Below are 144,179 nucleotides of genomic sequence, written 5' to 3' on the forward strand. Positions count from 1 at the left end.
AAGATCCAAGAGGGTTCCCCTTATTTTATTGGGAGTAGTACAAGTAGCAGCCCTAACCTTACCTGAGGAATTTCCCTCTGCATCCCTTAGCTCATGGTGCTGCAGCCCAAGGCATCAACCCCAACAAGACCCTTGTATACCTTCTGAGAACTGGGTCCAATTTCATCTGTGCCTTGTGGAACTAAGATTGTTAATGTTGAGTATTATAATCTTTGGAGTAATTTCCACTCACTTATGGCATTTGGAATGCTCTATTTGTATCACTGTGTTTCAGATACACACCACTATACTCAATACTTGCCTCACACCATAGGAAACCTGGGTAATGGCTCCACTGTACCCTGCAATACCAGGGCTGTAATGATCAGTACTAATTTCTTTAAGCTGACTAGATTCTACCTTGTGGTACTTCTGGAGGAATCTGCATGCATTCTACCTCTCCAGATCCATACCTACCCATACAAAATTCTCTTTATACCTGTAGTTACCCTACAGGATGGCAGCAGGGTTTAGTTCACATCCTCCAGTCCTGGGATGGGGCGGGTTTGGTGGTAAAAACCCCTAGTTGCACTCTCCTAGGAAGACCTGGGACAGGGCCTGTTCATATCACACAGTCTTAGAGCCAAAACTATTGGTGCCACAAACCCCAGAATCACTCAGGCTTGCTAATGTAACAAGGACTGTCCCCTTTGTGTCCCTCAACAACAAGAACAAGGCTCTGGTGGTCACATTTCCAAACAGAAACTGACAACAAACTCTTTGTGAACTGAAAATACACACCCTAGGAAGTCTACACTCACCTCAAAGTCACATTTCCTTTTTTTTTAAGATTTATTTATTTATTTGGAAGTCAGAGTTACAAAGAGAGAGGAGAGGTGGGGGTGTCTTCCATCCACTGGTTTACTCCCCACTTGGCCACAATGGCTGGAGCTGTGCCAATCCAAAGCCAGGCACCAGGAGCTTCCTCCAGGTCCGTCCCCAACATGGGTATAGGGACCCAAGGACTTGGGCCATCCTCCATTGCTTTCACAGGTCATAGCAAAGAGCTCTGTCAGAAGTGAAGCAGCCAGGACTCAAACCTGCACCCATATGGGATGCCGGCACTGCAGGCAACAGCTTTATCCACTATGCCATAGCATGGGCCCCAAATTCGCATGTCTACCTCTATGAATTACATCACATACTCCACAAAAAAGAAAATTATAAAATATTTTAAAGCACTGGTGAAAGAAATAATCAAAGACACAAAAAAATGGAAAGATATTCCTTGTTCATGGATCTGAAGAATCAAATCATTAAAATGTCTATACCACCTGAAACAATCTACAGATTCAATGCTATTCCTATCAAAACACCAATGGCATTCTTTACAGAATTAGTGAAGATAACCACCAAATTGATATGGAATCACTACATGCAGAGTGGCTGGAGACACATGCGGGTTGGCATGGTCTCCAGCATACTAGGAGATTTGACTAGAGATGTGCTGTACACAAAAGGGATGAGGACACTTGCAGCTGGTACATGCTGCAGACACAAGGAATAGAAGCTTTAAATAGCTGGCTTGGATGACATTTTTAAAATGACAAAAATATCAAAATGAACAAAGGTCCCAGATAAAAGAGATATTGAAATTCCAAATAATATATGGGCTTCAGGAACAGGATTAGAGATATGCAAAGTGAGCAGGCACATGGAACTGAAGACATTAGGAGGCAGACAGGGCATATTATTACAGGATTTGGAAACACAGAAAGCAAGCAAGACCTGCTTAGAGAAAAACTAGAGCCCCAAGTGACTGAGAACCACTCATTGTGGCTTCCTTTTTTTTTTTTTACATGATTTATTTTTTTATTTGAGAAAGAGAGAGAGAGAGAGAAAATCTTCCATCCATTGGTTCACTCCCCAAATGGTTGCAATGGCCAGAGCTGGGCCAGTTGAAAGCCAGGAGCCAAGAGCCAGGAGCTTCCTCTGGATTCCCCATGTGGGTGCAGAAGCCAAGTACTTGGGCAAACTCTTGCTGCTTTTTCCAGGCCATTAGCAGGGATCTGAACTGCAAGTGGAGCAGTCTGGACTCAAACTGGCACCAATATATAATGCTGGGGTTGCAGGTAGCAGCTATACCCACTATGCCACAATGCCATCCCTCTGTGATTTCTTTCTTAAGAACTAAACTTAACATAGAATGGGATATACAATAGAGACAAGTAAAAACAGAGGCAGGCATTAATGAAATACCTGTAGAAAGATGCACAACAGAAATAAGAAAAAAAAGGGGGTTTAAAACATATTAACAAAATTAATAAAAATTAGTATAAATCATTAAGGAAGTGAAAGAGAAATACCATACAGATACCAATTAAGGAATCAAACAGCATCATCTTCAAAAATTTTCTTTTTTTTCTGTTAAAGATTTATTTATTTATTTGAAAGTCAGAGTTATGGGGGAGGCAGTGGAGTAAAAAAAAAAAAAGAAAAAAAAAGAGTTACCGAGAGAGAGAGAGAGAGAGAGAGAGAGAGAGAGATCTTCCATCTCCTGGGTCACTCCCCAAATGGCTACAGTAGATGGGGAAGCAAAAGCCAGGAGTGAGGAGCTCAGAGCTTCATCTGGGTCTCTTGTGTGGGTTGCAGGGGTTCAAACACTTGGGCCATCTTCAGCTACTTTCCCAGGCCATTTATCAGGGCACTACATCAGTATTTAAATTGGCACCTTTATGGGATGCTGGCATCCCAGGCCCAGCTTCACTTGTTACACCACAAAGCCCCCCAGCCACCTCCCTCCATTTATATACCTTAACAAGATAATAAAGATTTTGAGAAATAGTTAGGAGTAAAAATTTTTTAGAGATGCAAAAAGTCACCATATTTTAAAAACCGATATACCATAACCCAGATATTGTATAAAGTAGAAACTTCTATATAAGTTAAATAAGTTGAATCAATATTTGAAAAATCCGATCAGCCAATGAACAAATTGCACAAGCAAAATTTCAGACTCAGACTTATAGAAAATTCTACACATACAAGGAAGATTGTTCCTCATTTTCCCAGATTCATCCAAAGTAGCAATAAACAGGGAATATATTTTAATTTCTTTTGAATTCAGTATTACATTGGTGACACAGTCAGATCAGGTGAAAATAACCTAACATGCACTTTTAAAAAGAGGCACAAATATTTTAAGCAAAAATATTATTCTTAAACTAAATATGAAAACAGAAGTGATGATAACAAGTATGAAATACTAGAAGATGCAAAGGTGATTAACATTCCAAAATAAATCAAGTAAATAATTCATGTGTAAGAAAAATATAAGTACATCACATGATCATTGATTTTAAATGTTGGAAACCTTTTAATAAAATTCAGCTTTTAACCACAAAAAGAATCTGTTAACAGAAGTAAAAAAATAGTAATTCCCTTACTATAATTAAGATGGCTACAATGAAGTAATAACAAAGAGCATAATTAACACAGAACACTGAATGATTTTTCCCTGGGGGTAAACTTGGACAAGGCTTTCTCCTCTCACTTTCTCTCTTCAACATTGTCCAGGATGCATAATTAGGGAAATAAAGCAAACAAAAGGAAATTTTATCCAAAGGTTCAGATTTTAAGCAACAGAACTGTTAACATGTTAATGATACTAGTATAGATAGAGATAATCTAATACTATCCAAAACTAAATACGAGCTGATAGGTGAAGTAAGCAAAATTATTGGGTATAGGATCAACACAAACAAGAGGGTTACTAGGTACTCATAAAAAGCAAATAGAAAATGGTAACAGACAAAGTACAATCTAGAAAATGAATATCTGTATAAGAAATAACTCTTCAAATCCGTATTTAATAAAATCAAATGACCTAACAGAAAAATATGCCAAAAATACAAAGAAAAAAAGGCCCAGAATCCAATAGTCAGTAAACTGTAACTTACGTGAAGATTATCACAAGCTCGGAGTTTCAAGAAGTGAACAGGATCTTGGACAGGGAAGCGGAGGTCTCAGGAGAGGGATCCTGAGGGCCAGGCAGCGGCCCCTGCAGTCCGGAGGGCCCAGCTGCCAAGGACACAGCTTCAGACCTGAGGCCAAGCCCCGCCTCTCACTTCCCCAACCCGGCGCAACCCCAAGGGCCCACCCTCAGGCTAGGAACAATTCTGATTGGATACGTCCTCTGTGACGTCATGCGGCCTCTGTGTTCGGATGAACTGCTGAATCAAGCCCGCCAGGGCAACACTGCAGTCCCTCGGGGATCTTTCAGTTGCTGCCTTATTCAGCTTCCTGGTTCTGCTCCTGAGAGAGCCCCGGCCGGCTCAGATGCTTCTACTCTGAAGTTCCCTCACCGCAGGGCCCTGAGGAGGACGCAGGAAAGCGGTGAGTGTGTGAGGTTTCCTGGCCCACAGTAGGTGAGGTGGGCCGGCAGCTGGGACCCTGGTGTGCTGCCCTGCCTCGGTGTGCAGTGACTCTGCCTGAACCCTGGGCCTCTCCTTTCCAGATTGTGTGGTGAGAAGGGAGAATCTGAACTTCACGCATGACCTAATTTCCTTGAGTTGGCCAACGGGGTCTCAAGTCATAGCTCAGTTTTCCCTAGGGGTCTGAGTCAGTTTCCTTGTTGCTAGTAACAGAACAGCAGACTGGGTATGGTAGAAAGGAATGGTATATTTACCGCACACTTTTGGTCCAGGGATGAGGGGCAGTGTGTGGTGATGGTCTTTTTGCTGGTGGAGGCTTAGGATGGCACTGACACCACGAGGACAGATGGAGTGTGGGAGAGGCCTATCCCAGGTGGCTTCATAGCAGACCGCGGGAGAGAGGCCATTAATCACATGAGGGATTTATCCTAATGACTTTTTACACCTATTCTCACTGCTTAATTTCTCAGGCAGGATTACCTCAGTCCTCACGAGTTTCAGAGGGGACCAACCATGTTTAATAGAGAGGAATAGATCTTTAATCTCCAGATCTTTTCCCACATTACCAAATGCCAACTTCAACTCTGCAGTTCAGAACACTACCCAGTGTTTTTCCCCATGAAAAATTTCATTCAGATTCAGTATTTTGTCTTTTTTTTTTCCCCACAAAACAATCCTTAGCTCTCTAAAAGGCTGTTTTCTGTCTGTGAACATTATACGTTAGAGAAAACTAGACAATGCCTACATTACATTGTGCTATAAGAAATCATCGTCCTGGAGTGGGCGCATTAGCAGTGGCGAAAGTGACACTTGGGTCCCACATACCTCTCAGAGTGCTGGGTTTACGTCCTGGTTCTGTTTCTGACCTAGTTTGCAGTTAGGGCACATCCTAGGAGGCAGCAGGCAGTGGCTTGGTTTCTGGCTACCAATATCAGAAACCCAGATTTAGTTCCTGTCTCACAGCTTAGGCCTGGCCCATTGCTGGCTGTTGCTGGCATGTGGGGTAAGCATGGTAGATGAAAGATATCTGTCTGTCTTCATTTATTTGCATATCAAGTAAATATAAATGAAGTTAAAAAATCTTTGCAGTCTCCTTTTACTGATATTAAGTGCAGAGATTTTTTTTCAGAATGTCATCATCAGTGTGAGATTCTTAGTAGAAACTTTACAGAGTAGTGTCTTCTCAATACACCTTGCTCTCTCTCTCTTTTTTTGAGATTTACTTTATTTATTTGAAGCACAGAGTTGCAAAGAGAGGTAGAGACTGAGAGAGAGGGAGAGGTCGTCCATCTGTTGGTTCACTCCTCAAATGGCTGGAATGACTGGAGCTGAACTGATCCAAAGCCCGGAGATGGGAGCTTCCCCCCTGGGTCTCCCAAGTGGGTGCAGGGACCCAAGGACTTGGTCCATCTTCCACTGCTTTCCCAGGCACATTAGCAAGGAGCTGATTTGGAAGTAGAATAGCTGGGACTCGAACTGGTGCCCACATGGGATGCTGGTGCTGCAGGCTGGGACTTTAGCCTGCTGCACCACACCACTGGTCCCTACACCCTTCTCTTCCTTTTCCTGGGTTTCAGAACTCTTTGTGAATGATGGTCATAGATGTCCACATTTGTAGGAATGCAGAGTGAATGTTATCCTTGATAGGTTTTAGGATTTTAGGGTTCAAAACAGACAAGGAGGTCCATTAAAGTAGATAAGACTTTGCTTTAATTGGGGGCTGAACCTGAGGTGGGGGATAAAGAGAGTGGGGGTTAAGCCTGCCCACACAGAGGGCAAGGGTTTTGTAGCCAGGCTTCATTCCATTTGTGCAGCAGCAGTGTCCCTTCTCAAGCAGCCTGTTGGGGGAGGTGCAGAGTACCACATTGACCCTGATAAGATGGGTGGGGGACATGCAGAAAGGCTCCTTTGTGAAATTTACAGTGCATTGTCTAGCAGCTTGGAATATCCCAGGTACAGGGCTTTCCCAAGCAATAAATATTTCACCAACCTTTAAATGATCTATCTGTGCCCACTTTCATCGGGCCTGAAGGTGCAGTGCAGGCCCAGTGGCCTAACAGGACCTCAGTGCCCCAACAGAGTCTAACAAATCCCCTTCCTCATCTTCCTGAAGAACAACAGTAAGTTGAGGGAGAATCCAGGGTGGTAATTGGTGCCCTAAAACTAGGGAATCTATTATATACCCTCCATCAAGATAGCTCACTCTTTGGGACATTAAGATTTTCTCTCAACTACAGTTCTCATTCCTTGGAGACATATTAATATCAGCTAACTAGATGCTGGTATTGAAGAGACAAGACAAAAATAATTGATGCACACTGTATTCTCTCAACCTTGTGTAGGGAGTAGAACCTTTGTAAATGCCAAGGGAAATGCATCCTAGTTAACTGGTGTGAGAACTGAAAAGCAAATGCACTTTGGGCACACAGCAGCTTTATTTTGTGTCATGGAGTTGGTTTAGTCAGACGATGGTTTGTACGAAATCAGAATATCTGTGAGGATCAAATTTTGCTGGGTGAGAACAGGTTTATGAATTTGAGAATTTATTTATGATTTGTATAAGAAAATATATTTTCTTTTCTCCTCAATTTCTGGCCCATGTATATTTAAGCCCCTTGCAGTTTCCTGAGTGGAGTGGCTCTGATTCTTCATAACCACCCTTTTCCTATAATAGCTAAGCTTATGCTAATGAAGACTCTGAGTGAGATCCACAGAAAACTTCAGGAAAGAGATGGGGACCAGAAAGAGAAGACACATGTCTTGCACTGGCTTCTGCCTGGAGGTGCCTAGTGGGAGTGAGCCCTGAATCGGAAGCCTCTGCTAATTCTAGATAAAAAGTGTGAAGCCCTCAGAATTAAAATTTCTGACTCTTTTAGGCATCCCTCTCTCAGTAGCTAGGAATGAACTCCCATGGGATGCATCTCTTCAGTGTGATGTGATCACCAAGACTTGAAACCTGGGGAACCTTCTGAGTGTAGGTTCCCTGTGAACTGTGGGTTCAGCAGGCTGCTTCCCAAAGCTCATTCCATTTCATGTATTTTGTGGAAATTTGCTTCCATTTATTCACAATTTCCCCACTTATGTAGGAATTATGTGCCATTATTTGAATGTTACATTGCTATTTTCTTTCATGGAATCTGTTTATTCAATAATAAGACCTGAAAAAGGAAAGAGGATGTTTTTACTTTCTGCTAAGTTTGAATAATAATGTAAACACTCATGGAATGACTACCCATTCAAATAAATGGGCCTTGGTCAGTTCAGGGGTTGTCTTTTTAGATTTATTTGTTTATTTGAAAGGCAGAGGTGGGGGGGGATCGGTTTCCATCCACTGGTTCAATTCCCAGATGGCCGCAATGACTGAAGTTGTGCCCGTCTGAAGGTAGGAGCTGGGAGCTTCTTTCTGGTCTCACATGGGCGTGCAGGGGCCCCAGGACTTGGATCATCTTCTGCTGATTTCCTAGGCCATAGCAGAGAGCTGGATTGGAAGTGGAGCAGCCCAGACAGGAACAGGCACCCATTTGGGATGGCTGCTCTGCAAGTAGCAGCTTTATCTGCTCTGCCACGATGTTGGCCCCCAGAGGTCTTCTTGATCTCTTCAACCTCTGCCCTCACTGGTGAATGAGTCTAGGTTCTTTTTAATGTTTGCTGTAGCTTAGAATATATTATGCTCAACAGTGAGTTTTTCTTGGTTTATTTTTTGATACTTGTGATAATATTTTTTCTTAATTTATTTCCTCATGTTAATTTATGGTAGTTTTTTAAAATAATGGGAAATGTTAGGTTATAGATTGTGAATAAATTCTAATTCTGTAGGAAATGTTATTGGAGTAGAAGGATTAAGTATCTAACTTTTCATACATATACTCTCATTTAGTTTTTGATTTCCCAGCACTTGGAGTGACCTTATTTATTTATTTACTCCACCTAGTGCTAACTGACATTTCTGAATGGTAACACATTGCTAGTTACTAGTGACTACTGGTTGAATATTTACACTGTTCATTTATGTACTGATTACCAATGGTGGATTTATATTTTTGTATTTAGTTCTTTTTTTAAATTTTTTTTATTTTTATTTTTTGACAGGCAAAGTGGACAGTGAGAGAGAGAGACAGAGAGAAAGGTCTTCCTTTGCCATTGGTTCACCCTCCAATGGCTGCCACAGCCAGCATGCTGGGGCCAGCGCACCGCACTGATCCGATGGCAGGAGCCAGGTACTTATCCTGGTCTCCCATGGGGTGCAGGGCCCAAGGACTTGGGCCATCCTCCACTGCACTCCCTGGCCACAGCACAGCAGAGAGCTGGACTGGAAGAGGGGCAACCGGGACAGAATCTGGCGCCCCGACCAGGACTAGAACCTGGTGTGCCGGCACCGCAAGGCAGAGGATTAGCCTAGTGAGCCACGGCGCCGGCCAGTATTTAGTTCTATAACTTTTCTTATTGTCCTATTTAGGAAAACTGGTAGGAAGCATTGTAGTTTCTTGGAGAACTGCCTGTTGTCACTGTATAACCCATGTAGTATTGTGACCTAAATCCTGATTAGTCAGAAATGAATGTTTTGTTTTCTAGGTTTCATTGGACTGGACTATGTTTCTGCATATTTTTAAAAGATTTTTTTATTAATTTGAAAGGCAGATTTACACAGAGAGAAGGAGAGTCAGAGAGAGAGAGAGGTCTTCCATCTGCTGGTTCACTTCCCAGTTGGCAGCAATAGCTGTGCCAATTCAAAGACAGGAGCCAGGAACTTCTTCTGGGTCTCATGAATGCAGAGGCCCAAGGACTTGGGCCATCTTCTACTGCTTTCCCAGGCCATAGCAAAGAGCTGGATGGGAAGTGGAGCAGCCGAGTCTCCAACTGGTGCCCATATAGGATGCTGGCTCTTTAGGCTAGGGCATTAACCCACCGTGCCACAGCATTGGCCCCTATTTTTATTTTTAATCAGTTGTGTCTTTTATTTATTTATTTGACAGGTAGAGTTATAGACAGTGAGAGGGAGACAGAGAGAAAGGTCTTCCTTCCATTGGCTCACTCCCCGATGGCCACCACAGCCGACACTGTGCAGATCCGAATCCAGGAGCCAGGTGCTTCTTCCTGGTCTCCCATGCAGGTGCAGGGGTCCAAGCACCTGGGCCATACTCTACTGCCTTCCTGTGCCACAGCACAGAGCTGGACTGGAAGAGGAGCAACTGGGACTAGAACCCAGTGCCCATATGGGATGCCAGCACTGCAAGCAGACTATTAACCAAGTGAGCCATGGCACTGGCCCCTATATGTGTCTTAAGCTGATAAGAATGAAATGTCTTTAGCACATAGTCATGTTTGGAAATATTTATATAATTTTAATGAACAAATTAAGGCAATTATCATATCCATTATATACCTATTTTTCATGATGAGAATACTTAAGTCTAAACTGTTATTTTCTATAGTAGAACACATTGTTATTAACTGCTCTCACCATTTTGCACAACATACATCTTGAATGTATTCCTACTATGCAAAGGAAATGTGTTCGACCGAGATGACTTCCAATCCCCTCCATGTGTCTGTATATTTAAATGGTTTTCCTATAGACAGCATGAAGTTGGATCTTGGTTTGATTTTCCCCATATCAATCTCTATCCTTGATGTGTTTAGATAATGCACATTTAAAGTGATTATTGATGTAAGTGGGTTAGTATGTAACATAATTGCAACTGTTTTCTCTGTCATCCTTTTTTAAATGGTCTTATTTATTGATTTTTTTAATTGAAAGGCAGAGAGACAGAGGGAGGGAGATCTTCCATCAGCTGTTTTGCCCCCTCCAAAAACAAAAACAAACAAAACCCTACAGCAGCTGCAACTCAACCAGGTTGAACACAGGAGCCAGGAAGTCCATCCTGGCCTCCCACATGTGTGGCAAGGACCCAATAACTTGAACCACTACCTACTGCCTCTCAGGGGGTGCATTCACAGGACGTTGAATCACAAGTTGGGTGTTGAACTCAAAGCTGGCACCCTGACATGGGACATGGTTATCAAAATTGGTGTGTTTATCTACTGTACCAAATGCTCATGCTAATACTTGTTTTTAAACATTTTCTGTGACCTTATTTTATATTTTAAATTTTTAAATTCATTTATTTAATTCATTAAAGGCAGAGATACAGAGTGATCTACCTTGTGCTGATTCACTCCTTAAATTTCGGCAAGATGGGGCTGTTGCTGCGGTATAGCCAGTAAAGCTGCCGCTGGCAGTGCCTACATTCTGTATTGGTACTGATTTGAGTCCTGGCTGCTCCACTTCTGATACTGCTCTCTGCTATGGCCTGGGAAAGTGGTAGAGGTTGGCCCAAGTCCTTGAGCCCCTGCACCAATGTGGGAGCCCCAGAAGAAGCTCCTGGATCCTGGCTTTGGATCAGCGCAGCTCCAACATCTGGGGACTGAAGCAGTGAATGGAAGACCTCTTTCTCTCTCTCTCTACTTCTGCCTCTCTGTAACTCTACCTTTCAAATAAATACATAAATCTTAAAAAAAAATTCTGCAAGAACGGGACTAGGCTTAGCCAAGGACAGGATCCTAGAGCTCAATCTGTGTCCAGTTGTCAGGGACTCAAGTACTTGAATAATCTGCTTCCTTCTATGGTATGCATTAGCAGGATGCTGGAATTGGGAGTGACGACAGAATACAGATACAGGCTCTCCAACGTAAAATGAATGTAGCCTCTTAACCACTATGCCAAACACTTATTGCCTCTTTTATTTTAAGAAAGAATGATGTTAGCTTTTTTTTTTAACTTGATAAAATTTAGTAGTGAAACCATCTGGTGCTGACCTTTTATTTGGAGACCTTTTTATTCCTAATTCAATGTTGTTACTCATTTTTGGTTTATTCAGGTTTTCTATTTATTCCAGGTTCAGTTTTGGTAGGTTGTATTTATCCATAAATTAACCTTTTCTTCAAATTTGTTGATTTATTAGTTGCTGTTAACAGCCGTAGTGATATTTCTGTGATATGAATTGTAATATCTCTTTATTAAGATTTTATTTATTTATTTGAGAGGCAGTTACAGACAGAAAGGGAGAGAGAGAGAGAGAGATGTCTTCCTTCAACTGGTTCATTCCCTAAATGGCCACAAAGGCTGGAATGTGGTCTGATCCAAACCAGGAGCCAGGAGTTCCTCCAGGTCTCCCACGTGGGTGCAGGAGCCCCAGGACTTGAGCCATCTTCCACTGCTTTCCCAGGCCATAAACAGAGATATGGATTGGAAGTGGAGCAGCCAGGACACAAACCAGTTTCCATATGAAATGCTAGTGCTGCAGGAGGCTTAGCCTGCTATCCCACAGTGCTGGCCCCCAGCATGGTTTTTAATTTCTGTAACGTTGGTTGTAGATCCATGAATTTATTTCTGGAGTTTCTGTTCTGTCCCACTTGTCTACATGTGTGCCAGAGCCAGGCTATTTCAATTATAACTGCCCTGTATTATGTCTTGAAATCAAGTATTGTGATGACTCTAGCTTTCTTTTTCTTATATAAGATTGCTTTAGCTATTCAAAGTCTCTTGTGTTTCCATATGAATTTTAGCATCATTTTTCTATATCTGTGAAGAATCTTATTGGTATTTTCTTTGGGATCATTTTGAATCTGTAAATTGCTTTTGGTAGTATGGACATTTTGATGATGTTGATTCTCCTAATCCCTGAACATGGAAAATTTTTTTTCACTTTTTAATGTAATACTTTAATGTAACACTTTAGTGATTTTTGATTTTTTTAAAATTTTATTTAATAAATATAAATTTCCAAAGTACAGCTTTTGGATTACAGTGGCTTTTTCCCCCCATAACCTGCCACCCACCTGCAACCATCCCATCTCCCACTCCCTCTCCCATCCCATTCACATCAAGATTCACTTTCAATTATCTTTATATGCAGAAGATCAATTTAGTATATACTAAGTAAAGATTTCAACAGTTTGCACCCACACAGAAACACAAAGTATAAAGTACTGTTTGAGTACTAGTTATACTGTTAATTCACCTAGTACAACACATTAAGGACAGAGATCCTACATGGGGAGTAAGTGCACAGTGACTCCTGTTGATTTAACAATTGACATTCTTATTTATGGTGTCAGTAATCACCCTAGGCTCTTGTCATGAGTTGCCAAGACTATGGAAGCCTTTTGAGCTCACCAACATCAATCTTATTTAGACAAGATCACAGTCAAAGTGAAAGTTCTCTCAGAGGAGGTGGTTTTAAAAGAAGACTTCAGAGTCAAGAGTAAAATAAAATTAAAAACAGCAAAAATATTTTTTCACTCAAATTTACTAACAGGCTACTGTTAAAGTTTATTCCAGGTTACTGATCAGAAAATAATGTTGTATTCTGTCTTAGAGATTATGTTGAGATATATATATATATATATATATATATATGCTTTCACACTATACTTTTAGTATTTGCTTTTCATTTGAAATTTTATCTCTATTTTACAGGCACTCAAATTTTAATAAATAAATATGCACTCAAATTTAATAAAATCAGTTTGCCCATTTAAGCCACTACTACTAAAGATTGAAATTATAAATGTTAATGTATGAAATAATTTTGTCTGGTCTTTGTTGTAAATATTAAGGACAAGTTTGCTTTTTAAAGATTTATTTATTTGGCCGGCGCCACAGCTCACTAGGCTAATCCTCCACCTTGTGGCGCTGGCACACCGGGTTCTAGTCCCGGTTGGGGTGCTGGATTCTGTCTTGGTTGCCCCTCTTCCAGGCCAGCTCTCTGCTGTGGCCAGGGAGTGCAGTGGAGGATGGCCCAAGTGCTTGGGCCCTGCACCCCATGGGAGACCAGGATAAGCACCTGGCTCCTGCCTTCGGATCAGCGTCATGTGCTGGCCACAGCACGCCGGCCGTGGCAGCCATTGGAGGGTGAACCAATGGCAAAGGGAAGACCTTTCTCTCTGTCTCTCTCTCTCTCACTGTCCACTCTGCCTGTCAAAAACAAAAACAAAAACAAAAAAAACACACAAAGAATTATTTATTTATTTATTTGAATTGTGGAGTTACAGAGAGGCAGAGGCAGAGAGACAGAGAGAGAAGTCTTCCATCTGCTGGTTCACTCCCCAAATGACTACAACTGCAGAAGTTGCGCCAATCTGAAGACAGGAGCCAGGATCTTCTTCTGGGTCTCCCATGTAGGGTGCAGGGGCCCAAGGACAACTTCTACTGCTTTCCCAGGCCATAGCAGAAAGCTGGGTCAAAATTAGAGCCTCTGGGACTCAAACCAGTGCCCACATGGGATGCCAGCACTGCAGGCAGTGGCTTTACCTGCTACACCATAGTGCTGGGCCCTGAGGACATATATTTTTAAACAGGGAAATAACCTGAAGGTTAGTTTGTTTACAGAAAAGCAGATACACTGTATCTTTCAATCTGGATTATGTGATTACACTGTAAACTGGTATAGCCATTATATAAGATGGTATAGTGATTTCTCACAAATCTGAAAATAATCTACCATATGACCTCGCTGTCCCACTTTTGGGAATGTACCCAAATGAAATTAAATCAGCATAGGAAAAAGTTATCTGTACCCTCCATATTTGTAGCAGCTCAATTCAGAATAGATAAGATATAGAATCAACCCAGATGTCCATCAACTCATGATTGGATAAAGAATATGTGCTTGGGCCCCTGCCATCCACATGGGAGACCTGGATGAAGTTCCTGGCTCCTGGCTTCTTCCTGACCTAGTCCTGGCCATCCTGGTCATCTGGGGAATGAACCAGTGGATGGAATATCTCTGTTTCTCTGTCTGCTTCTTTCTTTCAAATACATAAATAAGTCTTTAAAAAAGAAGACACTTGGATTGCTATATGTGCCCAAGCAGATTTGCACCTTATCAGGGAGCTGAATCAGAAGTGATGCAGCTGGGAGATGAACAAATACTCATATGGGATTTTGGTGTCACAAGCCACGGCTTAACCTATTATGCTACAAGGCTGACCCCTCCAACTGATTTTATGCAATTAGGAAAAATGTGTACAATAAAACAGGACTTTAAGGTTTCCACACAAGAGGAGTTCCTTCACTATTCTTCTGGAAACCAATCCACCAAAATCAGAGGAAAGGACACAAGGTGAAATTTGTATTCCTTAAAAAAATTAATTAATTAAGAAAACTACTAAAAAAAAGAAAATGTCAACATTTTTAGGCTAAAGATTTTTACCTACTAAAGAAAAAGTATAATGTCTAGGATATCTACCATGAAGGCTGTACAGAGTGTTGGGCCTGTCATCATGTACTTATTTGTGGGAAAGTTGAATAAAATTTGACACCTAAATTTTTCATTTCTATTGGCATCCTAAATGAAAAAAAAGGCTGGCCATTGTGGCACAGTAAGCTAAGCTGCCTCCTCCAATGCCAGCACCTCATATTGGAGTGTTAGTTCTACTCCTAGCTGCTTGGCTTCTGATTCAGTTCTCTGCCAATGTACCTGGGAATGCAGTGGAGCATGGCCCAAGTACTTGGGCCCTTGTCACCCACTTGGGAGTTTCAGGTTCATGGCTTTGGCCTGGACCAGCCCCAGGCACTGCAGACATTAGTGGAGTGAATCAGTAAATAGAAGATCTGTCTCTCTCTTTCTCTCTTTGTCAATTTGTTTTTCAAGTAAATAAAATATTTCAAAATAAATAAGCAAAAAATATAGGCAGCTATGGTATATATAATAATATAATCTCAGAACTATTGAGCATTAATTTTAACATAAAAATATGTAAATTAACTATTAAATTCAACTTAGTTTCCATTGTTTTACTCATAAGACATATGCTAAGCTTTATCTGTGCCAAGATTTAAAATAAATAATCTCTGCTATAACTATCATAATTTATTTTAAGATGTTATATTTTTCTTTGCTTTACATCTAATTAAATTATTTTAAATAAAGGGCTATTATAAGTAATAACAAATACAGCTAGAAATACCAAAGTGTCATCTACTTGATTCAAATTATTTCTTGCAATCCTCTGTCACATCTCTAGGGTTCTAAAGATCAGTTTAAGTTTTCCTTTTTACTTCATCTTTCTTTTCTCTTTAATTCTTTCCCAGTTTTTCACACAACATATCAGCATTTCTTCTCTTTTTCTTTCTTTAAATCTGCAGTTAAATATGGTTATCTTACAAATCATCTTGTTAGAAAAGTGTGATTCTATTCCTAAATTGTTATATTTCCTTAATTTAATTTCTATGTTCTCAAATATTTTCCTTTCTAATTTGCACATTTTGCAATTCTTATTTTACTTTCTTCCAAAGGGCAGATATTCTTGAAAATTAGTAATTTCACTAACTGATCAGTTTCTTTTAATAGTATCTGCAGTACATATTAAAAAATAATTTTAGAGTTATCTGTATCCCCATGGTTCTTGCAGCTCAATTCACAATAGCTAAAATAATAGAATCAACCCAGATGTCCATTAACTCATGACTGGCTAAAAAAATTATGGAAAATGAAATACTACTCAGCAATAAAAAAGAATGAAATTCTGTCTTTTTGCAACAAAATGGAAGTGACTGAAAAACATTGTATAAGGCAGTACCAAAAGGACAAATACCATATGTTTTCCTTGATCTGTGGTAAGTAATAGAGTATCAAAAACATATTGTATAGAAATGAAATTGACATTTTGAAATTTGATGATTGTTTACAGCCCTTAACTCCACTGTTGAGGAATATCTTTGTTGTTATTCTTACTAGTTGTTGAACCCTTTACTAGTACAGAGTTAATCTTGTGAGTATAAGGTAAACTGAAAGTAGATCATTATAAAAATTGAGAGGGAATAAAAGAGGAAGAAGGAAGAAGTGTGGGATTATGCATGGGAGGGAGGGTAGGGTAGGACGTATCACTGTGTTCTTAAATCTTATATATAAAATAAAGGAAATTTGTTGACCTTAAATGAAATGAAAAATATAAATAAAAATAATTTTAAAGTATTCAGCAGTTACAAATTACATTTCTGAAAAATTCATTATTAATGCTTAATTAAGAAATAATTTAAAGGTAGCAAATTTTAATAAGTTACTACTATGACTGTCATATAATTATTAAAAATAACATTCCATCTTGAACTATTTCAATATTTTTTGAAAATTAATCACAATATAGGACATTACCATCCAATGTCTTTTATACAGCATACATCTGCAAAGTACTATAATCCATGGATAAAGAATATTGTATTTGCTACCATACACATAAACATTTTAAGTTTCTTTCTTGGTAATACTTGCTTTATTATCTCACTGGGGTGGGGAGGGAGATGGACAGGGAGAGAGAGAAAGAGAAATCTTCCATCTGCTAGTTCACCCCCAACATGGCCAGTCTAAAGCCTGGAGGCAGGAGGTTCTTCTGGGTATCCCACATGGGTGCAGGAGCCCAAGGGCTTGAGCTATCCTCCACTACTTTCCCAGGAGAATTAGCATGGAGCTAGATTAGAAATGGAGCAGTTGGGACTCAAATCAGAATCCATATGGTATCCTGGCATTGCAAGCAGCAGCTTTACTCACTGTGGCACCATACTGGCCCCTATAAACAGTTTTAAAATTCTTGTTGGAGCAAGACATTGTCTAATTTCATTAAAGAAGAGTAATAAGTCATTTAAGTGTAGAACTTTGAATAATTTTAACTGTGCAAAAAGATTTCATTTTATATTTATTCCAATTAATAATAAAACAATAATTTTAAAAAGCATTTTGGATTTAGAAAATGGTCATTTTAAACTTAATTACTGGAGTTGTAAATGAATACAGACTTGCTTGAAAATTTAAGAACATTAAAGACTTTTCAGTAAGTTTCAATATCATAAACTAATACTTAAATATTGAAGAATTTACACAAGATTATTAGAAATCTAAAAGAAGATTTATATATAAGATGTTCCTTGTGGCACTAATTATATTAACATAAAATGAAAACAATAAAAATTCAGTTGTTAAAAATAATGAAAAAAATTTTTTTTTATTTTTGACAGGCAGAGTGGACAGTGAGAGAGAGAGACAGAGAGAAAGGTCTTCCTTTGCCGTCGGTTCACCCTCCAATGGCCGCCGCGGCCGGCGCACCGCGCTGATCCGATGGCAGGAGCCAGGAGCCAGGTGCTTTCCCTGGTCTCCCATGGGGTGCAGGGCCCAAGCACCTGGGCCATCCTCCACTGCACTCCCTGGCCACAGCAGAGAGCTGGCCTGGAAGAGGGGCAACCGGGACAGAATCTGGCGACCCGACCGGGACTAGAACCTGGTGTGCCGGCGCCGCTAGGCGGAGGATTAGCCTAGTGAGCCGCGGCGCCGGCCTTCCAAGAATTTCTTATCCCACAAGACTAAGAAGGTTTTCCTCCAGTAAAAACCTCTGAAAGTGTGCCAGCACCCCAAATTTTCCTATTCATTGTCAGTGTAAATTGAATAGCTCAGAGATGAGCATTTGATCCAGCAGTTATGATGCCTGTGCCCCATACTGAATTACCTGCATGCGATTCTTGGCTCTGGTTTCTGATTCTGGCTTCCTGCCAGAGCAGATTCTGGAAGACAATGGCTATGGATCAAGTAAATGGGGTTCTTGCCACTCAGGTGCAAGACTCAGCTTCTAGCACTGGTGCTTGTCCTGCCCCAGGACATTACAGGCTTTTGATGAGTTTACTAGCCAATGCAATCTCTCACTCTTGCTCAAATTAATATTTTTTAGAAATATATATAGTTTAAACATTTCCTTAAAAGCAGGATGTCATTCCTCAAACTTCAGCATCCCTATTCTCATTCTACTGTTTGATGCTCCAGTTGTGATTTCATTTCTTTTACTACCAAGAGCTTTTTTGTACTATACTAATCTTACTTTCCACATATCTAATTTTTCCTATCAGCAGCCAAAATAATTTTTTTTGATTCCATTAATCTGTCATAGAAAAGTATTGCATCCTGGATTTTTAGTAAATTTACAGAATCTGTTATAAGGGAGAAAAGAAGAGGTATAAATTATGGAATTTTTTGCATATAATTGTTCAATTAATTTTCACATACATACATTCATATGTCCTTAATGTTAAACATCATACTAAGCTCTTCAGATAAGATAGATAAGATCCTTATTCTTACTTAGCTTAAAGCCTAATGGAGAAGAAAAAATAAAATTACAACTCTAAATTAAGATATGCTGTAAGAAAACAGAATTCTATAACCACATAATGCAATTTGATCTACACTGATCCCAAGGAAGAGTTCCCTGAGGAATGGAATGGTACACTGAGAAATGAAAAATCAAGAGAGAGCTGCTAAGCAAAGGGAGAAGAAGACAATCCAGCCAGAACACAGTATATGCAGGCATTCAGCTGTGGTTTGCCACTGATCAAAATGGTTTACCTTCTTACATGAAACAGTAAAAACCAAAATAGGCGAATAACATTAAGTAACACTTTTCATAGAATAAAGCAATAATCCATAAAAAGACAAAAAGTGAACAAATCAAGACTCAGAAATATCCCAGCTCCCAACATGAAGGAATTCTAGGACACGAAAAAGGGAGATGGATCTGAGGCAGACATCATGAACCTGAGAGTCTGGTAACACTGAGGCAGTTGGATATCACAGGATACCAGCAAGGAAAGAACAGTACTGGGAAGGAACTCTGGAGGTCTGCAGAGGTCCCACTTGGGTATTGAGCAGAGCCATGAGCAGTGCATGACCATCAGAAAACTACCTAAAACCAAGGGTATATACTGGAAAATGTTACAGGAAATCCTTCCTGGTGCACCTGGAATTCCATGGCAAGGCATCCACTCCCATCAGCCAGGCTTACAAACTTCTAAGTCATGTAATGATTAATGAATTCATGAGAATGATTTTGCATTAGGAGTGGGGAATTGACCCTATGCTGAAAATTGTTCTTACCCATCCATCACAGCATAAAAACAAGACTTGAAAGGAGCTAGCTGTTTATAAATAATTTAATTATATAATAAAATAAAGCTCAAGAAATAAGTAGATGCATAGAAAGTATTTTATTAAAACAAAATTAGAGTTGTAGAGATTGAAGTTGTATTGTCATTGATTGTCATGATACCAGATGGAAACAAACACAAATTACATAGTAAATGAAAATATAACATCTCTGAGGCATTGTGAACTGTGAGAAAACTTCAAGTGTCTAATATAAACCCCAAAAGAAAGAGAAAAGCAGAAAAAATCTGAAGGAGAAATGGAAAAAATATTTTCTCAACTTAATAAAAACTATAATCACACAGACCCAAGAAGGATGAAGGTGGCAGAAAAGAAAATGAAAGTAGAATATTACTATTTTTTAGACTATTACTATCATATGATGTTGTGTAGGGTTACTTGATGGAAAACAATGGTAATCTTATACTATAAGTGCTAAAGCAATTATTAAAGTTGCAAAACCAAGTATTATAGCTAATAATCCTCCCCAAAGAAGAAGGAAGACAAAATCATAAAAAGTGCTTGATTAATCTAAAAAGAAACAAACAAAAAGGAAGAAACAAATAAAAGCTGGAAGTAAGATAAACAACGTAAAGTCAGAAAGACCTAACTGTACCTAATAAGAGGATCAATTTGTCTTATGAATAATGTTATATTATTATAGACTCTATACATATTAATATACATATTAAAAGAATAACAATGTGATGATATGAAATTTATGTGAATAAGCATCACAACTGATATAAAATAAGTAAATTCCTTGTAAGACAGAGACTACCACATCTCAATGAAGAAGGAATAGATAACTGAATTGCTCTGCATGTCTAAATGTAAATAATGCCATAGTTACAAACCTTTCCACTAAGAAAATGTCAGATTCACCAGATCTACACTGGTGAATACCCTCAAAATTTTAAAAATCAGGAGACTATATAAAACCATTTCCAAAAGAATAATGAGGAGGATCGAATTTGACCTCATTCTATAATATAAGCATTACCCTGAACCAAAATTAGAGGTAGCTAATTCAAGAAACAGAACTTCTTCATAAGAATATACAAATTCAACTATTTTTCAAACAGACAAGATAACTCCCAAAAGGTGAATGAATGAGTAAACCACATCATATCATAAACAGAATAGTATTTAATGCTAAAAAGAAATGAGCTAGCAAACCATGAAAAGACATGGAGGAACTGTGAGGCATATCATCAAGTAAAGGAAACCAATCTGAAAAGGTATAAACTATATGATTCTAAGTATGTGACATTCTCAATGAGGCAAAAGTCATGCAGACAATATAAAGATCAGTTGTTGACAGGGTTTGATGGGGGAGGAAGGGATGAACCGTCAGACAGAGAGGATTTTTAGGGCAGTGAAAATACTCTGTAAAATAGTATAATGGAAATAGTATAAATTGTAAAATAGTATAAATGGAAGATCCCCCCTTCTCCCCTCCCCCAACTTTGTAATTCTCTCTTTTTCCTCTCTGTAATTCTGCCTTTGAAATAAATAAATAAAATTTGCATTAAACTTAACAGTAAATAAAATTGAACAGTACATGGAAAATAAGTAATGTTCAAATGAATGAGGGTTTATACTTGACCGTTATTAATGTTATTCATATCAATGTTATTTACAACATCAAAAAACAAAGAGAAGAACTGTGTGATCACTATAGTGGGTAGTGGCATTTGACACACTCTTAACATTTGTTAGTGACTAAAGGTCTCAGGAAACTAAGCATACAAGGAAACTTTTTCAACAGGATAAACAGCATCTATTATAAACCTATAGCTAATATATGTAATAATGAAAACTGAATACTTTGCCTGTAATATCAGAAACAAGACCATTTATGTTTTCACTACTTTATTGAAGATTTAAAAGGCATTCAAGTCCTATTCACAAGCCTTATCAAAAATCATGGTAGGAAAACTGCAACCTCAAACTCTAACTTGAAGGACAGTGTCTTATTTTAGTAATAAAGTTTTATTGTTTTATTGGAGCTGATTTACAGATTATGGCTTCTGTCACATTAGAATTGCAGATAAGTTGTTACAAAATCCCACAAATGCAGGGGCCAGTGCCATGGCTCACTTGGTTAATCCTCCGCCTGTAGCACTGGCATCCCATATGGACACCAGGTTCTAGTCCTGGTTTCTCCTCTTCCAGTCCAGCTCTCTGCTGGGAGGGCAATGGAGGATGGCCCAAGTGCTTGGGCCTCTGAACCCACATGGGAGACCAGGAAGAGGCACCTGGCTACTGGCTTCGGATCGGTTCAGTGCCAGCCATTGCGGCCATTTGGGGAGTGAGCCAACAGAAGGAAGACCTTTCTCTCTGTCTCTCTTTCTCACTGTCTATATCTCTACCTGTTAAATAAAAAATCCCACAAATGTGAAATATGGACTGTCTTTAGTAAGATATTAATTGGAGAAATAGAATAATTGATACTCCACATTAAAAATCTGATGGAATGTGCCAAAAAACTCATAGAATGAGTAGATAATTTTAGCAAGATTGGAGAATGCATACTCAAGATTAAAAAATCATCTGCATTACTGCATACCAGAAAAAAACAAATCAGAATTTTACTATTATCTCAACTTTATTGATAAATATGAAATATAGATCTATGCAATAACAGTTGCAGATTATTGCCTAAATATTCTCTATAAATGAAGAGAACTTTGCTCATTACTATTCTCAGAATTATTTGTTTATTTATTTTTGTGTATTTACATATTTATTATAAAAGGCAGAGTGATACAGAAAGAAGGAGACAAAGTGAGAGAGAGAGACTCCATTTGCTGGGTCAGTCACAAAAGGAGCCAAGGACTCAATCCTGATATTCCAAATGGGTGGCAGGGGTCCCAGTATTTAAGGCATCCTCTGCTACTCTCCTAGGTGCATTAGGAAAAAAAATGGATTATAAGTGGAGCAGCTGGGACTCAAACCAGCAGTCCAATACAAGATGCCAGTGTCACAAGCAGCAACTTTACATAAAGTGTCACAACATGAGACCCAAGATTCACTATTATTAAATCATTCCTCTCCCCACCTTAACCTTTAGAATCAATCAATTTCTAATTCAAAGCAGGCCAATAGGTTTTTTGTTAACTGACAAATTAATTTTGAATTCATATGGAAGTACAAAGGATTTAGGTGAGCCAAATAATTCTGAAAATGAATAGAATCAGACAGATTTCAAAAATTATTATATATATACTAATTGTAAGAAAAAAAAACAAAATATAAAAAAATAAAAATATAATAATTCTAATAGAGTGGTAATGATATAAAGAACATGACATATGTCAATGGAACACAATAGAGAATTCAGAAATAGATGCACACATGAACAAGCAGTTATTTTTGACTAATGCACAATAACAATGCAGTGAAGACATGCAGTATTAAAATGCATGTATTGACATGCATGTAATTAAAATACACTATTAATATGCAGTAATAAAATGATTACATATTTATATTGAAACAATGAAATTGCATTCATACATAACATCTTTTACAACAGTGAATGCCAAATGTATAATAAATCCAAATTTTTAGCTGAAAACAATAATAAAACCGTTAGAACAAAGCATGGAATAAGATGTTTTGACTTCCCTCTAGGAAAGATCCATTAGATATGACAGAAAAATAAAAAGCTATAATTGAACAGAGACAAATGAAGCACAATGAAAATTTAAAACCTGATCAAAAGATATTATTTTTCAATTAATTTTCATTTAAGTTTCTTTATTTTCTCTTTGTTGCTTTGTTTTGTTTAAACATAGAAATATTTTATGTAAGATGTACAAACTTCATGAATTTCATATACACAAGTTTAGTAACATAGTTATTTTTCCCACACTCTAACCCTTCTTTCTCCAAGTCAAGTTAAAATATCCTTGCAAAAATGCTTGATATCTATCTATCTATCTATCTATCTATGGGTATCTATAATATAAAGAACTCTTCAAGCACAACGCATTAGAAGCAATCTAATTCTAAAATTATAAAACATTTTAAAAAAATGGTTCACCACACAGAAGATGTACAAATGACAAGTAAGCACATGGGAAGGTGCTCAAAATCACTAGTTATTTTGGAAATGAATATTAACCACATAATATTATTTCTAACATAATGCCTAGCAGAATGGGCTAATGTTTTTAAAATAGACAATACTTTTTATTTGTGAAGATACTTAGAAAGTGAAATTCTCATATGATGTTGGTGAGAATTGGTAATGGCTCCAGTATTTTGGAAAATTATTGGCAGTTTCTTGATTAGCGAATATGAGGACGTACAAGGACACTTTTTCTGGGTGATGGATATGTTAAGTAACTTGTTCATGATGATGGTTTCACATGTGTAGACATATAAAAGGTACCAAATTGTGCATTTTGTAAATATGACTTTTATTACATAGAAATCATACTTACATAAAGATAAGGGCGAAAACTATGATGTGGCAACAAACATCTAAGATTGTGGCTGGAATATAGAAAGAAGGATATAAAATGGTATAAGAGAAAAGCTAAAGGATCAAGATTCTTAACTTTATTGATGTGACAAGTGACAGCTGAGTTTCAAAAAAGAAGACAACATAACCAGCTCAAAGTTTTTGAATGGATGTAATTATTTAAAACATTGATTTATATGGAATCCACTGACAAAGCAATTCATTTATTAATTAAAAAACATTTAGGATGTACTAACCATATATAAGGAAATGCACATGAGGATTTCAATAATTTGTGGGAAATTGGCATTAGGAATGTATCTGTTACAAAACACATTTGACCCCCATGCATGATATTTCACAATATTAATTTCCTTGAAGGTTCCATGTATATACTCTCCTTCAGAAATATGTAAATATACAATTTTGATACTATGTGATATATGAGTTGATATTGGGATGAGTATTTTCCATAGTGGTTAAGATTTCAGTTAATATGCTCCCATATCATACTGGGATCCCCAATTTTAGTTCTCAGCTTGGACTGCCAATCTAGCTTCATGCTAGTGCAGAACTCAGAGGCAGCAGGAGATGGATTAAGTAGTTTGATTGCTGCCACCAATGCAGCAGTCCTGGATTGACTTTGTGACTTCCAGGTTTTCCCTATACAATCCTGGCCATTGTGGACACTTGAGATAAACAAGAGGATAAAAGTGCTCCCTCTCTCTTTCTCTTTCTTGTTCTCATTCTCTTTCTCTTTCTTGTTCTCATTCTCTCTCTCTATCTCTCTCTCTCCATCTATCTCTATCTCCATCTATCTCTATCTCTCTCCCTGTCTCTTTATCAGTGCCACGTGAAAATATTTATAAAAAATTATAACCAACCACAAGGAAAATTTTGAAATGGAGATAATATATAAAAAAAGAAAGGAAATGAATTGAAGAAAATAATTTTACTTATGTTACAAATGTGAGCACACATACTAGGCACATTACATCTGCTTGTTTCCAGCAAAGTTGAAAAGAAAAGTATAAAATACATGAAAACAAATTATGAAATGAAAGATACAATAACTGTGAATGCTACATTAAATTGCTGGCACTCACTGATTAAAACACTGACTTAGAAATGGGAGTAATAACTATATAAGCATTTTGTTTTTAGTTTTTAAATAGTAATGTTTGATTGAAACAAAGTTTTTAAAATAAATTGAGACATGTGTGACAAGAAAGAAGCAACTAAGAAATATGTTGGGGGGGTCCATTACTCAAAATATCCACATATCTTTATATATAGGCTGCAGATGAGAATATTCAGTTCTTAATTATTTTGACTGAAAATCAAATAATTAACATTTTTATAATAATTTATCCTAGTATCCAATTCTAGCATAAAACCTGTATTTACCAACAGGAAATTATAGTTAAATTTTTATGAAGCGAACACATGCAGAAGACTACCACTGTCATCTACCTACATAAATTTTTAAAAACTGAAATTTTAAGAGTTTATTGTGTTGGGAGTTGATCATGAGCCCCCAAAAGTACTGAGAATAAAAACAATATTAATGATTAATTACAAAAATATGGAGATAACTCTTCTAGTTTGGACTAAACATCTAAAAAAGGAGCTATTGTGGAAAGCCATTATTAAACAACTAGTCTTGACTTGGCCTTCCAAAATAGATCTACAATTTTAAAATTTTGGATAATGGAAGGCAAATTTTTATTTTTGAGATGCAGAGATAGAAAGAGAAAGAGATGCTGAGACAGAAGGAGACAGGATGAGAAAAGGGAGCTCCCTTTTGCTGATTCACTCCCAAATAGCCCCAACACTCAGGCTGGGCTAGGACTGCTTGCAATGAAGCCTGGTGCCATACCAAAGTCTCAATCAATGTCTTTCACACAGTGTCAGAATCCCAGTTACTTCAGATGTCTCTGCTGCCTCCCAGGCATTAGAATTAAGCTGGGATTGGGAACCTGGGCTGAGCATGATCTTAGGTAATCTGGTGTGAGAATCAAGTATATTAACCAGCATTTTAACTGATAATCAAAATGCCCACCCAAAGAGGCAACTCTTAAACAGAAAACAACTGATTAATGTTGCCTCAAACTTATGAAAGAACTGACCTGTAGCCATGATAAGAAGTAGGCTTCCAGAACCAGATTTAAATGTATTCTATCAGTGACTTTGGGCTTCTCTCATCAACCAATGTCAGTCTCTTGTTTCTGAATGACACCCCATCAGACACTATCTCATACCATAAATACAACTTGAGTGCCAACTGATTAAAAACAGTCTCACTTTAATAAGCAGGCTTCTATGATAGACAATTGCAAAACTTTTATGACTTTGAAAGTCTACCAATTGTTAAATTCCACTCTTTTCCAAAGACTACATATGACCCATAGCTTATCTGTTAAGGAAGACTATGCCTAAACAGCATAGGTCTCTATTACTATACAAGGTAGTAAACCACAGTGTTATCTTTTTATTTGAAATATTGATGATTTATCACACCTTAGTGATAATTTTCTAAGTCCATTATATCTACTACCCATTCTTTTTGACAGGCAGAGTTAGACAGTGAGAGAGACACACAGAGAAACGTCTTCCTTCCATTGGCTCACCCACCAAATGGCCGCTATGGCTGGTGCGCTGTGCTGATTTGAAGCCAGGAGCCAGGTGCCTCCTCCTGGTCTCCCATGTGGGTGCAGGGCCCAAGCACTTGGGCCATCCTCCACTGCCTTCCCAGGCCACAGCAAAGAGCTGAACTGGAAGAGGAGCAACCAGGACAGAATATGGTGCCCCGACTGGGACTAGAACCTGGGGTGCTGGCACCACAGGCAGAGGATTAGCCTAGTGGGCCATGGTGCCAGCCTACTACCCATTTTTAAAAAACTTTTTTTAGTAAAATACAAATGGCAGAACATGGCTGAAAATAGGATCTGCATCCATCTCAGCCAGGAAAAGTTTCAGAACAATGAGAGAAAAAACACATTTCCCAAGATTGTCTGAGGAAAAGCATTGGTAAAGAAGTGATGAGAACTACAAATTGCACAGAGACTGGAAAAAAAAAACAACAGCAGAGAGGAAGAAACAGAGCGTGCTTCCACTCCTACCCAGGGCACTGGCCAGGGAACACCATATCTCTGGGAAAAGACTTCTAACTATACAATGTTAGAACTAATAAGACTGACTAAAGGAACACTTCACTAAATAAGTGATGAGAACTGAAAATGGAAGACTCCAAAAACCAGCAGGAAAACAAAGCCCAGCAGTACTGCTGCTGCTTCCTGCATCTACTGCCCTACACTCCTACCAAAGCCATTTAACTGGTGAATATCAGCTTTCTGGGAAATGATTCTGAATATCAGAAATGAGGAGACAGCTAAGGAAAAAACTTCAGTAAGGAAATGGCAAGATCTGAAAACAGTATGAAGACTGAAGGCAAACCATGGGAGGGATGGAGGGAGAGAGAGAAAGAGAGAGGGAGATAACAGCTGCTGTTACCACCCAGGGCTCCATAGCTTCCCTTTTAGGGCACAAAATATTGTCAGAACATGCAAGCAGAAAACATCATAACCCCCATCAACACCCCTGTTGCAGAGTGGGGGGGTTACACAGCCTCACGGATTTTTTTACAGTCTTGAGGGCTGAGTTGCATCCACAAGAATACCTTGCTCAACCTGCCTTAGGAGGATCAAGAAACCCCTCTGTACCAGAAGACCCCAGAGACAGCAGGGCAATTTACAGAAAAGAGAATAGGCCCCTGTGAATCCTGCACTCCTGGGAGTTCTGGGTCAAAGCCCTAGAGCTAAACCTGCTCATTCTGTCTCATCCAGGAAGTTCCCTGTGATTTTTTGGAACTAATTGTCAGGAGCAGCTGGGATTCATCCAAGAGGACCAAATCTGAGAAAGCACATCCCAGAGTTATTACCATAGGGTGATAGGGGGCCAGAGGAAAACTCAAGCATAACTTCTGCATGTCCTGTGGGAACTGAACCCATCCACTGTTACCCTGAAACTCTGGGACTGTTGCTGCTGGTGCTACAACTCCTTGAGTAGCTTGTCTTACACTTTCATCAAAGAGAAATAGCAAATTTCAGAGATGAAAACTTCAATAAAAATAATCAACTGGTGTCAATTTGTTAAGTCAACAACAGGAGTCACTGTGCACTTACTCCTCATGTAGGATCTTTGTCCTTAGTGTGCTGTACATTCAGATTTAATGCTATAACTAGTACTCAAACAGTATTTTCCACTTTATGTTTCTGTGTGGAAGCAAACTGTTGAAATCTTTACTTAAATGTATGCTAAACTGATCTGTATATAAAGAGAATCAAAAATGAATCTTGATGTGAATGGAAGGGGAGAGAGAGTGGGAAAGGGGAGGGTAGCGGGTGGGAGGGACATTATGGGGGGGAAGCCATTGTAATCCATAAGCTGTACTTTGGAAATTTATATTCATTAAATAAAAGTTAAAAAAATAATCAACTGGGAGCTTGAAAAACAGAAAAGATCAAATAGAGGAAATAATTTCTAATCTGGAAATACTTTAAAATAATCCAGTCAGATGAAAATAAAGAGAAAAGATGAAAAAATAATAAAGGAAGACTGCATGACATGTATGAAACCATTAAATAAATAATCATAAGGACACCTGAAGTAGAGGAAAAGAAAAAGAGTGTTGAGAACATACTCTTTGAAATAATCAAATAAATGATCTAATAATGTAATTCAAGGACTTAGGAAAACAAGAACAAACCAAATCAAAAATTAGCAGTATGTAAGAAATGAATTAGAGTAAAAGTAAATGAAATTAAAACTAAAACAAATATAGTATTCAAAAAGCTATTTATTAATATGAACAAAATAAACCTTTAGCCAGACTAACAAAGAAAAGCAAGAGTGGAAAATCATAAGAAACTACTGTAAACAGCTATTGGCTAACCAATTGGACAACCTAAAAGAAACAGACAAATGCTTGAATACATATAATCTATCATGTTTAGATAAACAATCTAGGGCCTGGTTATTGTATGGTAGTTTAAACTGTCTTCTGTGATGCGGGCATCCCTTATGGGCACTGTTCTCAAATCCTGGCTTTTCAAATGTTCTCAAGTCCTGGCTTCTGATGCAACTCCCTGCTAATGCTCCTGGGAAAGCAGGATAAGATGGCTAACTCCTTGGGTGCCTACTACCCATGAGGAGACCCAATTCCTGGCTCCTGGCTTTGACGTGGCCCAGCCCCAGCTGTTGAGGATATTTGGGGAATGAAACAGCAGATGGATAATACTTTTCTTTGTCTCCCCCTCTCTCTGTAGCTCTACCTTTCAAATAAATAAACACATAAATGCTTTAAAAAGAAAAAATGTATCTTTCTATCAGCTATCCATTGACACTCTATGACTAAGTTGCTTACACAAAATTATCCAGACCCTTACACACACATCACATGTACATCAGAACATCAGAAAACTGAGAAAAGAGGGAGAGGTGAGGGTTCACCTGCCCTACACCAGCGTTCACTGTAGCTCAGCAACCTCCAGTCCCTGAGTAATCAAGAGGTGCTTTATCACCTAATACAAATTGGGGGTGAAAGTACAAGATATCACTTTATCATATGCTCCACAGACTTCTCTCAATGGTTCGAAATGCTTGAACACCCTTCAACAGAAACTTTGAAGTTTGTTAGTTCCTCCAAAAAAATGAATATATTTTCCAAATTCCATTGAATATATTACCATTTAAAATGTAGTTATTTTAAAGGCAGAGTAGCAACACAAACACACGCTCATGCACACACACACACACACACACAGAGTGATGGGAGAGAGACAGAGAGACAGAGACAGAGTGAGAAAGCAGTTCCATCTGCTCACTCACTCCCCCAAATAACTGCAATAGCCAGGGCTGACCCACACTAAAGCCAGGAACCATGAATTATATCTGGATCTCCATGTGGGTGGCAGAGACTCAAATACTTGAACTGCTGCTCCCTAGATACATTGGCAGGGATATGCATTGGAACCAGAGTAGTCAGGACTCAAACCAACACTGATATGGAATGTGATAATCCTTAGCAGCATCTTGATCAGCCACACTATATCATTCGTGCCCCTGGAATTTTTACCTAAATAATATACCTATCTAGAAAATTCCCCAAATCCTGTATCTTTTGTTCTTCTAATTAACCTTTATCAAAATTGTCAGAAAACCCCAATTCTTATTATTTGTCAAAACCCTTATTCCTAACCATACCAGTATTATTCTTCTGAAAACCTGGTTCTAATTTCTTATTCTTAGATCTAGTCTTATCTTTCTCCACTGTACATTCTCTCCTTCTTATCTTTGTACTGAGTACTCTAGACCTGCTTCCTCTCAAAAAAAGAAAAAAAAAACTCACATACACAATGACAAATAATATGGAGTCCTGGGATTGAAATTAAGAAACTTGAGTTCACATCTCATTCCTGCTAATTACTATATCAAAATAAATCACTATAGACCCTGAATTCTAAGGTTCCCAACCATCTAAAAAATTGTGTGAATTGGATGTTAAATGCAGGATGGAGTAATACATGTGTTTCATTAGTCCCCAAGATTCATTAAAATCCTGAAATTATCTATGTGCTTTTAATTCTGTCTACAGAAAAGTGGTAAATATTCAGTTGAAAGAAAAAAAATAGAACAAAAGAAACAAGAAAATCAGACAGAAAGTGAAAAATCAAGAAAAGATGATGAAGAAAATCAAGTAAGATAATTAGCATTAGAAAAAGAGATAAAAGACACTTCAGAGGAGTAAGCCAGGGGTATCTTTATTACCAAATTAGAAAGTCAGGAAGTAGAAAAATCATGAAGAAATGTTATATAACTATATGCTATTTAAAAATAACTTAGTGTACATGTAAATATTCCTTAAATTATTTCCTCTCTAAGGTTTATGATCTATGGCCCTACAGTTATAAATGAGATCTATCCCAAAGGTTTCATGGTGAAAAGATAGTGGTTGCCACTGAAGAAGTCAAATATATAGACAAACACTTGGACTATCTTGGCTAATTAGGACATTTCTAAAGCAAAATTAACACATAACTGGCTTTTAGAATTTATCTGACATGGATCTCTTATTTTAAGATTTATTTATTCCTTTAAAAGTCAGAACTACACAGAGAGGAGAGGCAGAGTGTGTGTGTGTGTGTGTGTGTGAGAGAGAGAGAGAGAGAGAGCGAGAGAGAGAAAGAGAGAGAGGTCTTCCATCCCCTGGTTCACTTCCAAATTGGCCGCAATGGCTAGAGCTGAGCTGCTCCAAGTCAGGAGCCGGGAGCCTCCTCCAGGTCTCCCACACAGGTGCAGGGGCCCAATGACTTAGGCCATCTCCTACTGCTTTCGCAGGCCACATCAGGAGCTGGATCAGAAGTGGAGCAGCCGGGACTTGAACCGGCACCCATATGGATGCCGGCATTGTAGGCGGCGGCTTTACCTGCTGTGCTACAGCACCAGCCCCAGATCTGTTTCTTATCTCTGTGCTGCACATGTCAATAGAAATTAGGCTAAGGAGCAAGAAAATGGATTTGGGATCCAGGCAAGGTGAAAACAAAATCATGGGTCAGATACTTTTAACTACAGAATCATGAACTAATAATCCATATTTCTGAACCACAGTTGCCTAATAGTAAAAAGTAATTACAATAACATCCTTTTCAAAACAGTTGTGATGACCATGAGAAATTACAAGTTACAAATGTTAAACACATAATAAGTTGTCTGAGACTATAACAATCAGCAAATACTAGTTTCTTATCTCTGCTTTCTCTTATAAGGTAGAATACAAAAATATTCTGAAAACTTAAGGTGATGATTGCTCACAACTTGGAAGAATTTGTTACTGAAAACAGATAATTTATGGGAGCACATTGTGGTGTCGCTTTGGAAAAGAGTGGCATGGGACATTTCACAATCTAAGAAATGGTGCTAATACAAGATATAAAGGGGTCTTTGGGTACACATCTGGTATCAGAGAAGGAAAACTGGTTTCTCCTCACAACATTATTTGAACTTCTCTGACAGTTTAGAATGTGCCTTAATAATATTTCCCAGCAGAAAAAAACAAGAACCTCAAATGATATCATTCAGGTCCAGGCTAAAGTGTGGACTCCACATGGGATTTGTTTTATTTATGTTTTTTCATTTTATTGAAAGGGAAAGGAGTGATCTTCCATCTGTGGGTTCATTCCCCAAGTGCCTCCAACAGCCAAGGCTCATCCAGGTCAACGTCAGGAGCATAGATCCCAGTCTGGATCTCCCTCATATATGCTCCATCTCAGCTCACAAGCACTATTGCCAAGGCACAACGTTAATGCATGCGACCTCCTGCACCTCTCACGGTCCATACTCTGCACATGCATGCCAAATCCCAGTGACCAGGAATGGTAAGCACCTATTGGCAGGGCCCTCCAGCTCTGATTGATTGGTTTACTTTCAAAGGGCAACTGGCTGACTGTTGTGAAAGGACCTTCAGGAGGCTCCCTGCACCTGAGATAGAGGAACAGTGCCCAGGCCGCCTCTCTGAGTAGTGACGGGGGGAGGAACAGCTGTTTCTAAATCCCCATATAGAGTACATGGCTGACAAAATGATTTAACTAACAAAATTCTGTCTGTACCATGGCTTATTTTTAATGCACACATCCTACTGGGTATACTGTGTACATGATAAAAAAATGGATCTGTAACAAAATATTTTCCATACTTTATCATCTTGTGGGACCCCATCATTCTTTTGATAATATCCAACACCTGACTCCTGTAAGTTCAGAATCATGTATACAAATCCATTAATGGGGCTGACACTGGGGCGTAGAAGGTAAAGCCGCTGCCTGTGGTGCTGGCATCCCACATGGGTGCCAATTCAAGACTCGGTTGCTCCACTTCCAATCCAGCTCTCTGTTATGGCCTGGGAAAGCAGTAGAAGATGGCCCAAGGCTTCAGGCCCCTGCACCCACGTGGGAGACCTGGAGGAAACTCCTGGCTCCTGGCTTTGGATCAGCGTAGCTCCAGCCATTGCGGACATCTGGGGAGTGAACTAACAGATGAAAGACCTCTCTCCCACTCTCCCTGCCTCTCCTTCTCTCTGTGTAACTCTGACTTTCAAATAAAATAAATAAATCTTTAAAAAAACCCAATCCATTAGTGGGGGGCCTCAGATGGGAAAGTGAAGCTGGTTCTGGTCAGCTCCATGGGAGACCCAGGTTATAATCTAGCCTTTCAGTGCCTCCCTGCCCCAGCTCTGGCTGGATCAGATCTTTTGGGAATGAACCATAAAAGGGGAAATCTTTCTGCACCTTTCAAGGAAGCAAATCAATATCTTCAAAACCTGGATAATATTATACTAGATGAAGTAGTTTCATGTAGAATATATGGTTTTCAACTTATCCAATGTGTATCTCATGATATCCATTTGCATATATTGTATTTTGTTACAAATGGGATTTATATAATTTTAGTATCTTCAATTCTTTTAGCTATATATTGTTATATATTAAAACTGATTTGCAAGCCAACACATACCAGTTGCTGACATGACCAAGATAAGAGAGTTCCTGTCATTGTGAAATTTAGTTTATAGAAGCGCAGTTAGTGAAACAACATAGGAGACAGTAAGTCCAGAATGGTGCATAAGTTGGAAGCATTTGTTTGAATAGAGGATAATTATGATTTGTATCTTTGACACTTTATTAGTCACCTGACAGTTTTTAAAAGCAACAGTGTTAGTAGTAGCAATATTTACATCATTCTGTTCCAGATGAATTGTATTAGGTATCTATAAAATATTATGTTCCACAGATATGTTATAGGCAGCAATGTGAAAGCATGATTTACCTAAAACTTTAGCCTTTTTACATTATAATTTTTGTTTGTTAATAATGTAAAATATTCATCAACTATGTGATAATAGTTTTAACTCCAGCATTATATGTATATGTATATTATATAATATGTAAACATTATTGTATATGTATATGGATTTGAAGCAGAGTTTCCAGGACATGAGCTGTCATTTGAATGTGTGTTTGTAGTGTTACAAGTGGTAGGTGGTAAGCCGGTGCCGCAGCTCACTAGGCTAATCTTCCACCGGGTTCTAGTCCCGGTCGGGGTGCCGGATTCTGTCCCGGTTGCCCCTCTTCCAGGCCAGCTCTCTGCTGTGGCCAGGGAGTGCAGTGGAGGATGGCCCAAGTGCTTGGACTCTGCACCCCATGGGAGACCAAGATAAGCACCTGGCTCCTGCCTTCGGATCAGCGCGCTGCACCGGCCGCAGCTCACTGGCCACAGCAGCCATTGGAGGGTGAACCAACGGCAAAGGAAGACCTTTCTCTCTGTCTCTCTCTCTCACTGTCCACTCTGCCTGTCCAAAAAAAATGTTGTAGGTGGTACCCTAACTCACTGTGCCACAAGGCTGACCCTAAGTTAATTACTTCTACTGTGGAACTCCACTAAGCATCTCTTGTGAAGCTCATGTAGTCGGGATACATTCTGTTAGTTTTTGTTTGTGTGGTAAACAATTATTTCTCTGTCATTTCTAGAGGATCAGTTTGGTTGATATTTTATCCCTGTTTATTGGTTTTTATTGTTTCTTTTCATCTTTGTCTTCAATTTTTTAAATACATGACCCAATGCTTTTCTGGCCTGTAAGTTTTATGGGAGTAAATCTGATGTTACCTTAATGGGTTTTCTGCAGGCTGTTCTATCACTGTTTTTAGGATTCTCCACAAGATTCCAGATTTTGAGAGTTTGTTTATAATATGCTTTGGAGACTGCTGTTTTGGGGTTGAGTCTGGTTGGATCCCACTGAGCTTCCTGTGAGGATATGCACAGAAGGATTTAGGTAGAGAGATTTCTAAATGAATTTCTAGCAAAAGAGTAGTAAATGGTAACTATCCTAGCTGGGATTATAAAAAGTATATATATATATATATATATATATATATATATACATATATATATTTTAAAGATTTATTTATTTTACTTGAAAGAGTTACAGAGGAGAGAGAGAGAGAGGTGTCTTCCATCTGCTGGTTTAATTCCCAATTGGCCACAATGGCCGGAGCTGCACTGATCCGAAGTCAGGAGTCAGGAACTTCTTCTGGGTCTCTCATGGGGGTGTAGGGTCCCAAGGACTTGGGCCATCTTCCACTGCTTTCCCTGGCCATAGCAGAGAGCTGGATTAGAAGCAGAGCAGCTGGGACTCGAACCAGCATCCATATGGGATTCCAGCACTGCAGGCAGTGGCTTTTACCCACTATGCCATAGCGCCAGCCCCAAAAGGTATATATATTTAAGTCTCAGAAAATACTGAAGTTTATTGTCAGAAAATTTGACTAATATACATTTTAATTTGAGGGCACACAATATATCACTAGAAAAGTCTACCTCTAAGTGGTTTTAGATGTGAAGTTTCATTGTAACCACTGCCTGTGTCATTCCCCCTTTTTGTTTAAAAGTGTCACTTATCCAGCATCTAAATGACTCTTTTAAATAGTATATATTTGTATGCTTGGGACTCAGGGTTATGTAAAAATTTCAGAGAAGATACATGTAGCCAATGGGAAAGTACAGTGGCAATAACATGCAATCCAAACTTGTGGATTTATTTTGGTTCTTTTAGGGGCTCTGCAGCTTCCATAAGCATGATTTTGAACAAGTTGTTAACTAGTGTATATGTTTATTTACACACTTATGAAACAAAACTAATAAAGTCAAACTCACGTTTTTCTAAACAAAAGCAAGATAGTAAAATGTATGTCTTAAAACAAATGCTTGTTAACATGCTTCTCCCCTCTATCTACAGATTTATATTATAGTGCAGTCTGAACCTAAAAAATAGATAGGTATTCAAATAATAATTTATGCTTACCTTCAAAGATGTGGAAATGCTAAGTCATGCTGAGACAATAAATATTAGAAATTCTTTGAAAAGAATCAAATAATAACTTACATGAACTCAGATAGAGCAAGTACACATAGTTCCCTTTGTACTATTTCCAAGTGTTCTATAATATTGTTTTGTTACTGTAATAAAAAATATTAATAAGTGACATGCTGTGAGCCCATTAACAGCACTCAGGTATATCCAGTGTGTCCCAATCACACAAGCATGCTGCTAGGATTGACAGACCTGCATAAATAGAGGATTATCAAGTGGGAAGTATCAGAATCTGTCTTTGAAGTACACACACATTCCTGTGAGCTTCTAGATCTCTGTATTCCTCTCTTGCTTGCTTCATCCTAGAGTTTGAGACCCAATTACAGACTGAGTGGATCTAAACCACAACTACATCTCCAATGGTACACTAAACCTCAGTGATGGCACATATCCTGCCATGGATTCTGGCCAGAAACCCCAAGGAAGAGTGCTTACCAGTTTGGCATTGGTGTGGTGTGGTGTGGTGTGGTAGTTTGGCATTTCTTGGCATGACTTGGGCAGATATCAGTGTCTACCTCCATAAGGCTGTGGCAGGTTGCCACTTCAGGGGAGTGTGACATATTTAAAGGCCCCAGAACAGGTAGGATTGATTAATGGCACACATCCTCCTGAACTGAAAACCAGGGACTGAGGTCACCCTGTAGCTACACAGTGGGCACTGTGACAGAGAGCAGGGAAGACCACCACCACACAATTGTAGTGTCATTCACCATTTTGATGTCAAAAATCAATCATTGTAGTATGATCTATTGTGATGTTATAATCCAACTATTGTGATGTTGAATAATTATGATATCCACAATTCTAATGTGATAATCCAATGCTTGTGATGTCATCAGTTGTGATGTCACTGTGATGCCATAAACCATTGTGATGTCATAAACAGTCGTGACATAATTTACCATGACCACATCATAATCACACAATAATGATGCCGTAAACTAATCACTGCATCGTGAAAATTGTGATGTGATTCATCATTGTGATGTCATAAATTAATCATTGTGATACCATGAACAATGAGAAACTGGCAGAAGGGACCTCTGAATAATAAAGATAAAAGGAGCTGAGTCTCTGATCAAAATGCATGTTGCCACCTGTACTCTTAAGAACAGTTAACAATGAATGCCACACGTCTGCTTCTTTAATGTTTCTGAGTCCATCCTTTGATAAGTATTGGTCTCAGATGGGCTAATTTCTCAATCAACCATTGTAATGTCATAAAAAACTGTGATATCATTCATATTGTGATGTTATAAATCAATAATTGATGCCTTTAACAATTGTGTTGTCATTAACAGCACTCTGGCCTTGGAATCAACCCTTAAGGCATTCGGATCTAGCTGAAGAGCCCATGAGAGTATTTTAGGCATGGAAAGCGAAGACACTCCAGAAAAAAAAAAAAAAAAACTAAATGAAAGATCTCTAGATCTCTGCAAGTGAGATCCCAGTGGAAAGAACGGGACATCAAAGAAGGAGGTACCCTTCTCTGAAGGGAGGAGAGAACTTCCACTTTGACTATGGCCTTGTTGAAATAAGATCAAAGTCGGCGAGTTCAGGGGCCTTCCATGGCCTTGGCAATCATGACTAGAGCCTGGGGAGATTGCTGACACCTTAAACAAGAGTGTCAATTTGTTAAGGCAACAACAGGAGTCACTGTGCACCTATTCCTCATGTAGGATCTCTGTCCTTAATGTGTAGTTCAATGTGAATTAATGATATGACTAGTGCTCAAACAGTATTTTGCACTTTGTGTTCTGTGTGGGGGCAAACTGATGAAATCTTTACTTAATATATACTAAATTGATCTTCTGTATATAAAGATAATTGAAAATGAATCTTGATGTGAATGGAACAGGAGAGGGAGTGGGAGTGGGAGATGGGAGGGTTGCAGGTGGGAGGGAAATTATGGGGGGGGGGAAGCCATTGTAATCCATAAGCTGTACTTTGGAAATTTATATCTACTAAATAAAAGTTTAAAAAAAAGAGAGATTAAAAAAAAAACAATTGTGTTGTCATTCACCGTCGTGACATCACAAACCAATATTATATCATGAAATGTTTTTTGATGTCATTAACCATTGTAATATCATAAAAACCATTGTGATGTAAAAAAACAAAGTACTGTATTATTGTATACAATTATGATCTCATTCACTATTGTGATGTGAAAATCCAACCATTGTGATGTCATAAAAACCACTGTAATGTAATTGCATCATAATGGACCATAGTGTAGTTTTTTCATTCTTTTACTTGTGTTTAACATTTTAAAAAATCTGTTGGTTTGTAGATTTTTACCAACCTCAGACATTTTTCATTAATTATATGTTCAATCATTTTATATACATAACTTTCCGTCCTGTTCAGTTACTTGAATTACACATGTATTAGGGCAGTTCTTCTTGGTTCTTCAATTCTTTTTTAAGAAAACTTTTATTTCATGAATACAAATTGCATAGATACAGTGTCAGGAATATAATGGTTCTTCCCCCCATACCCACCTTCCCACCCCAACTCCTGTCCCACTTCCTACTCCCTCTCCCATCCCATTCTTCATTAAGATTTGATTTTAATTGATAAACAGAAGACCATTTCTGTACTAAGTACAGATTTCAACAGTTTGCACACCCCAACACACAAAGTATAAAGTAACTGTTTGAAAATAAGTTTTACAGTTAATTCTCATAGTACAACTCAACTCATTAAGGAAAGAAGTCCTACATGGGGAATTATCACAGTGTCTCCTGTTGTTGATTTAACAATTAACACTCTTATTTATGATGTCAGTGATCATCCGAGGCACTTGACATGAGCTGCCAAGGCTAAGGAAGCCTTTTGAATCTACAAACTCTGTCAGTATTTAGACAGGGCCACAAGCAAAGTGGAAGATCACTCCTCCCTTCAGAGAAAAAGAGATCTTTCACTGATAGCCCTTCTTTCCACTGGGGTCTCTCTCACAGAGATCCTTCATGTAAAACATTTTTTGCTACAATGCCTTGGCTTTCCATACCTGAAATGCTCTCATGGGATTTTCAGCCACATCCGAATGCCTTAAGGGCTGATTCTGAGGTCAGAGTGCTGTTTAGGACATTTTTCATTCTATGAATCTGCTGTGTAGACTGCTTCCCATGTTGGAACATTTCCTCCTTTTTAATTCTATCTATTGTTATTATCAGACACTTGGTCTTATTTATGTGATCCCTTTGACATTTAATCCTATCTATCTGATCAATTCCACATTTAATATGGTCATTTTAACAAGTAAGATGGCATTGGTACCACCTACCTGAATGGGATTTGGAGTCCAATGGCAAGTTTTTAGCTTTACCCTTAGGAGTAAGTCTGTGGGAATGTGTGTTGAAATGTATAGCTCATCCATTTCTTATTCCTACTCTTATTTTTACTGGGATCTATTTTCAATTGGCTTTATACACCTATGATTAATTCTATGTTAAGTAAAGAGTTAAACCAATGGTATTAAGCAGAAAATAAAAATCAATTTGTTTTTGACTTTCATTTTAGAAAATTTCTATTGTTTTCACATTGACATATTTTTTTCTGCAGGAACTAATCTGTACTGCTATAGAGTGTATATTTCATTTCAGACCTTACAGTCTTCAGCTCTAGGAAATTATATGTGCTCCTTGTTTTCTTGTGTATCTGCTAACATGTATAATGTTTTTATATCTCCTTGAATAGTTGGAGTAAGTTATTAGAACTGTTTCAGCCAGCGCCGTGGCTCAGTAGGCTAATCCTCCACCTGTGGCACCAGCACACTGGGTTCTAGTCCCGGTTGGGGCACCGGATTCTGTCCCAGTTGCCCGTCTTCCAGTCCAGCTCTGCTGTGGCCCAGGAGGGCAGTGGAGGATGGCCCAAGTGCTTGGGCTCTGCACCCACGTGGGAGACCAGGAGGAAGCACCTGGCTCCTGGCTTCAGGTCAGCACAGTGTGTCAGCCATAGCAGCCATTTGGGGGGTGAACCAATGGAAGGAAGACCTTTCTCTCTGTCTCTCTCTAACACTGCCTTTCAAAAACAAAATAAGGGAATTAATCTTATTCATGAGGGTTGTACTTACATGATTTCATCATTTTCCAAAGTTTCCATTACTAGGAACATCTCCTTGGAGTTTGGGGTTGTAATATGGGACCATAGTAGTTGGCTAAATCCTGAGTCCTGCTAGGTGCCCAGCATTGTGCTGAGTGCCAGCCAAATACAGATAAGAGATGGCTCTTTTATTCAATACTTGTAGTCTACCAAGGAGATGGTCATATACAGTGAAGATAGGACACCCTAATTTCTGCCAAAAATGATAAAAAATAAAACAAGATGATCAAGTAGTATAAGAATAATTCAACTGATGGCATAAATTTTATAAAAAAATAAAACTTTAAGGAAGTGCAGTTTTATTGTGATAGACAAAAGAAAGCTAGGGTACAAAGTTTAAAACAAAAAGCCCAAGCAAATGCAACAGAGATGGAGGTTTTTGTCAGCCCTGGAGTGGAGATTAAAATGAGACAGAAAATCAGATAACAGATAAGAGCTAAACATGGCAGCAGAGAAAAGGGTGATCCCATAAATAGAACATCCTGGATATTCTCCCACATCATTACTGGAGTATTACTACAAAATAACATCTTGTATATTGTGTTATCACCATGTATCAAAGAAGCAAGTTCCTTACCTACTCAGCATCATGCACATATCTATCACTCTCCTTTTAGCTCTCTGATTTACATAAATGGGTGAAAAAGAAGCCTCATTGTTTTTAAAAGATTTATTTAAAACTCAGAGTTAGAGAGAGGAAGTGAGGGAGGAAGGGAGGGATGGAGGGAGGGGGAGAGAGAGAATCCCCCACCTGCTCTTTCACTCACCAAATGGTTGCAATGACCAGGGCTGGGCCAGGTTGAAGCCAGAAGCCAGGAGCTTCCTCCAGGTCTCCCACATTGGTGAAAGGGGCCCAAGTATTTGCACCATTTTATGCTGCTTTTCTGAGGCCATTATCAGGGAGCTGGATTGGAAAAGGGGTAGCCATGCCATGAACTGGTGCCCATATGGGATGCTGGTATCTCAGGTGCCAATTTTACCACTATACCACAATGCCAATGTCAATGATGTCATTATTAAAGGAACCAACTAAATGTCTATGGGATAAACATCTATATTTTTTACTAGAAACTAGTTGCCTTCATGTTAATATCTGATTTTGCAACTCTACTTGATAATCCCGTAGAGATTCAAGAGAGTGTTAGGGCATGGACCTGCCTGCCTAGGAGCGCTATGGCATCTCGTCCTCATCTGTTCTTTAGTGACCCCATTGGGAGGGAAAACTCATTTATCAAGAATTTTTCCATCCATATCTATTACATACAGATAGTATGAGAGTAAATGTGACAAAATTCAAAAGATTTGAAACCAAATGATTGCAATTATTTTTATTAATGAAGATTGCAATGAACTAATGATAAGAAACAAAATAATTAGCAAAATAATGAATTTTGGTAGAATTTAGTCTATTTTTTATTTTTCCCACAAAGATTATCTTGATTAGGACCATGAGGTGATATCAAAATTACAACTTTTAGGGATTAACTCTATGGCTCAGTGGGTTAAGCTGTTGCCTGCCATGCTGGCATACCGTATGGGCACTGGTTCAAGTCCTGGTTGCTCACTTGCGATCCAGCTCTCTCCTATGGCCTGGGAAAGCAGTAGAGGATGTCTCAAGTGCTTGGGCCCCTGCACTTTCAGATATCCTTATGGGATATCTGAAAGAAGCTTCTGGCTCTTGGCTTCAGATTGGTCCAGCTCCAAATACTGCGGCTATTTGGGGAGAGAACCAGCAGATGGAAGACCTCTAATTCTCTGCCTCTGCCTCTGTAATACTCTTCCTTTCAAATAAATAAACAAATCTTAAAAAAATATATATCTTTTAAAGATTTTCTATTACAAATCCAGGATTTCACTACATTTTAAACTAATTCTAATAAGGGACTAAAATGACATTTTTTTGAAAAAAATAAAACTTTTAATTATTTTAAAGGCAGAATGAGAGAAAAGAAGAAAGAGATCTTGCATATGATTTTTTACTCACCGCATGCCCACCACAACTGCAGTTGGGTGAGGCCCATCGAAAGAGTCAGAAAATTCTTCAGGTCTTCCACATGGGTGGCAGAAACTTGGGCCATCAGCTGATACTTTCCAGATATGTTAGCAGAAAGCTGGATCAAAAGCAATGCAACCAGGACTCCATCCTGTTCACTCTGATGTTGGGTGTGGATATTCTAAGTTATGGCTTAAACCATTTGACCACAACTTCCACCACAGATCTAAAATAAGTTTTCATTTCATTTAATCAATGATAAGCTATAAAAGAGACAAATACCAAATAACATGTATATTTTCTTCTCTATTAATACAACCTTCTCTTGAACTCTTGTTGTGAGCTCTTTATAGCAAATCTTCTTGTCAGAGTTATTCGTGTTGTTTCTGGTTTCTCCACACAGACTCTTAAACCCATTTCAATTGGATTTCAGCCCCACCATTCCATCTTCACTGCAAGATTGCCAATGACCTTCATGTTGCTAATGCCTCTCTTTAGATCTGTTTTCAGAGACCACTTGTCTGAGCAACACTCAATAACATTTCTATCTGCAATTACCCTAGTATTTCAAATGCAAGAAACTTACAGCTGAAATTGACACTCATCCTGTCAACCCTTTAACTATTTTTAGTTCTCCTGCCTGCCTATTTAAATGATTACTCTTTCCTTTTAACTTCTTTGTGTAAAATCTTCTAAGTATACTATTCTCTATTCCCATTACCCCTTCTATAATTCACACCCTTCACTACTTTTGTTGTATAATTTCCATATTAACCCCTTGTCTCTTTTCCCTGGTGTAATCTGTGGATTGTTGCCAGGTTAATCATCCCGAGACAAAGCTCCTTGTCTGCTCATCACTCATCCAAAAGCTTTTATGTCACAGGGTAAGGAGGATCCCTTGCACCTTTTCATGATTTTCACATAGGAGCGTCCCTCATATAAAATATTTAGAGTGGTTCTTTACCCACCCCCACACTTTCAAAATTTATTTTTCTTATTTCTTAGAGAACACGGTTTTCCAAGTTTTATTTTGTTCTTTACATAGATTTTTAAGGATTTATTTATTTCAGTTTTTTCTCTTTGCATCAGAGGTCTTCAAATTTCTCTTGACTTTTGCTGCCCATTAATTTTTTTGATTTCTTTGATTTGTTACCTCAGTTATGTTCTTGGAAGCTTTATACCTTCCAAAATGTTTCTCTCATGATCATTCTCATACACCCTCAGATTTACACCCATTTAAAACTGGCCCTTTCTTACTATTTTAGTGGGGCTAGTGATAAAATGGAAATAAATGCAATTGGTTTAATCTGTCATGCCTATAAATAAGTTCCAATAATTTTCAAATTCCCACATTAATAAATTATTCACTGAAACCATATTGTGTTTTTATTGCTTTGTGCCTTTGCCCATGTCCTTTTTTAAAAATTTATTTGACAGGTAGAATTATAGACAGTGAGAGAGAGAGAGAGAGAGAGAGAGAGAGAGAGAGAGAAAGTTCTTCCTTCCTTTGGTTCATTCCCCAAATGGTTGCTATGGCTGGAGTGCGACAATCTGAAGACAGGAGCCAGGTGCTTTTTCCTGGTCTCCTATGTGGGTGCAGAGGCCCAAGCACTTGGGCCATCCTCCACTGCCCTCCTGGGCCACAGCAGAGAGCTGGACTGGAAGAGGAGCAACCGGCACTAGAACCCTGCACCCATATGGGATGCTGGTGCTGCAGGTGGAGGATTAACCAAGTGAGCCACACCACCAGCCCCACCCATGTCCTTTTAACCTTCTTTCTGTCCTTGTATTAAACACAAAATAGCCTATAAAAGCCTTCCACAAGTTCCTTTCATGATCAACACACACAAATGATTTTTCTCCCACTCACCACTGCTCCCCAGCAGTTTATTGTGCCCTGAAGTACATACATAGCTGCTGCATCTTTCTGCAAGACTCCTTCTAGGAGAGAAGGAGCTGTCTCTACCCCCACCTGAGACAGTATCTTTTGCACAGTAACAATCATCAGATGTTTAATTAATGAAATCATGAATACATTTTTCTTGCTGCTAACATATTCCTGCTATTTATCACTAAGGTAATTTCTCTTTACATATGTGAATCTTTTACTTACTTTATCTTGCAAACTATCAGCAACTATGAGTACACATTATGTGTTTCTCTTTTTCTAGATTGTATACTTTAATATTAATGATTAATCTTAACATAATTTGAGAAAGATGTACACAAAGAATACAAAAGAAATCTGATCTACTTGGGATTGATCTAAAACATCATATACTCCATAATAGATGTTGGAGTCAAAGACTACAGAAGACATCACCAAGTCTGGTTTCTACTTCTATTGTCACACAAACACGAAAACAGTGAAAACAACAGACACTTTAATTTTTCTTAAAATCATGAAAAATGAACTATAATACTGCAAGAGTAATGGTAGGTTTCTGAAGCAGATTAATTGACACAACTCATCATTCTTTACATATAAAGGTCATAAACATTTCTGTCAAGGAATATTTGCATGGATAGTTCATTTTTAACTTGGAGCACTATTCAAGCACATTGTACCAAATAATTCAAGATACAAGTAAACGAAGTAACTAAAATGAGAGTAAGCATGCTATTTCACAAGGAGAGTATATTTCTAACGTACTTTCAGAGTTTATTAAAATGAAAGTAATGAATTTTACTTTTATTTTGAGTAATTGGAAACAGTATCCCAATTACTAACTTCTTAGGGGTAAAGATTTTCTTACAGAGTGAAACATACCCCTTATATAAAATTATAACTGAAAAACTCTATATGTATAAAATTAACCCTATAATCAACATAAAACTATGTGTGTACTCAAATACTTACATTATCAATGGGATTCTTCAAACATAATGCTGCTTACTAGGTCACAAAATAGTTGTTGTATTTATGTTTGTTGTTACACTGCTCTGATTTTTTTTTTCTCAGAGGAAAGCTTTATTGACTGACTGTGTGATAAAGGTAGGTGCTGTGGAAGGGGTATCCAGGAGAAGCAAGGTGGGGGGGGGGGGAACGCGGGGAGGTGGGGGTGGAGCAGTGAGGAAGGAAGGAAGGAAGGAAGGAAGGAGGAGGTGGTGGGGTGGGGGTGGAAAGGTGTTGAAGCAGGGAAGACACGCCTTCCTCCAACACCGCACGTGGCCAAAGGACTCAAATGGCAGCTTCCTCCGGTGTGGTGTGGTGGCATGTGGTGCCGCGGTCCCTCCCGCCTGCGGTGTCCTTGGAGCTTGCCCGGAGCATCGTTCTGACGCTGGAGGACAGAAGGTGCGGCCTGGGGGGCGACTGGTGAGGTCATTCGGGGAGCTGGAGAGAACCCTACACTGCTCTGATTTTAAAAATTATTATATCAGGTAAGCGACAAATAATGAATACTCAAGGTCCTACTTATTAAGGGGTTACACCTGCAGTGGAAACACAGGCGAATATAACAAAAAGGAAGTGACAAGAAACGATGATTAATACATCCTCTGAAATGTGCTCCTGCAATTGAGTAGGAAGTGCAAAAGATGAGAAAATGCAATCGATAAAATGAAAAAAAAATATTGTATGGAGCTCAGGAAACAGAATCAGGTTTCCTTGTTCATTAGCTGAAAATTAGTTTAAGAGAAAGCTACCATATTGTTGAAGAAGTTAGCAGTTAAGAATTGCAAGAAATGCAGTTGTTCCAAGTTCTATCACAGGACATATGTATGACACAGTCAGACTGACACACTAGAGCAATCTGCCTGTGAATCTATGTGGTTATACCAAGGAGTACTAAAGTGTAATTGTGAAAATACTTGATAGATTTTTCAATTGAAATTAAAAGAATACCCATGGAATATAGAATGTGAGAAGAATAGATTTTTTAATGTTTGAAATGACTGCAGTCCCTTTACCAGCAGTGCTCTAGAATTTCTTTACAGTAAACACAGAGGAAAACTGGGTGGGGTGCAGCATTAGTTGATTTCATAGAGATTTTGCTTACTTAGAGTAACACTGGAATAGCTGATAGAACTTATATGGCCTATCTGTTTATCATGTTTAAAATCTGGGAATCCTGAAAAATATGGAACAAAAGCATCTGAAAATTCCAAATGACCAAATAAACACTATAAGTAATCAACAAGCAGCAGGAATCAACAGCAGTGATATCGCTATCTAAAATTTCACTAACATATGAAGTATATGACACATAATGTCCTTTTACCTTTAAGACAATTGGTCTATTAACATTTTTATAAATTAATGTTCTTTTTTTATTCATTGATTTATACTTTATTTGCTTATTCATGAAGTCATGCCTCACATGAATCCAGGCCTAATTAGCTGTTTTTTCAATGTGATAGAATGATATGGTTTAGCTTTTTTGTTTTTTCTTCTTATTGAAAAACAGTAGATGATGAAATTAATAGGTATATGAAGGGCCAATTGTTTTGTTTACAAGCTAGATATCTATAATAAAGTATGTTCAATTCATGTTTAGCTTGACATTCTCTGATTTAGACACAGGAATAGATAATTACTCCACAGTAACTAATGAGCCCTCAAGTAACTGAAGCTCCCATCGTTTGCACTTCATCTTCATTCTAACTGCCTTGTTGGTGGCTTTCAACCATCAAGAAAGATAAGAACAATGTGGACATCAACCGAACTTCAGATATAAGCTATTCAGGAGCATCTTCTTGGCTTCTGTTCAATGGAGTCAAGTCTTACAAAGTTTTTGGTTCATGGATTCAGAAAATCTTAGGCTATAATGTGCAGTTTAGAAGGAAGCTGTTTAGATATAGATTATGAAACCTTGTAAAATCTGAATAAATTTGTCATATTGAGGAAAGCATCATATTTTTGGGTTTTTATCCTGTATTTACATCAAAGAATATTGCCCATATTGGAAAGAAGGGTTAGACAAAAAGGAAGTGAGATACAAACTCACAGCCAGAACAAGTTTATTCAAAGCAATAACCTTGAGAGGGGCCCAATACCAACATATATACAGGATGATGATGTGTCAGAGAGCTTGGATGCTTTCACAGGCTAGGCTGATAGAACATAAGGCAGCTGAGGCATTAGGTATGGCTGAGCTGGCTTGCTCAGGAGTTTATGCAGGCTAAATGAATGAGGCAGGTTTGAATGGTTTGAGAAAGAATCCAAGGGGCTAGAAAGTCCCTTGTGGGGGATGCACTTTCAGACATTTAGGCAAGGAGATGAGACTCAAATGCTTATGTCCTGGCTCCATCATTTGTGACTACTGCTATTTTTTCATACATTTTATTTATATATGTGAGCAAGTTTCATGTATTTTCATATATACAGATTTAATACCATGGTGATACTTCCTACCCTATCCTCCCTCCCATCCACACTCTCAGTCTGCCTCCTCTTTGCTTTTCTAATCTTTATTTTAATTTTTACAATGAAATATTTTCAGTTAATTTTATAAACATAAGCTTAACCCTTCATTAAGTAAAAAATTCAATAAACAGTAAAAAGAAAAAAAAACACTCTTCCTCAACAATAGAGACAAGACTGTAAACAATCACAACATATTAAAATGTCAATCTTGGTCATATTCATTATATTTTTTGTACTATATCAGTTACCACAGATCAGGAAAAACATATTGTCTTTTTGGGACTTGCTATTTCACTAACTATAATGGTTTCAAGTTGCATCTATCTAGTTGCCGCATTTCATTCCTTTTTTTTTTTTACATCTGAGTAGTATTCCGCAGTATTAGTGCTTGTGTGTGTATATAACTATATAACTATATGTATATATAAATTTGTTCATCTTATATAAAAATGTGTAAAAAAGTAGAAGTAGTCACACATGATGGAGCAAGGACATAAGCATTAGTCTTAGCTCTTTATCTAAATGACTGAAAGCACATATAACTATATATATAACTATATATATAAAATAATATAACTACATAACATTTTTATTTATTTGACAGGTAGATTTACAGACAATGTGAGAGAGAGACAGAAAGAAAGGTCTTCCTTCCATTGGTTCACTCCCCAAATGGCTGCTACAGCCAATGCTGCGCTGATCCAAAGCCAGGAGCCAGGTGCTTCTTCCTAGTCTCCCATGTGGGTACAGGGGCCCGAGCACCTGGGCCATCCTCCACTGCCCTCCCAGGCCACAGCAGAGAGCTGGACTGGAAAAGGAGCAACTGGGATGAGAACCAGTGCCCATATAGGATGCCAGCGCTGCAGGCAGAGGATTAAACTAGTGTATCACAATGCCGGCCCAATAACATTTTCTTTATCCAGTCATTGATTCATGGACTGCTCAGCTGGTTCCATAGCTTAGTGCTTGTGAATTGAGCTGCAATAAACATGGGAGTACAGATTAACTCTTTCTAAGAAAATATTTTTTATTTGAAAGGCAGAGTTGCAGAGAGGCAGAGAGAGAGAGAGAGAGAGAGAGAGAGAGAGAGGTCTTCCATCTGATGCTTTACACCCCAGATGGCTGCAATGGCCAGAGCTGTGCCAGTCTGAAGCCAGGAGCCAGGAGCTTCTTCTGGGTCTCCCATAAGGATGGAGGGGCCCAAGGACTTGGACCATCTTCTACTGCTTTCCCAGGCCCTATCAGAAAGCTCGATCAGAAGTAGAGCAGACTGAACTCAAACCAGCGCCCATATGGGATGCTGGCATCGCAAATTCTGGCTTCACTTGCTATGACACAGCACCAATCCCACAAATAACTCTTCCATATATCCAAAAGAAACGCAATCTGTCATTAAGTAAGATATGTTTAGGTTCATACATGTCTATTAGCTGAATAATTCCAAGTAAAATTCAGATAGTTAGAGCAAAGGTAAACATTGCTATTTATAATTTTCTAATATTTAATTTATATACATACATACACACATATATATATGTTTATATATATATATGTTTATATAAATGTTACACCAACATTTATCTATGTAGGTGCTCTCTACTTATCAATGCCTTGTCAATATCTTCTCTATCCTCAGGGCATCTCTTTTGCAGTAGAAATATTAATCCCAATGAGGAGGTACTAAAACTATAGTTTGAAAATTAGATTTAAGGGGCCAGTGTCGTGGCTCACTAGGTTAGTCCTCTGCCTGCGGCGCTGGCATCCCATATGGGTGCCAGTGCTCGACCTGGTTGCTCCTCTTCCAGTCCAGCTCTTTGCTGTGGCCTGGGAAGGCAGTAGAGGATGGCTCAAGTGCTTGGGCCCTGCACCCGCATGGGAGACCAGGAGGAACCACCTGGCTCCTGGCTTTGGATCAGCATAGCTCCAGCTGTAGTGACCATTTGGGGGGGCGGGTGAACCCACGGAAGAAAGACCTTTCTCTCTGTCCCTCTATCACTGTCTAGCTCTGTCAAATAAAAAATAATATTAGATTTAAAGAGAAGACAACCATGCAGAAAAATATGTAGCCATTTCAAAATGCACAGAAGCCTTGAAGAAGGTATTTAACCTAATAGTGTAGTCTCACTTGTTAATTAGGAAGAATCTCTGTCCCTAACAAGAATAGGATAATTTAGGTGTCAGAACAATAAAATGACCTCAGAACTCCCAGTGGCTGAGTAACATAAAAGATTCTTCTAGGACAAAAAGCAGTTACATTCAAATAATATTTTCTAACAACATTCTTCCTTGAAGGAGTTTAATCTACTGAGAATTTAAATAAAATATATGCAGACCCTAATTGTAGTTTTTTCTTGCCTCTAGGGAGACCCTCTCCACATAATGACTTGAAATTTGTGATTTGACCTTAAGACCTCTCCAGGAACCTGGCTGCACATTTGCCATAGCATGAAGAGAGCTCTGAGCTAGCAGTTCAGTGTTGGATTAAGAGGAAAATAGGCCATTGCAGGAAGTGTGACAACTTACCTGACTTAAAAACATACTACCAAGATATAGTGCTCAAATCACCATGGCGGGCTGGTGCCGTGGCTCACTAGGCTAATCCTCCACCTTGCAGCACCAGCACACCGGGTTCGAGTCCCGGTCGGGGTGCCAGATTCTGTCCCGGTTACCCTTCTTCCAGGCCAGCTCTCTGCTGTGGCCAGGGAGTGCAGTGGAGGATGGCCCAAGTGCTTGGGCCCTGCACCCCATGGGAGACCAGGATAAGCACCTGGCTCCTGCCATCGGATCAGCGCGGTGCACCGGCCACAGCGTGCCAGCCACAGTGGCCATAGGAGAGTGAACCAATGGCAAAGGAAGACCTTTCTCTGTCTCTCTCTCTCCCTGTCCACTCTTTCAAAAAAAATCACCATGGCATTGGCATAAATACACACACACACATACACAAACACACACACATTGTCTTTCAATTAAGCAAATACATAAATCTTTTGTAAAAATCTCATATATGTTTGGCTTACATTGAGAAATGTCAATCAACTATATGCATTTAGGTTATAGTTAGGAAAGTGCTTTAAGAAACTAAGAATAGTTCATAGGCATTTTACAGAGAGTGTCCTTCTCATACTGATGTTTAAGAATTCAGTGAAAAATCCTTAACAACTTTGATCATATTCTTTATCTTAGTCTTTCTAGGCTGAAGAGAGAATCATTGACATAGAAAATTTGAGCATAGCTTAAGAAATGATGTTGTAATATTTAAAAGTTAAGAGATAGGAAATACAGAATGAAAAAAAATGAGAAAATCTGACTGACATCTAAGCCCAGAAGAATGTTGGAGACACATTATTTGAAAATATAACTGCGGTTTTCCAAATCCCCCAGTGCAAGAAACAATGTTTCCAAAGTATGGGTGTGCTAAGCACAATAAGTGACAAGAAATCTACACCTACAGATCAAAGCATAACTTCTTAATAGAAAATAGTCAAATAAAATTATGAAACATCCCTAGGGAAAAGATGATTGAAGAATGAATAACTCGACTTACAGAAAACATTTCAGTATGTGAAACCAGAGGCAATTGAGTAACATCTTTGAAGTACTGAATGCAGTCACTATAATCCTACACATATCTGGACAAATTAGCTTTCAGGATTGACAAAAAAATGAAAACATTCACATGGACATAAACGAAGAGTTGAATTAAGAGATCTTCATCAAATGTGAGGTAAACCATGTCCCTCAAGAGGAAAGGACGTAATTTCAGAAGAGTTAGATGCAAAAAAGAATAGTGAGAAATACAATGTGAATTACACATGTTTATCTAATCATCTATGTAAGATAATAAACATGATGTCTAATGTGTGGAGCTGAAACAAGAAAGGACTGCAGTTCTGAGTAAAATCAGCTGTAAGTCAGGAGAGAAGCGATTATAGTTTCATTATAACACTCCCTACAATCTTGAAGAAAGAGGTAAAAATTTAAACATAATTTATTAAGAAAAAAAGTCTGAGAAATGTGTAAAGATAATGTCTAGGATAATAAAAATTGTATGCACAAATCTCCAAAAGGGAGGGGATGAAAATGCCATAAAATAAAATTCTGAATTACTAAGGTGGAAATAAACATAGATGTGTTAATGATAACAATAAACATAGCTAAATAAATTCTCTGAAAATTACCAGAATTTGTGCTGCCATTGCAGTGGAGTAGGTAAAGTTGTCGCTGTAACAACAGCACCCTATACGGGCACTGTTTCACGTCGTGGATGCTCCACTTCCAAGCCAGCTCCATGTTAGTGACCCGGGAAAAGCAGCAGAGGATGACCTGAGTACTGGGGGCCCTACCATACAAGTGAGAGACCTGGATGAAGCTCTTGGCTCTGGGTTTGAACTGACTCGATTTCAGCTGTTGTGGCCATTTGGGAAGAAGTGAGCCAACAGATGGAAGATCTCTCTCACTCTTGCTCTCCCTCTCTGTCTCCCTCTCTCTTTGCTGTTCTGTAATTATGGCTTTTAAATATATCAATAAATATTTTAAAAAATTATCAGGAAGGCTATGATAAACAAACTCAGCTTATTTGCAGTTTTTAAGAGATACACCAAAATACAAAACAAAACAAAAGCCAAGGTTATGAAAATGTTAAAGTAAAAGATGGAACACATTATTTCAGCAAAACACTAAAAAAAGAAACTCACAATCACTGAATCTGACAAAACAGACCTTAAGGAATAAAAAATATTTTTTAGGGAAAAATTATCAATTAACAAAAATATGCTGATCTGAGCCTTATGTACCAAGTCACCTGAAGATATATAAATCAAAAAGTATAACTGAAAAAGTAAATAAAGCTAAAATCATAGCAAGGCTCTTTACTGATAAGAAGTTAAAGATAAAAACTCACAATGAAATTTAAAAAATCAAATAAACAAATTCAAATATACCTACATGTAAAATATAGAGCACTTGTACAATTCAATAACATTCTCATTCTGCTGCACCACTCCTCAAATCTGCAAAAGTCTGTGAAAATCTACGTGCTACTGCTACACCTTAAAGTAGTCTTCAACAATATCAAGACACCCTGTGATTTTGCCCATGTTGTAATTATGTAAAAAAATAGGTTTTAGAGCTATTAAATATTGCAAAATAGCATGGATCAAAATAACACATGGTACCTCAATCAAGCTTTTTTAAAATGGAGTAAAATCACAATACTTGTTGATTGAAAATAAATCATTAATATGTTTTTAAGATATAAAATAGATAAATATGGTAGAACTTGAAGGTATGTGGTGCTAAGCAGAAGGAGGATGATAGAAACTGATGATGCTGTGTTAGCCATCCTCTGAAACTTTACCTATCATTTCTGGGCATGTATTCCATTGTGTGGGGAGCAGCCCGGACTGGACTGAGTTACTGGAATTAAGACTTATTCTATGCATCTGCTCTCCCACAATATGGCGCTGGGAGAGAAGTAAACAGCTTCCGCACAGCTGCCTCCAGTTCAACCAATAAACTGTGGGACCTGCTCCTGATTGGAGGAGAGCAGCGTACTTGGCGTGTGGGTGGCGGAGTTGGGATTGGTGGAAGAGGACTATAAAGGAGGAGAGAGACGACATGCACCAGAAACATCTAAGAGGAACATCTAAGGGGAACACCTGTGCAGCCCCTGAGAGAGCCGGCCGGTGGTGTGCCGCTCCCCTGCGGAAGTGGGGAATGTGGCAGGGGGAACCGCCCTTCCACGGAGGTGGAAGGGACGGTGGCCAGCCCGGGAAGAACCAGCAGCAAACCCGGGGAGGGCCGAGCAGACGAAAGAACAGTGCAGGGTCCTGTGTCGTTCCTCCATGAAGAGGGGGAGTGACATAATGGTGCCGTGACTCGGATATGAAGCCTAGGCAGGGTTTAGTGTCGTTCCTCCACGAAGAGGGGGAGTGACATAATGGTGCCGTGACTCGGATAGGAAACCTAGGACGGATAGGAAACTTAGGAGGGAAGAAGCAGGAAAATACCGGAGAGAGAGATTAGCAAAGAGCCTAGGTGCCGGAAGAAGCTATTGAAAGCCTAGGCAGAGACTCGGATATGGACTGTGGGAAAGAAGTTAGGATTGAAAGCGAAAGTGAAAGCTTTCATAGACTCGGATGCGGACTATGGCGGGGAAGCTAGGAGATTGAAAGCGAAAGTGAAACCTGGAGGAGGCTTGGACTCGGATACGGACTGTGGGGAGTAGCCAGGAGAAATGAGAGGAATATTGTTGGAAGAAAACTTAAGGAAACATACCGGGTAGAGAAAAATGTTAGGGAGGATGAAGCCGCGAGTGCAGGCCGAGGCGGAGATATAAGCCACCTTGGAATTCTTCAAGTCACCCCGGGGAGCAAGAGGTGAAGATCTGGAACCAGAGGCAGAGACGTGGGCCGCCAGGTTGAAATTCGCCAGGTTAGTCCGGGGAACTTGGACTGAATGCCGGTGGTGGCGGAAACATTCACGGAAGCCGCCGCGTGCAGAGAGAGCATGGGGCGTGAATAGATAGGGAACGCGGGCTGAAGCGGCTCAGAGCCGGGAAGCAGCCTCGGGGCGGGCACCGGAAAGCTGCAGGGATAAGAGAAATAGAAGTTTAGAAGCAAAGTGAGAGAAATAGGAATGCTGGAAGATAGAAGTAAAATGGGAGAAATAGGAATGCCCGGAGATAGAGAAATAGAGAAATAGAAAGGCCTCCCCTCAACATGGCAATGAGAGAGCTTGGATTCGGTCTGCCTGATTAAGTGAGGCGATGAGCACCTGCGGCGGCTAGCAGCTTATGCGCCGCAGGTCACCGAAGACAGGCACGAATTAACATCAATAAGGCCTCCCCACAACACTGCTATGTGAGAGCTTGGATTCGGTCTGCCTGATTAAGGCGGTAAGCACCAGCAGGCAGCTCGACCAGAGTATGAGCTGCAGGTCACCGAAGATAGGCACGAACCAACACTAATAAGTCTCCCCCACAATACGGCAATGAGAAGGCTTGGATTTGGTTTGCCTGATTGTTAGGGCTTGTAAGCCCCTGCAGGCAGAGCAGAGCATGCGCTGCAGGGCACCGAATACAGGCACACATCAGCGCCTAAAAACCTCCTCACAACATGGCGAAGAGAGGACCCGGATTCGGTTTGCCTGATTGATAGGACTTGTAAGAACCTGTGGCAACTCTAGCAAGCAGAGCAGAGTGTGTGCTACGGGGCACCGAAGACAGGTGCGTATCAACGCCAAAAATAAAAAGAAAGGGGGATCTGTGGGGAGCAGCCCAGACTGGACTGAGTTACTGGAATTAAGACTTATTCTATGCATCTGCTCTCCCACAATATGGCTCTGGGAGAGAAGTAAACAGCTTCTGCACAGCTGCCTCCAGTTCAACCAATAAACTGTGGGACCTGCTCCTGATTGGAGGAGAGCAGCGTACTTGGCGTGTGGGTGGCGGAGTTGGGATTGGTGGAAGAGGACTATAAAGGAGGAGAGAGACGACATGCACCAGAAACATCTAAGAGGAACATCTAAGGGGAACACCTGTGCAGCCCCTGAGAGAGCCGGCCGGCGGTGTGCCGCTCCCCTGCGGAAGTGGGGAATGTGGCAGGGGGAACCGCCCTTCCATGGAGGTGGAAGGGATGGTGGCCAGCCCGGGAAGAACCAGCAGCAAACCCGGGGAGGGCCGAGCAGACGAAAGAACAGTGCAGGGTCCTGTGTCGTTCCTCCATGAAGAGGGGGAGTGACACATTGATATGTTAAAAGCAATTTTTGATGTGAACATATTTTCAAATTGACAATGGGAGAGTTTATTTTGCTTTTTTACTAGAAGCAAATAAATTCTGAAATTCTCTAATATTTTAGTGAGTTTCAGCAGATTCACATCAATTCACTTTGATTACTTGCAAGCTTCAGTTAATCGTGGATAACTGACTAGAATTGCAAAACCATAGAGTAAAATTTCTAGGCTGAGTTGATTGGTTTATAGAACAATAAAATGTAACATGAACTAAAACTGCAAATATCAGATGACAGACATAATTTTTTATCCTACCTAGCATCTACATTCCAGAACATTCTCCGCATTTCCAGAATGTGTATTAGTAGCCTAAGGCACTCCAAACAGAAGAGTGAGGGTTTTAAACATCTTCTTTGATTAAGATCATTCTCAGTTTTCACCCAGGTGCCTGCCTTATTTTGCTAATTATCTCTGGGTGGATACTGGTTTTCGTTGGATACTGGATTCTTCATACCTATAAAGTCATATATGCTTGTATGATTTTTTAAGACAGTAAAGTGAAAATTGGTATTTAAGTTTTCAATAAATTAGATTTAAATACTTGCATTTTTTCTTTAAGTTATTTTATTAAGTAGTAATCATTTTTTTCAATTTATGTACTTAAAATTTTTTTAGTATTTTGTAAATGAAATTTTAGTGATGTTCTTCAAAAATACTCCCTTAATCTACTTGGAACTCTATGACTTTTCCAGGTAAATTTCCCAGTGCTTTTCACAGCAATCAAAATATAATGTGTAGCGTTACACTTGAATCATTTTGTATTTTAGTTGGTGATTGAGTTTATTCTGTGTATCCCATCAATAACTTGTCCTATGCCATTTCTAGCACAGGGAACCTGGCTCCATTCTGGCTTGTGCTTTCCTTTTAAAGTTATCAACTACTCATTTATTCTGAAAGTTGTTCCAGCAACTTTCCCATTCATCACTTTTCAGAAGCCACTAGGCCTTATTGTCATAATGCTCATCTCTAGATAATATATATTATATTATATTATATTATATATTATAGACATATTACATATATAGTGTGTATGTTTTCATGATTCTCATGGAATTAAAATATTTTCTTGGATTTTTAAAGTTTTTCAATTACAATTCTCTCTACCAGTATTTTCTCACTCAAACACTGATCCTACAATACAACTCTGTTGTGCAGGGGATTTTACATTGCTGGCCATGTGCAACAGATTTCTTTTTTTTTTTTCATTGCTCTCAACTTTGTATATCATCAATATCCATGTGGAAGACAATTTTAGCATACAAACATGTTCTTTTTTTTGACATTCACAGTGTAATGTCATGAAGCCACTCAAAATTGTTCTTTTAGCAACCTCTATTTTTCTAGTCTATCAAAAATGTTAGGACATTATACACACATTACTGAGGATACTTTTTAAAAACAGTTTCTTGTTAGGGACTCAAAATTCATTCACATTAAAATTTCTATGCATTAGATTGAGACAGTATTGTATAAGCTTTATGATACTGAATTAAACTGAATAAGATTTTCTTGTGTTAAATTCCTGATAATTTTCTATATTTTAAAATATAATTTTGGAACTATTTTTATCTCTATTACATCTTGTGATGTTATTTCTGCATTTCCCAAATTTCCCATTGGTACACCCAACAGTAAAAAAAAACAATGTATATGGAAATGTACCCATTTTTCTATTTTTAATGCTATATTTAAGTTTATTATAACCATCATAAAATCAATAACCTAATTTATGCCAATTCTAGCACAGGAAACTTCAGGATAATTTGGTTTTCTTTATCATTGTTTGACCATCAATTTTCTAATTTTATGGAACTTCTCCAAACAAATTTTAGTTCACAGTATCTGAGCACAATCTTGGGCCAAGCCCATCACTTGCATTAGCAGGGGATTATTTTAGACTTTATGGACTTTTATGGAACTTGATATTAAGTTTTATTTTAGAAATTTAGTTTAATTTTTTGTTTCATATTCGAATAAATAGAGCTCACTTTTTTCATTAACAATCTATTGTAGATAAAACCCAGCTCTATGAACTGGTGGCCATGATGATTTAAATTTTCATTGTGAGATCATCATCACCCCCAACATTCTATGGGTGTCCTGGAAACCTTCATGTACATAGTGTCTTTGAGCTATCCTAGTGAAGGTTGATCATTCTCTCTTCTCAAGGTAATACACAGATTTATATGTAAAAATAATATGTGTAAATATATATGTGCATTTCTGGATTTTTTATAGAACTCTGAGCAATCATTTATTAAATTTTGTTGATTATTCAAGTTTTCCACTGTGGTTCTAGATACTGTGCACATCCTGCCAATTATATGAGGAAGTGGCTGGGTCATGAAATGATTTTTGGCCCTAAAATTTTATATATATATTTTTTCTTTATTTAATTTTAGAAATTAGTAGACAAGGGGACAACAGAGGGACAGGGAGAGTGAGTTACAATCTGGTACTTCACTCCCCAATTCCATATTGATCAGGAACTGGATTATTAGGGAACTCTGAGCTATCATTCCTTGATGGTAAAAATGTATATAAATATATTAATAATTTATACATTAGTATATGTTTGTGCATATATAAATTTTGAAGGTATAGTTCTAGATACAAATATCTGCTTCATTAGTTATGCCTGATCTTTATTTCTATTCCTTAATTTTTTTCTTATTTTCTCTTTTTATGTAGAAGTAATGGACTTTTTTTTTTTGACAGGCAGAGTGGACAGTGAGAGAGAGAGACAGAGAGAAAGGTCTTCCTTTTTGCCTTTGGTTCACCCTCCAGTGGCCACCGTGGCCAGCACATTGCACTGATCCGAAGGCAGGAGCCAGGTGCTTCTCCTGGTCTCCCATGCGGGTGCAGGGCCCAAGCACTTGGGCCACCCTCCACTGCACTCCCGGGCCATAGCAGAGAGCTGGCCTGGAAGAGGGGCAACCGGGACAGAATCCAGCGCCCCGACTGGGACTAGAACCCGGTGTGCTGGCACCTCAAGGCGGAGGATTAGCCTATTGAGCCATGGCGCTGGCCTTAATGTAGAAGTAATGGACTATTTATCACAAAAATCACTTAGATGTGCTTGTCACATTATTTTTGTTATCAAGTAATTGAATTCCATACACAGTAATGAAAATATAATTTCTATTGTAACGAGTACACCTCATTTCAAATTTTGTTTTGGATTTCAGTTTATTCTTTTTTCTTTTTTCTTTGAAAGACAGAGTTACAGAGAAAGAGGGACAAAGATCAAGATCTTCCAACTGCTGGGTCACTACTCAAATGGCCACAATAGCTGGGGCTGGGGTAGGCCAAAGCCAGGAGCCCGGTGCATCTTCGGGGTCCCCCACATGGGTGGCAAGGGCACAACTACTTGGGACATATTTCAACTGCTTTCCCAGGCTATTAGTAGGGAGCTGGATTGGAACCAGAGCAGCTGGGCCATGACCCAGCACCCCGTATGGGATGCCGGGTGTCACAGGAGGCAGCTTAACCCACTATGACACAATGCCATCCCCTCTTTGGATTTATTCTTATCACCCCTGTATATGATCAGTAACTTAATGAAAGGCCATCTTATGACTAAAGCTATCAGTGTGTTGGCCTGACTTTTATGTTGGAAGGTCTTCAACATACTCAAAACTGTGATACTTTTGTTGGCCAGTTTTATGTATGCAGTTCCATCAAAAGCACTTTTGGACCATAATATAACTTTCCCTTCCCATATGATATAGTTTTAAGTTTTGTGGGATATGAATGTAAATAAACTTTTGATAAAGGATATTTTTAAATATCTTTAGAACTGAATAGCTTTCATATAAGGTTTTTCTGGGAAAGGGCTTGATATTTTCTTATCATTTTTGATCTTCTCTTTCACTTATCACATTTAATGCACATTGGTTCACACAATTTTCTGTATATCTTTGTCACGCTGTTGTTTTCCCTATATTACTGCTTACTGCTACTTATGGTAATCAGAATATGTTATATACTGACACATGCAGTTGTTTTAATTTTTTATTCTATATACACCTAAAATCATGTATACATTTATACATAATGATGTTGTAGTGCAAGCCAATCCTAGTACAAAGAACCATAGCCCATCATGGTTAACTTTTTCATTGTGGCTTCATCAATTTATGAAAATTAAGTTTTCAACTTTCCTTGATTTACTATTTTGACTTTAAAAGTTTTCTGATAGTAAATAATGTACTGGACTACTGTGCACCAAATTCCTTTAAGTCTGTTGATCATTGTATTATTTATACTCTTCCTTCTACTAATTATTAAAATTTATGTTCTAAAATTATTTTAGTTAATTATGACTTTTAATTCAACTGTGTGACCTATTTATGTTATCAGTCTCCTATTGGCCAGCGCCATGGCTCACTTGGCTAATCCTCCACCTGTGGCACCAGCACACCAGGTTCTAGTCCCAGTCAGGGTGCTGGATTCTGTCCCGGTTGCTCCTCTTCCAGGCCAGCTCTCTGCTGTGGCCCGGGAGTGCAGTGGAGGATCGCCCAGGTCCTTGGGCCCTGCACCCATGTGGGAGACCAGGAGGAAGCGCCTGGCTCCTGGCTTCAGATCGGCCCAGTGCACCGGCCGCAGCGCACTGGCCTTAGCGGCCATTTGGTGGGTGAACCAATGGAAAAGGAAGACCTTTATCTCTGTCTCTCTCTCTCACTAACTCTGCCTGTCAAAAAAATCTCCTATTATAAGTTAATCCTACTACTATTAAATTTAAGCCTTCTTGGGTGGCTTTTTTTGTGATATCAACTTAATGGAAACTATATAAAATCTCTTTGTAACTCTTTTATGCCCCTAAACTCTCAGAGCTATGTTTTTTTTCTAAGATTTATTTATTTATTTGAAAGGCAGAGTTTCAGAGAGGCAGAGGCAGAGAGAGAGAGAGAGAGTGAGAGAGAGAGAGAGGTCTTCCATTTGCTGGTTCACACCCCAGATGGCTGAAATATCCAGAGCTGCACATATCCGAAGCCAGGAGCCTGAGCTGTTTTCATGTCTCCCATGGGAGTTTAGGGCTGCAAGGACTTGGGCCATCTTCTGCTTTCCCAGGCCAGAGCAGAGAGATGGATAGGACGTGGAGCAGCTGGGATAGGATGGGACATGAACTGGTGCCCATATTGGATGCTGCCATAGGAGATGGCAGTTTTACCTGCTATGCTACATTGCCAGTCCCTCTCAGAGCTATCTTGACCCATTCAGTCATTCTCAATTCTCAGTTTTTATGCTATTTGAGCTTAACTGGAATTCTAGAGGACTATACAGTTCACTTTAATTTTGAATTTCCAGATTGTAACTATAGATACAAGTTTCTTTTTCTCAAGTTTTTTTTTTTGGTAATTACCAAGATCTTTGCTTTGATCTCATTATTTTTCATTTATTTTCCATTCTAATTGCAAGTTAACGTACTTTTTTCAAAAAATGTCCTTATATATGTTTATCATTTTATTATTTATTTTTGTCTTCTTAAAAATGATCTATTTATTCATTTATTTGAAAGTCAGAGTAGCACAGCATGTGCACATGTGAGAGAGAAAGAGAGAGAGAGAGAGAGAGAGAGAGAGAAAGAGAGAGAAATCTTCCATCAGCTGGCTTATTTCCCAAATGGCTGCAATGGCTAAGGCTGGGCCATACCGAAGCCAGGGATCAGGAGCTTCCTGGAGATCTCCCATGTGAGCAGCAGGGGCATGAACATTTATGCCACACTCCACTGTTGTCGCAGGCACATTAGCAGGCAGCTGGATTGGAAGAAGACTGGACGGGATTCTCCTCAGTGCCTGTATGGGATGCTAGTACTGAAGGTGGTGGTTTAGCTCACTACAGTACAATGGTGGTCCCTGTCCTTGTCATTTAATTATTGCTCCTTAAGGTAACAGTTCTACTCATAGTAATCACAATTTAATATATACCCTAGTATGATAAAAATGTAATCTTTACTTTATACTTGAATATATGAATATTGCCTGATTATGTCATCAAATAGTGTATACCAGTGTTAGCATTGTGACAGGTGGTCATGTTTGTTGGATTTTCATTATGCTGTCAATTCATGAAAGTTTTTTAAGAAAAGCAAGAAATTTTTATCTATGAAACTTATTGGATCATTTAGTGCTCTTACATGGATTTCTTTTATCTTTTTAGTATTGTTATGGGACTGTGTTTCCCCTTGATGTTGAAATTTTCAATAGTATATCTCTAAATGCTGGTGTTGTTCAACTAATATCATTTTTTTACAGCCAGCGTGGACAGTGAGAGAGAGAAGAAGACAGAGAGAAAGGTCTTCCTTTTCCATTGGTTCACCCCACAATGGCTGCTGCAGCCGGCACACTGCAGCTGGAGCAATGCTCTGATCCAAAGCCAGGAGCCAGGTGCTTCTCCTGGTCTCCCATGCGGGTGCAGGGCCCAAGGACTTGGGCCATTCTCCACTGCACTCCCTGGCCAAAGCAGAGAGCTGGACAGGAAGAGGACTGTGCCGGTGCCACAGGCGGAGGATTAGCCTATTGAGCTGTGGGGCTGGCCACATAATTTCATCATTACATTTATGTCCTTTTTTCTTTTCACTTTGAATTCAATGCTGTTACCTATATATAATTTTAGTTTCTTATAGTATCTTGGTTCTAGCATCATGAGTATGTATATTTTGATTTTTGTTTCATTATAAGTTTAGCAGCACAAGCTGTCTTGGAATCTTTCCTGTAAACAATATCTGGACAGTCTAATAGTAATATATTTTTTCAAGCTATTGAATCATACACTTTCTGCAAACTGGAATTTTTAGGGCACTCCAAATTTATCACTAGTTTTGAAATTTTCCATTGTTTCATTCTAAGTGAAAGAGATCTTCCATGAACATTCTTCTCTTCTTTTTTTACCAGGCAGAGTTAGACAGTGAGACACACACACACACACACACATACACAAACACACACACACACACACACACACACACACACACAGAGAGAGAGAGAGAGAGAGAGTTACAGACTGTGAGAAAGAGAGACAGAAAGTCTTCCTTCCATTGGTTCACCACCTAAATGGCTGCTACAGCTGGCACACTGCACCGATCCAAAGCCAGGAGCCAGGTGCTTCCTCCTGATCTCCCATGCGGGTGCAGGGCCCAAGCACTTGGGCCAACCTCCACTGCCTTCCCAGGCCACAGCAGAGAGCTGGACTGGAAGAGGATCAACCAGGACAGAATCCGGTGCCCCAGCTAGGACTAGAACCTGGATTGCCGGCACCACAGGCAGAGGATTAGCCTAGTGAGGTGCGGTGCCGGGCATTCTTATTCATTTTTAACTTTTATTTAATAAATATAAATTTCCAAAGTACAACTTTTGGATTATAGCGGCTCCCCCCACATAACCTCCCTCTCACCTGCAACCATCCCATCTCCCACTCCCTCTCCCATCCCATTCACATCAAGATTCATTTCCAATTACCTTTATATACAGAAGATCAATTTAGTATATACTAAGCAACGATTTCAAAAGTTTGCACCCACAATGACAAAGTATAAAGTACTGTTTGAGTACTAGTTATGCCACTAATTCTCATAGTACCACACATTAAGGAGAGGGATCCTACATGGGGAGTAAGTGCACAGTGACTCCTGTTGTTGATTTAACAGTTGACACTTTTATTTTTGGTGTCAGTAATCACCCAAGGCTCTTGCAATGAGTTGGCAGGGGTATGGAAGCCTCTTGAATTCACCAACTCCAATCTTAATTAGACAAGGCCATAGTCAAAGTGGAAGTTCTATCCTCCCTTCAGAAAAAAGATACCTCCTTCTTTGATGGCCCATTCTTTCTGCTGGGATCTCACTCGAAGAGATATTTCACTTTAGGTCACTTTTTTACTTTTTGCCAGAGTGTCTTGGCTTTCCATGCCTGAAATACTCTCATGGGCTTTTTAGCCAGATCCAAATGCTGATTCTGAGGCCAGAGTGCTGTTTAAGACATCCACCATTCTATGAGTCTGCTGTGTATCCCGCTTCCCATGTTGGATTGTTCTCTCATTTTTAATTCTATCAGTTAGTATTAACAGACACCAGTCTTGTCTATGTGATCCCTTTGGATCTTAATCCTATCATTATGATCAATAATAACTGAAAGGGATCACTTTGACTAGTGAGATGGCATTGGTACATGCCACCTTGATGGGATTGTATTGGAATTCCCTGGCACATTTCTTTTTTTTTGTTTGTTTTGACAGGCAGAGTGGACAGTGAGAGAGAGAGACAGAGAGAAAGGTCTTCCTTTTGCCGTTGGTTCACCCTCCAATGGCCGCCGCGGCCGGTGCGCTGCGGCCGGCACACCGCGCTGATCCGATGGCAGGAGCCAGGAGCCAGGTGCTTTTCCTGGTCTCCCATGGGGTGCAGGGCCCAAGCACCTGGGCCATCCTCCACTGCACTCCCTGGCCACAGCAGAGAGCTGGCCTGGAAGAGGGGCAACCGGGACAGAATCCGGCGCCCCAACCGGGACTAGAACCCGCTGTGCCGGCACCGCAAGGCGGAGGATTAGCCTAGTGAGCCACAGCGCCGGCCCCCTAGCACATTTCTAACTCTACCATTAGGGGTAAGTCTGATTGAGCATGCCCCAAACTGTACATCTCCTCCCTCTCTTATTCCCAATCTTACATTTAACAGGGATCACTTTTCAGTTACATTTAAACACCTAAGAATAATTGTGTTAATTAAAGAGTTCAACCAATGGTATTAAGTAGAACAAAAAAATACTGAAAGAAATAAAGTAATAATTTGTTCTTCGAAAGTCAGGACCAGGGCTGACCAAGTCATTGTTTCTCATGGTGCCCATTTCACCTCTACAGGTTTCCTTTTAGGTGCTCAATTAGTTGTCATCAATCAGGGAGAACATATGATATTTGTCCCTTTGCGACAGGCTTAATTCACTCTGCATGATGTTTTCCATATTCCTCCATTTTGTTGCAAATGACCGGATTTCATGTTTTTACTGCTGTATAATATTTAATAGAGTACGATCCCATAATTTCTTTCTCCAGGATTCTGTTGATGGGCATTTAGGTTGATTCCATGTCTTAGCTATTGTGAATTGAGCTACAATAACCATTGAGGTGCAAATAGCTCTTTTATTTGCCAATTTAATTTCCTTTGCGTAAATTCCAAGGAGTGGGATGGCTGGGTTGTATGGTAGGGTTATATTCAGCTTTCTGAGGAATCTCCAAACTGACTTCCATGGTGGATTTACCAGTTTGTGTTCCCACCAACAGTGGGTTAGTGTCCCTTTTTCCCCACATCCTCATCAGCATCTGTTGTTGGTAGATTTCTCTATGTGAGCCATTCTCACTGGGGTGAGATGAAACTGCATTGTGGTTTTGATTTGCATTTTTCTGATTGCTAGTGATCCTGAACATTTTTTCATGTGTCTGTTGGCCATTTGGATTTCCTCTTTTGAAAAATGTCTATTGAAGTCCTTGGCCCATCTCTTAAGTGGGTTGTTTGTTTTGTTTTTGTGGAGTTTCTTGATCTCTTTGTAGATTCTGGTGATTAACCATTTATCTGTTGCATAGTTTGCAAATATTTTTCCCATTCTGTTGGTTGCCTCTTGACTTTCCTGACTGATTCTTTTGCAGTACAGAAACTTCTCAGTTTGATGTAATCCCAATTGTTAATTTTGGCTTTGACTGCCTGTTCCTCTGGGGTCTGTTTTGAGATGTCTTTGCCTGTGCCTATATCTTGTAGGGTTTCTCTGATGTTCTCTAATGATTTTATGGTGTCGGTTTTTAGATTTAGATCTTTAATCCACGTTGAATGGATTTTTGTCTAAGGTATTAGGTAGGGGTGTTGCTTCATGCTTCTGCATGTGGAGATCCAGTTTTCCCAGCACCATTTGTTGAATAGATTGTCCTTGCTCCAGGAATTGGTTTTACATCTTTGATCAAATATAAATTGGCTGTAGATGTTTGGATTGATTTCTGGTGTTTCTATTCTGCTCCATTGGTCTATCCATCTATTTCTGTACCAGTACCATGCTGTTTTGATTATACCTGCCCTGAAGTATGTCCTAAAATCTGGTATTGTGATGCCTCCGGCTAAATCACTAAATCTTGTTTTACAAGATTGCTTTAGCTATTGGAGGTCTCCTATGCCTCCACTGAAATTCAGCATCATTTTTTCAAGATCTGAGAAGAACGTCTTTGGTCTTTTGATTGGTATCACATTGAATCTATAGATTGCTTTTGGGAGAATGGACATTTTGATGATATAGATTCTTCAAATCCATGGGCCTGGAAGATTTTTTCCATTTTTTGATATCTTCTTCTATTTCTTCCTTTTTTTAAGATTTTGTAATTCTCATCATAGAGATCTTTGACGTCCTTGGTTAAGTTTTTTCCAAAGTATTTGATTGTTTTGTAGCTATTGTGAATGAGATTGATCTTAGCAGTCCTTTTTCAGCCGTGGCATTGCCTGTGTATACAAAGGCTTTTGATTTTTGTGCATTGATTTTATATCCCGCTACTTTGCCAAACTCTTCTATGAGTTCCAGTAGTCTCTTAGTAGAGATCTTTGGATCCCCTAAAAAAAGAATCATATCATCTGCAAAGAGGGATTGTTTGACTTCTTCCTTCTGAATTTGTATCCCTTTAATTTCTTTTTCTTGCCCGATGGCTCTGGCAAAAACTTCCAGTACTATATTGAATAGCAATTGTGAGAGTGGGCATCCCTTTCTGCTACCAGATCTCAGTGGAAATGCTTTCAACTTTTCCTCATTCAATAGGATGCTGGTGATGGGTTTTTCATGAATTCATTAGCATTCTTCTATAAAGTGCCGTTTTCTTTTCTTGATTTAAGTTCCTATAATATATACTGGTTCTTTTTTGGCTTTTAGAAATAATTTCAAGCCTTTTTTCTCTGAATTCCTTTACATTTGCTTGGTAATTTGTAATTATTCCTACCAAACTACTCAGCTCCACAAAAAGTAATATGAACATCACTTATTAATTTTTCTTTGATTTTATTATTATATTAGTATATGTCATCAGTATCCTATTGTAAACAAATAGATGCATTGTTGGTTACCATTTGTATTAAGAGTTTATCAACTCAATGAAAGCATGTAGATTTTTGGGGCCATTTCAAGGGCACAGTCTTTCAGCACTATTGATGTACAGCATATTCTTTCATCAACTGAAGTTGAATTTCTTTTACTGCATTGTGATAAGACTCAATTTAATGATGCTTTTGCAATATTCCACAGTGTCATTATAAACAATGTCATCTTTGCATTATTATTTTCTATTAACTTAAGGAATGATATTTGCTTGATTTCTAATTCCAGAGTGTAATTTTAAAATATATATACAGGTAACAAATTTATTTAATTCACAGTTTTAAGAACATAATGATACTTGCCACCCTACCTTCACTCACTCACCCTCACCTTCCCTACTCTTCCTTTATTATATTCTGTTTAATTTTTCTAATGACATATTTTCAATTGACTTTATCAACTTTTTCAATTGATAAGCTTAACCCACCACTAAATGAAGAATACAAAAGTAGTAAGTAGAAAAGCCACTTTTTTCAGGTGTATAGACAAAATCTATAAACAATAATCAAATCTCAAAATGTCAGTTTCACACATATACATCATATGTTTTGCATTCTGTGTATTAGTCACAAAAATCAGGGAAAATATATTTGTCTTTTGGGGACTGGCTTATTTCGTTAAGCATAATGGTCTCTGGTTGCATCCATTTTGTGGCAAAAGATAGGATTTTTAAATTCTGTTTATAGCCAAGTAATATTCTATCATGTATATATGTCACAATTTCTTTATCCAGTCATTAGTTTATGGATGTCTGGGTGATTCCATATATCAGTTATTGTGAGTTGACCTGCTGTAAACATGAGGATACAGGTAACTATTTCATATGCTTATTTAATTTCTTTTCCCAAGAATGGAATGGATGAGTCATATGATAGAACTATTTTCAAATTTCTGAAGAATCTCAATATTGTCTTCCATAATGCTTGTTTGAGTTTATAAACCCACCAATAGTGTATCTGGGTAGCTTTTCCCTCATATCCTCAATATAATTTATTTATTGTTTTTTATTTTTGGATGATAACCATCCTAACTGTGATGACATGAAACCAGCTCATTTTGGCTTTGTTTTTTGACAGGCAGAGTTAGACAGTGAGAGAGAGAGACAGAGAAAAAGCCCCCCCCCCCAAAATGGTCACTGCAGTCGGCGTGCAGCGCCAACCCCAAGCCAGGAGCCAGGGGCTTCCTCCAGGTCTCCCATGTGGGTTCAGGGCCCAAGCACTTGGGCCATCCTCCACTGCCTTCCCGGGCTACAGCGGAGAGCTAGACTGGAAGAGGAGCAACTGGGACAGAATCTGGTGCCCCAACCAGGACTAGAACCTGGGGTGCCAGTGCCACAGGTGGAGGATTAGCCTAGTGAGCCACGGCGCTGGCTCATTTTGGCATTTATTTGCATTTCCCTGCCTAGTGATCTTGAGAAACTTTTCATATAAATGTTGGCCATTTGTATTTTACCCTTTGAAAAATGTCTGTTCATATCCTTATCCCATTTCTTAAATGAATTTTCTTGTTATTGAGTTTATTGTGTATTACATTATTGCATATTAATATTTTGCAAATATTTTCTCCCATTGTGTTGGTTGGTTCTTCACTTTTGATATTTCCTTTGCTGTGGAGATGCCTCTTAACTTGATGTGTTCCCTTGTGTCTGTTCATTTTTTTTGAATTTATTTATTTGCAAGTCAGAGTTACCAGAGAGAGGAGAGACAAAGAGAGAGAGAGAGAGAGAGGTCTTCCATGTGATGGTTCACTCCCCCAATTGGCCACAATGGCCAGAGCTGTGCTGATCCAAAGCAAGGAGACAGGAGCTTCTTCCAGGTCTCCCACATGGGTGCAGAGGCCCAAGGATTTGGGAAAATTTCTACTGCTTTCCCAGGCCTACACAGAGAGCTGGATTGGAAAAAGAGTAGCCAGGATTGGAACCAGCATGCATATGGGATACTGGCACTTCAGTCCAGGGTGTTAACCTACGGTGTCACAGCGCCAGCCCCCCATGTGTCCATTCTTACCTGTATTACCTATACTTCAATGTCTTTCAATGTTTCCCTCTAATAATGCGATGATTTCATGTCTTAGATTTAGATCCCTGATCCACTCTGATTTAACTTTTGTGTAGAGTGTAAGTAGGGATATTGTTCCTACTTTTTCAATTAAAGATTTAATTTCCCCAACACCAGTTGCTGAAGAGACTTTCCTTTCTCCAGGGAGCAATTTTAGCTTATTTGTCAAAAATTAGTTGGTTGTAGATATGTGGATTATTTCTGGGGTCTATACCTGGTCCATTGGCCCACATGTCTATTTTTGTGCCAACACCAGGCTGCTCTGTAATATGTCTTTAATTCTGGTAATGTGATGACTCCAGCTTTATTTTTATTCTTTAGGATTATTTTAGTTATTCAGGATTTATTATGATTTTATATGTATTTTATGGTCTTTTTTTCCAAGATCAGAGATGAATGTATTTGATATTTTGATTGGGATCACATTGAATCTCTAAATTGCTTTTGGTAGGTTGGGAATTTTTATAATATTAATTACTCCAACCAATACACATGGGAATTTTTTCCTTTTTTGTGTCTCCTTCTATTTTCTTAATAATGTTCTGTAATTTTCATTGTAAAGATTTTTCACATCCTTTAAATTTATCTCAAGTTATTTACATTTGATAGTTATTGTGAATGAGACTGATCTTACAAGTCCTGTCTCAGCCTGGCATTGATTGTGTATGCAAATGCAATTTGTGTTGATTTTATATCCTTCAAGTTTGCCAAACTTTTTTATGACTTCCACCAATCTCTAAGTGGAGTCTTATTGTTCCCTAATGGATAGGATCATATGATCTTCAAATAGGGATAATTTGACTTCCTTTTCCCCCATTTGCATCCCTTTGATTCCTTTTTCTTATTTAATGTCTCTGGCTAAAACGTCCAGGACTATATTGAATAGTAAGGGTGATATTAAGCATCCTTGTCTGGTTTCAGAAATGCTTCCAATTGGAAGTAGAAATGATTCCAATTGGAAGTAGTTCTTAAAGAGTTTGATAGAATTCATCAGTGAAGCTATCTGGTCCTGGTTTTCTTTCTTGAGAAAAGAAAGCTTCATGAAGCTTCATGACAGTTTCAGTCTCCATGTTGGTCATTGGTCTGTTCGGTTTTCTGTATTTTTTATGCTTCAATTTTATATGTTTTTTGTGTGTTTTGTGCTTCAATTTTGTATTTTTCAAGAAATCTATCCCTTCTAGATTTTCCACTTTGTTGGCATACAGCTGTTTGAAGTAATTCCTGGTTTTTCTTACTCTTTCCATTGTATACCTCATAACATCATTTTCTTCCTCTCAGATTTAATTTAGATATTCTCCCTTTTTTAGTGAATTGGTCAAATGAATTACAATTTTATTTTCTCCAAAAAAAAACCAGCTCTTCAGTTCACTGATATTTTGTTAAATTTTTTTTTAATTTCAATTTTGTTTATTCTCATTTACTTTCTTTCCTCCTAGTATTTTTATCATTGGTTTCTGCTTTTCTGAGATGGAAATGCATTGTTAGAGCATTTATTTGATACCTACACTCAATTAAATGTGATTTTTTGACAGGCAGAGTGGACAGTGAGAGAGAGAGAGAGACAGAGAAAAAGGTCTTCCTTTGTCATTGGTTCACCCTCCAATGGCCGCCGCAGCCAGTGCACTGCAGCCGGTGCACTGCGCTGATCTGATGGCAGGAGCCAGGTACTTCTCCTGGTCTCCCCTGGGGTGCAGGGCCCAAGCACTTGGGCCATCCTCCACTACACTCCTGGGGCACAGCAGAGAGCTGGCCTGGAAGAGGGTCCACTGGGACAGACTCCAGCACCCCGACCGGGACTAGAACCCAGTGTGCTGGTGCCACAAGGAGGAGGATTAGCCTAGTGAGCCACGGCACTGCCCTTAAATGTGATTTTACATAGACATTCTTATTAAGAGACTCAGGCAAATATAATCAGTCATCTCTACTGACAATATACATGACAACAATAATAGTAATGACAAAGTGGAAATAAAATTTCTTAAAAGAAATATTTCTGGATATCTGTAGGAAAGAGTAAAAAATGGTATATTGTTGACCAAAGACTTACGAAAATTGTACAAAGAGCATAAGGAAAAGAGTACATATGAAAAGGCCATGTTGGAGCTGATGGCTCCCACCATTCTGCTGGCCTATATTCAAGCTTGGGACATGTTAAAGGAACTAGGATAATGCCTAAACCCTGGTGCCAGTACAAATCAAATCACTAAAAAGTCTATCGACCACAGATTAATTTGAGTGCATACTGGAAAAATGGGTCAACCACAATAGCTAGAGCCTTAGTTGATACTGGGGGTGGGGGACTTCTTAATTTATGGAAAAACTAATAGCTTTAAAAAAAGGGGTGCTAATTATTATTACTGGGATTGGAGGAAATGAGATAACAGCTTAAAAAGTAAAATTAATGATGAAAGCAGGAAAATTACCTTGGTATTTTGTAGTATTTGTACCTATTGCAGAATGCATAATGGAATATATATACTTCAAGGTATGACCTAAATTCACTTGAAGAAAAGCATCAATTTGTTGTAACAAACAGATATTAAAACAGTTTTAGGGGCCAGTATTGTGATGCAGTAGGTTAGTCCTCCACCAGCAGTTCTGGCATCCCATATGGGTCCCCGTTATAGTCCTGGCTGTTCCTCCTCCAATCAAGCTCTCCGTTATGGCTTGGAAAAGCAGTAGAAGATGGCCCAGGAACTTGGGCCCCTGCACCCACATGGGAGACCTGGCAGAATCTCTTGGCTCTTGGCTTTGGATCACTGCAGCTCTGGCTGTTGTGGCCATTAGGGGAGTATACCAGAAGATGGAAGAACTTTCTCTTTCTCTCCCTCTCACTGTCTGTAACTCTACCTCTCAAATAAATAAATAAAATCTTTAAAAGACAGTTTTAGTAGGTATAGCCACTATACCACTGAAGATATTACCACAACCAAGATGGTTTCTTTAAAAACAATATTGCATTCCTGGAGGAAATAGCTGATATTATTAATAAATACATACAGTCAGGAACATTGACCCGTACTATCTATATACTGCTACTAGATATCTACTGTGCTATTTACATAGTTCCACTATATGCCATAGAACAATGGGAGAACATTTAGATGAAAGTAGCATAACTGGAATGTGAATAACCCATTTTATCTAAGGCATTATTCAGGGAATGACTTTAGAAAAAGTATAAGAAACATTACATGACTTATTACACACATGAAAAGCAAAAAGGTGGGAAATTAATCCAGATAAAATTCCAAATCCTCTCAAAATGTTAAACTTTTAGAAAAACATTGGAATTCGCTGGCGCCGTGGTTCACTGGCTAATCCTCCACTTGTGGTGCTGGCACCCTGGGTTCTAGTCCTGGTTGGGGCACCAGATTCTGTCCCAGTTGCTCCTCTTCCAGTCCAGCTCTCTGCTGTGGCCCAGGAAGGCAGTGGAGGATGGCCCAAGTGCTTGGGCCCTGCACCCGCATGGGAGACCAGGAGGAAGCACCTGGCCCTTGGCTTCAGATCTGTGCAGCATGCCGGCCATAGCGGCCATTTGGGGAGTGAAACAATGGAAGGAAGACCTTTCTCTCTGTCTCTCTCTCTCACTGTCTAACTCTGCCTGTCAAAAAAAGTAATAAATACATTGGAATCAATGACATCAGAAAGATTCTCCATAAAGTCCATCAAAAAGTTAATCTTATAGACCCTATCAATGAAAAGGAAACCCAAAGATTTATAGGAAACCTCACTTATTGGAGGACTCCCATTCTTCATTTGAGACAATTTTTATAACCCCTGTATAAATTTACAAAGAAAAAAGTAATTGGGGACAGAAAAAAAGACTAAGGCATTTGAAAAGGTCAAAGCTGGTATAAAAACTGTCTGGTCTTTGAAAGAGAGACCAATGTAAATTCAGGTTTCTGTGTAACATGGTTATGCTGATTGGAGTTTATGGCAAAAGCAAGGGAGAATTTTTTCTTTGGTATTTGTGTCTCTATATGAAATGGAGCTAAACTAGATAAACATGGAGTTGCACAATTATATGAAAAAATAGGTAATGAAAGATCCTCTCTAAAAAGTAAATCAATTGCTGCCTTGCAAAAAACATCTCTCCTGTTGAAATGCAAGATACAGTAAGTTAACTGAGGAGCAGAAACAACATGCTTGGTTCACTAATGAGATGGTAAAATGCATAGGACAAATGTGTTGCTGGATGGTGATTGTATGTAACCTTTGCACAAAAGTGATTTTAGAAACCACTGGTAAACAGTGAAGCAGTCAATTACCTGAACTAACATTAGGCCCTTGTTAATGAAAGGAGAGGAGAATGTCACATTTTCAATGACTCATGGGCAGTTGCAGATATAATAGCTACATAGATGCCAATTTGGAAGGGTAAAAATGGAAATTCATGAATGGGACTTATGGAGTAAGCAATTGTGGTAAGACATCTTGAACATTTCACAAAATACTGACAACTCAGTTTTCTGTATAGATGCCTTTGCCACTTTGAATTCATCTGAACATGAGTATAATGATCAAGGGGAACAACTAGCTGAAATTGCATCTAATAGAAAATCAAAAGAAATGGATTATTCCCTGGCAAAATGTGTACACCATCATTCAGGATACCTGGAAGCACAAGCTATGCACAGGTGGGCATTGGCCAAGGGAATATCATTTATCCATTTTAAGCAAATAATAAGAAATTTTTAAAAATAAAACACCAAGAATGGGGAGTACTACTAACAATTACAGGATGATTGGCTTAAAGAACTTCACCAGCTCAAATCTGGCAAACAGTTTATATAAGGCCTTTACTTACTAATAGAGGGTGTCAATATATTTGTACTTGTGTTGATATGTATTCTGTAGTATTAGGAACTTGTCCTTATCAATGAGTTACTCTGAAGAATACTTGCTGTACATTGGATATACTCACTCCATATTTTGGGCCCCTTTACATTGTCAGAGTGACAATGGCTCCCATTTTAAAGGAAATTCAGTAATATTGCAGGGAACACAATTTAGAACAGATATATATTCTTTACCATCCTTAAGCAGCACACCTTACTGAGAGAACTGATGGTCTTGTTAAAGTAAAGTTTAAGAAAACAGATTATTCTGTACAAATTGACAAGATAATTTATTTTTAGGATTAAAACCAATAAAATGGACCCACAAGGAGAGACTACTCCTATAGTCTTAATGATGGCTTCAAATTTACAAATTCAAGTTCAATTCAAAGCCAGTCACCATTAAGTGATGTATTCAGGATTTTTGAACTCAAGCTCCATACCAGGGGACTTTGCGGTCATCAGGTAGTGATGTAAGTGCTGTATTAGAAGACTGGGATATAGAATTAATTAAAGGAATACCAACTGGATCAGGCATTCAAATTCAAGGGTATTTTGGACATTTACTACCTCAATCTACCTTGGCAAAACAAACAAAATCACAAATTGCAGAAGGCATAATAGTCTCCATGTAGGAAAAGTTCAAGTTTGGATTCACAACACTGGGAAGGAGCCTTTGCATATCCTTCCCAAGGATTATACTGTCTAGTTAATCATAATTCCTTATAAAATGGGTGCTTTGGGAAGATTGTCACAGGCCCCAGATGTCACCACACATGAGGGAGGATTTCACTCCACAAATATTAAAATTGGATCTAAGTTTTGAGTAAAGAGACATGATAAAGATAAACCTAAGGTAATTGAGGTAATTCCTGAAGGAAAATATACTATAGTAGTGACTTATTCAAGACAAGATGAATTAAAAATAATGCCTACTAAGCAATCATTCTTGTATGAATAGAAGTTTTTTACAGGACTGCTGATCTTAAGTTGAGTCTTAATTTATGGGCACAGACACTGAGATCCCTCCTCAGGTTGAAATTTCAGTTAGGTTAGATTTAAGCACTGCTATATTTGCTTGATCATAGTTTTACTAAATAGCATGACATGATTTTATTTCATATTCCTGCACATTTTCTGTCTTAAAAATTTTATGAACTTTTCCCAAACATATCTCCTTTATCCCCTAGAATTTCAGGACTTATGCAAGAAAAGTTTTCTTTGCTACTCAGAGCAATCAAAATAGAATGGCGATTGCCACAGCGGCTTTATTTTACATGTTTAGGTTGTCTTTTAATTGATTGTTTTCATGTCTGTACGTCATCAATACTGAGATTTATGTCAATTGTAGCATAGTGAAACGATCCTCCTTTTTCTTTTAATGTGATGTTGCCAGGTTCTTGCTCATTCCAGAGATTGTTCTAGCAACTTTCATTTTCATATTTTTTTTCAGAATCAACCAGGCCACAGTTCCCTCATGCTCACTTACAGGGAACATAGTTTTGTACTTTTTTGTCATTCTCTTGGTGTATGGATTTTTTCCTGTTTTTGAATTTCCCCAGTATGTGAATCTATAAACAGGTACACTCTGTTTAAGTCTAATCTATGATTCTTGGTGTTTTCTTGATGAAAATTACTGCAATTTCACCTCCTGCCTCTTTCTTATGTTTAAAGAATAGATACTGTCCTAGCTTTCCCTGTATTTGTGTTTGTGACTTCAGTATAGCTCCTTCCAAATCACTGAGTTCCAACCACAGGAACATGTGCGTAAATGTCTTCTTACACTATGCATCATTTTCTCATTTTTCTCTTCCATTGTATTGTGTTCATGTGTGCTCTTCATGTACTTCTTGTGGGGAGCAACTCGGACTAGACTAAGTTACTGGAATTAAGACTTATTCTATGCATCTGCTCTCCCACAATATGGCGCTGGGAGAGGAGTAAACAACTTCTACGCAGCTGCCTCTCGCCAGCTTGACTGATGAGCTGCAGGAGCTGATCCTGCTCCTGATTGGAGGAGAGCAGCGTGCTCGGCGTGTGGGTAGCAGAGTTGGGATTGGTGGAAGAGGACTATAAAGGAGGAGAGAGACTACATGCACCAGGAACATCCGGATAACATCTGAGCAGCCCCCGAGAGAGCCGGCCGGTGGTGTGCCGCTCCCCCGCGGAAGTGGGGAAAGTGGCAGGGGGAGCCACCCCTCCATGGAGGTGGAGGGATCGGCAGCCAACCCGGGAAGGACCAGCAGCAAACCCGGGAAGGGCCGAGCAGACAAAAGAAGAGATCAGGGTCCTGTGTCGTTCCTCCGCGAATTGGGGAGTGACACTTCTCTGCCAAAGCCACACTTAGTGTTTCCTCAATGTGGTCTTGCTGAAATGCAATGAAATGGCCATTCACTTGTGTGGTCAGCACTTGCAGGGAAAGTCTCTAAATCATCTCACAATATGGATGTATCATTTCCTCCTAGCCATCTTGTGAGAAAGCATCCTTTCCCATTACAAGATTTACATATGCATAAGAAAATTACATGCTCTCAATTAAATTTGCACACCTGTGGAACTGTGGACCTTCTACTTTTTACTTGTTGAATAAGAAAAAAAAAAAGAATGCTATACTTGGGCAGGTGCTGTGGCATAGCTGGTAAAGCCACCGCCTTCAGTGCCGGCATCTCATACAGACATTGGTTCAAGGCCTGGCTGTGTCACTTTAAATCCAGCTTTCTGCTGGCCTAAGAAATCCTTGGGCCACTTTACCTATGTGGGAGACCTGGAAGAAGTTCCTGGCTCTTGGCTTCAGATCCACTCTGCTCCGCCCATCTGGCCATTGCAGGTATTTGGGAAGTGAACCAGCAGATGGAAGATCGATCTCTCTCTCTCTCTCTCTCTCTCTCTCTGCCCTTTTGTGTCTCTACCTTTCAAATAAATTTCTTAAAAAGAATTCTATATTACTATAGTTTTCATAATAACATTATTTAAAAATGTATTGATTGAAATGACTACCATTCCATTTGATATTTGTTTATAGCCCTTGCCTATATTCTCTTTTATTTTGTATTTGTTGATCTCTTTATTTAGTGGACCATTAAGTCCTTGACTACAAAGTTAATTAAAATATATTATCTTTAAAAACAAAAATTAATTCCTTTGACCAATTTATTTTTTAAAGATTTATTTATTTATTTGTAAGTCAGAGTTACACAGAGAGAGGAGAGGCAGAGAGAGAGAGAGAGAGAGAGAGAGAGGTCTTCTATCCAATGATTCACTCCCCATTTGGCCACACAATGGCCGGAGCTGTGCCAAATCAAAGCCAGGAGCCAGGAGCTTCTTCTGGGTCTCCCATGCAGGTGCAGGGGCTCAAGGACTTGGGCCATCTTCCACTGCTTTCCCAGGCCATAGCAGAGATCTGGATTGGAAATGGAGCAGCTGGGTCTTGAACCGGCACCCACATGGGATGCCAGCACTTCAGGCCAGGGTGTTAAACCACTGTGCCACAGCACCGGACCAACCAATTTATTTTTGATGACCCCAGTTACCCACTCTGGTCTTGCTCCTAGCAAACTATGGAGTTACAGTATTGCTGTGGTAATTTGATCTCCCTGTCAAATTTCAATTGTATTTCTTTAGGTTTCCATATGATTTAATACATATACATCTAAAATAAATGTCTCAAAAAGCCCAAACATTGACTTTCCTAAAGGCTGTCATCTTGGATGCCAGTTTCATTATTATCATGTCCATAAAAGTTATTACATCAACTGTGTGACTTTCATGTACACACTTTCTAAGGACCACATTGGAATAGGGAAACTTATACATTGTGAGATCCATCTATTCTTTGACCATGTATTGGTCCTTTGGAACACCACACTGAAAAAAGCTTTAGAAATTTCCATTGGGGCCGGCCCATGGCTCACTTGGTTAATCCTCTGCCTGTGGTACCAGCATCCCATATGGGTGCTGGGTTCTAGTCCCGGTTGCTCCTCTTCCAGTCCAGCTCTCTGCTGTGGCCCAGGAAGGCAGTGGAGGATGGCCCAAGTGCTTGGGCCCTGCACCCGCATGGGAGACTGGGAGGAAGTACCCGGCTCCAGGTTTCGGATTGGCATAGCTCTGGCCTTAGCAGCCATTTGGGGGATGAACCCGCGGAAGGAAGACCTTTCTCTCTGTCTCTTTCTCTCACTGTCTAACTCTATCTGTCAAATTTAAAAAAAAAAAGAAAGAAATTTGCATTATGTTAGAGTGAGCCACTGCTAATATTTTCTTAACCATGGTTTAGCTAAATAGCAAGAATTGACATGGATTTATATTCCTGCATATTTTTATAAACTTTAGGGCCTTTTACCAAAAATAACATTTTTATCCCCTAGAATTTCAGGATTTCTGCAAGTAAATTTCTTGTTGCTACTCATGGCAATCAAAATGTAATGAGGGCCAGTGCTGCGGCTCACTAGGCTAATCCTCCGCCTTGCGACGCCAGCACACTGGGTTCTAGTCCCTGTTGGGGTGCCGGATTCTGTCCCAGTTGCCCCTCTTCCAGGCCAGCTCTCTGCTGTGGCCAGGGAGTGCAGTGGAGGATGGCCCAAGTCCTTGGGCCCTGCACCCCATGGGAGACCAGGATAAGTACCTGGCTCCCGCCATCAGATCAGTGCGGTGCGCTGGCCGCAGCATGCTGGCCTCGGCGGCCATTGGAGGGTGAACCAACGGCAAAGGAAGACCTTTCTCTCTGTCTCTCTCTCTCACTGTCCACTCTGCCTGTCAAAAAATAAAAAAATAAAATAAAAAAATCTCATTTAAAAAAATGTAATGAGGAATATAATAGCTGGTTTATTTTAAATACTTGACTTGTCTTTCATTAGATTATTGTCACATGTGTATGTCACCAGTAACCATTTTTCTGGCAATTCTCACGTTTTCACTTTGATTGTGATGCCTCCAGGTCTTTGTCCATTCTGGAAATTATTCTATCATCTTTTATTTTTCAAAAGCAACGAGGTTCCAGTTCGATCGTAGTCACTTGCTGGGAATATAGGTTTCTACTCTTTGATGATTCTTTCTGTATTATGGGTTTTTCCTAGTTTTGAATTTCCACAACATGCAATTCTGTATCTGGTATGCCCTGTAAGTCTAATCTCCTATGAGGCATGATATTTCTTGATGAAAATTTAATTATACTAAATATTTCACTACTGTAATACAGACAGATACGTGAGACTGGGAGGAAGACTGAGTCACTCTCAGATACCCTCAGTTCTGGTGGGCTGGTAACAAGTTAGCCTGGTTCTAGGGGCAAGAGAACTCATGCCAACACCTCACAAGTTTTAAATTTGAAGGAAGTTGGCACAGAAAGAAAAAGCAACTCATCTGTATGTTCAACATTTCCATGTAAAGACTACATCATCTCAGAATTCTGATGCACGTATGTTGGGGAGGGGGCTTTAAATAACATCCTCAGTGCAGACACTTGTACCTAAATATATTATCAAAATCAGAAGTTTTATGTTCTTTTTAATATATTTATTACCTTTTCTCCAATCATGTTGATCATTAATTTGTTTAAAATATATATTAACTTCCATTTTATATCCATGAAACTCTTTACAAATTATAGTATTTTCACTTACCATAGATTTCAGCAGATCCACAATTGGGAGGGGACATTTCACAGAGTCAGCATGTCCATAATAAAAAGTGACAAGGCTGTAAAGGCAATGACGGTGCTTTATTTGCATTATTCTCTCTAACACTCCCTATCTCTATCTCTATCTACCTCTATATCTCTTTCTATCTCTATTTCTCTATCTCTATCATCTCTGTCTCTATTTCTATTTTTATCACATTGAAATCCTCCCAGGCTTAGGAAGAAATGTGTTTTTTTAACTTTTAAAAAGATTTTATTTATTTGAGAGGTGGAGTTATAGACAGAGCAAGGGAGAGGCAGAGAGAAAGGTCTTCCATCTGCTGGTTCACTCTCTAAATGTCTGCAATGGCCAGAGATGAGCCAATCTAAAGCCAGGAACTAGGAGCTTCTTCCAGGTCTCCTACATGGTGAAGGAACAAAGCATGTGGGATGGTGTGGGATTAATTAGGTCAAAATTTTATATAAAATAGGTTGTTTTTATAGTTCTGCAAATAGGTGTTCACCATTCAGTTAAGATATAGTCATGAAGCCCTTGTGTAATTTTAAGGAACAGAAAAATTAATTTTACAATATAAAGTACATCTTGTAAAAGCTAGAGACAAAGAAACATGTATCTCAAAATATCTAATTATTGGGGAATATTTTTAGCCTGTATTCAAGGCAAGGAGAAGGGGAAGAAAGAAAAGGAACACCATGGCCAAAAAGCCAGGGGAAGGAGTGATCATTTGGCAGCTGCTTGGGATGCACATATCCCACATTGATGTGCCTGGGTTTGAGTTTTGAATTTATACTGCACTCCCACTTCCTGTGAATGGGCAACTGGAGGGAAGCAGGTGATTGATTAACTTGTTGGGTCCCTATCATCTGTGTAGGAGACCCAAATTGAATTGCCCCCAGGCTTTGGCCTTGGCCCACCCTTGGCTATTGCAGATATTGGGAGATTTTCTCTCTCTCTCTCTCTCTCTCTCTCTCTCTCTCTCCATAAAAGATATTTAATAAAATAAAATCCAATCTTTTGGTTAAATAAAATGAGCTTATGACTAGAAGAGACTCTTATTTTACTTATGTTATATATCTATATAAAATCTACTTTTATATAAAGTTTTTCTGCTCATGTTTATATAAAATAACTGTGCATGCATCTTTGATGTATGTCACTAAATAATTTATGGCATATTTTCAAAAGAATTCAACAATGCTGTATACAGAGAGAATTTACTTGCACATTTTAGGTCTGAAATTTGGTGATATTTTTCCTGCATTGGGCAGTTAAAAATAATAAATCAAAAGGAAAAACAAATTTAAAATTTGGAGCCAGAAAAAAAGCACAAAATTTGGTTGTGTCAAGAGTATTTGTATTCTTAGGCAAGGTTGTGGCTGTTAAGGTGATGGTAAATAACATCTTTGACAAAATCGTTTCATGTTCTATGTGTATATGTATGAATACAAGGTGAAGGCCTCTACCTCCTGGAATTGTGTAACTGGCCTCATTTACTTCCACATATTGAAATGATATTTTTAAATTCATTGTGAGACTTGAAACTTTAATGTCCCTTCCACCTTTTATATTAAACATAAAAAGAGGCTGGCGCCACAGCTCAATAGGCTAATCTTCCACCTGCGGTGCCAGCACACCCGGTTCTAGTCCCGGTGAGGGCACCGGATTCTGTCCCGGTACTCCTCTTCCAGTCCAGCCCTCTGCCATGGCCCAGGAGTGCAGTGGAGGATGGCCCAAGTCTTTGGGCCCTGCACCCTCATGGGAGACCAGGAGAAGCACCTGGCTCCTGGCTTCGGATCAGTGCAGTGCACTGGCTGCAGCGTGCCAGCCACAGATTCCACTGGGGGGTGAACCAACAGCAAAGGAAGACCTTTCTCTCTGTCTCTCTCTCTCACTGTCCGCTCTACCTGTCAAAAAAAAAAGCATAAAAAGAAGAAAATTGAAAGTTATTTTTGCCTGTTTAAGAAGCACTAATGGGTTATCTTGAAATTGGTCAAGAATAAAGCCATGGTGTATGTTATGAACGATAATCTGTTAAAGTTATTGTAAGTTATCTGTATTTAGCAGAATATATTCATCAAAAATGATCTGAACTTGATTTTAAAGACTATTAAGAAGTTATGTTCGGAAGTTTTAACATTGATGAATTATTTGCTGTGAAAGAAAAAAATATTGAATTAATAAGCAAAGATGGTGTGATACTTTTGGGTTTTATGAAGCTGCTGAAAGTAAGTTAAGCAATTCAATTCACTTGAAAGAAAAACATGTTTAATATCAATAGAAACTTTGAAGATATTGGCGCAAAAGATACAACCTCAGAGATTGGTCAGTTAACATGGTACATTTTTGCTCACTCTGTTCAATGTGGATTTGAAGTACAGTGGTGAAAACAGTAAATGTGACATTTGAAAACAAACAAACAAAAAAACCCTATACTTGAAAACAAAAGTTGCGACATGTTAACATAGATTACATGGATCATCGTCTCTTTTTGCACTCATTATTCTTTAAAAATCCATAGCTGTGTTTTGTTCTGATAATTGCAAATTTTGAACATTTACTCGGCTTGTTGTTTAATGATGTTGAAGAATGGCTAAAAAGTAGATGTGTTCATTTACCAATAATGTTGTTAGTTGTTTCCTTCAACTTGTTAGCTTATTGTAATCCCATTTGTGCATTTTTCCTTTTATTACCTATGTTTTTGGGGTCTTACACAAGAAACATTCACCTAGGCCAACGTCTTGCAGCATTTTCCCTATATTTTCTACTAGTAATTTGATTTGGGGGATTAAGTTTAGATTCCTTTTCCATTGTGAATTTACTTTGTATATGTTGTAAGGAAGGGATATTGTTTCAAACTTCTGCAAGTAGAAATCCAATTTTCCAAACATGGTTTGTTTGAAAGGAGTACCCTTTTTCCAGAGTATGATTTTAGGTAGTTTGTCAAAGATCTGTTGATTGCAGATGCTTGGGTTAATTTCTAGGGTTTCTATTCTGATTCATTGCATACATGTCTACTTTTATGATAATACCAGGTTGTTTTTTCTTATAATAACCCTGTAACTAAATAATTTCTTGGTTATCTTAAAAAGAATGCGATGTTGCTATTATAGAAATAATTATATTGCAAATTGTAGGTCTGAAATTTTGAGACATTTCCTGCATTGGACAGTGAAAATATTAAATCAAAGACAAAACAAATTAAAAATTTAAAGCCCCAAAAAGCTCAAAAATTGTGTCAAATGTACTTGTATTTTTAGGCAAAGCTGTGGCTCTCATGGTGATAAACAACATTATTTTTTGACAAAGTTTTTACCATGTAGGAATCCTGAGTTGTGTGAATACCTGGAACTAGGTAACTGTCCTTGTTTACTTCCACAGGTTGATGACAGACATTTTTAAGATGAATGTGACACTTGGAACTTTAATGTCTTTTATATTAAAAACAAAAACAATAAAATTGATATGTCTTGCTATCTGGTATTATCATGCCTCTGGCTCTGTATTTATTGTTTAAGATTGTTTTGGATATTCAGGGCTTTTTATTTTTCCAAATGAATTTTAGGATTTTTTTTGGTTCTGTGTAGAATTTCCTTGGAATTTTCATTGGAATGACACTGACTATGTAAATAGCTGTGGGTAGTATGGACATTATGATTATATATTATTTTTAATTCATAAATATGGTCAATTTTCCTATTTTTGTATCTTCTATTTATTTCAATTTTTTGTAATTTTCATTGTAGAAATCTTTCACATTGTTGGTTAAATGTATCCCATGGCACTAGAATTTTTATAGGTATTATGAATAGGACTGTTGTTTTAAGATCTTTTCCAGACAGAACATTGCTGGAGTTTAAGAACGCTATGGATTTCTCTGCATTGATTAATAACCTGCAACATTGTCAAATTCTCTTATCAATTCTTTTTTTTAAACTTTTATTTAATGAATATAAATTTCCAAAGTACGACTTATGGATTACAATGGCTTCCCCCCATACCGTCCCTCCCACCCACAACCCTCCCCTTTCCCATTCCCTCTCCCCTTCTATTCACATCAAGATTCATTTCTGATTATCTTAATATACAGAAGATCAGCTTAGTATACATTAAGTAAGGATTTCAACAGTTTGCTTCCACACAGAAACATAAAGTGAAAAATAATAGATGATTTTTTTAAATGATGATGAAATCAGATCAGACCTATTGTCATGTTTAATCCCAGTGAGAGTCAAGTTGGGAATTGATAATTTCTTTTTTTTTACAGAAGATCAGTTTAGTATGCATTAAGTAAAGATTTCAACAGTTTGCACCCCCATAGAAACACAAAGTGAAATATATTTTTTGAGTACTCGTTATAGCATTAAATTTCAATGCACAGCACATTAAGGACAGAGATCCTGCATGAGGAGTAAGTGCACAGTGACTCCGGTTGTTGACTTTACCAATTGACACTCCTGTCTATGGCATCAGTAATCTCCCTATGCTCCAGTCATGAGTTTCCAAGGCTATGGAAGCCCTCTGAGTTCTCCGACTCTTATCTTGTTTAGACAAGGTCATAGTCAAAGTGGAGGTTCTCTCCTCCCTTCAGAGAAAGGTACCTCCTTCTTTGAAGACCTGTTCTTTCCACTGGGATCTCACTCACAGATATCTTTTGCCAGAGTGTCTTGGCTTTCCATGCCTGAAATACTCTCATGGGCTTTTCAGCCAGATCCGAATGCCTTTAGGGCTGATTCTGAGGCCAGAGTGCTATTTAGGACATCTGCCATTCTATGAGTCTGCTGAGTATCTCACTTCCCATGTTGGATCACTCTCCCCTTTATTTATTCTATCGGTTAGTGTTAGCAGGTACTAGACTTGTTTATGTGCTCCCTTGGACTCTTAGTCCTTTCATTATGATCAATTGTGAACTGAAATTGATCACTTGGAATAGTGAGATGGCATTGGTACGTGCCACCTTGATGGGATTGAACTGGAATCCCCTGGTATGTTTCTAACTCTACCATTTGGGGCAAGTCAGCTTGAGCATGTCCCAAATTATACATCTCTTCCCTCTCTTATTCCCACTCTTATGTTTAACAGCCATCACATTTCAGTTACTTTTCAACACTTAAGAATAACTGTGTATTAATTACAGAATTAAACAAGTCATATTAAGTAGAACAGACAAAAAACTACTAAGAGGGATAATGAATTAAGTTGTTCATTAACAGTCAGGGCTATGCTGATCAAGTCACCATTTCTCATAGTGTCCATTTCACTTCAGGAGGTTTCCTTTTTGGTGTTCAGTTGTCACTGATCAGGGAGAACATATGGTATTTGTCCCTTTGGGACTGGCTTATTTCACTCAGCATGATGTGTTCCAGATTCCTCCATTTTGTTGCAAATGACTGGATTTCGTTGTTTCTTACTGCGGTATAGTATTCTAAAGAGTACATATCCCATAATTTCTTTATCCAGTCTACCGTTGATGGGCATTTAGGTTGGTTCCAGGTCTTAGCTATTGTGAATTGAGCTGCAATAAACATTAGGGTTCAGACAGCCTTTTTGTTTGCCAATTTAAATTCCTTTGGGTAAATTCCAAGGAGTGGGATGGCTGGGTCGAACGGTAGGGTTATCTTCAGGTTTCTGAGGAATCTCCAGACTGACTTCCATAGTGGCTTGACCAGTTTGCATTCCCACCAACAGTGGGTTAGTGTCTCTTTTTCCCCACATCCTTGCCAGAATCTATTGTTGGTAGATTTCTGCATGTGAGGCATTCTAACTGGGGTGAGGTGAAACCTCATTGTGATTTTGATTTGCATTTCCCTGATTGCTAGTGACCTTGAACATTTTTTCATGTGCCTGTTGGCCATTTGGATTTCCTCTTTTGAAAAATGTCTATTAAGGTCCTTGGCCCATCTCTTAAGTGGGTTGTTGGTTTTGTTGTTGTGGAGTTTCTTGATCTCTTTGTAGATTCTGGTTATTAACCCTTTATCTGTTGCATAGTTTGCAAATATTTTTTCCCATTCTCTTGGTTGTCTCTTCACTTTCCTGTTTCTTTTGCAGTGCAGAAACTTCTCAATTTGATGCAATCCCAATAGTTGATTTTGGCTTTGACTGCCTGTGCCTCCCGGGTCTTTTCCAGAAACTCTTTGCCTGTGCCAATATCTTGAAGGGTTTCTCCAATGTTCTCTAGTAACTTGATGGTGTCAGGTCTTAGATTTAGGTCTTTAATCCATGTTGAGTGGATTTTTGTGTAAGGTGTAAAGTAGGTGTCTTGCTTCATGATTCTGCACGTGGAAATCCAGTTTTCGCAGCACCATTTATTGAATAGACTGTCCTTGCTCCAGGAATTAGTTTTAGATCCTTGATCAAATATAAGTTGGCTGTAGATGTTTGGGTTGATTTCTGGTGTTTCAATTCTGTTCCATTGGTCTATCCATCTGTTTCTGTACCAGTACCATGCTGTTTTGATTACAACTTCCGTGTAGTATGTCCTGAAATCTGGTATTGTGATGCCTCCGGCTTTGTTTTTGTTGTACAAGATTGCTTTAGCTATTTGAGGTCTCTTGTGCCTCCATATGAATTTCAGCATCATTTTTTCTAGATCTGCGAAGAATGTCTTTGGTATCTTTATTGGGATTGCATTGAATCTATAAATTGCTTTTGGGAGAATGGACATTTTGATGATGTTGATTCTTCCAATCCATGAGCATGGAAGATTTTTCCATTTTTTGGTATCCTCTTCTATTTCTTTCTTTAAGGTTTTGTAATTCTCATCGTAGAGATCTTTAACATCCTTGGTTAAGTTTATTCCAAGGTATTTGATTGTTTTTGTAGCTATTGTGAATGGGATTGATCTTAGAAGTTCTTCCTCAGCCATGGCATTGTCTGTGTATAAAAAGGCTGTTGGTTTTTGTGCATTGATTTTATACCCTGCTACTTTGCCAAACTCTTCTATGAGTTCCAATAGTCTCTTAGTAGAGTTCTTTGGCTCCCCTAAATAAAGAATCATGTCATCTGCAAAGAGGGATAGTTTGAGTTCTTCCTTCCCAATTTGTATCCCTTTAATTTCTTTTTCGTGCCTAATAGCTCTGGCTAGAACCTCCAGAACTATATTGAATACAGTGGTGAGAGTGGACATCCCTGTCTGGTACCAGATCTCAGTGGAAATGCTTCCAACTTTTCCCCATTCAATAGGATGTTGGCTGTGGGTTTTTCATAGATTGCTTTGATTGTATTGAGGAATGTTCCTTCCAAACCCAGTTTGCTTAGAGTTTTCATCATGAAAGGGTGTTGTATTTTATCAAATGCTTTCTCGGCATCTATTGAGATAATCATATGGTTTTTCTTCTGCAGTCTGTTAATGTGGTGTATCACATTGATTGTCTTGCGCACATTAAACCATCCCTGCATACCAGGGATAAATCCCACTTGGTCTGGGTTGATGATCTTTCTGATGTGTTGTTGCATTCTATTGGCGAGAATTTTATTGAGGATTTTTGCATCTATGTTCATCAGGAATATTGGTCTGTAATTCTCTTTCAGTACTGCATCTTTTTCGGGCTTAGGGATTAAGGTGATGCTGGCTTCATAGAAAGAATTTGGGAGGATTCCCTCTTCTTTGATTGTTCTGAATAGTTTGAGAAGAATTGGAGTTAGTTCTTCTTTAAATGTCTGGTAGAATTCACCAGTGAATCCATCTGGTCCTGGGCTTTTCTTTGTTGGGAGGGCCTTTATTACTGTATCAATTTCTGTCTCAGTTATGGGTCTGTTTAGGTTTTCGATGTCTTCCTGGTTCAATTTAGGTAGGTTGCATGTGTCCAGGAATCTATCCATTTCTGATAGATTTTCCTGTTTGCTGGCATACAGGTCCTTGTAGTAATTTCTGATGATTCTTTTTATTTCTATGGTGTCTGTTGTTACATTTCCTTTTTCATCTCTGATTTTATTGATTTGGGTCTTTTCTCTTCTTTTTTTAGTTAGTTGGGCCAATGGGGTGTCAATTTTGTTTATTTTTTCAAAAAACCAGCTCCTCTTTTGGCTGATTTTCTGTAATGTTGTTTTGGATTCAATTCTGTTGATTTCTTCTCTGATTTTAATTATTTCTCTTCTCCTACTAGATTTGGGTCTAGTTTGGTGCAGATTTTCTAGATCTTTGAAATGCATTGAAAGCTCATCTATTTGGTGCCTTTCCAATTTCTTGATGTAGGCACCTATTGATATAAACTTTCCTCTTAACACTGCTTTTGCTGCATCCCATAAGTTTTGGTATGTTGTGCTGTTATCCTCATTTACTTCCAGAAAATTTTTGATTTCTCTTTTAATTTCTTCTATGACCCATTGTTCATTCAGGAGCATGTTGTTCAATCTCCATGTGTTTGCGTATGCTCTAAGGATTCCTGAGTTCCTAATTTCCAACTTCATTCCTTTATGGTCTGAGAAGCTGCATGGTATGATTCTAATTCTTTTGAATTTGCTGAGACTTGCTTTATGGCCTAGTATGTGGTCAATCCTAGAGAAGGTTCCATGTACTGCTGAGAAGAATGTAAAATCTTTAGCTGTAGGATTGAAAGTTCTGTATATATCTGTTAGATCCATTTGGGCTATAGTGTCATTTAAATCTACTGTATCCTTGTTGATCTTCTGTCCTATTGATCTGTCTATTTCTGAGAGTGGAGTATTGAAGTCCCCCAGTACTATTGTATTGGGGTCTAAGTCTCCCTTTAAGTCCGTTAACAAATCTTTTAGATAAAGGTGCCCTGTAATTAGGTGCATATACATTGACAATTGTTATATATTCTTGTTATATTGATCCCTAATCATTATATAGTGCCCCTCTTTGTCTCTCTTAACAGTTTTTGTGGTAAAGTTTATGTTGTCCGATATTAAGATGGCTACACCCACTCTTTTTTCATTTCTGTTGGCATGGTATATCTTTTTCCAGCCTTTCACTTTCACTCTGTATGGATCTTTGTTGGAAAGATGTGTTTCTTGTAAGCAGCAAATAGATGGGTTTTGTTCCGTAACCCAATCAGCCAATTGGTGTCTTTTAACAGGACAGTTCAGGCCATTAACGTTCAATGTGACTAATGAAAAGTGGTAACTTTGCCCTGCCATTTGCCAAAGATAAGTTCTAATATATGCTTTGAATTCCCTGTGATCTTTTGCTGTGAGGTTTCCTTCCTTTTCTTCTTTCATATTGATGACCGTGTTTCTGTGTTTCTGTGTGTAACACATCTTTAAGCATCTGTTGCAGGGCTGGACGAGTGGCGACAAATTCCTTCAGTTTCTGTTTGCTATGAAAAGCCTTTATTTCACCTTCATTCACAAATGATAGCTTTGCAGGATATAATATTCTGGGCTGGCAGTTGTTCTCTCTTAGTACCTGGGCTATATCTCACCATTCCCTCCTAGCTTGTAGAGTTTCTGATGAGAAGTCAGCTGTGAGTGATTGGATATTCTCTGAGAGTAATCTGACGTTTCTCTCTTGCACATTTTAGGATATTTTCTTTATGTTTCACTGTGGAGAGTTTAATTAAAACGTGTCGTGGTGAGGATCTCTTTTGGTCGTGTTTATTAGGGGTTCTGTGAGCTTCCTGTACTAGAATTTCTCTGTCCTTCTCCAAACCTGGGAAATTTTCTGCTAATATCTCACTAAAAAGGCCTTCTAATCCTTTCTCCCTCTCCATGCCTTCAGGAACTCCTAGAACCCGAATGTTGGGTGTTTTAATAGTATCCTGAAGATTCCTGACAGTATGTTTTAGATTTCTAATTTCCTCTTCTTTTCTTTGGTCTGACTGTATCCTTTCCTGTTCTCTGTCTTCTAAGTCCGATATTCTCTCTTCTGCTTCACCCATTCTGTTTGTAAGGCTCTCTAATGTGTTTGTCATTTGATCTATTGAATTCTTCACTTCATTATGATTTCTCATCACTATCACAGTTTCCTGTTGTGCTAGTTGTTTTGTTTCATTTTGATTCCTCCTTAATATTTCATTTTCACGAGAGAGATTTTCTATCTTGTCCATTAAGGATTTCTGTAGTTCAAGAATTTGTTTTTGAGAACTTCTTAATGTTCTTATCAATTTTTTGAGATCTGCTTCTTGCATTTCTTCTATCTCATCATCTTCATAATCTTGAATTGGGGTGTCTTTTTCATTTGAGGGCGTCATGGTGACTTCCTTGTTTTTATTACCTCGGTTTTTGTGTTTGTTATTTGGCATATTGGAGATATTTGGTTTCTTCACTGTGGTGTTTTTTCTTGTTATACTATGACTCTAGATTAAGTGGACTGCTTGTTTTTGGTGGAGCCTTAGGGCTTGAGATGGGTGTAGCCTGAGAGCTCTGTTTGGTGTGCCAAAAGTGACACTCCCAGGTTAGGCGTGGTAGATCTCTCTCTCTCTCTCTCTCTCTCTTTCTTTTTTTGATTCAAAAGGGAAATAATTCCGCACAGCTGAACGAAGTTGGAGGTAGTTAGCAGGCAAATGATATACCCACAGGAGCCAGAGATCGGAAGCTCTTTCCCAAGGACCACACAGGGAATCTGTTCGGCCCTCAGAGTGGGCTCAAATTCTCCTTCAGTCTCCCACTGGGTTGCCAAAGTTACGGAATTGTAGCGTCTCTGGAGAGTGCTCACGTGAATTCCGTGAGTTCTCTCCCCCACCGCCTCTTTTTTCACAGTCTCAGTTCAGTAGCACCACAAATTTACTAGGTCCTAATCTCCTGTTAATTCACCCCGCCCAGAGTCAGGTTTTTCTGCTAGGCTCAGTGCCGGTGCAGACCTGAGGTCGCTCTGCTTATGACGTATGTCCAAGATGGTGCCTGCTCTTTGTCTTGCTCACCCTTGAGAGGTGAGCGGAGAGAGAGAAATCCGTGTCCGTACCAGTCACCTTTTTTTTTTTCTTCTCTCTCTCTCTTCCAGTTAGCCTGGTGAACTTCCCCCCCGCCCCGGGGGTCATTCCCTCTAGTCTCCTCTCTCCGCTTGCCTGCCGGTGTCTCGGGCTATTGAGGTTCGGCTCACCTCGGGTTCCAGCGCTGGTGTGTTGAGTCTGCCGCTGGTGTCCCAAACTGTGGGCTCCCACGCTCTCCACGCAGGTCCGCTGTGAATCACGTGTTCCGGAAGAGTTTCTTCTGCTGTTTCCTCAAATTCTCTTATCAATTCTAATAGTCTCAGTGGATTTTTTTTTTTTTTTTTGGTTCCCATGTATAAAGGATCATTTTGTCTTCAAACAGGGTTAATTTGACTTCTACCATTCCAATTTTATTTGTTTGGTTTCTTTTTCTTACCTAATGACTGTGGCTAAAACTTCCAGAAATATATTAAGTAATAGTGGTGACAGAGGGTGTCATTGTCTGATTTCAGATCTTAGTGTAAATACTTGCAGCTTTTCCCCATTCAATGTAATTTTAGCTGTGGATTTGTCATACGCTGCATTGATTGTGTTAAGGTATATTCCTTCTATACCCAATTTTATTATAAAAGAATATTGTATCAAATGCTTTCTCTGCATCAGTTGAGGAAATTATGACCTTAGCCTTCATTTTATTGATATAATATATCAAATTTATTTATTTATATATGTTGAACCATTCTTGGCTCTCTAGGGTAAATCCCACTTAGTCTGGGTGCATTATATTTTTGATGCATTGCTGAACTCAAGTAATAATTTGTTTAGAATTTTTGCATCCGTGTTCAACAGAAATATTGGTCTGTAATTTTCCTTTTCATTGTACTTTTACTTGGTTTTGGAATTAAGGCAATTCTAAAATTTAGCATCCTAAAATGATTTTGAAATGGTTTCCTCTTTTCCAACTCTTTTTGGAACATTTGAGAAGTATGGATATGAGTTCTTCCTTAAACATATGGTATAATTACGTAGTGGTATTAAGCATGCAGGTCAGGGCTTTTCTTTGTTGAGAGGAACTTTAACCCTGCATCAATATCAGTCTTGGTTATTGATCTATTCATGTTTTCTATGTCTTTGTGTCTCAGTCTTGGTAAATTGTATGTGTCCAGAAATATATCAGTTTTTCTAGATTTTCCAATTTGTTGTCATATAGCTGTTTGTAATAATTCATAATTATTCTTTATATTTCTGTGGTATCAATTGTGACATCTTCCTTTTCATTTAAGATTTTTATTAACTTGTGTCTTCTCTTTTTTGGTTAGTTGGGTAAATGATTTTTCAATTTTATTACTTTTTTAAAAAACTTCATTTCACTGATCTTTTATATAGTTTTTATTTGTATTTTGTTTATTTCTTCTGTAATTTTTATTATCTTTCCTCCCAGTAATTTTGGGGTTTTATTAAATTGTTGTTATTTTTGTATGTCATGAGGTGGATTGTTAGATCATTTATATGATATCTTTAATTTTTGTTATAGCCACTTATTGATATAAACTTAACACTGCTTTTACTTTGTATATAAGTTTGATATGCTGTTCTTTCTTTGTCATTTATTTAAAGGATTTTTTTATTTGTCTTTTGATTTCTTCTGTGATCCACTCTTCATTCAGGAACATGTTGTTTATTCTCTATGTGTAGAATATTTTCTAGAATTTCTTTGGTTGTTCATCTCCACCTATTTCCACAATGATCAGAAAAATTATATGATTTGGTCCCACTTTTTAAAAACTTGTTGAAACTTGTTTTACGACCACAGTTCATTGTAGGGAATACTCAGTTCATTGATGAAATGAATTTCTATGCTGCAGCTGTGGGATGGAATGTTCCATTTGGTTTAAATTGTAGATGAGCTCTGTTTTTTACTTTGTTTCTTTTTTATCTTGTTTATCTGTCCTTTGATGAAAGTGGTGTGTTGAAGTGCACCATAATTATTGTATTGAAGCTTATGTCTCGTTCTAGAACAATTAACATTCCTTTCATAAAATTGAGTGTCCTAGCATTGGTTGTAAATATACATGCCATAGTCAAATCTTCTAATTATATTGATCCCATAATCATTATATGACTTTCTTTGTCTCCTTTAAGAGTTTTTTTTTTTTCGTTTTTTCTTTTTTTTTTAAGTGGGCGGCCGGGGGTGGGGTGTTGGGGGGTGCCAAGCCCCACGCTCACGCTGCCCGGGCAGCAGGAGGGGAGGGAGGAGACACGGGAGCTGCTCGCACTGATCTTGGGGACAAACGGTGGGGTCATGAGGAGGAGAGGCACCGCCGCCACCCCTGCAGCCGCCCCTGCAGCCACGGCCTCCTGCCTCCTCCGCCTGCCTGCCAGCTGCTGGCAGCCCGAGGCCCCGGGATGCGGCGTCCCCCCAACCCGGCAGGCAGCCCTCAGGCCTCCTTCCCCGGACAGCCACGGCCCCCACCTCCGAGACTTTGTTTTTTTGAGCTCGGCTGGCCCTGAATCAGTTTTTTTTCTTAAAGTCTATTTTGTGTGATATAAGTGCAGGTACTCCTGCTCACTTTTGATTTCTATTTGCATGTAATATATTTTTTCCACCTTCGAATTTCAGTCTGTGTGAATGTTCATTGGTAAGTGTGTTTTATGTAGCTGGGTATTGTTTTTGTTGTTGTTGTTGTTGTTGTTGTTTTTTATCTACTCAGCCAATCTGTATCTTTTAATTGTGTAATTGAGCCCTTTTACATTCAAATTATTGTTGATATGTAATGATTTTGTTCAGCCATTTTCCCATAAATATCACTGTTGTTCGTTCAGAATCACCACTGTTCTATTTATTTATTTATTTATTTGGACAGGCAGAGTTAGACAGAGAGAGAGAGAGAGAAAGGTCTTCCTTTTCCATTGGTTCACCCCCCAAGTGGCTGCTATGGCCAACGCATCGCGGCCCTTGTACTAGGCCGATCTGAAGCCAGGAGCCAGGTGCTTCCTCCTGGTCTCCCATGCCGGTGCAGGGCCCAAGGACCTGGGCCATCCTCCACTGCACTCCCGGGCCACAGCAGAGAGCTGGACTGGAAGAGGAGCAGCTGGGACAGAATCCGGGGCCCAACTGGGACTAGAACCCCAGAGTACCAGCGCCACAGGCAGAGGATTAGCCTAGTGAGCCGTGGCACCGGCCATCCACTGTTCTATTTTAAAGATTTATTTATTTATTTATTTGAGATACAGAAATACAGATAAAGAGCATGAGGGAGAGAGAGAGAGAGAGAGAGAGAGAGAGAGATCTTCCATTTGCTGGTTCACTCCCTGAATGGCTGGGCCACGCTGTAACCAGGAATCATGAGCTTCTTCCAGGTTTTCCACATGATGGCAGGGGCTTAAGGACTTGGGCCATCTTTTGTTGCCTTCCCAGGAATATTAGCAGGGAGCTGGATAGAAGTTGAAAACTCAAGGCATGAACTTGTGCCCATATGGTATGGCAGCACTGCAGAAAGTGGCTTCACCTCCTATGCCACAGTGCTGGACCCACCACTGTTCTTTTGCTGGGAGTTTTCTGTCTTCACCTTCTTTCATGATGCTGATTTCTGTTCTCTGTTTCTGTATGTAATGCATCCTTAAGTATTATTTGTAAGACTGGTCCAATGTTGAAATATCAGAATTGGAGCAGCCAGGACTTGAACTGGTGCCCATGTAGGATGCTGGCACTTCAGATAGTAGCTTTACCAGCTACACCACAGTACTGGCCCCTGTTTGTTCATTTCTTATGTGAACCATTCTAACAGTGGTCTGGTGAAACCTCATTGTGGTTTTGATTTGAATTTCTAATGGCTACTGATTCTAAGCATTTTTTCATGTGTCTGTTGGCCATTTGAATTTCCTCTCAAAAAATGCCTGTTCAAGTCCTTTGCCCATTTCTTAACTGTATTTTCTGTTTTGTTGTTGTTGAGTTCCTAAGCTGTTTATAGTTTCTGAATATCAGTCCTTTATTAGTATCATGGCTTCAAAATATTTTTCCCATTCTGTTGGTTGCCTCTTCACTTTGGTGACTTTTTTTTTCAGTATAGAAGGTTCTCAGCTTGATGCAATCCCATTTCCCAAATTTAGCTTTGATTGCCTGTGTTTCTTGTGTGTGTGTGTGTGTGTGTGTTTTACCAAGACATCTTTGCTTATGCCAATGTCTTGCAGAGTTCCCCCAATATTGCCTGGTAATTTGATGGTATTGGGTCATAAATTTAGGTTTTCGACACATTTTGAGTGGATTTTTTTAAAGTGTAAGGAACGGGTCTTGTTTCAAACTTCAGAATGCAGAGACCCAGTTTTTCCAGCACTGTTTATTAAAGAGACTGTCCTTGCTCCAGGGATTGATTTTAGCTGCTTTGTCAAAGATAAGTTGGTTGTAGATGCATGAGTTGATTTCTGGAGTTTCTAATCTGTCCCATTGATCTACACATCTATTTTTGGGTAGGTCTTTATTTCACCTTGAATGATGGATGAGATCTTCCCTAGGTATTCTGGGTTGGGTTTGAATCCAATTGCAAGAAATTGTTTTCATTTTTAAAAGGTTTGTTCATGATTGGTTCACTAGTTTTGTTCCTCCCTATCATAGAATGCTCCAGCCTCAGATACTCCCTACTTTGAGTTGCCTCCTGACTCTAAGGAAAACTGATGTAAATCAGCTTGTGTTCTCCATGTTGGGGATTCACATGATGCTAGTTACTTAATTCTGACCACTACTTCTCCCTCCATGATGTATTTTGATTTTGGCACAGGCAACTATGGAACAGATTTCATGCTGAGATAAAATGTGCTGGCAGATTCAGATTCCCATCAGAAAACTCTCTAAATTATTTGGCATTGGCCATAATGCTAGTGTCCTATTATCTGTACATAGCAGAAAAAGCCACAAAATACACAAAGAAATATGGTGAAAAGTTATTGGTGAAATAACATCTGAAACCCTGTTCAATATTAATCACTATGGGCAGTTGTATCCTGCAATCTTAGTGTTTGTGTAGCGTTTGTTAACTAAAGTTGTACCTAATACACTATTACTAATTAAATATGCTGCATTGATAAATGCTGCATGATAAATGATGTTTCTGTGTAATAAAAAAGCGCAAAATAATTTAACCCTTTGATACTGAGATGCCTAATAGGAAAAAGGTACACAAAAATCTGCATCAATTGAGAGTATGTTATAAAGTCTTGCATACTGAACCATCAAGAATCATGGAGAACCATGAATGTTTGGTGTAGCAGTTAACATGCTGCCTCTTGGGATTTCTGTATCCCATATTGGAATGTTTGGGTTCTCATATTGGCTCTGATTCTGATTCCCACCTCCTGCTAACATGAGCCCTGGAAGACAGCAGGTGTTGATTCCACTACTTTGAGTCCTGCCACTCATGTGGGAGATCCAGGTAGAGGTCAAGGCTCCTGGCTTCAGCTTGGCCCAGCCTTTGCCATTATGGCCATTTGAGGAGTGAACCAGTGAACGGAAGACCTCTGTCTCTTTCCACCTTTCAAATACATTCTTTAAAATCTGGAATTGAACAGAAGTGAGAGTTAAGAGAGTGATGATAAGCCAACTAGTCAAGTCTTCCAAACATGAGGGGCTAGTAAATGATGTAATGTGATGCCATCAACTTTAAGAATTTCAAATATCTTTATTGTTTCATCAGTGAATTTTAATAGTGTTCATCATTGAAAAGAAAATTTTAAGATATTTATTTATTGAAAAGGCAGAGAGGCAGAGAGGAAAATACAGAAACTTAAAAAAATCACAGTGCATAAAATATCCAGCACCTAGTAGAATCACATAGATAATAAATGTCTGTTGAAAATAGATCTTTGTAAATAATAGAATAGGAGTGGGAGAAGAAAGATGGGTGGGAGTATGGGTGGGAGGGAGGCAGGGTGGGAAGAATCCTAAATTAGTATATATGAAATGCTGAAGTCTGTATTCCTTAAATAAAATTTTAATAAATAAATAGATGAATAAACAAATAAATAATAGTTTGTGGAATGCCTGTCTATTGACAAAAAGCAAACACAACTGAAGAGGCCAAAAATTTAATCTAGATAGTTTCAAACAATGTTAATATATCTGTTTAATGGATCATCACACAGTCATCAAAATTAAGCCTTTGAAAACTATTGGTTTGTGACACAGAGTGATGTTTGGTGCAGTGGTTAGGATGTCTGCATCCAACCAGAGTGCTTTGGTTCAATACTCATCTCAAGCTTCCTGTTAATGCAGATCCTGGAAACCAATAGGTAATAACTCAAATAATTAGGTCCCTGCCACCCACATGAGACCTGAATTGAAATTTGGCTCCTGGATTTTGCTCAGCCTGTTCATTGTAGGCATTTGGGGAAGTGAACCCATGAGTCAGAGTGCCCCCCTCAAATAGCTAAACTTAAAAAAAAATAAGAACTAGATAAACATTGTAGGTACCTTATGATTATTCCCATGTAAAAATATCTGGATAAGTAAAGTGGCAAAATTACAATAATTATGGTTTTATCAAGCCAGTAGAACCTGGGATGATTTAAAAAATTATTCTTTTTGAAAGGTGTTTATTTGGATAAAAGGGAAATACTAAAAATTCCATCATCCAGGAAATCCACCACCATTGCGAAGTAGGTTCTGCTTTATTTCTGGTGTTTCCACCTCTTAGTCTATTCTTTGGGCAACTTTTGTCAGTCAGACAGTGTTGAAATACCATAATCTATTTGCCTGCAGTAATATTTGCCATGACAGCTTGGTTGCAATGTTTTCATTGGGAGAAGAAATGATGGAGCCATGTCATTACCCAAATTCTCTCTTATGTGTTGAGGCTAAAATTTTTAAAATAATAAAAAAAGAAGAAACCCCTGTGTGTATCAGTATTGTTGCATTCATTCTGTCAAAATATTTATATTTTTGTCAAAACAATGTTTAAAATGTTATAATGCATTTATAAAATTTTTTATTCATCTGTGATTAGTTAAGAATTTACTGTACATGGGTGAAATAGTCATCTTTCCATTTTATTATTATTTATAGCCCTTGCCTATATCACCACTGAACTAGGGGCTTTTTACTTGTTTATCTATTTAGTGGAACATTTACCCTGTTGACTGTAGTGTTACCTCAAATACTGAAAAAAAGAACGAAGAAGGAAATAAGGAAGGAAGGGGAAAGTCAAGGGGAGGGAAGGGAGAGCAAAGGGAGGGGGGTTGCTAGGGAGGAAGGGAAGTGTCATATTTTAGAATTGTATCAGTAAACTACATTTAACCTGCCCTCTTTGTCTTAATATTACATTGCATAAAAGAATAAAATATTTCAGAAGAAAATAATATGTTTTATGCAATATCATATAGTCATCTATAATTGTTTTTGAGAGCTATCAATAAATTATATGGAGTGACATTTGGCCTAGTTATTAGCATGCATCCATCTCATATCACAGTGCTTGGATTGCTTACCTCCAGCTTCCTGCTAATGCAGACCCAGAGATGTAGCAGATGATGGAGTAAGTAATTGGGTCTATGCCACTCATGTGGGAAACCTGGATAAGTTCCTGGCTTCTGGCTTCCACCCAGACTACCCCTTGTCATTTCAAGCATTTGGGAAGTGAACCAGTGTGTGAAAGTGATCTCTTTCCTTGGTATTTCTGCTCTGTACTCTCTCTCAAATAAATAAATAATTTATTAAAATACAGGATAAAACATTGTAGGTACATTATGCTAATACATGTGTAAAAATATTTGAGTAGGAGAAAGGCTCAAAGTCATAATACTTATGATTTTATCAAATTAGCAGAATGATAATTTAATTTTTTTACTTTAGTCTAAAAAATCATTTTTTAAAAAGGAGAAATGATCAAAAGGATCAATAAGAAAAAACAAATCTGAATTCCATAAACCTAGAAAGGCACTGCCAATGAGGGAGTAAGTTCTGCTTTGTTTATGGCCCTTCCCCATTTAACATATTCTTTTCATGACTTTTAAAAATCACATGGTATTGCCACACCGTAATATGCTTGCATAATATTTGACATTATAGTCTGTTTGCAATCTTTCCCTGAAAAATAATGACAGATCCACGTCACTACTGAGCGAGGTGACCAGAGTTGGAAGTAAGATGTCTGGAAAGTGGGTAGGGGTGGGTGCACACCCCAGGGAGACTGCAGGGCACAGGAGCATAGGGCTCCTCAGGGGCTCTAAGATGTGAAATCTCCACGTGTGGCACTTAAAACATGGCAAGATCTGTACCAGGAGGGTCAGAGATGGGTGGCAGAGTTCCTGACCTCTACGCTCTAATCCTGAGCAAATGAAGTTTGTCTGAGGGATTGGATTTGCATAGGTGTCTGTGCCCTAAGCTGGAGGTGTGATGAGATCTAGCAGGGTGCATTCCCTTTTGTAATTCTCACAATCTGAGCTTTGATTTGGTCAGTGGAGGATGAGGCTGAAGCCCAGGATGGATGTGCTGGGGTGCAGAAGAGGGAACTTGAGGGGCCCAGTGATAGTCAGGGGGCGTTCCTAATGCAGGGAGCCTTCCCAGAGCTGACCACAGAAAGCAATGGGGTGGGGAGACTGAGACTTGCGGTGATATTTAGATGGGCATGGGAAGGTCCTGGATGGCTGTAGACCCGAAGGAGAGAGAAAGCTCGGGAAGGTCAGGAGCAGGCTGATGAGAGTGCCCCGAAATGGAAGGGATAAGGGCTGGTGAGTGGGGAGGGCGGGTGCTCCGAGTGTCCCTGGGGTACAAAAGAGACACGTGATAGGGTGTTCAGGAAAGGAGGAATGGGCCACGGGAGAATAGCAGGGTCACGATTTGCTCCGTTTCCGCCTTTCATGGAAGAAAGCCAGGGTCATTGCCTTTGGAGTCTAGAGGCCTGGGACTCAGAAGGAGAGGGAATGTGTGAACCAAGAGTGGCTTGGAGAGGCGCAGGAGAGGTAGGCGCGACCGGGGTGGAGGGCGGTCCAGCGGGTACAAGCTCCCCTGACTGGGCACCAAGCCTGCTCCGGGAGCCGCCACCACCACAGGGCTGGCAAGGGAGCCGCCTAGAGGGGCTTGGCCCTGAGGCTGGCTAGGGGCGGTCATCCTCGGAGCCTGTCGGATCCGGCCTCGCTGTGCGCTCTGGGGGCGCGCCCCCTGCCTGCAGCGGGCAAAGACCTCCAGCACACAGGCGCGTGGGGCTCGGGTCGCCAAGGACAACCCAGGCTCTGCAATGTCTGGGAGCCCACCGCGGCGGAGATGAGAACCGGCAGTGCCAAAGGGCAGTGGGGGAGGCGATCTCAGAGGAGGAGAGTGGGGACCGCCCGCCGGGAACCGGGATCCGGTGCTCCTTCAGGCCCCTGGTCCACTCCATGGGGGTGGGGTGATCAGTTCTGGACCCTGTCCTCATCCCCCCCGGACTCCTTCTTCCCTACCGCGATCCCAGCCCCCCCCCCATTCCTGCGACCACGCCTAACTGTGTGCTGCCCATCAGTCGCGTTCATCCCCCAGACCCCTCTCTGGGTGTCTGTCTCCAGTCAAGTCACCCGCAGGCCCAACCCTTCCCCGCCTTAGCTTTTCCCAGCGCCCCTCTCCCTCTTTGGCTCCTGTCACTTCAAACCCGTATCCCTGCTGCTGTTTCTGCTCCGGCCACCTCCTTGCCAGCGTCCTCCCACAGGTGTCCTCAAGTCCATCCCTCCTTTCCGCGCAGACCATGCCCGCGGAGCTGTGGCTGCCTACTTCTCCTGGGCCGGTTGAGCATTCTGCGGACCCAGAGTCAGCCTGCGGATGTGAGCACGGCCACTGGGCCCGGGTCTCAGCTCTGTCTGGACATCCTCGCTTGCATGATGACCCCTGGCGGCCAGAGCCGGCACTGCAGCCGCTGCCACCTTCAGGCCAGAGCCAGGTGGTCCCTTTGGAATAGGATGCGACTCTGTGCTCCCTCCCAGAGCTGTGCCCACCCACTTCTTGGAAACAGGAATCCTCTCCCGAGTCCTGCATCTTAGGCAGCCATATACTGACTCAGACTCTCCCATTCCTCATCAATCCATTTCATTGTAACCTGGGCCATGGCTGCTGTGTGCCCCTGGTCCCCTGGAATAAGTACCCCCAAACCATTCACTCCCCATTCCCCAGCCCTGCTCACTCACGACCAGGCCGAGCCCCAGGACAGAGGCTCCAGTGCCTGAGACACTGCTGTTCACAGCCTATCAGTCTTATGGCACCAAGACAGCAGCAAACTGGCCAGCCTGATCCCCACCCACCACCAGCACCAGCACCACTACCACCGTTCCCATTCACCTTCCTGCCTTATGCTTCTTCTGCTTTCCTCCTAAGCCTGATTCAGAGGGTCTGACACATTGCCTCTCAAGCTGCTTGGGCAGAGAGGCCTGAAGCTTGACAGGAATCTGGAGAACAGGAAGGAGGGAAGGCATGGGTTAGCCTGGGAGAGAGGCTGGGGTAGGGGTTCTGCTGAGAAGAGGCTCTCTCATGGGTCACTCAGTGGTTGACTTGCAGGGGGGTGCAGATCCCATGGCAGCAGAGAAGCTCTGCACATAAGGAAGGGAGCTGGCAGGCAGGTTTCTCACTTATCTTGCAATGTTGGGGGCTGTCAAGGGTACTTCAAAAACCTTGTGGGAAATAGAGCTATATGAGAAATTTACTTTGTGCAAATATTTTTGAAATTCATGCACAAAATGTTCACAATACACATTTCCCAATAACATTTTGAAGTCCTCCTGATACATCTTTGGAAGCCTTTAATGAGATGGGTCAGATGTATGCTCTGGAAGGGACAGGAGGTTAGTCCTCATGGCCTTTTAAAAAAGTTGATTTGACAGTGTTATAGACAGTGAGAGAGAGAGAGAGAAAAAGGTGTTCCTTCCGTTGGTTCACTCCCCAAATGGACATCATGGCTGGTGCTGTGCCGATCTGAAGCCAAAGACAGGTACTTCTTCCTGGTCTTCCATGCGGGTGCAGGGCCCAAGCACTTGGGCCATCCTCCACTGCCCTCCCAAGCCACAGCAGAGAGCTGGACTGAAAGAGGAGCAACTGGGACTAGAACCCAGCACCCATATGGGATGCCTGTGTCACAGGTGGAGGATTAATCAAGTGAGCCACGGCACTGGCCCCCTCCTGATGGCCTTTCATGGTCAGTTTTTATTTTTTTTAACATTTTTCCCATTTATTTATTTATTTATTTTAACTTTTATTTAATGAATATAGATTTCCAAAGTACAGATTATAGACTACATTGGCTCCCTTTCATGGTCAGTTTTTATTTTTATTTTTTATTTATTTATTTATTATTTTTAACATTTTTCCCATTTATTTATTTATTTATTTTAACTTTTATTTAATGAATATAGATTTCCAAAGTACAGCTTATGGACTATATTGGCTCCCCCCACCGATGACTTCCCTCCCACCCACAACCCTCCCCTTTCCCGCTCTCTCTCCCCTTCCATTCATATCAAGATTCATTTTCAGTTCTCTTTATATACAGATCAGTTTAGTATACATTAAGTAAAGATTTCAACAGTTTGCACCCACATAGAAACACAAAGTGAAAAATACTGTTTCAGTACTCGTTATAGCATTAAATCTCAATGTACAGCACATTAAGGACAGAGATCCTACATGAGGAGTAAGTGCACAGTGACTCCTGCTGTTGACTTTACCAATTGACACTCCTGTTTATGGCATCAGTAATCTCCCTATGCTCCAGTCATGAGTTTCCAAGGCTACGGAAGCTTTTTGAGTTCTCTGACTCTTATCTTATTTAGACAAGGTCATAGTCAAAGTGGAAGTTCTCTCCTCCCTTCAGAGAAAGGTACCTCCTTCTTTGAAGACCTGTTCTTTCCACTGGGATCTCACTCACAGAGATCTTTCATTTAGGTTTCATTTAGGGTTTTTTTTTTTCCCCAGAGTGTCTTGGCTTTCCATGCCTAAAATACTCTCATGGGCTTTTCAGCCAGATTCAAATGCCTTTAGGGCTGATTCTGAGGCCAGAGTGCTATTTAGGACATCTGCCATTCTATGAGTCTGCTGAGTATCTCGCTTCCCATGTTGGATCGCTCTCCCCTTTATTTATTCTATCGGTTAGTATTAGCAGGCACTAGACTTGTTTATGTGATCCCTTTGACTCTTAGTCCTTTCATTATGATCAATTGTGAACTGAAATTGATCACTTGGAATAGTGAGATGGCATTGGTACATGCCACCTTGATGGGATTGAATTGGAGTCCCCTGGTATGTTTCTAACTCTACCATTTGGGGCAAGTCAGCTTGAGCATGTCCCAAATTGTACATCTCTTCCCTCTCTTATCCCCACTCTTATGTTTAACAGGGATCACATTTCAGTTAATTTTTAACACTTAAGAATAACTGTGTATTAATTACAGAATTAAACCAGTCATATTAAGTAGAACAGACAAAAAAAAATACGAAGAGGGATAATGTATTAAGTTGTTGATTAACAGGGCTATGCTGATCAAGTCACCATTTCTCATAGTGTCCATTTCACTTCAACAGGTTTCCTTTTTGGTGTTCAGTCAGTTGTCACCGATCAGGGAGAACATATGATATTGTCCCTTTGGGACTGGCTTATTTCACTCAGCATGATTCCACCATTTTGTTGCAAATGACTGGATTTCATTGTTTTTTACTGCAGTATAGTATTCTAAAGAGTACATATCCCATAATTTCTTTATCCAGTCTACCGTTGATGGGCATTTAGGTTGGTTCCAGGTCTTGGCTATTGTGAATTGTGCTGCAATAAACATTAGGGTGCAGACTGCTTTTTTGTTTGCCAATTTAAATTCCTTTGGGTAAATTCCAAGGAGTGGGATGGCTGGGTCGAACGGTAGGGTTATCTTCAGGTTTCTGAGGAATCTCCAGACTGACTTCCATAGTGGCTTGACCAGTTTGCATTCCCACCAACAGTGGGTTAGTGTCCCTTTTTCCCCACATCCTCGCCAGCATCTGTTGTTGGTAGATTTCTGTATGTGAGCCATTCTAACCAGGGTGAGGTGAAACCTCATGGTGGTTTTGATTTGCATTTCCCTGATCACTAATGATCTTGAATATTTTTTTCATGTGCCTGTTGGCCATTTGGATGTCCTCTTTTGAAAAATGTCTATTGAGGTCCTTGGCCCATTTCTTAAGTGGGTTGTTGGTTTTGTTTTTGTGGAGTTTCTTGATCTCTTTGTAGATTCTGGTTATTAACCCTTTATCTGTTGCATAGTTTGCAAATATTTTTTCCCATTCTGTCGGTTGTCTCTTCACTCTCCTAACTGTTTCTTTTGCAGTACAGAAACTCCTCAATCTGATGCTAATAGTTGATTTTGGCTTTGACTGCCTGTGCCTCCCGGGTCTTTTCTAGAAACTCTTTGCCTGTGCCAATATCTTGTGGGGTTTCTCCAATGTTCTCTCATAACTTGATGGTGTCAGGTCATAGATTTAGGTCTTTAATCCATGTTGAGTGGATTTTTGTGTAAGGTGTAAGGTAGGGGTCTTGCTTCATGCTTCTGCACGTGGAAATTCATGGTCAGTTTTTAAACACTCAGGTGGTCTCAGAAATGCCAGAAATGATGCTGATTGGCATTTACATTTACAAACGTCATCTTTTTCTTTTTAATCCTAATCTCCAGAGATATATCACCAATTTACAGATGAGAAAAATGGAGGCTCAGAAGTGTTAGAATAAAGAACCAGGACTTTGACACTACTATCTGGTGATTTGGTCCCATGTGTGTCCTATACACAGCCCCAGTCTGCTTTCCTGGGACCAGTCTGCTTTCCCTTAGAGACAGTCGAATGCTCCGCTGTTTCTAAAAGCAAATTCTGCCTCTTTCATCACACCCCATACCCAGAATCCTGAACCTGTGCTTCTCCCTGTCAGGTGTGACCTGGGATTGTACTGGTTGTACTGCAAGCACTTCATGAAGATGCCATGTTCCAGCATCCCTGTCCCCCGTCCTGGTGTTGCATCTGCTACAGTGGCTGGGCAAGCAAGTGCTATGACAAAGGTAGGAGGGGAGCTGGGGGCTGGGGACCTCCTGTGTCTCCAGGGAAGATCTAAGATTATTGAGTACCTATTGTGTTCTGCTCAAACCCTCAGATACATGATATTTAATTATTTTTAAATGTTTATCTATCTTATTTAAGTCAATATTTAACATAACCTTAGAGGCAGGAAAGGTAGTTTCTAAAACTGTACTTATTTCACAGATGAGTAAACCGTGGCCCTGAAAAGACAGTTTGAGTGAGACAGAGGGACATAGGCCGGCCAGGATTCTCCTAACTCCAAATTCAACATTGTGCCCTCATCCCCCAAACACCATGACACTCTGCAGTAGGCTTCTCGTGTGAGCCACACTCACCAAGTCATGGGTCTGGAGGGCCTGCAAGTGGGGCCCAAGCAGGTCTGGGAGCCAGATGTGAGAGTCCATCCCACTTGTCCCATCTCCTCTCCAGATGAGCACATCTGTACCATGCAGGCCCCTGCCAGAATGGAAGGCAGTGCATGCATGATGAGAGTGGAGACTACCACTGTGTGTGCCCACCAAGTTTGCACAAGCATGAGCACAAATCTGTGCTGGTGAGCAGGCAGGTGAGTGCTAGACCCCTGGGCAATGTGGAAGTTAGACCATCAATCTGGTGTTGAGGAGAGGAAATAGGCAGCACTGTTGAGAGAGTGGAGACCAAGTGGGAGACTCAACTGGGGGAACTAAGATAGAACTGCAGCATTCCCACCAGTGTCCTTGCTCTCTCAGCCAGCTTGGTACATTCTGATCCATGACATCAACAACAATCTATGGGGTTTGGGTGTAACAGGTGCATATGGGACAGCTTGGGTAGGGGAGGATGGGTGTGGAGTGGCTCAGGAGCCTAGGGCTCTGCTCATCCTCCCAGAAAGCTGGCTGTGACAATAAGGGATTGTCCACGTGACAGCCTTACGCCCCCTGTCTGAATGAGGAGCTGCTCCTGGCTGGACTTATCTTTGTTTCCTTCTCAAGCTTTGACACCTGTGAGGTTAATGCAAGTGCACTCATCCTGACCCTTGCCTTTGGTCCAGACCCTGCACTATCTGCTTGATGTTGGATAGTCTCTTTAACCTTCCAAGATTTGGAAGTTGGGTACTATTTTTATTCTCTTTTAAAGTGAGTTATTGGGGCTGGTGTCGTGGAATAATAGGTTAAGCCACTTCCTGCAATGTTGGCATTCCTTAGTGGGGAGTCTCAGCCATGTATATGCACCCTGTTTCTCCAGTTTCCAGTTTCCTCCTGATTCTTTCCTAGTGAACTTAAAGAAGGTCATATCCCTATTGGTAATAATATTTTAGATGATTTTTTAAACAAAAGACTGTTCTAAACCTGATGGCTTTCTCTTCTCTGAAGATCAGACTGCTCTTAGAGGTCTCGGACCTCTCGATCTCCAGGAGCATCCAGTCAAGACCAAAAATCTTAAAGCTCTTGATGTTTCATTAATGCACTCCTTTCCCCCAGCTCTCCATTTTCTCACACCAGTTCTGCACAGGCATGAGGTGGCAATGGCTCAGATCAGGACACAAGTGGAGGGTGGTGGAGCTGACAGTAGAAAATCCACATTCTTGCTGTCACACCTGAGCAGATACATCCCGCGATTAGCCCATCTCCTACCCCACACTATTTTCCTGGACAAGCACCCAACCCCAAACAGCAGCAGCACATCAGCCCTCTCCAAGCAGAATAAAACTACCAGGATGCACCTGTGCAGCAGTTGGATGGCCACATCTGTATCCACAGCAGCCAGAATGTCATGGAAGAAACCCGGCTTATTTTCCAAGGGAGAAGCAGGGACACTCAAGGCATCAGGACCCCAGTTCTCTAGCCAGAAACTATAGGTTCTCCTTGGCACTGATATAAAGCAAGTCAGAGAAGACACCTGAAAAAACCATGGGGCTGCCCCTGCAGTAGAGGAGGTGAGACCTGAGAGTGGGCGTCCTTCAAGTAAGGACAGTTCATGGCTTTGATGGATCCCAGTGCCTCAGCCCACATGATGGCATTTAATGGGCCTTGATTCTTCCTGGAGCTACAAAAGGGGGGCAGGATGGCCAACACCTCAAGACCATGTGGGAGGAAGAAAATGGATGGAGGTGACTGTGTTCCTGTGTCCACACAGCCTAGTGCCCAAGGCTTGGTTCTCCTCCCTCTCTCTTCCTGTGCCATGCCTTTAACTTACCTGGTAAACAGCATGAACAAGGGCACTCCAGACCCACTCTGCCTCACTGAGAATTACACCCTCCCGCCAACTCTGTATAGTCTCCAGCAGGCAGGATCTGATGGCACAGACACTCCGATGAGTCTGCAGCAACTCAGTACCTTGTGCCTCATTTCTTATCCTGGCAAATGAAGAGAGTGACTGAGTTTGAGGACTGCACTTAAACATGGGTGAGTCCATCAGAGGTGACATACCATAACTCCAATTCCACCTAGCATTTACCCAACAGGAGCCTAGCACATTAGAGGCACTAGCTCATTCAAACCCCATGACAACCTCATGAACTTGGTATCATATCCTTTTCCCAGCTTTCATAGGTCTCTAGTGGAGGAATGTACCCTGAGCCCTCCTAGGGCCTTTAGAGTGGTCTACTAAGCTAGAGAGCCCCCAAACCCAGAGGATGAACTAAGTGTGCTGCACCAGACAGTGAGTGTCCTGAGAGGTAAGCTTTGTTATTCACCTCATTCTTAGTGCCTGAAATAACGCTCTGGACACAGCAGACATTTGGGAAATGATTGATGATCATAGGATGCCAAAGGGCCCCCCCTCTAGGGAAGCTGCACATTTACCTTGTGGGGTAAAGATGATGACAGTCTTGGAGGGAACATGGAGTTGAGTGGAGAAATCATGGGAGATTATCCTCCTTGATGAGTTCAATACTCTGGAATGGGGAAAGGGGGAATCTAATGAGCTTAGCAGATTTTGTTAGGCTTCTGAATGACATTTTTGACTCTCCCAGTGGGAGATGTGGGAGGCCCTCCTGAATCAAATGGGTACCAAGACTTGTGCAGAACTAAGCCTGGGGAAATCCTCTCCTGGCCCTAGATGATTTAAGGCTCTCTAAGCTTCTGGAGGAACTCCCAGTCACCAATACACCTCTGGGCCTTATGAGGAGGCAGGACTTAAACCACTGGATACCCTAGAAGGACCAAAGTGTGACACTCAGTTCTAGATAAATGATGCTAGAATAGAAGCAGCCACTTTACAGAGATGCAAGTTTCTGTTTGAAGTATCAGGGACTCATGGGCAAGCAGGCAGTCAAGTTTCAAAACCAGGCACCCACCCTGAGATTGTCATGGAGGATGTAGGCCTCCTGTACTTCCCTGTACAGCTGGGCATCAAATGTCTTCCTGGAGAGGATGTTGTCCTGGATGGCATCAAACTGGATCCAGGATTTCTGAGTGGCCAGGCCAAAGCCCTTGGACAGCTGATGCATGCATGTGCACACACACACACACACACACAAGCATACACATACATAGACATAAAAATACACACATATCCACACACATACACATACATGTATACATTAACACACATACACACAAATACATATATACATGAACACACAAACACACATATATACATATACACATACACAAAAACACACAAATATGCACACAAATGCACATACACACATAGACATTTACACATATACTTACATACACATACACACACAATCACATACACATACACATACACAGACAACCTCAGACAGCCAGGCTAGCATCATGGGGACCTCAGTAGCCTCCTGTATTGTTGCCTTTTATACAGGGTCCCCTTAATGTATCATATGACTCTGAGTTGGCAGCTGCTGTCAGTGAGGGGTGCAAATTTTGGCAAACTCCTTCTGGATCAGGGAGAGAATAAATTGCCCTTTGGCTATAGCTCAGAAGCTGTCATATATGTCTAGCTCAGGTGGCATTCTCTTCAACCTGGGAGTTAAGAAGTCCCTCATCCAGGTTATGCTTCTCTCTGGCTCCCTCTTCTGAGGTCTAATAGATACAGAATCATTCCATTTCTTTCTTCCACTCATGGTCACAGCACTGATATCCTTCTGGTCTACAGATTATAATGACCCACTTTCTTGATGCTCTTCCCTTTCCCAGATGGAAAATTCCCCCAAGAGGCTGTTTCTTCTACTTTTGGGAATGCTGACTCCTAAAAGGTGTCTGACACATAGCGTCTGGATGCTGGGTTAAATCAGCTGCAGCTACACTTTCAATGTCTCTAAGCAAAAGACTGGGCTTTTGGTACAACTGCCTAATTCTGTGATTTCCTATGTTCTCCCTCAATTTCTTAACAGTAACACACATTCCTGGAATTATCTCCCTGCTGAAAAAGAATCAAAACATCTTCCTTCTCTAGAGACAACCCAGGCTTCCAGAAGCTGCTCATCTGTGATGCCCCCACCATGCTTGCCAAAGACTTATCTACTGGACACTAGACTCATATGAGCCCTACCCTGGGAAAATGGGTTAGGTTCCAGAAGCAACTTCTTTCTGCTTTTTAAAAAATATTAATTAATGTATATATTTATTTATTTACTTAAAAGAGTTATGGCAGTGGTGGGGGTAGGTAAAAGAGAGCTTCTATCACTAATTCAGTCCCCAAATGGTCATAACTGCCAGGGCTGGGCCAGGCTGAAGCCAGGACCCAGGAATTTCATCCGGGTCTCCCATGTGGGTAGCAGGGGCCCATCCACTTGGGCCGTCTTCCACTGCTTTTCCCAGGTCATTAGCAGGGAGCTGGATCAGAAGTGAAGCAGCTGTGACACAAACTGATGCACATATGGGATGCTCGTGTCACAGGTGGCAGCTTTACTTGCTGTGCCATGACTCTGGCCCTGGTAGTTTCTTCAGCTTCTGTTCAGCAGAAAGTGGGTCTCTGGAAAATGTACAATGAAAGTGCATAGAGGCAAGCAGAAGGCAGAGAGCTTCTGCAGGTTGAGACCTGGTTCCAGGCTATTTCTAAGACCCAGCTGTTCTATCCCCTTTGGATTCTACAATTCATTTGAAGTCCCTGGTATAGATTCTTCATTGTTTAAGGTAGCTCCAGTGGATTTATATACTTATATAATTTTATATATCTTACATCCCAAAAGTCCCAAGAAACATAATTATAAAATTCATTTGAAACATTCTAGCCTTGTCTTTCCTGAACTAGTGGAAGAAAAACCAGAATAAGGCAAAACCATGAGCCAACTGTGACAGAGACAATTCAGCAAGTGATAGGGAACACTGGATTGAGCTGTGGGGGAAGGGGTTGGTCAAAAGCCAGGGAACATTTACAGCTCAGGAGTCACCTGGCTAGGAGTTTCCATTCTGTGTATGCTTCTACTATGTTTGCTGCAGTGAGAGTCACGGGCTGTGACTGCTTCTCAGCAGGACTGAGAGAGGACTTTATATGCCATTCACAAAGTTTAGAAAGGGCTTGGCCTCTCTCCCAGGCCCTTAGCCTGGGGGATGCTGGATAAACCCCATGGCCTCCTCTGTACTCCATAGCCCCTGAGGTCCATGAAAAGACAAACCCAATGGTCTGGACTGGCTAGGAGAGAGCTGCCTGAAGATAAGGGAGAAGTGCAACTTCTCTGGAGAAATGGAGTGTTGGGGAACAAGGTGCAGATGAAGTGGCATCACCACCTCTCAGACTGCAGCCTACTGAGCAGATCATGCCCCCACATCCTGGTTTATGGGAAACTACACACAGGTCTGTGGAAGGAAGAGCAAGCCATGATGCACATGCCAGTCATTTTTTTGACAGGCATCAGCAGCAATGCCAAGACAAGACCACCTATGAAAGCCATGCCCACCTAGTGGTGCATGAGGCAGAGGGCAATGGCCAGCTGCAGAGTTAGGTTCCAGGCCTCATGGAAGCTCCAGGCAATGTTAAGCAGTAGCCCAGTGTCAGTGCCTAGTAGGGTCAGGTCCTCTCCAGCTGGAGCGTGCCTGGGTCCCAGTTGAAAAACTTTCTCATACAGGATGTGCAACACAAACCCCGTGGTCAGCAGTGTCACCTTCTGTGGATCATACCCCTACTGATACTGCAGCATAACATCCAATATGACCACACAACTAGCCATACAGCAAATCATGGGTCATACAGCAAATCATGGCTCAGCAGCTCCTGCCCTTCTTCCAGATGGCCACCAAAATGGAGAGCAACAGGAACCCTGAGAATCCCTATTGTCCCTACCAACTCTGGTAAGCCAAGTGCCACAAAACAGCTCCATGCAGAGCCCTCCATAATGGGGGCCTTTCCTGTCAGTATAGCATGGCCCCAGCAGGATGGCTGCAGCCCATGGGGAAGGTAGCAAGTATCTGGGGGCTGCTGGAGCTTACAGAAGCCCTGCAGGTCATCAACAGTGCCAGGCAGCATCATGGCCAGTAACCAGGAGACACTATAGCACAGGGATGCATGAATTAAGGTAAAGGGCTCCTTGGGTCCCCCAGCAATCTGGAGGCCCCCCCTGGATAGGTCTGGCCATCATTCAGTGACAGTGCTGCTTATGTATTCTGGGAATTTCTCAGAGTGAGCTAAGTCTTAGCATTAAGATGCAACCTGAACCCCTGGATGGACATCTGGATTTCTAGGGCCTCTTGGTATTTTCCAGCTGGCCCCTCAGCTCTGTTGCTGCATGCTCCTCCCTACATAGACCCATGTGCAGAGTTCCCCATCTTTATGGTTCATAGTTGTTTTTTTCTGAAAGGCAGATAAAAGAGAGAGAGAGAGAGAGAGAGAGAGAGAGAGATGGAAAAAGAGTGAGGGAGACAGATATCTCTTCCATGAGATGGTTCACGCCCCAGATGGCTGTGATTGTCAGAGCTGCACCAGGCTGAAGCCAGGAGCCAAGAACATATCTGAGTCTCCCACATTTGTGCATTTGCCCAAGAACTTAGGCCATCCTCTGCTCCTTTATCAGGTATGTTAGCAGGGAGCTGGGTTCGAAGCAGAGCTGCTGGGACTTGAACTTGCAGTCTTACTATGAAATCTCTGAAGGTAATATGACATTTCTCATGCATATTTTAGAATATTTAGGTTTTACTTATGAAGTTTGACTGTAATGTTTCATGTTTACTGTTTCACTTGCTGATCATGTCTATTAGGTGTAATCTGTAATTCTTGCACTTTGATGTCCCTATCTTTCTTCAAATTAGGGAAGTTTTCTGCTATTATTTTGCTGAAAATGCCTTTTAATCCATTCCACACTTTCAGGAATACCTAAGACACATATGTTTGGTTGTTTGATAGTGTCCCATAATCCTCAAACACTAGTTTTAGTTTTCTAATTTTTTTTTCCTTTTTTGGTTTAATATTTCCAAGTATTTTTTTTCTACCTTGGATATTTCTTCTTCTTCACCAAATCTGTTGTTAAGGCCCTGCATTGTATTTTCTATTTGAAATATTGAATTATTCATTCATAGTATTTCAGTTTGATACATCTTCTATCTCTTGGCAAAATTTTTCATTCATGTCATGTATAGATTTATTTGTCTAATGTATATGTAAGTTTTGAGTATGCTTATGATAATTTTTTTGAATTCCTATTTCATGCATTTCATTAACCTCTTCATGTTTAATTCTAATACTGAAGTGTTGTGTTCCTTTAGGGGAGACATATTATCTTCCTTGTGCATGTTCCTTATGTTTTTGCATTTACTTTTTGGCATTTTTGGAGACATTTGTCGGTGTTCTCCTCTAATGGCTTTTATCTTCCAATTCTTCCTCTGTGGCTTAGTGGAGTGTCTGCTCTTTCAGGTGATATACAGAAGTGTGCGCTTCATGGGGCCAGGGAGCTCTGGGCAATGCATGAGAGTGGGTCAAGAGTCCAGGGTGACACCAACTTGTATCTGGTAGATTTCCTGTATTCTCAGGAGTTGGGAGAGTATGATCCTGTCAGCTGGAGAAATCACAGCCTCACCTCCTACCTTCCAAGATCATCTATGCCTTGGGTTACCCAACAGTGGCTACAATTCCCCCCCCCCCCCGCCATGCAGGTACATGCACTACACAAACGATCTGTGCAGTCTTCAGTGTGAACATGGAAACCTCAGGAATGGGTCAACCCTAGGTACTCTGGGAATTCTGAGCCTCTGAAGCCAGACACAGTGAATGTTCAGAGACCCAACCATACCCCGCACCTTGTTGTGCAGTCACAGAATCCCATTAGTCATATTGCACAAGGTCCCCATAGTCACAGACTACAGGAGAGCTGCTCTCAGCTCTGTAAGCCTGTCCTGTCCATGGAAAGAACAGAGGCACTCCCAGAGCCAGCAGCCTATTGGTACTCCACCTTGGCAGTTTGAAACCAGGATCCTGTTTTAGAGTGTGTGTGTGGGGGGTACCTCATAGTCTTAAGTGGGTGCCCAGACACATGCATACTCTACAGGGGAGACTTCAGTCAGTGGGGACAGCAGATTTTTTTTATTTTTTATTTTTATTTTTTGACAGGCAGAGTTAAACAGTGAGAGAGAGAGAGAGAGAGAGAGAGAGAGAGAGAGAGAGAGAAAGGTCTTCCTTTTTCCATTGGTTCATCCCCCGAGTGGCTGCTACAGCTGGCGTGTTGCGGCTGGCGTGCTCCACCAATCCAAAGCCAGGAGCCAGATGCTTCCTCCTGGTCTCCTATGTGGGTGCAGGGCCCAAGGACCTGGGCCATCCTCCACTGCCTTCCCAGGCCACAGCAGAGAGCTGGACTGGAAGAGGAGCAACCAGGACAGAATCCGGTGCCCCAACCAGGACTAGAACCCAGGGTATTGGCACTGCAGGCAGAGGATTAGCCTAGTGAGCCATGGCGCCGGCCCGGGGACAGCAGATTTATCCCTCTGATAAAATCCCCTAGTTGCATATATGCATTAGCTACAGCAGTCTCTACTCACACTGTTAAGATGGCACTTTCTTCCTGCTAGTCACCAGGATACATTTACAGGAAGATGGTAAGAAACCAGTGTGCTCTCCCTTCACAGAGTTAAGTGGGAACCCTGCCACTTGCCAGAACTCCAAGCTGGATGCTAAGTCAGTGTGGTCCATAAGATTCTCCATCAGGCACTATCACCAATGACACAGGCTGCCACAATTGCCTCTCACCTTGCTCCCAGATGGCATCTCCTCCAGCCCCCAGCTTTGGCGGTTGTGGTGCTGTCCTCACTTCTGCATGTTTTCCTGTCCATACTGCTCCATGGTGTCTCTCTTTCTGTGGAATTTCTCCTGAAAACTTCTCTGCAACTCTCCCCTAGGAATGCACTTCCTGTGCTTTTCTTCTGTTATCTTCCCGTGGGCAAAATTAGCATTTTTTTCCTTATTCAGCCATCTTGGATTCTCATTAAAAGATTGTTTTTAATTTAAAAGTTTTTGGGGCTTACAATATGCTGTTTGTTAAGATTTCAGAGAGCTCATGTGCAGAGATAATATTAAAGGCATTATTTAAGAAGCTGATTATGGACAGAGATCCTACATGAGGAGTAAGTATACAGTGACTCCTGTTGTTGACTTAACAATTTGACACTCTTGTTTATGGTGTCAGTAATCTCCCTAGGCTCTAGTCATGAGTTTCCAAGGCTATGGAAGCCTTTTGAGTTCGCCGACTTCGATCTTATTTCAACATGGTCATAGTCAAAGTGGAAGTTCTCTCCTCCCTTCAGAGAAAGGTACCTCCTTCTTTGGTGGCCTTTTTTTTTTTTAAACTGGGATCTGTCCTTGATTTGTTGTCCAATGTGAATTAATGCTATAACTAGTACTGAAACAGTATTTTACACTTTATGTTCTGTGTGGGTGCAAACTGATGAAATCTTTACTTAATATATACTAAATTGATCTTCTGTATATAAAGATAATTGAAAATGAATCTTGATGTGAATGGAATGGGAGAGGGAGTGAGAGATGGGAGGGTTGCAGGTGGGAGGGAAGTTATTTGGGGGAAAAAGCCATTGTAATCCATAAACTGTACTTTGGAAATTTATATTTACTAAATAAAAGTCTAAAAAAAAGAAGTTGATTATGTGCATGGAGTTAAGGTTGTGTTTTGTTAACATTTGTAAGTATTTTTTTTATTGTGGAAATGTGTATTTGACTAAAGCCATATTTGGCTATGGAAATACATTTTGTAGTCCAAGGTATACAGTTTATAAGTGTTTTTAGATTATTATATTAAATTATTGTTGCATTAAGCTTAAAATAATGAATAGGATTACATTTAAAGAAATTATTGAATGGTCACTTTTTGTGAAACTCAATGTTTGGTGTGCTGTTTTTAAGCATTCCCCATAAATCACTACTTGGGAAAATTTTACTTTGTTAACCAATTAATATAATAAATGATAAGAAAAATAAGCATATTAATGCTTGAAAAAACCATATATAGATTTCAAAATGTTGTAACAAAATAAACTAATCTTCTATTTTACTTTCCTTGAACTTTTTGAAGTAACTTCATGCATGATAATTATTTAAAATAACTCTTAAAATGTTTCTTATTTTCATTTTGAGAGATAGACACACACACACAGAGAGAGAGAGAGAGAGAGAGATTCCATCCACTGGCTTAATCCCAAAATGCTTACAGTAATCAGGGCTGGGCCAACCAAAGCTAGGAGCCCAGAATACCATTTAGGTCTCCCACAAGGCTAGTGTGCCCCAAACACCTGGCCATCAACTGGATCTCAATGGCATTATAAAGAAGCTGGATCAGAAATGGAGCATCCAGAGTTCAAGCCAGCGCTCCAATATGGAATGTGGACATTGCAAGTAGTTAGTTAACTTACTGCACTACAATGCCTATCCTTAAGAAACTTTTCTTAAAGTTTTATTTGTTTGGAAAGGAGAAAGCGTGCTTTCACCTGATAGTTCACTCCTGAAATGCCTAAAACAGAGTTGGGCAATCCAAAGCCAAGAGCTAGAAACTCCATGTGTATTCCCCACCTGGATGGCAGGGATGCAAGTACATGAACAATCATCATGTACCTTCCCAGTAAGAAACCAGATCATAATCAGAGTAGCCAGGACTTAAACTGGCACTCCCATATGGGACGTGAGCATCACAAGGAATGACTTAACTCATTGTACCATAATACACACCCCTTAAGTAACTCAAAATGTGTTTGTATCTGCTGGATAACAGACATGGCTGTCTTTGTGCCACTTGTCAGTTTTTAGTGAGGATACTTTGTTTTAAAGATTCAGCTATCAGGTATACCAACAAATATTTCTTTTTAACTCCTGCTACCTGCCCAAGAAATGTCAGATTTGCTCTTGTTACTTTCTGCTTCCCCCCAGAATGCCATTTTGTTTGGGAATGTAAGCTGGCAAAGCCAATACAGAAGACAGTATGGAGATACCTCTGAAACCTGAATACAGACCTACTGTATGTCCAATCATCTCTGGGAATTTACCCAAGGGAAATGAAATCAGCATATGAAAGAGCCATCTGGGCCAGCACCATGGCTCATAGGCTAATCCCTCTGCCTGCAGTACTAGTACCCCAGGTTCTAGTCCCGGTTGGGGCACTGGAATCTGTCCCAGTTGCCACTCTTCCAGTCCAGCTCTCTGCTGTGGCCCGGGAAGGCAGTGGAGGATGGCCCAAGTCTTTGGGCCCTGCACCTGCATGGGAGACCAGGAGGAAGCGCCTGGCTCCTGGCTTCGGATCGGTGCAGCACGCTGGCTGTAGCGGCCATTTGGGGGGTGAACCAGCAGAAGGAAGGCCTTTCTCTCTGTCTCTCTCTCTCACTGTCTAACTCTGCCTGTCAAAAGAAAAAGTCATAAAAAAGAGCTATCTGTACCTCCATGTTTATTGCAGCTCAATTAACAATAGCAAAGATATGAATCAACCCAAATCTCCTTCAACTGAAGACTAGATAAATTAATTTGGGGATATGTACACCATGGAATACTACAGAGCAGTAAAAAATGAAATCTGGTCATTTGCAACAAAATGGATGAATCATGAAAACATCATACTCAGTGAAATAAGATAGTCTGTAAGGAACAAAATACGGTTTCCCTGACCTATGATAACTAATAGAGCACCTAAAAGGCAACCTGTAGAAGTGAAATTGACACTCTGAGAAGCAATGGCATTGAACAGCCCATGCCTTGACTGTTGAGGAAGAGGTTTTTTTTAATTTTTTATTTTTTTCCATTCTTTTAAAAAAGATTTATTTATTTATTTGAAAGTCAGAAGAGGCAGAGAGGTAGAAAGAGAGAGAGAGAGAGAGAGAGAGAGAGAGAGAGAGAGAGAGAGAGGTTGTCCATCTGCTAGTTCAATCCCCAATTGCCAGCAATGGCTGGAGCTGCACTGATCTGAAGCCAGTAGTCAGGAGCTTCCTCCAGGTCTCCCACATGGGTGCAGGGGCCCAAGCACTTGGGCCATCTTCTAATGGTTTCCCAGGCCACAGCAGAGAGCTGGATTGGAATTGGAGCAGCGAGATCTCTAACCAGCATCCAAATGGGATGCCTGTGCTTCAGGTCAGGGCATTAACATGCTGCACCACAGTGCCAGCAATTCCTTTTTCTTTTCTTTTCTTTTCTTTTCTTTTCTTTTCTTTTCTTTTCTTTTCTTTTCTTTTCTTTTCTTTTCTTTTCTCCTTTCCTTTCCTTTCCTTTCCTTTCCTTTCCTTTCCTTTCCCTCTTCTTTTCACTTCTTTTCTTTTCTTTACCCTTTTCTCCTTCATACTAATCATTGCACTCTTTACTTAACATAGAGTTAACCATATGTGTATAAAGTTAATTGAAAATACATTTTAGTTAAAAATAAAAGTGAGAATAAGAGAAGGAAGAGGAAGAGGAGTAGGAGTGGGGTTCAGAGGTCAGGCACTGAAGGAATAATCACCATGACCCTAAAGTTGCAATTGTGAAAAGTATGAAGTTTTTAATTGTAAAGCTTTCTAGTTCTGCATATATTCCTGTGGACTTCTAAAGGTACAATTTAAAAACTTGCCATGGGATTCCAAATCCTCTTAAGCTAGGTGATAAAAATAGCATTTTAACTGTTAAAATGAGCATATGGATAGGGTTAAGTGTTAAAGTGACTATATAGACCGGATTACTTATTAAAGTGATCATATAAATAGGATCATGTGTTTAGTAATAATAATAGATAGAATTTACAAGGAGTGAATGCTCCAACATGGGAAGCAGTCTTTACAGCAGACTCATAGAATGACAATCACCTTGAGAGGCACTCTGACCTCAGAATCAACCCTGAAAGTATTCAGGTCTGCTTGGAAAGCCCAAGAGAGCATTTCAGGCATGGAAATCCAAGACACTGTGGCAAAAAAAAAATGTCCTACATGAAGGACCTTTGTGGGTGAGACTCCAGTGGAAAGAAGTGGTCACCAAAGAAGGATGTACTTTTCACTGAATGGAGGAGAGAGCTTATATTTTGCCTATGGCCTTATCAAAATACTGAAGGAGTTTGTGGATCCAAAAGACTTCCACAGCCTAGGCAGCTCTAGTCAAGGATCTTGGGTGATCAATGACATTATATATTAGAGTGTTAATTGTTAAATAAACAAGAGGAGTCACTGTGCACTAACTTCCATTTCAGGATCTCTGTCCTCAAAGAGCTGTATTATGATACTTAACAGTAAAACTTGTTCTCAGTGAATTGTATTGGTGCATTAAATGGAGGATAGTCTTCACATAAATTATAGTTATGTCTAAGTGCTCACAAAATATGTATCAATCATGAGTTCCTCATTAAAGACAATTAAGTTTCTAAAAAAAACCAAAATTACCATTGAAATGCAATGGCTTTGAACAGCCCTTGTTTTTATTTAACTTTTATTTAATAAATATAAATTTCCAAGGTACAGCTTTTGGATTACAATGGCTTTTTCCCCCCATAACTTCCCTCCCACCCACAACCCTCCCATTTCCCGCTCCCTCTCTCATCCCATTCACATCAAGATTCCTTTTCAATTATCTTTAAATACAGAAGATCAATTTGGTATATGTTAAGTAAAAATTTCAACAGTTTGCACCCACACAGAAACACAAAGTGTAAAGTATTGTTGGAGTACTAGTTATACCATTAATTCACATAGTACAACAAATTAAGGACAGAGATCCTACATGGGGAGTAAGTGCACAGTGACTCTTGTTGTTGACTTAATAATTGACACTCTTATTTATGGTGTTAGTAATCACCCGAGGCTCTTGTCAGAGTTGCCAAGGCTATCAAAGCCTTTTGAGTTAGCCAACTCTAAACTTATTTTGACAAGGTCATAGCCAAAGTTGAAGTTCTCTCCTCCCTTCAGAGAAAGGTACCTCCTTCTTTAATGGCCCATTCTTTCTGCTGGGATCTCACTCACAGAGATCTTTCATTTGGGTCATTTTTTTTGTCAGAGTGTCTTGGCTTTCCATGCCTGAAATATGCTCATGACCTTTTCAGCCATATCCATGTGCCTTAAGGGCTGATTCTGAGGCCAGAGTGTTGTTTAGGACATCTGCCATTCTATGACACTGCTGTGTATCCCGCTTCCCATGTTGCATTGTTTTCTCCTTTTTAATTCTATCAGTATTAGCAGACACTAGTCTTATTTATGTGGTCTCTTTGGCTCTTAGTCCTATCACTATGATCAATTATAACTGAAACGGATCACTTTGACTAGTGAGATGGCATTGGTTCATGCCACCTTGATTGGATTGAATTGGAATCCCCTGGCATGTTTCCAACTCCTCCATTAGGAGGAGCAATTGAGCATGTCCCAAATTGTACATCTCCTCCCTCTCTTATTCCCACTCTTATATTTAACTGGGATCACTTTTTAGTTAAATTTAAACACCTAAGAATAATTGCGTGTTAATTACAGAGTTCAATCAATAGTGTTAAGTAGAACAACACAAAAAAATACTAAAAGGGATAAAGTATTAAGTTGTTCCTCGACAGTCAGGACAAAAGCTGATCATGTCATTGTTTCTCACAGTGTCCATTTCACTTCAACAGATTTCCTTTTTGGTGCTCAGTTAGTTGTCACTGATCGGAGAGAACATATGATATTTGTCCCTTTGGGACTGGCTTAATTCACTCTGCATGATGCTTTCCAGATTCCTCTACTTTGTTGCAAATGACTGGATTTCATTTTTTTGACTGCTGTGTAGTATTCTATACTGTACATATCCCATAATTTCTTTATCCAGTCTACTGTTGATGGGCATTTAGGTTGATTCCAGGTCTTACCTATTGTGAATTGAGCTGCAATAAACATTGAGCCATTACACAAGAAAAACAAATTAAAGGGATACAAATTCAGAAGGAAAAAGTCAAACTATCCCTCTTTGCAGATGATATGATTCTTTATTTAGGGGATCCAAAGAACTCTACTAAGAGACTATTGGAACTCATAGATGAGTTTGGCAAAGTAACAGGATTTAAAACCAGTGCACAAAAATCAAAAGCCTTTGTATACACAGGCAGTGCCACAGCTGAGAAAGAACTTCTAAGATCAATCCCATTCACAATAGCTACAAAAAAAAAAAAACAATCAAATACCTTGGAATAAATTTAACCCAGGACATTAAAGATCTCTATGATGAGAATTACAAAATCTTAAAAAAAGAAAGAAATAGAAGAGGATACAAAAAAATGGAAAAATCTTCCATGCTCATGGATTGGAAGAATCAACATCATCAAAATGTCCATTCTCCCAAAAGCAATATATAGATTCAATGCAATACCAATCAAAAGACCAAAGACGTTCTTCTCAGATCTGGAAAAAACGATGCTGAAATTCATATGGAAGCACAGGAGACCTCAAATACCTACATTATACTTGTACAACGAAAACAAAGCCAGAGGCATCACAATACCAGATTTCAAGACATCCTACAGGGCAGTTTGTAATCAAAACAGCATGGTACTGGTACAGAAACAGATGGATAGATCAATGGAACAGAATAGAAACACCAGAAATCAATCCAAACATCTACAGCCAACTTATATTTGATCAAGGATCTAAAACCAATTCCTAGAGCAAGGACAGTCTATTCAACAAATGGTGCTGGGAAAACTGGAAGCATGAAGCAAGACCCCTACCTTACAACTTACACAAAAATCCGCTCAACATGGATTAAAGATCTAAATTATGACATTGGAGAAACCCTACAAGATATAGGCACAGGCAAAGACATCTCAAAACAGACCCCAGAGAGGCACAGGCAGTCAAAGCCAAAATTAACAATTGGGATTACATCAAATTGAGAAGTGTCTGTACTGCAAAAGAAACAGTCAGGAAAGTGAAGAGGCAACTGACAGAATGGGAAAAAATATTTGAAAACTATGCAATCAATAAAGGATTAATAACTAGAATCCACAAAGAGATCAAGAAACTCCACAAAAAAAAAAAAAAAAAAAAGCAACCCACTTAAGAGATGGGCCAAGGACCTCAATAGACATTTTTCAAAAGAGGACATCCAAACAGCCAACAGACACATGAAAAAAATGTTCAATGTCACTAAAAATCAGGGAAATTAAAATCAAAACCACAATGAGGTTTCACCTCACCCCGGTTAGAATGGCTCACATACAGAAATCTACCAACAACAGATGCTGGTGAGGATGTGGGGAAAAAGGGACACTAACCCACTGTTGGTGGGAACACAAACTGGTAAAGCCGCTATGGAAGTCAGTTTGGAGATTCCTCAGAAACTGAATATAACCTTACCATACAACCCAGCCATCCCACTCCTTGGAATTTACCTAAAGGAAAGTAAATTGGCAAATAAAAGAGATGTGTGCACCCTAATGTTTATTGCAGCTTAATTCACAATAGCTAAGACATGGAATCAACTTAAATGCCCATCAACAGTAGACTGGATAAAGAAATTATGGGATATGTACTCTATAGAATACTATACAGCAGTAAAACAAACAAACAAACAAACAAAAAAAACATGAAATCCGGTAATTTGCAACAAAATGGAGGAATCTGGAACAGCCTTTGTATGGTCTTTTGTGGAACAGTTTTTTTGTTGTTGTTTTTTGCTTTTAGGTTTTTTGTTTTGTGTTTTGTTTTTTTCTTTCTCTCTTTTTCTTTTTCTTTCTCATACAAAGTGTTTAACTCTTTACCTAAAATAGGGTCAATCTTCTTTGTTTAAAGTTAAATGAAAATAGATCTTAGTAAAAAATAAGACTGGGTACAGGAGAAGGAAGTCAAAGAGGGGCAAGAGTGTGGTTGGGAGGGCATGTGTTGTGGGAAGTATTTCTATGTTATTAAGAGATATTTATGAAATGCATGCAAATATATAAATAAATAAAATATGTCCCTGTCATGCTTCATTTCAAATGAAGTGAAAAATATAATTTAAAAAAATTGTGTTTAAGCTATACAAATATCATTTATTTCCTATATACAGATTCAGGATCATAGAGATACTTCCCTCTCTACCCTCCTTCCCACCCATGCTCCCACCCTTCTTCCTGCTCCCTCTCTTATTCCCACTCTTAAATTTTTACAAAGACGTATTTTTAGTTAATTTTATATTCATATGATTAATCCTACACTAAATAAAGAGTTCACAAAATAGCATGAAGAAAAAAGCACTGTTCCTCAACAGTTGAGACAATCATCAAACTTCAAAATGTCAATTTCACAGCTATACATTTGAAAATACCTGAAAAGCACACATTTGGCATAGCAGTTAAAATTCATCTTGGATGCCCACATCCTACTTTGAAGTGTCTGGGCTTAGTTTTGGCTCTGTTCCTGATACAAGCTTCCCACTAATATGTACCCAGGGAAGCAGCCAGTGATGACTCAAGTCCTTATATCCCTGCCACCCATGGGTGAGGCCTAATTGGAGTTTATGGTTCCTGAATTTGGCCTGGCCCATTGTGGACATTTGAGGAAACAAGTGAGCTACCAAGTGGGAAATTCTCTCTCTCTCTCTCTCTCTCTCTCTCTCCCTCCCTCTCTCTCCCTCTCTCTCCCTCTCTCTCCCTCTCTCTCTCCCTGTGTGTGTGTGTTTGTGTTTGTACATCACTTTATCTGCCTCTTTTGCTATCACATGAATAAAGACATAAAAATGTTAAACCATGAAAAACAAGAAAAGAAGAACATTGGAGAAGTTTGCAAACATGTAAAACAAGCATCAAACTCCCAAACACCCAGTGAGCAATAGAAGAAACTACAAGAGAAATTAGAAATTTTCCTATTATTAAAAATGAAAATGCATGGGGCAGGCATTCTGGTGCAGCAGATTTACCCAATGCTTGGGACGCCCCCATGGAAGTGCCATTTCAAGTCTGCATTACTCCACACTTCCGATTTGGATTCCTGCAAATGTGCCTCTGAGGTGTATCTGGGTTTCTGCAATTCATGAGGGAAACCTTGATGGAATTCCTGGACCTTAGCTCTGACATGGCCTTACCCTGCCTGTTGTGGGCATTTAGAAAATGAATCAGTAGATAATACATCTGTCTTGCCCTCTCTATATGTCACCCTGTCCATTTGGAAAAAGAAAGTGAATTAATATCATTATTTTAGTTTTTTCAATCCTCAGGTCTTTAAAAAATGTGTTATACTGAAAAGTTGGGTGTACTGTTTTTAACATTCAGCAGCAAAAGGAAATATGACCATCTTCTGAAAAGAGTTTCCAAGTACTCTGAGATCCCAATTTAAGTGACATACTTTACTGAAGTGTCTCCACATTAAACACTTTGCATTTTGTCCCTAGTTATCATAAGATGGGGTCTGTTTGTTTCCAGTATCATTTAAAATAAATATTAGCAACAGACACAAAGTTGTCTTTACCCCATTATGTAAAACACATATTATTTCTGGATGCATCTGGCAGCATTTAGGTTTGGTAGAGAGTTAGGATACTGCTGTATGGCCATGGGTAATTTGAGTACTCCTTGGAGAGCCCAAGCTAAAACAGAGGCTCAGACTGAAGATGTCAACCTTGCAGGCAGTGTGTGGTTCTCAGTGGGTGGTCAAGGTGAAGGTGTCTGTTTCTTCTACAGAAGTCCTGACCCACTTTCACCAAGATTTATCCTTCCTCATCCATGTGCAATGTCAGGTAGCTGTGCTATGTCACATGAACTACACACTGCCTTCTACACTTATTGGCCCTCATGTCCCACAGCTTGTTTTTTCCAATCATGCCTGACACCATCAACAATTGTTATTAGAGAATTTGTATAGAGGTCTTGACTTAGGCACAGAACAGGCTGGGGCTTTGCTGGAGCCATGTCCTTCATTCTAAGCATGCAGATAATTGGTAAAAATTGCCCCCAGAATAATAGCCATTAGACAGATAATTAACCATGAGAATAAAGAGCTGGGCCAAGGGTTCCATATCACTGCCAGTGTCCTGTCACCATGTTTATCAGCAGAGGCTGCCAAAACAACTCTGTCCTCAGGGAGCCATTTTCCAGGACCAGGCACCCAGGATCTAGAAATTGCAGAGCATGACAGGCCTGCCTCCTTTACTGGGTGACTCCAGAGAAATAGTGATGCAGGGAGCAGTGTGGTATGACTTGGTATCTCTGCAAATTCCTCCCATATGCTCAACAGAATGTGGGAGTGCAAATAATTAATTGAGGCCCAGCATGTAATTCACCACTGGGTGGGTGATGTAGAAGTATTTATTTTTTACCTTTAATTGGGGGTATTCAGACCATGAAACGTACTACTCAGATCACATGACTTTGGCACTGTTTGGTGTGAGGAGCTAGTCACCGAATAGAAATAAATAAATAAATAAAATATAGGAATATAAATAAATATATATATGTATACGCACACACTCAAATCTTTTTTTCAGAATTCAGAAATTTTTCCATAGCATACATACCACTCCCAGCTCACTCACAGTTGGTGGAATTGACAGCAATAACTGGTAGTGTTGAAAAATTCCAGCTGATGTTTTTATAGCAAGAAGAATGCACTGGCCGGTGCCATGGCTCAATAGGCTAATCCTCCACCTAGCGATGCTGGCACACCGGGTTCTAGTCCCGGTCAGGACACCGGATTCTTTCCCGGTTGCCCCTCTTCCAGGCCAGCTCTCTGCTGTGGCCCGGGAGTGCAGTGGAGGATGGCCCAAGTACTTGGGCCCTGCACCCCATGGGAGACCAGGAGAAGTACCTGGCTCCTGCCATCAGATCAGCACAGTGCACTGGCCGCAGCGCGCCAGCCGTGGCGGCCATTGGAGGGTGAACCAATGGCAAAGGAAGACCTTTCTCTCTGTCTCTCTCACTATCCACTCTGCCTGTTAAAAAAAAAAAAAAGAATAAGAAGAATGCACTAAGCCCCATCCTGATTGTGTTCTTTTTTCTGTTGTTGCTCTCCCTATGGCTGCTGTAGGATTTGCTCCTCATTTCCTGTGCCTGCAGCTTTCCTTTCTGAGAAAGTTGCAGTTCTGACATCCAGGAAGCAAAGGAAGAACATTTTCTTTCCAAGATCAAAGTGTTGCTTTAGTAGATCTGGCATTGAAAAACTACCAGCTGTGCTAACTGAAGTTGAAGTAAACACATAATTGCGATGGCCAGAATCCTTGTGTCTCTATGGTTCTCCCTGTGTTACACTTCTCATGAGACTTTTGTGTCTGATCTGATGGTTCTGCTGGTGGCTTCTTTCAAGATGACTAAAGTCCATGGGCTCCTGCACCAAACTGGGAGACCTGGATGAAGCTCTTGGCTCCTCCTGGCTATTGTGGCCATGTTGGGAGTGAACTAGCAGATGCAAGATTCTCTCTCTCTCTCTCTTTCTCTCTCTGCACCTCCCCCCAAAGCTTTCAAATAAATAAAATACATCTTGAAAAAATGAGTATTACTCAATTATATTACATGTCTAGCAATGGTTCTGAGCCCTCTCAACTGTATTTTCCTGCATCTGGGAGAATCCAGGCTCACCATCGTTAATGCTGCATGTGGCAGGGTTAGAGGGAAGAGGAGATGAAAAATCAATACATGTGCCAACTCATGTATTTTACCCTGAGAAACTACATAGGTATTACTTTACCCCTATTTATTTGACTAGAGCTAGCTATAGGCAACAACATAATAAAATCTAACTTGTTTCTAGGAGAAGAGAAATAAAATACTCATTAACAACCCTGAAAAATCAACATCAATAAACCCCAGGTCCTCAAATAGTCAGTTGAATCTCCTTCTGGCTAAGAATAAGTGTGATCTTAAGGGAAACAATTAAAAATCTCTATTCAGCCATAGCATAGAACTAAAAGTGTTTTGAATGATGCACAACGATATCTTCAGTTTTGAAGTCATCACTTTAAACACATAAATGTTAAGGAACAGTTACTTAGAATATAGATGTAAAAAATGCAGAGGGCTCCAACCAAAAAGGAAATAAAGTTGCTAAGCCTTCGCTCAACAAGGCCTCTAAGCTTTTGCTCAAGTTTGACAAGGCCTCAAAGCCTTTGCTTGAGTTTGCTGCACTTCTGCATCTCAGTGACTCAGTGTTTCCAACAATCTAAGATGGCCCTCAGGGGAGGTACCTAGCCTGACAGGAGACTTCCATATTCATGGACAGTATGTGTCCTCGGCTGTGATAGGCCCTTGAGGGCATGCCCGGCTTGTGTCCTGCCTTACCTTTCAGCTGGTTGGCTCAGTTCCCTTGTGCCCTGGACAGCCCCCTTTCTGTGTCTATAAAAGCTCTTCCCCTCCCAATAAAGTCAAGAACCCGGCTGTGCCCTGGGCATTGACTAATCTCCCGGCTCTGGTGTGGTTCCTTTGCCATTGACACTCATCATCCCACTCGGCCCCTGAGCTCCCCAGGCTGGCCCTGAGGAGCTCTACTGGACATGCTGCCCCGTGATGAGCAGCAAAACAAGATATGTAGTTTAAAAATAACTGAAGGAATTAAAATGTTTTAAAAGAAAACATTCATTTAATGAAAATTAGATTAGTAGCGTGGGACAGAAACAAGAGAAAAATATGAACAAAAAAAGAAAACTCAGAATATCAAATCAAAATTATTTTTTATTTTTTTAAAAATATTAACAATTAAAATATATACTCATGGGATACCACATAATGTTTAATACATACACACATTGAATAATAATAAATTGAGTTAAATATGCATTTTTGAGCAATTAACATTTCATTATCATGAAAACTTTCAAAATATTTTCTTCTAAAGTTTTTAAGAAAAATATATATTTTTATAACATGTAGACATTTTACTGTTTACTGTGCAATGGAATACCAGAACTACTTACTTCTAAGTAACTTAGTGTTTGTTAGTTAAAATTATTCCATCTCTCACACCCCTCAGTAATCCCCACCATTATATTTTTAAATTCTTAAGCCTTTTTAGATTCCACATATGAATGAGTAAGATCACCCAATACATGTCTTCTTTAATTTTGTTTGGCTAATTTCACTTAACTGACCTCCAGTTCCATATATGTTGTTGGAAATGACAATTTTCAGTCTTATTTATGACTGAAGAGTACTCTATTGTGAAAGCATACCGCATTCCTTTATCCATTCAGGACTGGGTAGACAATGAGATTGTTTCTCTTTCTCAGATATTATGAATAGTGCTGCAATAAACATGGGAATGCAGGTATCTCTTCAACAACTGATCTTATTTCCCTTTGATAAACACCCAATTGTGGGATAGCTACATCGTATAATGTTGTTTCCAGTTTTTCAAGGGAAGAGCACATTTTTCCTCTATAACTGTACTAATAAATATTCCCATTGACAGTGTAAAAACCTTCTCCTCTCTTCATCCTTGCCAGCCCGTGTTATCTTTTGTTTTTCTGATTATAGTCAATCTAACTGCATATGTGTGTATGTGGAATCAGTCTTACATTCCCAGGACGAATCCTATTTAATCATGGTGAATAATCTTTTTAATGTGCCTTAGGAGTTTCTTTGGCATATTTTGTTGCAGACTTTTTCATCTATCTCAAGGATACTGGTTTATAGCTGTCTTTTTTATTCTGTCTTTGGCTGACTTTTGTATTACAGTGATATTGTCACATAGATTGAGTTTAAAAGAGTGTCCTTTCTCTCTTTCTGCCTCTGCCTTGCTGTAACTCTGCCTTTCTACTTTAGATTAGTTGGAGCTTCTGTTAACTATATACATCTCTTGAATACTTAAGCAACTTCTGTTACAGTCAGCTCCATAAATCAATTTTCAGGAAGGTGAAAATAATGGAAAATGAAGAAAAGGAACTAGACTACAGACAGTGAGTATTAATTACAACATGTTTTAAAAAGTTATGACCCTCAAATTTATATGCTTAACTGTAGGATACCAAAATATAAGAAATTATAAATATAAAAATTCCCAAGATTAAATTTTACAGTTTTGCTTTTCTCCCCAAATTCAAGGCAGGAATAAAAAAAAACATATACTCAAAAATATAATCTCCATAAGTTAACAGAAATTTTACAGGTTTCCAGTTGAAGGAAATCAATGATTCACAAAAGTGGAAATAATGAGCTGATATTAACTTTAACTGAAAGATTTGAAGCTAGATAACTGTGGAATCTCATCTACACAACAAAGATAAAGCCTGAAACTCAGTATCCTTACTTTTTTTAAAAGATTTTATTGATTTTATTCAAAAGTCAGAGTTACACAGAGAGAAGAGAGGCAGAGAGAGAGGGAGTTGTTCCCTCCGTAGGTTCACTCCCCAGATGGCCACACCGGCCAGAGCTGCGCCAGGAGTCAGGAGCCTCCTCCAGGTCTCCCATGTGGGTGCAGGGGCCCAAGGATTTGGGCCATCCTCCACTGCTATCCCAGGCCATAGCAGAGAGCTGTATCAGAAGAGGAGCAGCCAGAACTAGAACCGGTGCCCATATGGGATGCCAGCACTGCAGGCGGAGGATTAACCTACTGTGCCACGGCGCTGGCCCACAGTTCCTTAGTTCCTTATTGAGGAACTATGTATTCATTCATCAAAGTGATATATATTTAGAAAGATTATATCAGTCATGACCTTTATCTGATAGAAATATTCTTAAAAAGACTTATATGAAATAATTTGTTAACGCCGATAAAAATTTGAATAAGATAAAATGTGGAAGGAAGGATTGCTATGAATGAATAAACATTTGTCATCTTTTTATCTACCACTTATCTATAATTATCTAAATTTTGATCCATAATCTATCCACATATGTATGCTTACATCTAGATAGTATTATAGGAATGCCTGAGATTGTAATAATTATGTTGAAGAGGATTCTTGAACTATAATAGATATATTACAAGGAAACCCAAAATAGAAACATGGCCAAGCTCAGAGTCAGTTGAGAGGAGTGTGGTAAGTAAAATCTTGCAAAGGGCATACCTAGGGAGGGAGGGAGTGTGGGAGTCTCAATAGCCTGGTATTTCTTATTTGGAGAAGAAAAACAACAAGGGTAAGAATAGATTTTTATGACAAACATACCAAATTAACTGTTCTTACATTATATATTACCATTAAAAAAGATAGTGATATGCCTCACATTGACCTCCCCCCAAAAAAGTGTGTTGGGGGTGATGGCACCAGAAAAGAGACAAAATATGATGAAACATAAAACTAGCATATATTGATAAACTAAAGGCCAGTGGATAATTACATATTAGATATAATTTTATTAGAAATAGGAAAGATAGTTTCACATTACCTAAAATAATATTTAAATTTAAATAATATTTAAATGTTTAAAAAAAGGTAAAAAATGGCAGAGACACAATAGGCATCAACATAAAAATATTAAGTGTCTCTGTTAACATCTGATATGTGTAATATAATAATGAAGTTATTAAATATGATAAAGATATGATAGACACTATGTGTTTACACAATTTCTAAATTTTTTTATTTTTATTTTTTTATTTTTTTTTTTTGACAGGCAGAGTGGACAGTGAGAGAGAGAGACAGAGAGAAAGGTCTTCCTTTGCCGTTGGTTCACCCTCCAATGGCTGCCGCGGCTGGCGCGCTGCGGCCGGCGCACCGCGCTGATCCGATGGCAGGAGCCAGGAGCCAGGTGCTTTTCCTGGTCTCCCATGGGGTGCAGGGCCCAAGCACCTGGGCCATCCTCCACTGCACTCCCTGGCCACAGCAGAGAGCTGGCCTGGAAGAGGGGCAACCGGGACAGAATCCGGCGCCCCGACCGGGACTAGAACCCGGTGTGCCGGCGCCGCTAGGCGGAGGATTAGCCTAGTGAGCCGCGGCGCCGGCCACAATTTCTAAATTAAATATAACAAATTACATGCACCACTCAAAATATCAATTAATTATATACAGTCAAAACTATTGAAAATTCAAACTGATAAGGAAATTAAACTTTGGAAGTGGAGAATGTAGTGTATTCTACTTTAATAATTAGGTAAGTAGTGCAAGATAAATATGTATTAAAATTAAGTCAAGTTACTAGTAACATTAATACATATGATTTTTGTATGCATTATTTGACTAATATGTATGATTTGAATATATCAACCACACTCACTTTTGTTTTTCCATGGAGCATTTCCACACATGGCTGTTAAGGCAAAAGCAGCAAATTCTTTGCTACTCCAAAATAAATACAAATAAAACTGACAACCATAAATTTCAGCACTCTTAAATATAATCAAGAAATTGAAGCATAATGTCCATCCACTGATGAATGAAAAAATGTAGCACATATATGCACAGTGGATTACTATTCAGCAATTAAAAAGAGGACATCGTGCCATTTACAATAATGTATATGGAACTGGAGATCATTAGAAACAAGCCAATCACAGAAAGAGAAGTACTCACTTCATGATCTCACTTCCATGCAATAATATAAAAAGATCAATGTTATGTAGATAAATAGTATAATGAGGGTTCACAGAAGCTGTGGAGAGTAAAAGGGAGGAGATGTATTGAAAAGTATTTAATTGGTACCAGTTATGGTTCCATAGAGGAAAGAAATACTGTTGTGTTTCACAGTACGATATTATTGATAATGATAATTTATGGCATATTTCTCTAAAATGAGAAGAAATTATTTAGTATGTTCTCACCATTAAGAAATATTAAATATTTGAGAAGATGTATATGTTTACCCAAACTGGAAATTACAAAATAAGGACAGATATCAAACATCTCCCAATATCCCATAAACATGAAGAATTTTACATATCAGTGAAAACAAAAACCCATAAAATTTACATTGTTATTCAATGCATTCTTTTTTTTAGATTTATTTTATTTATTTAAAAGACAGAGTTATAGAGAGGTAGAGACAGAGAGAGGTCTTCCATCCGCTGGTTCACTCCCCAGATGACCACAACAGCCCGAACTGTGCTGATCCAAATCCAGGAGCCAGGAGCTTCTTCCAGGTCTCCCATGTGGGTGCAGGGGCCTGAGGACTTGGGGCATCTTCTGCTATCCCAGGCCATAGCAGAGAGCTGGATTGGAAGAGGAGCAGCCAGGACTAGAATTGGCACCCATATGGGATGCCAGCGCTTCAGGCCAGGGCTTTAACCCACTGCACCACAGTGCCGGCCCTGAAAACATTCTTAATACAATGCTTAAACCACTCACAAAATCATCTTCCCATCCTTGCTGTTTACTCATATCTCTGCTTGTTAATGCCCCCTTTGAAATTAAATGAGAAGGCTGATCAGTTATTCTTGTGGATTATAAAATGAAAGTTGATATGGAAGGTAAACTACAGCATGATGGCTAACAAATTATAGTATAAGGATAAATTTATTCTCTAATACAAAAACACATTTCAGGACATCAAATTTTAGTGCTTAAAATGATTTCAATGAAGGCTTAAATGAATCTTCAAAAATATTTACAAGAGGGAAAATAAATTAATGGTCTTGGAATTAAACCTGTGTCTTGCATATCAATTATGGGAGAATAATCAGATTACCTGATTTTTAATATTTTACACTTGGAGAGAGAATATTTTATGGAAAATGATTAATTGTTTGATTATGTAGCACTGTTTCTAAGCGGCTGTGTAGATGGGAAAGCCATTCAAATTACCTGTCAGTGAATATAAAACATAAATTAAGTACATTGTGATAGCTTTATAACATTCAGAAGAAAAAGCAAAAAAAAAATTAAGAAAAAGTAAGTTCATTCCTCTAATGCCACCAAGAATGGGCTAAGCCAAAGCTGGAAGCAAAGAACTCAATCAAATATGTGTGTTATGTATGCAAGTACTTGAGTCATGGCTGCATTAGCAGAAAGCAGGAGCTAGAAGCAGCATCTGAATATTGCTCTCAGGCACTCCAAAATAAGACAGGATTCATAACTGGTGTTTTAGACAATAGGCTAAATGCCTGCTCTCTGAAACAATTTTTGTTTTATTTTTGAGTGAAAATTTCCAAGATATAGAAATCATGTTTATTATACAAAATATTATTTTTGAAATATTTAACAGTAAGCTCAAATGTATTATACTCAAATATACCATTTGATGTCAAACAAAATTTTTGACAGATGAGCAAATATATTCTACATATAAATCATTATTTGGTGGATAATGACCACCAAATGAGCCATATTACATTTTTCATTGTTTTGGCAAAATTTGCCTTTGAAAACATGTCACTGAGAATGGGACAATATATTTCTTGAGTAAATTCATTCATGGATAGTGGCAAAAAGGGGGACAATCATTCAAAATATTTATCCTGTTTTTACTTTTATTTATATAAGGGGAAAATGTCATACATTTCAAAGGTATAGGATTTTATTTATTTATTTATTTGAGAATTAGAATTACAGAGAGAGGCAGAGAGAAAGGCTTTAACATCTGCTGGTTCACTTCCTAAACGCCTGTCACTGCAGGAGATGGGCTTATCTGAAGCAAGAAGCCAGGAGTTTCTTCTGGGTCTCCCACATGGATGTCGGGGCCCAAGCACTTGAGCCATCCTCCACTGCTTTCCCAGGCCATTGGCAGGGGGCTTGAGTAGAAGAGGTTCAGCTGAGACATGAGCCATTGCCCATTAAGATGCTGGGACTGCAGACAGAGGCTTAGGCTACTACACCATGGTGCCGGCCCATAAATACAGTGTTAAGAGCAAAAATACTCATTCTTAGCTCATTTTTTAATTTTATTCAATACCTATCAAATTCTCTCTTCTATTGAGTCTCTTTTTATCTTTATTATGGATGCCAGTTCCCTGATTTTCCTTTATTCTATAAATCTATATAATCTTCTAGAGAATTCCCTTGTCCTGTCTTGTGGATATGCCAGCATGAAACATGCTCAAATCCTTACATGTGATTTGAGGTCAGAATCAACTTTTTCCAATCCACTTTCATTATAAAGAATTGTATCTACCCGTTGTTCACTGTTCTTCCATAAGTCGCTAATGCATTTTAAAATTTTCATCAAATTTTGTCTTCCTACATATTTTTGTGCTACTAAAATCTCCAAATTCATATCCATCAGCAGAATGGCTTTTATCATTTATAAATGGAAATAAAAATAATTCAGTTTAATTTATTTTTCAATTTTTAATTTTTCTTAAAGTGTGTATTTCTTTTTTCAAGAAGTCACTGAGGGAACCAGTAATCTCAGTAAGAATATTATCTCACATTGCAGTTCTGTCTTACCCAATATTGTCTAAATGTATCTCTCATTTATTGTCTTCAGTCTCATTATGCAGCTATAAGAGAGAAGCTAAGAATGGATAATCTATAGGGACAAGAAATTTACTGTTTTTCAGTTATGGATGCTAGAAAGTTCAATAGCATGGTGCTCACATCTGGCAAGGTTATTCTTATGTCATCTTATGAAAGGAGGTCATTCTTGTTATGTCGTCTCATGAAAGAAGGCAGAAAGTTTGGAGAGCATGTTCAAAGGACAGGAAAGAAAGAAACTCAACTTACCACCTATCAGAAAGCCACTGCTCTGAGAAAATCATTAATCCATTAATGACATAGTCACCTCTTAAAAATCTGAGGATTAAATTTCCTACAAATGAATTCTGGGGACACATTCAAACCAATCACTTATCTAGTAAAACTATTTGTTTATTTTCCCCAATACTTTTTACCCATGTTTTAAAGAATCATAAAAAGGAAACTTGCCTTAGTTCTTTTTATAATTTCATAATACTACCACTATGTTGATCTTTTCAATAGAAATCTCATCTCAGTGATGTTTGTTGGTGCAGGAAACAGGTGGGAGTAGAGAACGTTTGGAAACCTAAGTATTGCAGACCTCAGATTTAGGTTCATAATCTTGAAGATAAAAATGAGGTTTATGCATCACTCCTTGTATGCATAGTAATAAGGAGATTGTGAATAAAATTTTTATTAATGAAAGTGACTTTAGTTAAATCATGTAAAAGTGAGGTTTATTTTTATAGTTTATACTTACTTTATAAAGTCCATTATCACAAAATTTTATGTGGATTACATAGATTTCAAAAAGTCTTTATAAAACTGGTTTATGATAAAACACAGTCATGTGAAAGCATAAATGTAATGCCAAAGCAAATAAGGCTCTAAATCTGGCTTCTTTAGCACTATTGCTAATTATGTGCAAAAGGATATGCTCTTTACATTGTATGATACTTAGCATCATTTCATAGCCTCTACTACTGCTGGGCTACCACAAGCCAGTAGCCACCCGCTTTTAAAGGAATAGCTCCCGAAAATCACTCTAGACTTTGACCAATGTTCTCTGAAGCCCATTAGCATCCACCCCTGAGAACCATTGCTGTTAGTGCAATGGAATTCTGGAACTCTCTACAATCAATGAGAATCCTGTCCACAAGGCCAAGTTCTACCTTGGCAGAAATCATCATTTTTAATGTTATCTTCTATTTAGACTAGGTAATTGTTTTTATTGTTTTTTGTGCTTATGTTTCTTACAGTGTACCTGGCCACTCTTTCCAGTGTTGGAATTTTTCATGGAGAGTAATTTTAGGAATTAAAAAAGTCCTGAGAAATCAAGTGTCTGCTAAATATAAGACTAATACAAAATATATTTACATTTTTATCTTCAGATTTTACAATACACAGATTCTAAAATTTGGAAGGAATTTAAATTACAATGTGCACTCGCTCTTTATCAATATAAAGTAATTATTGATATTTGAAACTTTTTTCTTCTCTAATCATTTTTGAGTGCTTTAGTACATATAATGTGTAGTGTAATATGCTACAAAATACTTACTATGGCAACGTAGTGACTATACGGTGACAATGATAAGATAAAATTTAAACATAGTAGCTTTTATATTTGGTTGAGGGAGTTAATGAACAAAATGTACTATGAAGAAAGACTTTGAATCAATTCAACTGTAAGAGTAGAGAAAACTTCATGAAATGTTTAAACATACTGTAATCCTACTCAAGCCCTGTCTTTAAGGTTTCTCCATTTCATTCATTTTGAATATGACCATCAGATCATCCTTTCTCAATTATATATTTCATTGCCTTCAAATTCTTAAAATATTTCAGTCCACTAATATAAAGGTTTCAAATATATGTATTCAATATATTCAAAAATATTTTGGCATTCTATCATCTCAGACTCTATTTCAAAGGTAATATTTTTAGATTTCATAACTAAGGGAATTTTAATATTTGAGAAAAACAGCAAACTGCATACACTTAAAACAATTTAAAAGCATCATAAAGACAATCATGAATGATTAATATTTGTCTTTTAGAACTGTTACCAGGTGCTTAGCAATAAATTTAGGATATTAATAAGACTGTGGATTCTTGCCACGAATTCAGAGAATTCTGAATACTGGCACAAATAAACAAGGTGGCATGATAAGTTTTAAGTTCTTTATTCAGTGGGCGAAATGCATAAGGGAGAGAGTGTCCTATCTAAAAGCGAGAGGGAAATCTGGATTCATACTGAGCACCAGGAGCCAGCTATGTGGAGGAACATGCAGGCCAAGAAGCTTGGGGTGGGTGGCTCTAAGGCCATGTGCTCTGAAGACTCAGAGCAGCAAGGGTTTGCAATGGCTAAAGAGGGAGAGAAAAAAAAAAAAAAGAGCCAGGCCCGGGCCCAGTGTTCCAGGCCTTTAATCCACTTCCAAAGGGGAGTGCTTAATTAGTCTGATTGGCACATGGATGCACTGGTGTGGTCAGGTAGGGGCATGAGGTCACACATGGGCATGGTGAAGGTGTTGTCTTCCAGCTCACAAACCTTATCAATTTTATACTATATGCCTGCCTACAACAGAACCACTAAATCTTTGTACTTGGTTCTTTATTGAACCTCATTAATTTTTATAGATTTACATCTTGTATAACAAAATAGTTTCAGTTTCAATGGCAACATGTAGCTTGAAGTGCATTTATTAACTGTATATTTAGTTTCCATGAACCATGGCATTATTAAAGGAAATATATTTAAACAACATATTATTCTTATTTTTAAAAAATCCTTTACATTTTTATTTGTTAAATGTCTTTTTAATTGTTAATGTAGAAAGAACAGATTTTATGCAATTTATAGGTACAACTACAGAAACAACCACGATTCCATCATTCCTCTGCTCCTCCTTACCCCCACTCCTCCATTCCTTTCTCTCCATAAGTTTTTGAATCTAAAAGCCACAGACTTTGCCTTATAATATTTGCAATACAAGGAACAGTTCATGGAATTGCAGAATCAGCAATCACAGTGGAGCTTGTTAACCTGCAGACATTTAGGTTGTTCTCACACAAATAAATCAGATCTACTTTCCACAAGATCCCCAGATACTTCACAGGCTTATGAAATAAACATGCTCCTAGACCGTAACCAGTTTTGCTTAAATAATGCACTGAAATGTTCTCATACTCTGACAAGAAAATAAAGCATGTTTTCTCTTTTTGTTTACTAATACAACACAGCAATAAAGCAAGTTTGGAGAATGAAATTAAAGAACAAATACAATGCATAAAGAATTCCAGGCCAGCAGCGTGGAGCTGCTACCAAGTGGGCTCCAGTCCTCGAGAGTGCCTCCGCGCAAGGCAAGGCTCAAACCAGGCACTTCCCGGAGGGGCAGCGGCAGGAACCTGTGGAGGCCAGCGCACCGCGGGCTGCATGGACAGTGGTGGACACCAGGCAGAGGCGGCGCTTCTCGGCAGGCACACATGGAGTCCCAGAGGCTGTGGCTCCAGGACCCACTGCCCTCGCTGCCCCTCCCCACGCCGCCGCCTCCCTGGTCACTGCGCCCAGCGCGCCTGTGCCCAGACTGGCCCTCGCCCCTGTGCCCCGGCCGGGTGGCCACCGCCAGAGCAGGCGCGGGGGCAGGAACCGGCCTCCGTGATGAAGTTCAAGCCCAACAAGTCGCGGACCTAGGGCGACGCAGGCTTCCGGAAGCATCGGCGAGACTGGGCTTCCAGAGCCGGCAACACTCGCTCCCAAGACCAGTGCGTTGTCCCAGGAGGAGTGGAGCCGGGGAGGAGCCTGGCGGTGCTGTAGTGAGAGGTTTACCGGAGGCTGGAGTCGAGTGAAAATTAGGCAGACTCCTGGGCATATTTGAGAACCAAGCCCCAAAGCAGAGGACCTATGTTTGTGTTCTCATAGTCACCGCACTATCAGAAGACTGGGAAGACACAATACAGAAAGGAAGAGACACTGGTCGAAAGCACAGGCTGCAGGCAAACTTCCCGGTATCATAAACCTGTTTTTGCAGAATTCCTGCGAACACTAAAGCCAGGTTGTCCCCCACACAGTGCAAACGCCAGTCCCTTCCCTCCAGGATAATAATGCCTTGTCTGCGTGCCATCTGCTGTGAGATGGAACTGGGCAGACCTCTGCCACCACGTGCAGTCTCATGGTGGGGAGGGGGGACTTCATCTTCCTTAGCAAACCTCTGCATAATGCTTCTAAACTACTTGGATTTGCTACACAGCGATTTCAAACAATTTTCGTGTTTTTCAAATGCCTTCAAATCGTCTTTAAAAACCATTGTAAAATATTTAATAAGCCAAAACCATGTGGAAATATTTTAGATGTCTTCAATGCCCCCCATATTATTTTGGTAATAATTTTTTTCACAGCAGTAATTTTTGTCCACTTAACATAAGCATCGTTTAATTTTCACATCTAATTATTGTGGGTATATTTTCCCCTTAATTTTTTTGTTATTCGTGTCATTAACATATTAAACAAATCCTTCTATAGTGGAAATTAGTGAAAAATACATTTGAAATTAAAGGAAACCATCCTTCTCAAAACTTGCTTCATAAAACCAAATCTGTAATTCTTAAATTTGAAATGTGGGCTGTTTATGTTTGGTTCCATAACTATTTTGACCCCCGTGGCTCTTTGGGGAATTTATCGACTCTGTCATCATAGCTGCCCTCATGGCACTAGATAGCTGACATGGCTGTTTCACAGGAAGTATCATTCTAAAGAGTTGGTAAATTTTAGGGAAATACTGTTAGCAAAATGCACGTATGAGTACATCATGAGAGTTATTTAGCACACTCAATCACCATTTCCCTGTATAATTGTTTTACATAGAATACTGCAAAATGCTATTTCCCTCTATGTAAATTAAGTAAAACATATTTTCAGTTTTTAGGTTTAGTGATGTGGCAGGGACTATTCCCCTAAGATAGAAAAATCATTGGCTAGGGGCTGGTGCTGTGGTGCAGTGGGTTAACACCCTGGCCTGAAGCGCCAGCATCCCATATGGGCATCAGTTCTATCCCAGCTGCTCCTCTTCTGATCCAGCTCTCTGCTATGGCCTGACAAAGCAGTAGAAGATGGCCCAAGTCCTTGGACCCCTGCACCCATGTGGGAGACCTGGAAGAAGTTCCTGGATCCTGGCTTCAGATCGGCGCAGCTCTGGCCGTTGCGGCCAATTGGGGAGTTGAACCATCCAATGGAAGATCTCTCACTCTCTCTCTCTCTCTCTCTCTCTCTCTCTGCCTCTCCTCTCTCTGTGTAACTCTGACTTTCGAATAAATAAACATAAATTAAAAAAAGAAAAATCATTGCCTAAAGGCAGAAATGCTAGGGTCTTTCCAGCAGAGGCTTTCCAAGAACAAGGGGGCAGAGGGAATGTTCTGTTCCAAGAAAAGCCATCTTGCAACCTCAACAGTTTTTAATATACCTATTTGCAGCCTTGCAACAATTATATAGGCAGTGCTGTAGCCCTAGAATATCTAATCAAAATATGTATAACCAAATATATAAAAGAAAACTCACGGTTGGTGCCCTGTTTTGTTCAGTGCCCAGTCTCTATAAACAAATCCTCTGGTTCTGCTGGCATAAAATAGGGAATAAAACCTGCTTCCTGCTAAGAGCCTTGATGGCCTGCTTCTCTGTCCAAGTTTCCTGCTATAGTGGCACCCCTTCAGTTGATATTCCATGCTTACTAATAACCTGAGGATTGGGGTCTGACCTTGTACCCAGCCATGATGATTGTACTGCAGTGGAGAAACGCGGCCTTCTGCTGTTCAGTTGTTACAGACAAGGGCTGCTCAGATCTCATTTTTCTAGGTGTGAGGCACCAAGACATACCTGAGCTTAGGATCATCCTCACATGCCTTTATCCACACTCAAAGTATTCCATCTAGACCACAGGAGTACTTTGTGGGAGACTTCTGCACTGCCCCACCAGGTCAGAAAGGAAGGGAGAAAAAAAGCCTCTGAGTAAGGTGTGTGGTGGGTGAGGGTAGGATCATTTTTATGTAGACTTCAGCTTTTTTAATTGATTTGCTGACGCAGTAGAAACTACCCAACATTGTGTTTTTGTAAACATGAACTTTTCCAACCAGCTAGCTGCCAACCCATGTTCTGTCAAGCACACCATCGTAGAAAACTGAATGGGGAAATGATCATTGTACTCACTGGATAATTTTGCATGGTTTCATTTGAGATAATTGGTAAGAATCTTAACATTTTACATTTGGAAACTTCAAATAAAAATAGAAGTAAAATTTAAAAGAAGTGTAGTAATTTAAAAGGTTAATTTTTTAAACTTTTATTTATGAATATAAATTTCCAAAGTACAGCTTATGGATTACAATGGCTTTCCCCCACCCCATAACTTCCCTCCCACCTGAAACCCTCCCCTCTCTCTCGCTCCCTCTCCCCTTTCATTCACATCAAGACGCATTTTCAATTATCTTTATTTACGGAAGATCAATTTAGTATATATTAAGTAAAGCTTTCAACGGTTTGCACCCACACAGAAACACAAAGTGAAAAATACTGTTTGAGTACTAGTTATAGCATTAAATCTCAATGTACAGCACATTAAGGACAGAGATCCTACATGAGGAGTAAGTACACAGTGACTCCTGTTGTTGACTTAACAAATTGACACTCTTGTTTATGGCATCAGTAATCACCCTAGGCTCTTGTCATGAGCTGCCAAGGCTATGGAGGCCTGTTGAGTTCGCCGACTCTGATCATATTTAGACAAAGTCATAGTCAAAGTGGAAGTTCTCTCCTCCCTTCAGAGAAAGGTACCTCCTTCCAAAAGGTTAATCATTAATCACTAAAAGGATATGAAGATTTAGCTTTTAAAAATATAGTGTGAAATTCCATAAAATATTATTCTAGAAATAAAATAAGATTTAATAGTTGACTGAAATAATTTAATGGGCTGTATAATAAGTATGTTAGTTAGACAAATAATGATGAGTATATATATGCTGAAAAAATTAAATTTTCTTTTAAAATCATTTATTATTTTATTGATTTGAAAATCAGACAGAGGGAGATCTCCAATCCTATTTTTCACTCATCAAAATACATAACCTAATATTAACTATAAACTATTTATGTTAAAATGCCACAAAGTAGTAATGCCTCAAATCATTGCTCATGTATGTGGCATTATTTAGCATTGTCAGATGATATATCCATTAATATGTAGATGTTAGTTCTCCCCTATTTTCTTCTATTTCCTTATATTTACCCATATTTCTCTTTTCTTTACTATTTTACCCTTATCTATCTTCACAATTTTCTCCTCTCTTTCATTTTAGTGATTTCCAATGAGAAGGAAAATTGCAAAATTCTATTCAAAGACTGAAATTAAAAGGGATTATTTGAGGTGAATTTCAAAACAGGAGGTGTGCTATTTTAATGTACAATAAAATATTATTGACTTTTTAATTGATTCAGTAAAAGGAAAACAGGAAGACTCAGCTGAAAGATGGGAGTGGAATATCGGAAAGGAAGTGCAAACTAGGGTATCTTTCTCTCATTCCTATAAACTCTCAAAAAAAAAAAAAAAGCCTTGCCCTGAGCAGGTAGCAAGATAAAAGTAATCATTGTTCCTATACTGTGCCCTTTTTAAACAAATTCCGAATCACATGTCAGAAATCTATTTAAAATCGCTAACTCATAAAATCCTTAATAGCATACACCTGATTATTTTAATATCTGCCTATGGGCACTCTCCCCTTGAAGGTTTTCCTTTTATCAGAAACAATACATCACAACAACCAAATACAACCAGTGCAAGAAAAGTACTGCATAATGTAGAAGAATTTAAAGGACAATCTTGAGGAAAAAACTTACAGCAGAAACTTGCAAATAAGTTGTTCTCATAGAGAGTAAGAATCATATTGTAAAATATGGTTTAATCTGGTGTCCTTTGTTAAACCTCTATTATAATCATTCATACATTCCAGAGGAGATGAGATACTATAAACTTATACATAGAAACTACCAGTGCTGATACTTCTAGACACACTAAAGGAAAACAGACTTGGGGTTTCCATGATTTTCACCCCTTTTAATCAATGCTATTATTTAAATCCTTTATTCAATGTCTCCCCACACATTTTTTTCTATATTTATGTTAAGCACAAATTAGAGAAAGGAAAGTCAGTTAAATGGAAAAAGATTTCAAACTTTAAAAGCTTTTATAACCTGAAGGCTGTAAATAAAGATGATGTTGGATTTGCAGTTTGGGCAGAATTAATCAGTCCCTAAACTCAGTGCAAAATGTTGAGCTCAGATAACTTGGGCAAAATAAGATACACTTGTGTTTTTTTAAGATTTATTTTGTTTATTTGAAAGAGAGAGGTAGAGACAGAGAGAGAGGTCTCCCATCCGCTGGTTCACTCCCCATAGGGCCACAATGGGTGGAGCTGTGCCAATCCAAAGCCAAGAGCCAGGAGCTTTGTCCGGGTCTCCCACATGGGTTCAGGGGCCCAAGGACTTGGGCCATCTTCTACAGCTATCCCAGGCCATAGGCAAGAGCTGGATCAGAAGAGGAGCAGCTGGGACCAGAACCAGTACCCATATGGGATGCCAGTGCTTCAGGCCAGGGCTTTAACCTGCTGCACAACAGCAGATACACTTGTGTTTTAATGATAATCTGTTAAAAATGAACTCAGAGATGGTAGTAATGTCTTTCTACTTCAGCTGCTAAACCATAAGAGGAAGATAATATCTTCAGTTGCACAAAGTTGTTATGAGTATTCTATGAGAATATATAGGGTGCCTAGGACATCATTTTTTAAAAATCATTTTTACTTTACTATCAGAAAATGGGGTGATTTTAATAGTTGCAATTTTAGTTATATTTAGCAAAAAATAAAGAAAATTTAAAACTTCATATTCTTGTCATTCAGAATAAGGCACTTTTGAAAATCTTGTATTTGCTTTTTGTTTCATCATTCTATAGTTTTTTAAAAAATGAAATGCTCATCATACAAAATTGAAACAGTACAGTAGAAAACATAAATCGATTTAAATCATAGCAGAGAAACTGTTATCACCTATTTCAAATGAATGTTATTATAACTACATAGAGCTATAGGATAGCACAATTAGAAAAAATATACAAAGTTTAAAACTGTCTTACCCAACATCTTAGCCTGGAGTTTCTCTTTAGAAAGTTTAACCCGGGCCGGCGCCACGGCTCACTAGGCTAATCCTCCGCCTAGTGGCGCCGGCACACCGGGTTCTAGTCCCTTTCATGGCGCCGGATTCTGTCCCGGTTGCCCCTCTTCCAGGCCAGCTCTCTGCTGTGGCCAGGGAGTGCAGTGGAGGATGGCCCAAGTCCTTGGGCCCTGCACCCCATGGGAGACCAGAGCACCTGGCTCCTGCCATCGGATCAGCGCGGTGCGCTGGTCGCAGCGCGCCAGCCGCGGCAGCCATTGGAGGGTGAACCAACGGCAAAAGGAAGACCTTTCTCTCTGTCTCTCTCTCACTGTCCACTCTGCCTGTCAAAAAAAAAAAAAAAAAAAAAAAAGAAAGTTTAACCCAAACTTCTGATCTCTGAGGAAATTTTGTGTTACACTTCCATGCTGTGATTTTTATTTCCACATCACATTCCAATATCACTATTGATAGCCCAAAAGTAAATCACTGCTTTGGGTTTTATAGCCCATTATATTCAATTACATATGCAGTTTTTATTTTATGTCAATAAAATGTCTTTTAAGTCCTTGAATTATTGTACTGTTTTCTTTCTACCACCAATATGTTTTATATGCTTAGAACGTAAACATTTCCTGAACTAGGTCATTTTAAATATCATATGTAAATGACAATCACCATGCCAACTGTATGTTTTTGTTTACACTGTATTCAGAGCTATTGCTGTCTTTTCAACATTATATGTATGGTGGAGAAAGAAACATTTACCAAAGTAATATACTTCAATAAATGTTTTTGGTATAAAACAATACTAGAAACTTTCAGAGTGGACATTGTGTCACAATGGGTTAAGTCACTGCTTGCAACACCCACATTCCATATAAGCAGAGTCCTACCTCTGCTTCTAATACAGCATCCTGCTAATTACCTTAGGAGCACTAGATGATGACCCAAGTACTAGGGTTCTCATTAGTACTAGATTGTTATCATTATAAAAACTTAAGAGAGTTGAATAAATTTTATTAAAGTCATAGATCACACTACACACACACGTACACACACATACATATTCTGTCATGTGGAGACTGTCATATAATTTGTGTTTTTATCCTGTATTATCCGTCTTATGTGCTTAACAAGACTATAGGTTTTAGAAGAGTAAGAAATAAAGGCAAACAAATGAATTCCTCTTAACATAAATTTTATTTTAATTTTTATTATTTATTTGAAAGGCAGAATCACAGAGAGACAGAGAGATGTTCCATCCACTGGCTCATTAAATAATGGCAAGGGTTGGACCAGACTGAAGCCAGGAGCCAGGAGCTTCTTCTGGATCTCCCACATGAGTGCAGGGGCCCAAGGACCCAAGCCATCTTCCACTGCCTCTTAGACACAACAGCAGGGAGCTGGATAAGAAGTAGAGCAGTCAGGACTTGAACAAGCAGCCACAAAGGATTCTGGTACCACCACAATGCCATGCCACTCAACATACATTTAACACAATTAGAATTAAAGGAGGCACCATCCACATAAGGAAGAGTCACACTTAACTAATTGCCAAACTGGGATAAAACCACAGACATCTTAAAAAATAACCCAGCCTTCTTTTTCATCTGTCTCATGTTTTAATGATGTTCCTTCTCAATTTCTGTTCTTTTGTATAGATCCAGGCAAAATTCCTTCTTAATTAACATTTTTATTAACTAATCACTATGGACTGTTTTAGCTGCTATTTTATCATATAGCTATATTTTAACTATTCCATTAAAGAAATACTGAACATTATCTCTAAATTTATCCTTTATAGGTATTTAATAATTCCCAGCAAAATTCCATGAAGTTATAGCAATCATTTTGTGAAAGCTAGTCAGGGATCTATTTCACCCAAACATAAAGGTAAAATTTAATGCCAATACCGAGTTCAGTTTTTGCTAGAAGTCCAATCTTTGAAATGGGTAACCTCAAGAAATCATTATCTAACATATCCAAGATTTTAGCCAAAGTATTGGAAACATTTACTAACATATTTCAATCATATATGTGCTATTTTATGCAAGATGTCATCAAGAGGCTCAAAACCTTGCCATCTTAAAATTGGAATTATGTGGTAGACATTAGGCATAACACTTAGGTCACTGGTGAGGATATTCATGTTGAAGTGCCTGTGTTTGGTTCTCATTATTGTCTCCAGGTTCCTGCTAACTTGGGCCCTGGGAAGCAGTGGAGATGGCTCAAGTGGTTGGGTTTCTTCTACCCACATGGGAGATCTGAATTGAATTTCCAGCTCCTAGTTATAGTTCTTGGTTGTAGGCAGGCTCTAGAGAGTGATGACAATAATGACAGCTCTCTGTCTTTCTCACTTTGTCTTTCTGTACTCTCACTCTCTGAATCAATGTGCATATTTTACATGTGTCTCTCTTCCTCTCAAAATAATAAATGAATTTTCAAAGATTATAGTATCAGTTTCCATTTCTGAAAAATAGTGCCTGCTGCAAGCTTTGATTACAAATAAGCTTAGCAAATCTGCTTAATTTTGGTAAAAGCAGTAAATGTACATTTGGGAAGACAGGAATACAATTAACTCTTGGGAGCTGGGGACCATTATGTACTGCACCCAGTCAGTTAATAATATAACTGTAAATCTCACTGGATGACATAATATAAATATATAATTTTTCATATTCTACATAGAAGTTTTATGAACTAATTCTATTTTCACAGTTCATTTATTTAAAAGGTACAGTGAGAATGGATTAAAGGGAGAGCAGAGAGGGAGAGGCAGAGCATATCTTCCAATGACTGGTTCTCTCCCAAATAACTACAATTGCCACAACCACTTAGTGGCCGCAGGAAGTGAAGGAGGAACT

General features: G+C 39.4%; 1 long non-coding RNA gene across 1 annotated transcript; it reads left to right on the top strand.

Moving 5' to 3' along the window:
• The first annotated feature begins 4,086 nt into the window (after nt 1-4,086).
• Nucleotides 4,087-110,592, top strand: LOC138847021 (uncharacterized). The gene is made up of 3 exons (XR_011384610.1): nt 4,087-4,374; nt 103,453-103,579; nt 110,515-110,592. It is a non-coding gene; the product is annotated as an uncharacterized lncRNA (long non-coding RNA).
• Nucleotides 110,593-144,179: the final 33,587 nt, after the last annotated feature.

Source organism: Oryctolagus cuniculus, chromosome 19 (assembly GCF_964237555.1).
Source record: "Oryctolagus cuniculus chromosome 19, mOryCun1.1, whole genome shotgun sequence".
In the NCBI taxonomy this organism is placed as follows: Eukaryota; Metazoa; Chordata; class Mammalia; order Lagomorpha; family Leporidae; genus Oryctolagus; species Oryctolagus cuniculus.